Below are 144,179 nucleotides of genomic sequence, written 5' to 3'. Positions count from 1 at the left end.
TGTGGGGGCTACTTTGGATGTAATAGAGGAGGAAAAGATACCATCTCTGTTGCAAAATTTAGTAGCCACCATGCCATGGTTGTCAAACCAAAATGACTTGAACCTAGAATTATGAAAAAGAAATTGAGTAAATGGGAAGGATTGGTAATGTGAATTGGGGAAGAAACATAGTTGTTCAATAAACTCAGGATCTGCCAGTCATTCTGCTATCTTGTTAGAAGGGAAACAATCAAGGTGGTAGTAACAGCCAGAGTGCAGGATTTAACATTATGTGAAGCCACAAGAGTTTTAGTCTCAGAGAAAACTGAAAAGATGCCAATAAGTCTATCAGGTAAATATCTCCTGGTTCATTGGGGTCCCTATATGTTGGATTTCCAAGATAAAACACATTCACTCAAAATTCATCCTGAATTTTAAGTAGGCAAATAATTTTTAGTATAAATATGCATCACAGAATATTTCTAACATATGCTTTAAACATTATATAAATTGTTTATCCACAGACTTTTTCCCCAACATAATATTTTTATTGATTTGGGGGGGGATTTCACATCATATATACCTATCACATTTGCTTCCCAGTCCTTCCCTGTCCCTCTCTCAACCTTATGACCCCCCCAACAAAAATAAGTTCAATTTGTGTTATCTGTATACTCACTAAAGTGTGATCAAACTCTCAATGGCTTGCCCCCAAAATAGGACTGAGTTCGTCCCTTCCTTCATCCCTACTAGAAGCCATTTATGGTAGAGACTGACACTTCAGCATCCTATGATAGTTTCTAAGAGTTCTATTCCATAGCTTCCTGTTTAAGCAGTTATTATTTTTGGTGGGTAGGATGGATGGGGTGAGTGGGGTAGAGGTAGGGGTTGTCACAGCAGTCTTCCATGTCCCTCTTTCTTAACTATGTATCTGCAGTCATTGATACCACTGCCAAAGCTACTTATTTGCTCTAGGATCTGAGGGAGCATGAATCATAGGCTTCCACATGGTTTCTGGGGTCAGCACAAATGATAAATAGGGCTCCTGGTTGCATTATGCCCCCAGGACCCAGACAAGACCTTCTGATGAAGCTGGCATCAGTTACATCAACATGGCTTCAGGCCACAGCACAGATCAAAGACATCCACTGGGCCTTTGGTGGCAACATGGGCCACAGTAAGACCATGGACCTAGCACAGAATGGGACATCACCATGTATTCCAATCAGTTTGGCCCCAGTTGGCAGCAACACAGGCCAGGGAACTCCAAGTGGCCTTCAGTGGTAACACAGGACACAGACATTAACACAGACCCTGTCTGTAGCAGGAGCTTGGACTCAGACAAGGCCTTTGGAGGCAGCCTGGACCCACACACCACCACAGTCTAAGGTAGCAGAGCAACCATTCACATTAGTATGGTCCCAGGCAGCAGCACGGCCCACGGACATCAAGTGGATTCAGGCCATAGTGCAGGCCATGAACATCCTCATGTCATTAGGTGATAACTCAGTCCTCAAATATCAAATCAGGCCCACTGCACCACACATGGTGCTTAGTGCCATCACAGGACACAGTGGTCCTTCCAGGAGGCCCAATCTAGAAAGTGGATTGTTCCTCATCTCGGGCCTCTGTTATTGCACAGAACTAGGGCGATCTTTCCACCAGGCAGCTTGTTTGAGGCCTGAGTCTGCATCTGCTTAAGCTCTGGGCTGCTGCACACCATCCTGTTGACCCCACTGGGCAAGGACACGATCCATGGTCGACTTCAGCTCTCTCTCACATCACCAGTTCGGCCTCCGTCCACCGCATATGCACCATACCACTCCTCCATCACTCCCATCTCTCCATCACCATCACCTGTTCCCTCTTTGCAGTGATGTCTGCAGGGGCTCACCAGGCCATGGGGGGTAGAGGTGGGGTGTTTCTCTGTTCATATGAACTGTATATATGTCCTATTTACCTAAATGCATAACTTACCAATTTGTGTAGTGACACTTTCAATTGTACAGAAAATGGATATACAGCAAGCGAAGTCATACTGAAGACACAGCCTCACAGGTTCCCCAGTGAGCAGAGAGAAGTTGAAAGAGGCCAGACATAGGAAATGAATGACCATGGCCCAATCCTTGCATGAATCCATTGCTACAGAACCTGTGTTCAAACCAAAAACCACTCAGATACTGTGTACTTCCATTTTGGTGTGTGTATAAGTGTGTATATGTATTGCATGTTGCCTGTAGAGGCCAGAAGATATCCCCAGATGTCATTCTTCAAGGGCTACCTATCTTGTTATCTCAGACAAAAGATTTCTCACTGACCTGCACCTCACCAAACAGGCTAAGTTGGCTGGCCAATTTGTCCCAGGGATTCTGCCTGTGTCTATACCTCTCCAGCACTGGGATTTCAAGCATGTGTCACGGTGGCTGTGGATTCTGGGGACTGAATTCAGCACTCCTTCCTGCTTGTACCACGACAAGCACTTTTACCCATGGATCCATCTTCAATCCCTTGTGTATATTCCTTAATTTACTATTTTCAGAGGCTAAAAATGATGCATAGGCCTGGGGGGATGGCTTGGTGAGTAAAGGTACTTATTCTTATGTGTGAGGACCTGATTTTGAAACCCTAGAACCCATATAGAAGCTAGGTGTACATTCCAAGCATCTTCAGCAGCTGCTTTTTCTTTAAGGACTTCTACTAAGCTAATTATTAAAAGCCATCACCCTGGCCCATATAGAAACTGAATATCCTGAGATCCCTCTAAGACAGACTCATTTCTCTGGACAGGAGTTTTGGCTTCACAGCAGTGTTCCACCTAGTTGAAATCATCCTGAGAACTGACTCTGTCATGTTAGGTATTTTTACTGGCTTTGAGTCACCTGTAGATTTGGTAATTCTACTACCTGTGTCTTCATTTACACTCCTATTAAAAAATGTCAAACAGGGCAGGGCCAGTGACAGACTGGAATCTCCACAAAAGACTTGCAGCCAGGTGACACAGTAATTTCATCATTCCAGGATTGGCTCTGGCAAGTATAGGGATATTTGAGAAATACTAAAGGAAGTTATGATTGTTCCTGTGAAGTGAAAAACCTGGAGAATTGTTTGAAGTTGGTTTTAGGATATGTTATAGACCTGAATATGACTAACAGAAACACTCAAATGCTCCAGAAGTTGTGCTCTCTCTCTCTCTCTCTCTCTCTCTCTCTCTCTCTCTGTCTCTCTGTGTCTGTCTGTCTGTCTCTCTCTCTCTCTCTCTCTCTCACACACACACACACACACACACACGCACATGCACACGCACACGCACACATGGGCAGAGGAAGGAAGATGAAAAGGAAGTTCAGACATCAAAAGAGATGGAGAAAGACTGGTGTTGGCATATGTTCTAAAAGTCATGTGACTTTGTTTTAAGATTTATCACTTCCTGTCCCAGAATACAAAATGAGACTAACAGCCAGGCCTTAAAGAGTCTTTCTTGTGACAAAAATAAATGGACTGAGGGGCCACATCAGATAAAAACCAGGCTTCCCTGAGGCTGGACTGAGCTGAAGTAGAACTCGGAAGCTTGGAATCTGCTTGACCTAACTGGCCATGCTTCCTATCCTATAGGGAGAAATATGTATATAACTTCATATTTGAATGAAATTCTCCTAAGAAAATCAGCTGAGAATAATCAAGAAGTGATTTACTTGGTTGTTCTAGTTATAACAACTGCCCTCAGCAAATCACAAAAGTAACTATTAAAAGTCCTTTGGGAGGGTTTTTTTTTTTCTCTTCCTTGAATTTGATACTAGTGTGCTTTTGACTAAACAATATAGATTCAGATTTTTGTCTTCTCAGCTTTTGCAGGATTCTAAGAAGATGTTTAAAATTAAGAGGTAATTTCATTTCACTCAAATTGTTTTAGGTCTCTGTGTCTGTTTTCATACAATGTCTTCCCACTGTGCAGTTCATTAACCAAGCTAGCCAGTGTTCTCTATTGCACACAATGTCCTATGGACTGTTTCCAATGCTTTAATGCTCATTTGCCCTCCCCTGCTTCAATAATTGGAAAGAATGAGTCAAGTACCCCCTCTGGAGAACTGTATTTCCCAAGCACCCAGTCAGAGTTAACAGAGGACCGTGAGGGGTGTACCTGGTTCCTGGTTCCAGAATGCCTAAATGTCTCTGTAGTAGGTAGAGCCAAAGGCTGAAGTTAGTTATTGTCATTTACTCTTTACAAAGCCTGGTGCACTGTAGGTACTTAGGAAGGGTTTGTGTTAGCAGGAGGAAAAAGAAGGAGAGAAGAAAGGAAAGGGGATGGGAACAGGTTATTAGCTAGTCTATCTTTTTAGCTTATAGGTTTCCATCTACATAAGCTCTTTATGACCTATGATTCAAGGAGAAGGTAAATAACTAACAAATGGCACTGGAGATGTTTAAGTATACTGAAGAATGCCATCTTACTAGTTCAAGAAACTTTCCAAATTTCTGATAAATGTTCATGCATATTTTGCAATAGTATTCATAACTGAAGTATATTCTCTCTCTCCCTCCCTCCCTCCCTCTCTCTCTCCCCCTCTTCCTTCCTCCCTCTCTCTCTCTTTGGTTTTTTGAGACAGGGGTTCACTGTCCTAGAGCTCCTTTGTAGACCAGAAGGGCCTCAAACTTACAGAGACCCACCTGCCTCTGCCTCCCTGAGTGCTGGGACTAAAGGTGTGCACTACCACACTCAGCTAACAGACTTTATTATGAAAAAAGGTGTGTGGACTACGGCAGTTTAAAGCAATGTAAGATAACTTAATATTGTGTAATGAAGTTATTGTGCCTTATCAAGTGACTATTGGTCCAAGAAACAAGATTAAACTTTATCAGAGAGATTTAAGAACACAAGAAAAGTCTCAGAAGCCTTTCACCCAGAGGTAGGAGGCTTCAGGCTCTCTCCCTGGGGTAGACAGGGTAAACACAGCATGCATTTTGTGAGACAATGCCTCTAGGTTGGGGGTGAGGAGAAGAATCTCTGGAACAAGTCACTTTAACTGTGGAGAAATGGTAAAGTCATTCCCTAACAAGAGTTTAGAGAGTGCTTTAAAATAACTATGGTTACACTTTATAGTGTAAAAATGTAAACATTCCTGATAAGAAGCCAATTGATGCTGTCAAGCACAAGACCAGAGATTCTAGGTTCAAAGTCATAATATATTTGGTTTCAGTGTTACAGAAATGACTATAAAGTAAATGTGTTTATATGTTTCAAATTTAAATGTTCTTTGGAGAAAAACTCCAAGAAAAAGAACACCTAGTGATAACCCCACCCTAGATAATGCCTTTGATATATCAGAAGACAATTGGATACTCAAGATTGACATGCTCCTAAAACAGCTCTATATCTCAGGACCTCTTTCTTGGCATTTCCACAGGTGTAGCCCTGGAAACTATGCATTAAAAAAGCCAAGTCCTACTCTCTAATTACTAGCTCTAAGAATCATTTCCCCCTTTTCTGGCTTTCTCTTGCAGTGTGCTCCTGAAGAAATGCTCTAACACCATACTTCCTAGGTGTGTGAAAGGCCTTATGAGCAGGAAGTTACCCTCACAGAAACTCCTGAGACATAGGGAAAGCAAGAGAAATCAATGATAAAATAGTTAGTGCTATTGGACTCACAAGGAACGACATAGGCAAGGACAAAACTCAGAGGACAGAGGTTTTTAGATAAGTCTTTGAGCAGAATGGAGGAAAAGATTTGAATGTATTAATATAATTTTGGGTCTCACTTTAGATGCAGGGTAGAGAGACTCAAGATCTTTACTACTCTTTTACATTCCCTGTAGGTTACCAAGTGAAGCCTAATAAGAATTAGGCTAAGGCATTGAAGGATGAAGTTGGAAGAGGATAGAAATGGTTTTTGGTAGCTGCTTTGGGGCATTAGGAGAGAGACTGGCCAGTGATGTACTTTATGAAGCCCCAGATATGTTTCCAAATGGATTAGATAAAAGGCTAAGGAGCTAAAAGAATGGGTAGTGTTTTGCCAATACTGTAATTGACATGAAGAGCTCGGAGTTCAGGTTGGATCAGGGAGAGTGGAAGAAAATGAAAACAAAACCAAACTCAAAGGTTAAAAAAATGTTAAAATAATCATGTTTGAAAGAGAAATGAGAGAGGGACATGGAAGGCTGAAGGTAGAGAATAGGAGACCACAATTTAAACTTATGGAGTTGGAGGTCATAGAGTTAAGAAGGTCTAGAAGTCATGGCACATTGTCATAGCTCCTGGCTAGACAATGAGGCTAGAGGTGAATCAGGGATTGGAGAGACATTAGGGAAGGGCCAGTGAGAGGATAGTTGTCATCAAATAAGGTAGCAGCAGCCTGGAATATGACATAGTGGCCTGCAATTCAACAGCGGGAAAGTACTTTGCAGGCATAGGATCAGTGGTCTACGGAAGGAATTGAAATATTGGAAGAATACATTTGTAGTAGATGGAATATGGAAGGATTAATAGGGAAAGAAATGTCCTCAGGAAAGCCTGTATATCAGTTATGCAGGAAGAACGGGCTGAAGCTGTAAAGGGCACCACTTATCAAGGCCTAAGTAGCGAAGAAGACAAGGGAAAGTAGGAAGCTGGTGTAGGAGTGTGTGGACCACTTCAGGGAATTTTCCCTACTCCATCTGGCCTTTCTTTAACCCTTTATTCACTCTGTTTTTGTTCTAAAAATGAACTTTATAAATGCAAAAACTGAATGCCACCCCTTGGTATTCAGACTGCCTGAGTCATTGCTGTGTTGTGCCCTTCAGATATCTTCCTAAGTTCTGAAAAGGTTACATAATCCCCTGACTTCAGACTTTGTAAAAACCTCTGCTGGTCCAGCAAGTTGGAAACGAACAGAACTGGGTAGTGACTGCATGCTTTGAAGTCCACCAAGCTTCAGTGATTCTAACTCACCCTGATTCTTGCTTTCCTCTCTTCTTTTTCTTTGAGCATGACAGGGTAACCCCAAATCCAGAGAAACCCTTGCCAACAGATGATGTGCTGTCCTTTCTGAGGACTCAAGGCATTCAGGACCAAGACTGGGTACTGGGACGTCTTGAAGGATGTGCTACACAGCACATCTCCATCTATTGTTTCTTATAGCAGTTATCTCAAACTTTCCCCTCCTTTTGTGCTGTAACCTACATTTTCTTCTTTTCTAGAATTCTTTCTTTTAATATCACTCAGTGAAAATAGATAATTTTAAGGAGTAATAAGTCAGCTGGCGTGGTGGCACACACCTTTAATCCCAGCATTCAGGAGGCAGAGGCAGCTGGATCTCTTCGCTGTCAGTTCCAGACCAGCCTAGTCTACAAAAGAGTTTCAGGACAGCTAGAGCTGTTACACAGAGAAACTATGTCTCAAAAAAGAAAGAAAGAAGGAAAAAAGAGTAATAATTCATTGCCACTCATCTCTAGCATAAAATCAACATACTCAATTGTTTCCACTTTCCTTTGTTGTAAAGATAATATGAAACTAATGCCACTTGTACTCTTAAGTTTGGAGTACAGGATTTATGCATGGGGCCAGGGCTAGGGCAGCTCTCTTACATTTTCCTCTAAGACATTCTCTCAGCTAGGTAACTCAAATCCTGGGAGACCTCATTGGCCACTGATTCAACTTGTATATACTGCTTGCATCAGCAGACTGAGGTAAAGGCTGTGGAATAGAGGTTATGGAGGAAGATTGAGTCATGCCCATCAAGCCAACAAGGCAAACGTGGCTGATGATGAGGAACTGACTACCTCTCCGATATTGCTCTGGTACCCATCTGGCAGAAAGAGAGGTCTTATGATGTCGTGAGGTAGATTAGTAGGCAGAATACTATCCTTCAACACTGACCAGTCTATCTTCCATATGCTGTCCATAGTTTTCTTCCACTTATAATGGATGTCAAAGTTCTTAGATATTTGTCAGAGATGAGAAAGTCTTTTTCTATCCTGTATGCAGTTAACTTTATATAGTCATTTAATCTTTACGATAGACTCACCAAGCTGGTGCCATTTTTTTCAAAATAAGAAATGGATACATTATTACAAAACTTGAGTAGCTGAGCCAGCCTGGGTTTGCAGGCTTTGCTCTTATGGTGCATAATGCACCATTATGCAGACACCCTTGTTTTATACAGACAGGCCAATTTATATTTGTTGCAGATTGTATTTCAGTGACAGAAAACTTGCCACAGATGGAACAGTGCACTGGGGACTTGGAGAGACAGTTTGTAAGTGACCACTGAGGTTGAAACTTAAGGTGACTTCCCAATGCCCTTTGAGTGGACACACTGGATACTGATCTCTTCCCTGTACATCGTGTAGGATTGCCATGCTCAGTATACCTGGAGGCCCTACCACTTGAGGAACAATATTTTTTTCATTCTAATGAGACATTTAGATGAAACTCGTAATGAAAATGTCAGATGTTTCAAGCCAGTCAGCTATGTTCATACTTGTGCCATGCCTGAGTTTGTGTCATTAGCCAGTTCATCCATTCTGGTGTACAAAACTGTAGTAGCTTCTACTGCTGTATGACACACTGGTACACTGTGAGCAGGCAAGGGAGGGGGGCAGGAGGAAAGCAAGGGGAATCAACATGATGAGCCAGCTCTGCCACTATGTGCCTTTCAAACAGAATCCCAATTAATCCTTAGCTCTATGACATAAGCGCTACTGTAAGTGCTGTGATCGCCTCTTTATAGATTAGGAAACCGAGAACAGTCTAATTACTAAGAAGGGGGTGGAGCCAGGACTTCAGAACTCCTGGTTTTTTTGTTTTGTTTTTTACTGTGGCATCCTGCACACTCATATATAAGTGGGAGGGATGGCAACTTCCATAAAGGCTTGAAGAACAAGAGGAGAGGCTATTGCAAGGTACAATAATGTTTGGTATGCCAAGGCCAACAATATCGTTGATAATTCAGGAGTAACTAAACAGAGTGGCTCATAGAGTTCCACCCTGGTTGGCTCAGTCATGATCTTCCCAGCTCTAACTTCCTTCTAGATGCAGACTGCATGCTTCCCACTTCCGGAAAGCAAGAGGGCATAATGCTACCCCATAGCCAACCCCAGTCCTCTGTTTATGCAGCTCAAGAGAACCAAGTCCAGAGAGATGTGAGCACTTATTTAGAGCAGGGCATGTCAATATCAAAATCAAACCTAGCACTTGGGCCTTTTTCCCCCCAGGAGGTTTTTCTAATGACAAATGCTGGAAATCAGCATTTCTGTGCCTCACCTCCTTGAGTGTTTAGTGTCTTGCTCCAGCTGAATCTTTCTTGAGGTTCTCTAAACATTTTGCACATGAAGGATGCAGATGAAGAACATGTATTTATATGTGTGAGATATTTGGAGGATAAAAATCAAATGTGAGATGTGACTTTGGGTGGAAAAAATCATAAAATTCTCATTATGAAGTCTGATCCTCATTAGAAATGTTGCAGGGCTGGGTGGTGGTGGCTTGGGCCTTTAGTTTCAGCACTTGGGAGGTAGATGCAAGCAGATCTCAATGAGTTTGAGGCCAGCATGGTCTACAGAGTAAGTTCTAAAACAGCCAGGGCAGTTATAGAGAGACCCTGTCTCAAATACAAACAAACAAAAAGAAATGTTGTGGTATCTTCAATAGTAATAGAAGACATCAGAAACCCTGACATCCAGGTATGATTTGTGTCCAAGGAGAAGACCTAGTATTGACAGCCATGTCTTCCCTCTGTCTTTCTCCAACTCTTCACTGTGTCTTTCTGCTGTGCTTTGCAAATTCCCTGATCTGTTTCCCAATGTACCACTGTCAGAGAACAAGGTTATGCTTCCTGGAATAGAAAGTACCTTTGGGGGAATGAGAAAATAGTTCCTGTCCCCTGGGACCCTAGCCTCATGGCAGTGCATGTTCTAGAATTTTTGCCCTGGGTCATCCCTTTGTGTGGACTTGTAGTTATTTTCTGTCAAAAAGCACAGGTAAACCAGGGGACCTTTTCCATCTGCCATGCTGTAATTCCCCATAGAAACCCATCAACCAAATCAGGTGCAGAAGATGTAGTTACTCAAGCAGATGCTTAGTTTTAATTTGCATTTGTTTCACTTGCTCCTGTGGCAGAGTCTGACAAAAGCTCACCTTACTGCCTGATGTTGGAGCCTTTCCCAAGTTTAAAACTGGCACAGGATTCTTGATCTCGTGTTGGAGCAGTGTCTGGCCTACAGAGCTCTAAAGGGTATCTAACAAGTAAAGGGAGGGTAAATAGAAGAAGAAAGAAGAAGAAGGGAGGGTGGAGCATGGATGGAGAGCCCTTTGTGACAAAGATCGTGTCTATGTAATGAAGTAGGGCAGCATTTACAAAGGTGACACAGAATTAATTAGCTAAATGGTATGTCTCAGTGCCATTGATTCTTACGTGGCAGTCCTCAACTGCAGGAAATGCTTCAGTGGATGTGTTTGGCATCTAAGAGATAAGAGTACATCATTTGATAATAGGTTTTCAACACATGATGCTTTGCTTGGCTGGTAAGCATTTATAGCTTCCAGAGATGTAGCTTCCTCCCAAATACACAGGTCATTCAACCACAGCACCCAAGACCAAGTGGAGGGAACTGGACTGGATCACCAAATCTGAAGACAGGGTCTCCCTGCAGAGACCGAAAGAGGCTGGCAAGTAAAAGTCACATGCAGGAGGGGACCTAGCCTTTGTGGGAGTTGGCAGTGGCATTGCTCACATGCCATTCTGTGGAAATCAGGGTGTGGGCTCTGCAAGACTTCAGTGCTTGTGTTGGTGGGGTGATAGACTGTTGCTCACTTGGTCATCGCTCTCCTCATTATCACCACCACCATCACCGCATGTGTGTTGAATTCCTTCCCTGTGTATTCTTCAATGAGATCTTTAAGTTAGGCTCTGAAAAGCCTACTCAACCTTAAAATCCTTATCTGTAGCAGGGTGGTGGCAACACATGCCTTTAATCTTAGCACTAAGCAGAGGTAGGCGGATCTCTGAGTTCAAGGCCAACCTGGTCTACAGAGTGAGTTACAGGACAGCTACTGCTACACAGAGAAACCCTGTCTCAAAAAAACCAAAAACCAACCAAACAAACAATCCTTATCTGCAACTGAAATCTACTTGTAAAGGAAAAAAAATCATTTTCTCCAATAGAGTCTCACCGGGTGTGCAGATTTATTGCCTTTACTCTGTACTGTCCATGCTGTTTCCTCTCTGTCTGACTGGCGACTCTCTCCTTCTTCTTCCCAGCATCCTTTGTGCCTGAAAATCCTGCCTAGCTGTTGGCCATTCAGATTTTTATTAAACCAATCAGAATGACATATCATTACAGTATACAAAAAGATTATTCTACAACAACTGGATATACTGACCACACTTAAGGGCAGGCCCCAAGCCCAGCAGCAGGTGGACAACACAAAATGAAATCAGTGGTGTTTTTGTAGACTTGTTGTCTTATATTCCTTTTGGGGGAGCATTTTTTTTTTCTCTTATTGGTCTTTTGCTTATATATTATGGTTTCTGATTTTGTATTTTTATGGGCATTTGTGTGTGCTTCTTGTGGGTTTTTTCTTATTCTGGTTTGTTTGTATTCTAAATAGAGAGAGAAAGGGCATGGAATTGGGTTGGTCAGTAGGTGGGGAAGGCCTGGGAGGAACTGAGGGAGGATAAGTGTGATCAGAACATATTGTATGAAATTTTTTAATTAAAAAAAATTCCTTAGAGAAAGAACCTTAAACACTAGTGGTCTATCAATTTCTGATTCAAGGGGTAAGGCAGGTAGTTCTTCATGGACTTTTTGAATGAAAATAAATAAACCTGTGTCTCAAATTTGCACATACCAAAGTACATAGAGATAAATGAATCTCCCTGATGGCTCTGTCTCTCAGCTTCCAACTTCCTCCCAGCTGATGATGTTCACTCTTTCTGGGAAAGCTTATCTGTAGGGAAGAGCAGGGTCCTAGCTGAGCAGTGGAAACACTTCTTAAAATCTTTGTGGTCACCTTACCTGTTCTCTGGCCAGGCTTTTTCAGTTCAAGCCCTACCGAGTGCTTCTTGCTGCTCCCTAGCAAGGAAACCGAAATGCAGGAGAGGAAGGTTCCAAATTCATTCACTGCTGAGTCAGTTGTGAAAATTTGTGACCAATATTCCATTGTCAAAGCTAAAAAAAAAAAAAAAAAAAAAAAAGAAAGAAAACTAAGCCACAGACATACAGCTCCTTTAAGCCATCCCATAGTTCCTGCTGATGCCATTGACAGTTCCTTCAGTCTACCTGTGATCTTCCTAATGGGAAAATGAAAAGCACTCCAGGCCCAAAGTGAAAGAGTCCTCTGTGGAACTGCTGCTTTATTTAAATTTTATGTTAATGGTTTTCATTGAAGTAATCGTAAATATGCTAATTAAATTATTCTGCATGTGATAAATACTACTACCTCCCTACTTCATACTATTCAGTGCTCCAAGGGAGCCTGTTGTAGAGGTCAATATTTCCATTGTGGTCTTTGTCATGCTAATGTACATTTCCATGCCTCCTTTTTTTCCTTTTTATTTATTCTTTTCTCATACAATACATCCCTGCAGTTTCTCCTCCCTCCATTCCTACTAGTTCTCCCCTCAATTCTCCTCTCCCCCATAGCCACTACTCCTCCTTCTCTTCAGAAAAGAGCAGGTCTCCCAGAGATATCAACTGAACATTGCATAACAAGATGCAATAAGGCCAGGAACAAAACCTTATATATCAAGGCTAGATGAGGCAACCCAGTGAGAGGAAAAGGGTCCTAAGAGCAAGTGAAAGAGTCAGAGACACCCTGACTTCCTCTGTTAGTCCCACAAGAGTATCAAACTAGCCAGGCAGTGGTGACTCACGCCTTTAATTCCAGCACTTGGGAGGCAGAGGCAGGAGGATCTCTGTGAGTCTCAGGCCAGCCTGGTCTACAAAGCAAGTTTCAGGACAGCCAGAACTATTACACAGAGAAACCCTGTCTTGAAAATCCAAAAACAAACAAACCACCAAGTTACATAGCCATAACCTACATGCAGAGGACCTAGCTCAGACCCATACAGGCTCCATGATTGCCACTCCAGTCTCTGTGAGCCCCTTTGAGCTCTGCTTAATTCATTATGTAGGCAATGTTCTTATGGTTCCCACAATGCTTCCTCCCGCTCTTCTCTGGGCTTCCCTGAGCCACACCCAGTGTCTGGCTATGGGTCTCTGCATCTGCTCCTGTAAGCTGCTGGACAGGAAGCTGCTCTGATGGTGATTGTCCATGCCTCTTTTTCTTATCAGTTTAGACATACCTATTGACTCCTATTTATATTCATAATAATTCCCTGCAGTTTCTTCTCCCTTCACTGTTAAGTTTCAAACCCAGGATAACAACCTGAGATACATACTTGATATATAGGTTTTCCCAATATCCCTCAGTTCCTACCTGTTACAGGGTGGCTGATGGTATACCTCACCTTCTACCTTGAAATACCCAGCCTAGGGGCTGAATTGCCTTTCTTGAAGAGGTCCTCCCCTATATAATCCAGACATTTTGGTTACCCATCTGTCTTAGTTAGTGTTTCTATTGCCATGAAGAGACCATGGCCATGGCAACTGTTATAATGGAAAAACATTTAATTGGGGTGGGTTATATTTTCAAAGATTTAGTCCATAATCATCATAGTGCAACTTGGTGGTATGCAGACAGACATAGTGCTGGATTAGTATCAGAGCACCTTACATCTTTTTGCAGGCAACAGGAAGTGGTCTGAGACACTAGGTGTGACTTGGGCATAGATAAGACCTCAAAGCCTTCACAGCGACACACTTTCTCCAACAAGGCCACACCCACTTTCACAAAGCCATGCCTCCTAATAGTGCCACTCCCTTTGGGGTGTTTTCTTTCAAACCACAACACCACCCTTTTTGTACCTCTGGTCTCCTGGTTTCCTTTTTTCCTTTCTCTTTTCCCTTCCCCCTCTCTCCACATGACCCAGCTAAGCCTAGTCATGTCCACTCTGGACTGTTCCAGGTGTCTCCGCCTCTGGCTATACTCTCCCTTCTACCTACAGTAAACTTTCTCTTCCACTAGGAACAGTCATGTCTTTCCTTTTTATTTTTTTCATTTATCTACCATCTATTTTAATATTCTTTGTTAATATATGTATTATGCTTGCAACTCAGTGACAATCTTTGAACTGAACTATGTTTTGGTTCTTTCCCTAAGTAAGACACTGCTAAAAGTCACAAGCCAATCAACATTGTTATTAGTATAACCATATAAATTTGTTCAATGCCAGGCCAGGTGGCTTATTAGAATTGTATTTTTCCTTCCAGTGTCCCCAAGCTACATAAAAGAAATGTTTTCTAGACTTACCATAGTCAAGGATATGGCCATCATGTCAGTGACATGTAAGTTCTTAAAGTATCTTCAGTTTAAATGTATTTTAGTTGATTGCTTTTAGTGACTTTTGTTAATATTATTACCCCAGTTGATACTGGGTTAGTATTTAAGGGGCTGTGAGAGCTGAATTTATGTTGTAAGTTTTAATTACTGTGCTTAAGAGAGCTATAAAACAAACAAACAAATAAATAAATAAATAAACAACAGCAACAACAAAAAACCCCACCACTAACCTATAAGCCCCAATTGCCCAAGGACAGACAACTTCCTGGGGTGCTGGGGGCTGTTGTTTGTGTAAGATAACAAGCAAGGTGTTTTTTACTTCTGTAATCAAGCTTGTTTGCCCCAACTGCACAGGAAGTGCTTGATCACATGTAGGTGGGAGATAGGTAGGCAAGAAGTACATAGGATGTACGTTTGCCTCCAACTGGATGAAGGCAAGTACATGGCTTTATGGGTTTTACCTTTAATAAGCACAAACTAATGTAATTTGTGGCCATTCTCTAGGGGTCCCAGGTATGGCTCTGGCCAGTGTGCATTGTCCTGGACAGTATTTAATAAAGCTTGCTTCAAATTTGGCTCAGAAATTGTGGTAGTCGTCTTATTTTCACCTGGTAGGATTAACAGGGCCTGTCTCATTTCATCTACTAACTTCTTACTGTTGTGAAGAGTTTTGCTCTCCTAAAGACTTGCCTCTCAGACACATATGATGTGTTTATTTAATTATTCTTTAGCAATAAAAACTCAAGAGTCAGATATTAGGATAAGAACCTGAATGATCAGAGAAGTGGCAGAGAAGCACCCAGTGACCTCATATCTCTCTCCATCCTCTATCCTAAAGGCTTGAGATCCTCTCTCAGCTCCCCTTACTACTTCCTGTCTCTTATCTATCCTCAATCCAAGACCTCTATGGTTAATTTTAGTAAGCTAGTGGCTAGCTCTGCCCTCTGACTCAAAGCAAACTTTCTTATCAGGATTCGATCAAAGTATCACACAACACACATATAACACTAGATTTAAGAAAAACTTATTTGACATTTTTCTGTCACTTTACAGGTGAGTTGAACTCATTTGTGTATTTTGTGATTGACATATTTCAACAACTCAACCATCTTGACTAGTGTTTTCACTATCTTTCTCGATTTTTCTACTGGATACTTGGTAAATTTTCTGGTGTTTGTCTTCTTCTATCACTTAATGGAAAATATGCTAATTTCTACTAATGAACTTCTATATATATTACAAATTTTATAATAAAGATTATAATTCAATGTTACTGCTATGCTTCTAATTTTTAAATATTTTATTTATGTGTATGCATGTGTGCCTGCTTGTCTATATGTGAACTAGGTGCATGTAGGTGCCCAAGGAGGCTACAAAGGGCATCGGATCACTGGAGCTGGAGTTATAGATGGCTGTGAGTCACCTAGGTAAGCACTGGGAACCAAAAGCAAGTCTTCTGCAGGAGCAGCAGGTTCTAGATGATGAGCTAACTCTCCAGCTCCTGAGACTATATTAACTTGAGCCCATATCTTAAGATGCTTCACTTACTGAATACCAACCTAACACCCTTGTTACAGTCTTAACTCCAATTTAAAGGACTCATGTAAGTTAGTGGGGTTTGCTTTGCAGGAAATAGTCAAATTTAATGATATAGTCTGGTCTTGTTTGCTTTTTAAAATATGTATTTTATTTTTAAATATTATTTTAAATAATATATAATAATTATACATCTACATACCATGCAGTATGATAGTCATGAACTTTTTCTCTCTGTGGATCCCTGGCTGTCTTGGAATTCACTCTGTGGACCAGGTTAGCCTTGAACTCACTGATATACACCTGCCTTGCCTCCTGAGTGCTGAAATGAAAGGCATGTGCCCCCGCTGCCTGGCTTCCTCACATGGATTCTTAATATGCATGTCTTCCTTTATTTCTTAACTTGATAATAGTTTTGAATAGTTCTTTGAGTCTGTTGGTTTTTTAATATGTCTGATTGTATCTTTTCCTCCTTATTGGTGAATCATCATGTATCCAGAGAAACATTCTATGCAGGTTGTTATTTTTCATCAACATTAGCCCCTTTTGGACATGCTTTTGGACATGCACAGTTACTGGTATTGTCATCAATCTGCTGCTAACCTGTCCTATGTGACAGATAATTATTTATTTGCCTATGGGAGATTTATATCTTTATTATATAGTTCTATATCTATATCTATATATTTAGTTTACATACCAACCCCAGTTCCCCCTCCCTCCCCTCCTCCTGTGTCCCTACCTTCTCCCACCCCATTCCTCGTCTGTTCTTCTGAGATGGTAAAGCCTCTCAGGGGAGTCAAGGAAGTCTGTTCCACCACCACTTTGAGACATTACGAACTCGGCCTAGTGGTTTGTTGTGGATCTCTGCATCTACTTCCACCAGTTATTAGATAAAGGTTCTCTGCTGACAATCTGATTACAGAGAAAGGCCAGCCCTGGCACCCTGTCCACAATTGCTTAGAGTTTTATCTGGGGTTATCCTTGTGTGTTCCTGGGAATTTCCCTAATGCCAGGTTTCTCTATAATCCCATAATGGCTCCCTCTATCAAGCTATTTCTTTCCTTGCTCTCCCTCTCTTGTCCTTCCCCCAACTTAACCATTCTGTTTCCTCATGTTTTCCTCCCCACACTCCTTCTGTCCTCTCACTCCTTCCAGCCTCCGCCTCTCCCTCCCACACTCCCAATTTGCTCAGGAGCTCTTGTCTATTTCCCCTTTCTAGGCTGATCCATGCATGTCTTAGGATCATCTTTGTTACTTAGATTCTCTGGGGTTGTGGGCTATAGGCTAGTTATGCTTTGCTTTATGCCTAATAACCACTTATGAGTAAGTACATAGCATATTTGTCTTTCTGGGTCTGGGTTACCTCTCTCAGTATGATTTTTTCCTATTTCCATTCATTTGTGTACACATTTAAGATGCCATTGTCTTTTACCACTGAGTAGTACTTCATTGTGTAAATGTACCCTATTTTCTTTATCCATTCTTCAGTTGAGGGGCATCTAGGTTGTTTTCCAGGTTCTGGTTACTACGAGTAATGATGCTATGAGCATAGTTGAGCAAATGTCCTTGTGGTATGAGTATGCATTCTTTGGGTATATGCCCAAAAATGGTATTGCTGGGTCTTGAGGTAGATTGATTCCCAATTTTCTGAGAAACCACTATACTTTCCAAAATGGCTGTACAAGTTTGCACTCGACCAGCAATGGAGGATTGTTCCCTTTACTCCACATCCTGTCCAGCATAAGCTGTCATCAGTGGGTTTATTTGTTTTTTGTTTTTGTTTTTGTTTCTGTTTTCCCTTTATCTTAGCCATTCTGGCAGGTCTATGATGTCTCAGAGTTGTTTTGATTTGCATTTGTCTGATAGCTAAGGATGTTGAACAATCCCTTAAATGTCTTTCAGCCATTTGAGTTTCTTCTGTTGAGAATTCTTTATTTAGATCTGTACCCCAATTTTTAATTGGATTATTTGGGATTTTTGCGTCTAGTTTCTTGAGTTCTTTGTATATTTTGGATAGCTGCATATTTTATCTATTCTGTTTGGGACTAAAAATGCATACCTAACTGAATGAAACCAGGAGTTTGCTTTTTGTTCACCATTAAGTTACAGTACATGCATCTGATGAATGGTTTTTAAATGACTTAAAGTCTTCAGGCTTCAGAAATCCTTAGCATTTTCATTCCAAATATTGCTTTTCTAATCAGCTTCCTTTCTTTTTTCTGGAATATTTATTTACTTATTTATGATACTGGAGATTGAACTTGAATATTCTAGGAAAGTATTATACTACTAATCTATATCCCTAGTTTCAACTTTTGTTTTGTTTTATTCATTCTTGTTCTGGTTTACTGAGGGAGAGTCTTGCCATATACCTTGGCTAGCCTGGTACTTACTATGTAGTTGAGGATGGCCATGAACCACAGCAATCCTTCTGACTCAGCCTACCAAGTTCTGAGAGTACAGGCATGTATTACCATCCCTAGCTGTTGAAGTATGTGTGTGTGTGTTCCTACATATACGTATATGAACGTGAAGGTACATATGTATATATATATAGGAACCAGAGGTCACCATCTGGTTTCTTCCTCAATCACTGTACACATTTATTAATATCATTATTTGGTTTGTCACGACAGTGTTTCTCTGTGCAGCCCTGGCTGTCCTGGAACTTGCTCTGTAGACAAGGCTATTTTCTAACTCACAGAGATTTGTCTGTTTCTGCCTCTGCTGGGATTAAAGGTGTGTGCTACCACACACAGCTCTCACCTTATTTTTTGGAGACAGGGACAATCATTGAGCCTGGAGCTCAGAGGTAGGCTAGCAGGCTGGTGAACTCCAAGGACCCTCCTTTTTCATCCCTCTCCCACAGCACTCTGGCTACATACACACACCCTGTGCCCAGCTTTTTTACATGGTGCTGGGGATCTGAGCTCAGGTCCTCATGCTTATGTGGCAAGCACTTTATCTACTTGGGAGTTATTCTTTAATAGGTAACAGGTTTGAATATCCTGTCCTGACTCTATTCTGCTTGGCCATTGAACAAATCAGCACTATTTATCAACCAATAAAAGCAACACATATTCGAAGCATACAGAAGGACAATCCCACATCAGATCACAGTTTAACCTGACACCAGAGTCTTCAGATAGAAATCCTGAAAATCCAGGGAAATCACAATTTTTTGTGTGTTGGTATGAATATTCATGTAGAAATACAACTGGATAAAAGAGTATTATCTAAACTAAAGGGTGGAGTTAGGAAACTTTTAGGTTCTTTCTGGCCCCTCTGTGTGGGATTTCTTCCTTGTAGGGCTGGGGTGGGACTCCTGAAATAGTGTTCTCATGAATTATCATTAGATCTTATCATCTGATAAAGTAGGTCAGAGGATTAATTGGAAGCTCCAAGATAGAAAGGAAGTAGGAATTAGAGCAATATGTTTAGAGTTCATTGTTTGTTTGGGGGAAAACAAGTTAGTTTCCATGGCCTGTCTTGGACAAGAGAAATTCTAGTTTCCATGGTTTAACAAGTACATGAGTCAGGAGGTACGAGGAGAACTTGGTTTATGATCTTCACTTTGTGGTATTCTTTTCTGAATCCCAACAATGCTTCAAAGTGAAGTTGCCAAATTGTCTGCTACTTGCCGTTTTTGAGAGACTGCAGCATGGGAACTTTGAGGTTCTCCCACACCATGCAAGCATGTGTCAGACCCTGAGAAACAACCCTGTTGGAGACTGAGACTTCAGAATTGCATCACTGCCCACCACTCTGGGAAGCTTGACAATGGTTTCCCTGCTCTGCTATACCTAGAAGAGCTGAACGGAGGGACCTCTTCCACATCCTTCTTGGGACTTAACTGGGAGAATGCAAAGGACAAACACTACACCTGTGATGCCAAGCTTCTTCATGTCTTTTCCTGCCAAGAAGTAGAAATTTTACTTCCTCTTGGCTACACAAAAGCACTTAACACATTCTATATCCTTCCAGTCTAGTAATTATGGTCTAAGTTCTATTTTCAGATTTTCACTTAGGATTTTCAAAGACAAGTTTCTGAACTTAAAAATTCATTCTCTTTCACACAACTGAATGATTGTGATCTAAAAGTTTCTTCACTGAAACCACTGTCTGTGCAATAAGTTTCAAAATCCTATTTTAGAATTCAAAGCCAAGAACTTGAGTTTTTTGTGCTTGGGTGTATAGGCAGTACAATCGAAGGTGTCTGATGCTGCTTTACTGATCTGGAGAGGATAGTTTGTTTGAAAAGCCACAACAACCGTAAGGTATTTTAAAATATTATACAGCTGTTGACTTGGATATATTACCACTGGTCATGGATAGTAAGTCTCTTACTTAGTATTACTCAACTATAAGATGAACTTCATGTAGTTTCTTAAGATCACAATATAGGGGCTGAAGAGATGGCTCTGGTTAATAGCACTGGCTACTCTTCCACAGTTCCTGGGTTCAATTAACAGCTCCCACATGGGAGCTCACAGCCACTACTTTCAGGGGATCCAATACCCTCTTCTGGCCTCTGTGGGAACTAAGCATGCATGTGGTTCATGGGCTTGTGTGCAGGCAAAACACCCATATGAATAAAACAAAAATAAAACCACAGTATATATGGGAAATCTGAGCTCTGAAAGATGAGAAGGCAATAGAATCTTAATGCAGGTAGGAAAGGGGACCATAAGCAAATGCCTACACTGTGGTCATGTATCACCAGTAAAAACTGGTATTGGGGGATGGCTTTGATGTGGGTTCTTGGGCTGGCTAAATTGAAAGGGTCAATAGTAATATAGCACTCATAGCATGGATGTGAACCACCTCATCTCTTAGTTTTTTAGTGTCCTTACACATAACTGACCCTTTAAATTACTCCAAAGGGATCCATAAGGACCATACACTGTGACACCCTCATCCCTTGATTACCTAAATATAGTTATTTGTAGTCTCAAATTCAAATTAAAATGGAAAAAAATGACAATGATTTCTTTAAGAGCTTTGGTACTTATGAAACTGTCCTAAGCAAGGCAGAGAAAGTGGCAAATTTTATGGATCACAGACTATTGAGAAGGAAGAGGAACCATATGATTGACAAAATCTATAAACAATAGAAATATTCATGAAAAAATGAATGACCTCTTGGTATGAATCTTGAACCTCTGGGAGTAATATAATTGTCTGATTGTTCCAGTCATTCTAGATACCTAAGGCTGAAGTGTAAAAATGGCTAAAGTTCATATTCCTGGATAGAAGCTGGAATCAAACATAAGTCTTATTTCTACAATGGCTTTTTACTTCACTTGGAGTAACACTTCATTAGTGTTTCTTCTTTATTCTACACCTCTTTTTGATCTTGATTTCTTTCAATGAAAAGCATTAATGGTCAATCTTTGAATTATATTGATTCTTATAGGTCTAGTTCCTTAACACTAGAAAAGTCATTCCCAAGAATTCATTAATGTTCTATAGAAGGAGAAATGACTATTGATGGAGATTTTCATATTTAGGTAAGAAGGTCAGAGGGCTGGAGAGATGGTTCAGTGTTCAGAGAGCTGGCTGTTTTTCTAGAGAACCCAGGCTTTTCTAGAGGACCCAGTTTGGTTTCCAGTACCCACATGGTGGTCCACACTCTGTAACTCCAGTTCTAGGGCATCCTGCTTTCTCTCCTGGCCTCTGTGACATTGCATGAACATGATGCACAGACATACAAGATGGCAAACACTCATTCACACAAAGTAACAATAAATATTTAAACAAGGTGAGAGATCAGGCTGTGGACAGTATATTGACACTTTTCATTGGAAAGTGCCCTATAAAGACCCCTACTCCCTGCCATCTATGATGTCATTAAATTTAGAAGGAGAAATGTTAAGTGGTGATTTAAACAAAGCAGCAGAAAGTGCAGACAATGCTAAAAGTGCATTGAACATGTATGTACCTAGGGAAAACCCAAAGCATAAAATTCTCTCCAACCTAGAGGGAGCCAGAATTCAAAGAGACATTGGGTCCCATTAGATGTTGCTGAGTAAATGTTATATTGTGGCTTCCAATTAGTTTCAAACCTATTAGAGCTTTAAAGTTACAGAGGTGAGACAAGGATGGGTAACATTCAAAATTGTGTTGCTTGGTTAATTCATTTTTAGTACAAGTATATCATTTCCAACATAAGGGAGCCTTAACTTAAGGAAAGAACCAGGGAATAGCACTTTCTGAGAAATGGGAAAGTCTGGAGTTAGGAAAAATATGGCTGCTGGGCTTGCTAACACACCTCCAGTACTTGGGAGGCAGAGGCAGGAGGATCTCTGTGAGTTTGAAGATGGCTTGGTTTACATAATGAGTTCTAGGGCAGCCAGTACTATAGAATCCCTGCCTCAAAATAACCAAGCAAGCAAGCAAGCAAGCAAGCAAGCAAGCAAGCAAGCAAGCAAGCAAGAAAGAAAGAAAGAAAGAAAGAAAGAAAGAAAGCAGCCAAGCAACCAACCAACCAATCAACCAAGAAATCTCCCCAAAATATAAGGTTGCTTTTATACTAATCAGGATTCCAGTAACCTTATTAGCAATTATTAAACCTGTCTCCCTTAGAGAGTTTATCACAAAGATTGGGAAGTCCCTATAGTATCTCAAGTAAGTATACTGAAAGTGGACCTTAAAAGACTCAAATGAGCAGGGTTGTTTATTAAAGCTAACCTACTGCAGACACTGATAGACACACTTTTATAGAGTCCTTTTGTAAGTGCCCAATATTTTGTTATTGTTGTAGTTACTATGATTACAAGCACCTTTTAAGAATTTGGTTTACTAGATAATTACTTTTTAGGAAGGTTCACGGGATAAGTAACCTAAATTTGATAGTCTAACTTTTATTCCAGGTTTTGAGCAAGCATTTGGGTTAGTTGTTCAGTCAGAGTAGGTAATTCATGAGGCTGTTTTTCAGACAAGGTCAAGGAAAATGTTTAAACGGTGCTCAAAAGCTGGAATGGAATAGTATTCAATGATGTGCTAGTCAAAGAATTTGGGTTATAGAATAAGGACTTGTTTACAAAATTTGGGGTAATTTTTGAGGTTCATGTTAGAAGTAGGCTCTACCCAAAACACCTCCAACAAATAGATTATTTTCTACTAATCTAAAAAGCTAGGCTGATGGATTTTAGTTAAGAGATTGCTTAGCTGGTGTGATGGTACACATCTGTAATCCTAGCATGGAGGAGTCTGAGGCAGTGAGAAAAGGAGGGGAAGAAGAGGAGGGATTGTTGGGTAAATTTAAGTTTTTTAGTATTTTAACAGCAGCATATAATTTAGTCTTTGTCTAAAGAAAATGGGTAAGTTTTAACATTATCCTCACTAGACTTTGTTTTGAAGTAGCCATTAACATAGACAGGGCACCATAATTAGGTTTTTGAGGGAGCAGAATTTTATTTTATTTTATTTTAAGTCTATGTTCTCTCTTTTTTAAATTTATTTTTTTTATTTTTCTTTTACATATCCATCCCACTTCCCTCTCCCTTCCTCCTTCCCTCCTTCCCTTAATCCCTCCCTCCTTCTTTCCCTTTCTCCCACTCTCTCATCCCTCCCACTCTCCACTCCCACCCCCCCTCCACATGTAGAGTGATGCACTCCAGCAGGGGTCATCTAAATCTGTCAAGTCATTTGGAGTAGAGATAGGCCTTCTCTCCTGGCTCTAGGTTAAGGGAGTATCCCTCCAAGGGGGATGTGCCCACCCCCCTTTTGTGCAGGAGGAATACATCCTGGTTCCACTGTCCGAGGTCCCTTAGGCTGCTCAGGCCTTCTAGCTGAAACTCATGTTCAGGGGGTCTGAGCCAGCCCCATGTTGGATTCCCAGCTATCAGTCTGGGGGCCCATTAGTTCCTCCTTGTTCAGATCAGCTGTCTCTATGTGTTTCTGCAGCCTAGTCTTGTCCTCCCTCTCTGCATCTGGATTCCAGTTTGGCTCAGTGTTTAGCTGTGGGTATTTGCTTCTGTTTCCATCAGTTACTAGATGAGGGCTCCATGATGGTGGATAAGTTAGTAGTCGATCTCATTATCAGAGAAGGGCATTTATGGTAGCCTTTCCACTGTTGCTCATTAGTTGGGGTCAGTCTCTGAACATTTCTTTAGGTTCAGTTTTCTCTTCAAACCTATACTGGCTCTCTCTCTTCCTCTCTTTTCTCTCATCTATTCCTCCCCTGACTCAATCTTCCTGGTTGTACATGCTTTCCTCTCCTCCCCTTCTCTTTCTCCTAGTTCCCTCTACACTCACTGCCCCTACCCCACCTCTCCATATGCTCAGGAGATCTTGTCCCTTTCCCCTTCTGTGAGGGACCTTATATGAATCTCTTAGAATCTTCCTTGTATCCTAGTTTCTCTGGAGGTGTGAATTATAGGCTGGTGATGCCTTGTTCTATGTCTAAAATTCATATATGGGCAAGTAGATACCATGTTCCTCTTTTTGTGACTGGGTTACCTCATTCAGGATGGTTTCTTCAAGTTCCATCCACTTGCCTGCGAATTTCAAGATTTCATTGTTTTGGTTTTTTTTGTTTTGTTTTGTTTTGTTTTCCTGCAGAGGAGTGTAAGGAGTAAGGTTTTTCCTCCTGTCGCCAGTCTTGTCCCACAGCTGCGCCAGCCCCAAATAACGCACAGAGACTCTGTATTTGATATTATGCTGTTGGCCAGTTACTTGTTTCTTATCGGCTAGCTCTGTCTTAATTATTAACCCATTTCTATGTATTTTCACGTGGTCTTCTCTTACCAGGGAATAGGGCAGGCATCTCATCTTCCCAGTCTCTCCATCTTGATTCTCCTTACTAATGGCCTGTTGGACAAAGAACTGCCCCCACCTTGACCACTGATTTGGACATGCAGTCCTATGTGCTTGCAGGAGACAAATATAGAAGGCTGCTGGACCTTGCCAAGTCAGGATAAGACAGCCATTCTACCTCTCTGCTGTTGTTGTGGTCTGTCAAGTTCTCTTGGCCTTAGCCAAAACTAGGTGTACCAACGTTGCTGTGAGACCTAGGGTAACTGTCCTCGCTGCACTTTTTGGAAGTTGCCCATCTGCACTTTCTGTCTACCCTAGTATCATTATTTTCTTTCTCAGGTCTTGACGAGGTTGAAGATTAAACTATCACAACTATTATTCTTTCTTCCTAGTTAGATATATTAGGTACCAGCTTAGGACAACTCTATTGTAAACTCTGTTATGCTTGCACCCTAGGACTAGATATGTAGGTCATTTTGTTCTCGATTTTCCTTTTCTTAGAGCATACTTGTTATTCACTGTTTTGTACATAGTTTTGTATCAAGCCTAAATCTTTTCTTTAGACTAAAAGGGGAATTGTAGTGAGATATTTAGTTTGTCTCCTTCTGTGGCACTGACCGCACCCATGGGCGGAAGTGACCTGTGGAAGGAGGTCTGAGGAAGAGCCAGGAATGCTCTCTTGCTGGCAGGACTCGGACAGGAGAGCATCCAGTGGAACTTGCTAGTGTTCATCTGTCTAGGCTGTAAGTTATTTCTCCCTGAATAAACATCTATTTGGCCTATTTGTTTATCCTGATCCTTATTTAACCGCAATAGAGGAGTATTCCATTGTGTAAATGTGCCACATCTTCTTTATCCATTCTTCAGTTGAGGGGCATCTAGGTTGCTTCCAGGTTTTTGCTATTACAAATAATGCTGCTATGAACATAGTTAAGCACATGTCTTTGTTGCATGGATGTGGATCATTTGGGTATATGCCTAAGAGGGGGATTGCCAGGTCCTTTGGTAAACTAATTCCCATTTTCCTGAGGAACTGCCATACTGATCTCCAAAATGGCTGTACGAGTTTGCACTCGCACCGGCAGTGGAGGAGTGTTCCCCTTTCTCCACATCTTCTCCAGAATAAGTTGTCATTGGTGTTTCTAATTTTAGCCGTTCTGGCAGGAGTAAGAGTGTATCTCAGAGTTGTTTTGAGTTGTATTTCCCTGATAGCTAATGATGTTGAGCACTTTCTTAAGTGTCTTTCACCCTTTTTTATTTCCTCTGTTGAGAGTTCTCTGTACTCCATTTTTAAATAGCGTTATTTGGTGTTTTGGTGACTTGTTTCTTGACTTCTTTGTGTATTTCAGAGATCAGCCCTCTGTCAGATGTAGGATTGGTGAAGATCTTTTCCAAGTCTGTGGGCTGCCCTTTGGTCTTGTCAACTGTGTCCTTTGCCTTACAGAAGCTTCTAAGTTTGAGGAGGTCCCATTTATTAATTGTTGATCTCAGTGTTTGTGCTACTGGGGTTATGTTCAGGAAGGAGTCTCCTATACCAATTTGTTTAAGGGTACCTCCCACTTTCTCTTCTAAGAGATTCAGTGTGGCTGGATTTATGTTGAGGTCTTTGATCCATTTGGACTTGAGTTTTGTGTATGACGATAGACAAGGATCTATCTGCAGTCTTCAACACACCATCATCCAGTTGTGCCAGCACCATTTGTTGAAGATGCTTTCCTCCTTCCATTGTATACTTTTAGCTGTTTTGTCAAAAATCAGGTATTCATAGGTGTGTGGATTAATATTAGGATTTTCAATTCGATTCCATTGGTCTGCCTGTCTATTTTTGTGCCAATACCAAGCTGTTTTAAGGGCTATAGCTATATAGTAGCCTTGAAGTCGGGGATGGTGATACCTCCTGAAGTTCCTTTATTGTACAGGGTTGTTTTGGCTATCCTGGGTCTTTTGTTTTTCCATATAAAGTTGATTATTTTTCTTTTAAGGTCAGGGAAGAATTGTGCTGGGATTTTTAATGGGGATTGCATTGAATCTGTAGATTGCTTTTGGCAAGATTGCCATTTTTACTATGTTTATCCTACCTATCCAAGAGCATGGGAGATCTTTCCATTTTCTGGTATCTTCTTTAATTTCTTTCTTTAAAGACACAAAGTTCTTATTATATACGTCTTTCACTTGTTTGGTAAGCATTACCCCAAGATACTTTATGTTGTTTGTGGCTATTGTAAAGGGTGATGTTTCTCTGATTTCTTTCTCCGCCTCTTTGTCATCTGAATAAAATAGGACTACTGGTTTTTTTTGAGTTTATCTTGTATCCTGCTACTTTGCTGAAGATGTTTATCAGCTACAGGAGTTCTCTGGTAGAGTTTTTTGGGTCGCTTATGTAAACTATTATATCATCTGCAAACTGAAAGTTTGACTTCTTCCTTCCGAATTTGTATCCCCTTGATCTCCTTTTGTTGTCTTATTGCTTTAGGTAGAACTTCCAGTACAATATTGAAGAGATATGGAGAGAGAGAGTGAGCAGCCTTGTCTTGTTTCTGATTTTAGGGGAATTGCCTTAACCTTCTCTCCATTCAGTTTGATGTTGGCTGTTGGTTTACTGTATATTACTTTTATTATGTTTAGGTATGCTCTTGTTATCCCTGATCTTTCCAAGACCTTTATTATGAAAGGGTGTTGAATTTTGTCAAAGGCTTTTTCAGCATCTAGGGAGATGATCATGTGGTTTTTCTTTTTCAGTTTGTTTATATGGTGGATCATGTTGATAGATTTTTGTATGTTAAACCAACCCTGCAACCCAGGCATGAAGCCTACTTGGTCATGGTGGATGATTTCTCTGATGTAATCTTGGATTCAGTTTGCCAGTATCTTATTGAGTATTTTTGTATCAATGTTCATAAGGGATACTGGTCTGTAGTTTTCTTTCTTAGTTGTGTCTTTGTGTGGCTTGGGTACTAAGGTGATTGTGGCCTGGTAAAAAGATTTTGGCAAATAACCTTCTGTTTCTATTGTGTGTAACAATTTGAGGAGTATTAGTATTAGCTCTTCCTTGAATTTCTGGTAGAATTCTGCACTGAAGCCATCTGGCCCTGGGCTTTTTTTGGTTGAAAGTCTTTTGATGACTGCTTCTTTCATTAGGGGTTACAGGTCTATTTAAGTTGTTTATCTGTTTTTGATTTAATTTTGGTAAGTGATAGTTATCCAGAAACTTGTCCATTTCCTTTGAATTTTTAAATTTTGTAGAGTACAGGTTTTCAAAGTACGACCTGAAAATTGTCGGGATTTCCTCAGTGTCTGTTGTTATGTCCCTTTTTCATTTCTGATTTTGTTAATTTGCATGTTCTTTCTCTGCTTTCTTGTTAGTTTGGATAAAGGTTTGTCTATCTTGTTGATTTTCTCATAAAACCATCTCTTTGTTGCATTGATTTTTTTGTATTGTTTTCCTTGTTTCTACTTTATTGATTTCAGCCTCAAATGATTATTTCATGGCATCTACTCCTCCGGGTTGAGTTTGCTTCTTTTTGTTCTAAGGCTTTCAATTGTGCTGTTAATTGTCTAATGTGACTATCCTCTGTTTTCTTCATATGGGCACTTAGTGCAATGAACTTCCCTTGTAGCACTACTTTCAAGGTGTCCTATAAGTTTGGGTATGTTGTGTCCTTATTCTCGTTGAATTTTGGGAAGTCCTTAATTTCTTTATTTCTTTGACTCAGGTATGGTGCAATTGCACAGTGTTCAGTTTCCATGAGTTTGTAGGGTTTCTGTGATTTGTGTTGTTGTTGAATTCCAAAGCACGGTTTGGTCTGATAAGATAAAGCGAACTATTCCAATTTTTTTTTGTATCTGTTGAGGTTTGTTATGTCACCTAGTCTGTGGTTGATTTTAGAGAAGGTTCCGTGTGGAGCAGAGAAGTTATATTCTTTTGTGTTTGGATGGAATGTTCTATAGATGTCTGTTAAACCAAATTGAGACATAATTCTGTTAGTTCTTTTGTTTTTTTGTCAAGTCTCTGGTAGTCCTGTCCAGTGATTAGAGTTGGGAGCTGAAGTCTCCCACTATAAGTATGTGAGGTTTTATGTGAGCTTTGTGTTTTAGTAGTGTTTCTTTTACAAATGTGGGTCCCTTTGTATTTGGGGCATAGATAGTCAGAATTGAGACTTGGTGCTGATGTATTTCTCCTGTGATGAATACAAACTGACCGTCTTAATCTCTTTTGATTGATTTTGGTTTAAAATCTAACTTGTTAGATATTAGGATAGCCACACCTACTTGCTTCTTGTGTCCATTTAATTGGAAGATCTTTTCCCAACCCTTTACCCCGAAGTAATGTCTGTCTTTGAAGCTTAGATGTGTTTCTTGTATGCAGCAGAAGGATGGATTCTGTCTTAGTACCCATTGTGTTAGCCTGTGTCTTTTTATAAGCGAGTTAAGACCATTAATGTTGAGGGAAAGTTAAGGACCATTGATTGTCAATGCTTGTTTGTTTTAGATTTGTTGGTGGCAGTGGTATTGTAAATATATTTGCCCTGCTTTACCTTGGGTTCCGGTGAAGTGGGATTATCTACTGCCTGTCTTTGTGAGCATAGTTAACTTTCTTGGGTTGGGAGTTTTCCTTCCAGAACTTTCTGTAGGGCTTGATTTGTAGATACGTATTGTGAAAATCTGGCTTTGCCATTAAATAACTTGTTTTCTCCATCTATAGTGATTGAGAGTTTTGCTGGGTATAGTAGCCTGGGCTGGCATCCGGGGACTCTTAGTACTTGTAGAACATCTATCCAGGACCTTCTAGCCTTGAGAGTTTCCATGGAGTAATTTTGATAGGTCTGCCTTTATATGTTACCTGTCCTTTTTCCTTCGCTGCTCTTAATATTCTTTCTTTATTCTGTATGTTAAGTGTTTTGATTATTATGCGTCGAGGGGTCATTTTTCTTTGGTCCAGTCTATTTGGTGTTCAGTAGCTTCTTGTATTTTCTTGGGCATGTCCTTCTTCAGATCTGGGAAGTTTTCTTCAATGATTTTGTTGAATATGTTTTCTGCACCTTTGAGCTGGGCTTCTTTGCCTTCCTCTATGTCTATTATTCTTAGGTTTGGCCTTTTCACAGTGTTCCATATTTCCTGGATGTTTTGTGTTAAGGATCTGTTGGATTTAAGATTTTCTTTGGTTGTTGAATCTATTTCCTCTATTTATCTTCAGCGCCTGAGATTCTCTCTTCCATTTCTTGTATTCTGTTGGTTATGCTTGTGTCTGTAGTTCTCGATCATTTGCCGGTAGATCACCATTTAAAAAGGAAATTTCTCTCTCTCTTTTTCTTAGTAGAGGTGTGTGTGTGTGTGTGTGTGTGTGTGTGTGTGTGTGTGTGTGCATACCCACATGAATGTGTGTAATTTAAAAATACAATTTGCTTGTTTTTGTTAATTACATAATACCAAGAAAAAAACAATAAAAGAACCTACTTCTGAACCCTACAATCATAGAAAATAATCTTAAAATTGCTGAATATTGACAAGTTTATTGACCCATATATTGTGCCCTAAGATTTGAGATTGGTTGAAGTTGGTGCTCTGCTCTTTCCTAACTGTGGCTTAAACTGGGTCATGTGCTTTTTCCTTCACTAGCAAAATCAGGCTTACAAGGACCACACTCACTTTCAAATCAGTTTCCTGGTTGTTCACTAATTTGCTTAATAAGACTTTTCATCATAAACCATCTGTACTCTATTTGTGATAGGTTGATCTACACAGACTGCATATTTGAAGTTTTTGGCAAAAGGAACACTTTAATCAGTCCATTTCATAAGAAATAAAGACTTCCAAGACTTCCGATGGTGTAGCACAAGTGTTTAGATTCTTCTCCATGAATTCCCTCCTGAGAAAATGAAACCTTAATTCCCAGGACCCATAAATGAAAGGCAAATTAGCTGTTGCTGAATTTTTCATAGTACTTAAATCTCTGACATCTTTATTATGCTTCCTTTTGATTCTGATGAGTCCTTTTGGGCTCCTTGCTCCCAAACTTCCCAAAGTTTGCAGAAAATGAGTCATAGAATTAGGGATTATTTTCTCCAAGTAAACAGAAGTACACATTTTTTCTCCTCTTTCTCTCCTGCTTCTCCCTCCTCTCCCCTCTTTTCCTTGTTTGTTTTTCAAGACAGGGTTTCTCTGTATGGTCCTGCCTGACCTAGAACTTACTCTGTTGACCAGTCTGACCTCAAACTTAGAAATCCACCTGCTTATGCCTCTCAAGTGTTGGGATTAAAGGCATTCGCCCCTACACTTGGCTACAGTGTTCTTTAAAATGTTTTAGATTTATTTAATTGTATGTGCATATATGTGAATGTGACACAGCATGCTTGTGGAGGTCAGAGGACGATGTGCTGAAATCAGTTCTCTCCTTAAACCACATAGGTTCTGGGGATGAAACAGGCTATCAGTGGCAAGTGCCCCTATTCAGACCCATCTCAATGGTCCAGAGATACACAATCATCATCATCTTCTCTGTCTTCTTCTCCTCTTTCTTGAGATGGACTCTTACTATGTAGAGCAGGATGGCCTCAAACTCACAGAGATGCACCCGTTTCTTCCTCCCCAGTACTGGAATTATAGGGGTGTACCACCACCACCTGCTTCTCACAATCTTCTTCCTCTTCTTCATTTTGAGATAGGGTTTCTCTGTGTAGCCTTGGCTGACCTGGAACTATATCTGTAGACCAGACTGTCCCCAGACTCACAGAGATCCACCTGCCTCTGCTTCCTGCATGCTGGGATTAAAGGTGTTCGCCACATGGTTCTCACAATCTTTTTTTTTTTTTTATTTTACATGTTGATCCCAGTTCCCTCTCCCTCCCTCTTACTCTCTCTCCCCCCTCACATGCACCCTGACCACCCTCCCCTCCCATCCCCCACCCCCATTCCACATGTAGGGTAATGCCATCCAGGTGGGGCCATGTAAATTTGTTAAGTCATTTGAAGTAGGGACTAGGACTTCTTTCCTGTATCTAGGTTAAGGAATTGTCCCTCCATGGGGGATGTGTCCACAAGGTCCTTTTGTGCACCAGGAATACATCCTGGTTCCACTGTTTGAGGTCCCTTAGACTGCTCAGTCCTTCTAGCTGAGGCCCATATTCAGGGGGTCTGAGTCAGTGCCATGATGGATTCCCAGCTATCAGTCTGGGGGACCCATAGCTTCTCCTTGTTCAGGTCAGCTGTCTCTATGTCTCACAATCTTCTTAAAGTGAGTGGACATTCAGGGGAGTGTCTCATATCAATGTCAGAATGACTACATAGTGACCTTCAGACAATCTTTACCAAGTACCTGATGATGTCCAAACAAAGGGAAAAGGACAATTTGTACCCATAGCCTATGTATCTGTGTACACTTGACCCAATTTTTCTCTACAAAAACTTTGTAAGTATTTTACAAATGAAGGGATTTAAGAGATTAAGTTGCTTCTTCCTTGTGACTACAAAGCCATAGTGATGGAACCAGTACTGACTCAGACCTTCAGGAGCTGTCACAGAAGCAGTCTATAAATCCACAGTGACTTTCATAATGTTGGCTGTTCTTTGAGTCATTATTACTCCCTTATATTTTCCCTAACAGTGATTCCTGTGTAGACTAAACAAGTGTGGCAGTACTATGTAAGGATGGCTTGGTTCCCACGTACCACTTCCACAGTAACTGGAAACGGGTGTTTGTCCAAAGTGTAGGCTGTAGGCAAAGACACACTCTATCTCACTAGGAAAAAAAAAAAACACTTTTTGCCAGGCAGTAGTGGCACATGCCCTTAATCTCAGCACTTGGGAGGCAGTTGCAGGGGGCCCTCTGTGAGTTTGAGGCCTGCCTGATCTACAGGGTGAGTTCCAGGACAGGATTCAAAGTTACAGAGAAACCCTGTCCTCGAAAACAAAAAAACAAAAAGCAAAAGCCACTTTTCAGAAGTTATTTGAAATTATATCTTACCCCTCCCTGACCTTTCTGTGTTGATTTTTTTTCTTTTTTCTGTTTTCTTTTTCTTTTCTTTTTTCTTTTTTTTTTTTTTTTTTTTTTTTTTTTTTTTTTTTTTTTTTTTTTTTTAGATCTATGGAGGGCACTGAGCCATCAGTTTTAAGAGTGCCTCTTTCTTTAACCTTCGGAAGACGTGACTATGTCTTGTGACATGCATGGTCCCTGCATCTCAGGCATTCAGAACAGATATACTAATTTGTAAATAAGGCAAACTCATTCTTCTCTTTGCGGGGAGTGGATACGAAAAGCCATGTGACTGCCACATAGAGAGTATCAGAATAAACTTGTTGGTTTACAAGTCTCTCTTCATCAACCTCCATTCAATTCTCAGTTAGCAATACCAGAAAGAGGAAATAACAGACCTTATTTTTAAACATCAGTGCTGACTATCCATCAGCCATACTATGAATCACTCTGGAATCCATGCCCCCCATTATACCCTAGATTGGCTGGCATTTAAGTATGTATAAAATTTACTTTTAGTGTTTTGCTTTCAGCTCACATTCTAATGGCTAAAAATGAAAACTTTTTGGTTTTTTTTGTTGTTGTTGTTGTTTTTTTTTTTTTGGTTTTCAAGACAGGGTTTCTCTGTGTAGAACTGACTGTCCCAGATATCTGCCTGCCTCTACCTCTGCCTCCCGAGTGCTGGGATTAAAGGTGTATGCCACCACCAACAGGTGTAAAATGGTTCTATTTTTGAAATGTAAAATCCATTCTTTAACTTGTGGGCCACATCAAACAAACAAACGAAATAAAAAATTTAAAGGTGGCAAATAGATGTAGCCTATAAATCACAGCTGACTGGCACCTTGACTACTGTTAAAAGGAAGGATTCAATCTGGGATATTTGTGTTAGTCACTAAGAGACCCCTTGCACTAAACAATACTAACCTATTTAGAAAGTATCTAAAGACCTTTTCACTAATGTCAGATACTTGATCAGTGTTGACCTGAAGAGGGTTCATAGCTGAATCACAAGACATATATATATATATAATATAGCTTGCCTTCCCATGGCCTGGTGGCCTCTAGATAGTCAGCCTTCTCTATGGCTCAGCACTGCCACTATGCCTCAGACACTCCGAAGCAACATTTTCTAGGATACTTCTATTGATTAGAGCAATAGCACATTTGCCTACATCCCTAGAGATACAGCTGGTCATTGTGGTGGTGTACACCTATAACCCCAACACTCAGGAGCTGGAGACAACAGGGTTGTGAGTTTGAAGCCTGCCTGGGCTAGATAGTGAAGGCTAAATACTGAAAACCTATCTCAAAAACAATAACTGCAACAGCAAACAGGGGTGAGGCAAAGGTACTACTCCATTTGAGGAATAACAAAAACTTGTAGACAGGTTTTTAACTGTCATGCATTATGCAGTTTTTGTAAAATCAATTCTAGCCTACTTTTTTGTTTTTTAGATGTAGTGACCTTGAAGTGTCCCAAACTTATTAGCATTACTTCATTGCTTTTATGACAGCTTTTCACATCGCTGTGGTAAAATACCCTGCCTAAAGCACTTGGAGGAGTATTTAGTCTTAGAGGTCCATCATGGTGGGGACTGGAGTGGCTTGGTCCATGGTAAAGAGAGCTTGCAGTGTGACTTGTTCACACCTTCGCAGATCTGGAAAAAAAGGGGCTTGGGCCATAATCAGAAGCAGATATGGCCTTTAGGGTGTTCCTCCAGTGACCCACTTCTGCTAGTGAGGCCACAGTCCCAAAGGTCCCATAGCTTCCCTAAACAGCACTACCATCTGGGGACTAAATATTCAAATACACAAGGCTGTGGAACATTTAATATTCAAATCACAACACTAGTTGTTTTTTGGTTTTATTTTAACATCATTTAAACTCTCTGTAGGGTTTTTCGCATTGTCATGTACCTACAGAATACACACTAGCTAGATTATGTTCTCAGACATCTCCAAAGATAAGGGTTGCATACAAAGTAACTAGAAGCAGAGATTGTTAGGTTCTTGGTTCAACATATACTGTCAGCATACCTAAAGATACTATTACTAGAAATAAAACTATTAATTCTATATCCCTGTGTGATTCATCTGCTGGTAACTTAACTCACCACTGAACTGTTAGTTTTTACATTTGGGATATTATGGTTCCACTATTGTTTGTCTCGTGCTATTATTTCCCCTCTGGTCTCTTCTTTGATCCACTTGGCTGTTTAGGATCATATTGCTTGATTTGCACATATTTGTGAATGTTCTAAATTTCATCCTGTTAATGATTTCTAGTTTGGCATGATTGTGTGTGGGGGGGGGGGTGCGGGAAGAGATACTAGATGTGATTTTATCTTAAATTTGATAACTTGTTCTCTGACTTAACATATCTATTATAAGGCATGTTCCTTGATGTTTGAGATGACTCTATTATGCTGGCTAGTGTTTTGTCAATTTGACACACACTACAGTCACATACAAGGAGGGAACTTCAATTGAGAAAAATGACTCTACAAAATTGGCTTGTAAGCAAGGCTGTTGAGCTTTTTTCTGATTAATGGTTGATGTTTGTGATCCCAGCTCATTGTGGATGGTGCCACTCTTTGCATGTGGCCCTGAACAGTATAAGAAAGCAGTCTGACCAATCCATGGGAAGCAAGCTAGTAAGCTGTTCTTCCATGGCCTGTTTCAGTTTCTGTTGCCAGGTTCCTACCCTAACTTCATTTGATTATAGACTGTAATGTGAACTGAAAACTGTAATAAACACTTGGTTTTGGTCATTGTGTTTTATCACAATAAAAACCCCAAATAAGACATATTCTGCTGCTGGTAGAATGTTTTGTATATATTTACTTGTTACATTTGAGATGTTGTAGCATTAAAGACTGCTGTTTCCTTGTTGATTTTTCTGGCTGAATGGACTACCCATTATTAAAAGTAGGGTCCTCAGCCCCCTACTATGATTGTATCTTATTATTGTTGTTGTCTATTTCTCCCTTAAGTTCTGTGAATATTTAAGTAATTTAGGTACCTCAGTGATGGGTATATATACATTTATTATTGTTATATTTTCTGTATGATCTTTTCCTTTTAGCACTCCATGTTGACTTTTATCTGTCAGATTTTGAGTGACAATTTGTTATTTTCTGATAGAATAACCACCGTGTTCTTGTTATCACTTGCAGTTATCATCCTTGATGATCTGTTAAATTTTGTAGTTGTATGCTTTAATTCCTTTCTCTTTTGTGAGCTTCTTGATACTTTTAATTTGTGGTTATCATGGGCTTGTTAACACATAACATTTATGGCTATAATAGGCTATTTTAGGCCAATAACATTAAAACTTCAGCCATACAGTTTTTACATTTGCTTCTCTATTCTTACAAGTTTTTTATATTACTCTTTCTGTATTGTGGATCCATTAAGAAATTCTGTTTTATTGTTTGCTGTAGTTATTTTTAGTATTTTTGCCTTTAAACTTTATTCTAAAATTAAAAGTGATTTATATGCCACCATTATAACAGCAGGATCAGCCAGGCATTGTGGCACAGGCCTTTAATTTCAGCACTCGGACAGAAGCAGACATCTCTGTGAGTTTGATCCCAGTCTGGTCTACATAGTACCAGGACAGTCAGAGCTACATAGTGAGACGCTGTCTTGAAGAAAATAACAACAACAAAAAACCTTACCACATAATTGATGGGAGATGTCATTCTGTATATGTTTCTCATACTGGTTAATGAATAAAGCACTGTTGGCCAATAGGAAATAAGATAGGCGGGACTAGGAGACAAGGAGGAAAGAGGAAGTAGTAAGGAAGAGCCAAGATGGAGAGTCTGGAGAGAGCAGTACGCGGCATCCGGCTCCAGGTTATAAGACCATGTGGAAATACATAGATTAACACAAATGGGTTAATATTTAAGACAGAGCTAGCCGATATTAAAGTAGTAACTGGCCAACAGTATAATATCAAATACAGAGTCTCTGTCTATTATTTGGGGCTGGCACAGTGGCGGGACAAGACTAAGCTGCAGGCGGAAAAACCCGTACTCCTTACACATAATCTTCTAAATTTGACTATTTACTTTTAGTAGTGGAACTACCAGACTTTTCTTTTCTTTGTTTGTTTGTTTTGAGACAAACTCTTACTGTGTAGCTCTGGCTTTCCTGGAACTTATTAAGTAGGCCAAACCAGCCTTGAGTTCACAGTGATCTACTTACTTCTATGTCCTGAGTGCTGGAATTGTGGTATCTTTTTAATCCTTTTATGATCCCCCTCCCTGATGGAGCATCCTTAAGCTTGAACTTCCCATACTCTGTTTCAAAATGAGTTTCTTTAATGAGAGCTAAATGGTTCCTTGTTCTCCTCTTGGGCAAAATGTCTAAGCCACTAGACTAGACAGCCTGTATGGACCAGGGTACTGGGACACAGCAGCAGCCCTGGCCTTCTCTACTTCCATCTTTGCAGATGGAACTTTTGCCCTATGAAGAAAGTGGGCCAAGAATGATCAGGGTCCCCATGTTCTTGGCTTATTATGCTTGGGCAGTCTTTAGGAATCAGGGTTGGTGGAAAATGGGAGAGGCCAATATCATGGCAACATCTGCCATATTTAGTCATCTGTAATTCAAAGCTGAGGTGAGCTGATAAATACTGGTTGCCATCTTCTCATGATGAGACTCTGCATCTCCTGATGCAGAGGTGAGTGGAGAAGCAGCCCCATTTGTTTGGGGGAAGAGAGAAGGGAGGAAACAGGTCATGGTTCATGTACCACAGATTCTTGCTCCCCTTTCCTGGTTTTTCTATAAAATATATATGGTACATTTTCACAAATAGATGATTTTTTACTTTCTAGAGTTCTTACTACAATTTCCATGTATTTAAAAATAGCTTATTTAAAAATAATATTCAGCAGTTATGGATATCCCTGGAGAATAGGTTCATGAGCTCACTCAGACTGCCAGTCTGGAAGTGAGACAGTACTTTTAAAAAGTAGTTTAGATAGACGATTGACAAACTTTTTTACATGTCAGTAGTAAACATTTTTCTTTATGAGAAAAATAATCTTTTGCACCTAGTAAAATATGCCATTGTACCACAAAAGTAGCCAAAGGCAATACATAAATAAAGGATCGTGGCTGTGTCCCAGTAAAATTCACCTTATAAAAACAGATTTGGTCCATGGGCCATAAGTTACCAGCCCTGCTATAGATCAGAGCATAACATATGTGATTTGGCCATAACAACATAACGACCAATTTTTCTTATAGAAAACAAGATGAGTAAGCATTACATAATTTCCTCTATATATGAATCTTTATGCTAGTGTTCACAACATCATCACTGGTCCGTCATCAAAATGGACATGTCCACGAATTAAATTTAGTCATCTTCTTATTGTTTGTCAACTAAATAAAATCCACAATTCCATTTGTTTTTCTTTGTCCTGACAAAGTTATATTTATAAAGATAGAAAGCCAGAACACATATTTAATAGTCTGTTAGCTTTATTTGGTTTCTGCGCCTCCACGGATGTCTTGAGCCATGCAAATGTTACGATAGGACTGCATTTAGTAACAATCACAAATAGAAGATCATGTGTTGCCTTTTTATCACCTCACATTATGATAAGTAAAGTGATCCTGTATTTCTAGACTGAACCCATGTGGCCTACAAGAAAGATGAGCAGCTTTGAAGAAAAGCAGTAACAGCTGTCAAACAGAGACTGTGCCCATGAAAAGCATACTCAGAAAGAAGGCAAAAAAAGGCTCTCAGACAAGGCAAAAATGAAAAGAATTTGCTATGAGCAGATTTACTCTCTACAAGAAATATTAACAGAACCTATAAAGGATGAAGAGAAACAACCAACAAGGGGAGAACTACACCTTCAGGAATGAGGGAGGAGCAAGAGAAACAGTAGAGGTGTTGGGAGGCAAAGGCAGGAGTATCAGGAGTTCAAAGCTAGCTTGGGCTACCTAGTGAGTTTCAGACTAGCCTGAGCTACATAAGACCCTGTCTCAAAAAAACAACAAAAGAAAGTCCCAAAACAATAACAAAAGAAATGGTAGAGATGGGTAAATCTATACACAATCCCCCCCATCCATTTCTTAAAATTTCTAGATACTGTTTCAAGTAAAATTATAACACTGCCTGATGAAATTCCCAAGCAAAGCAAAGTCCTGGGAGGAATATTCTTGGCCCTTCACACACATGAAAAAGATGGTGAGATATAACACCAGGTATATTCCCTGCTGTACTTGTATTTGCTTAAGCTAATGGTAAACATAACCTTATGTTTTGCTTGCTTTAACAATAAAAGGTGCTTTGTTTGCACTATCCTTGAACTCGAAAGCCTAGGGTCCCCTGGTTTTCCTGTATGCAGATCTTTGGACTATTCTTTAACCTTTGGAGACTTAGCCTTGCTGGTCATGGGGTGGATCAACACAAGAGTGTTTGTTTTGCAAGTATGAGGACCTGAGTTTGAATCTCTAGCACCAACACAAAAGGCCTACCACTGAGGGGCAGAGGTGCATTCCAGGAGGGGCTGGCCAACTAGCCTCCCTGAAAAGATGAGCTTCAGTGATTAACTCTGTCTCAAGGCAGTAAGGCCAAGAATGCTAAAGGAAGATAGTGGCCTTCTTTCTCTGGCACGTGTACATATGCATATAGGCATGTGCATCTTCACACTCATACACACAGCAAGACCCTACTACATGCTCCATATAAGAGATGCACTTTAAGTCTAACACAGATGAGTTGAAAGTAAATGAATTAGAAATCAAACAGTATCAGAAGACTGAATGTATTATTAGAGTATTTATAGACTAAAAGATTCAAAAGTACTAAGTGAAAATTCTACTAAGTTGATTTGTAGATTCAATAAAACCTCAATTAAGATTCTACTGAACTCAAAAATGGCACAATAATTGTGATTTTTTTTTACTGACTAAAACATGTCATTTCAATACATGTATTCCATGTATAATTAGGGTAACTAGACTATTTCAACCACTTATCATTTTTTGTATGTCATAAATAGTCAAAATGCTTTCTTCCAGTTATTTTAATATCTACAATAAATGAATAATAGCCACTCTACTGTGCTATCTATTATAACGTATTCCTTCTATCTCACTTCTGTATCCAACATCCTTCCTCCCCATTTTCATTCAAACCTCTGGTAGTTACTATTCTACTGTTTACTCTTGTGAGATCAATTTTAAAACTTCCATATATGGGTGAAACATGGTCTTTCTCTACCTGTTTCATTTCACTCACCATAAGTTCTCTAGTTCTATTGATGTGGACCTTTTGTTTAGTATAAGTTTGACATGTTGATTTTAATATTTATATGGAAGGCAAAGGGTTTTACATAACTGATTTTAAGAAATTAAAACCAAACAGGTAATCATTGCTCTGATAATGTGTGTGTGTGTACTAATGATCCTAGTGTTTCAGCCCCTGGAAGGCTGGGAATACTGGAATGTGAGGAATACAGAGGCATATGCCATCATGCCAACATCAAAATACTTAACATTTGTTTTTAAGGCTAACTATTAGTGAGTAGCCAGAATATTCTTTAAACAGGAGAGTAATATATCAGATTATCATACCAGAAATTATTGGTTTTCAGAATTAAACTATTAGCAGAACAAGTAAAAAAAAATCACACAAACACATACATGAATTTAACATATGTAAGTATATGATGATGCCATAATTTTAAAATTAAAAGGGTAAGTTAATGGTTGAATAACATATTAAATTAGCCAACTAAAAGAAGGGTAAATTAATAGTTAGATAACTTAATGTGTAAAACCATTAAATTATGCTGGATGCATACCTTTAATCCCAGTGCTTGGGAGGCAGAAGCCAGTGAATCTCTGTGAGTTTGAGGCCAGCTTGATCTACAGAGTGAGTTCCAGGATAGCTAGAGCTACACAAAGATACCCTGTCTTGAAAAAAAAAATTAAAATTATAAATATTTTTCACATCTAACATACATGTGACTTACAACCCTAGAACTTCTAAATGTAAAAGACAACATAGTAAACCAGAAGAAAATACATTGAATGCTTAAACAATCTTTTGGATTAAAGTGGCTTTTCTAAACATGGCTCTTAAAGGAGAAACAGTAAGGAACAGCAAGGAAGAGAATGATAATTTTTACTACATGAAACTGATAAGAAGTGAAAAATTAATCCCCAATTTTCTAACTACCCACTGATTTTAAGTAATAACAAATCATTGTTTTAAAGGTGTATTCTCAAGTGTATAATGAAGACTTCAACACATTGCTGCCTAAGATATTTTATCAGAATGGGAGGGTTTGTTTTCCTTCTGCTTAAATGAATGATAAACGCTACACATGAAAATGAGTCACAACTTAAGTGTACTCTTCTTTTTTATGACCAATGAATCTCACATGATTCTCTATCTAAAATAATATGTTCTTAACACACATTTACTCATTAGCTCAACACTTACTCAGTAGCTACTAAGAGAAAGGTGCATGCTAGGACATATGGTGTAGAAGGAACCAAACACAAGTCACAGGTTATATCAAGCTTGAGTCATTTTGGAGCACCCTGTACAATTGGGCAGGTCACTTAACATTTATGAACATCAGTTCCCTTATTTGTTAGTAAAGGATGTTAATATCTTGGAGAATTGTTGTGAATATTAGTAGTAACAAAACATTTATTGAGCTTCTATTCTTTTTTAAGTTATTTTTTTAAAATAATTTTATGTAGGTGGATGTATATCTGCATACTACATACATGTGTGGCTGGTGCTTTCAGAGGCCAGAAGATGGCATCAAGCACACTGGAACTCGTTACAAATGATTGTGAACTGCCATATGGGTACTGGAATTGAACTTGGGTCTTCTGGAAGTGTTCCTTACTGATGAGTCCTCTCTCCAGCACCCACCCCATATATGAAAGAGTATTTGTTAGCATTGGGTGACAATTATGCTGCTCTCAAACAGGTAAGAGTAAAGAAAGAGTGACAAAGCATACCTATGCTTGAAAACGAGAAAAACCTGTATGAGGGTGGGGATCAGAGGAGACAAAATAAAGGTGAGAGTTGAGTCATTAGAAGATCAGTAGGTATTTGAACCTATAGAGATGTGTGAGATGGCTCAGTTGGCAGAGGTTATTATGAGGCACTAACAGAAGAAAAGAAAGCAAAGATGATATATAGTGACAAATGGTTAATTTGGCAAGAGTGTGATCTGGATAAAGATCAGCAGTAGCTGGAAAATAGAGCCAGAACACAAAGAGTTCTGAGGGTCAAACTAAGGAGGCTGGCTCCTTAAGGGTAAAGAGCTTTAGAAAATGTATGGATTTTGGCACATAACAGACTTGAATCTTAACTCTGGCTCCTTATTCCCTAGATGCACAGTTTGAATCCATCACTTAGCCCTTTAACATCATTTTCTCTTCTGTACTAACATATCATATACCAAGCTTAGTATCTTGTAAACTGATGGTATTTAACTATCAATAGTTATTATGTATGGCACTGGCTAACTCCTGAAAACTTTTTATAGCAGTAGTAGACATCATCCAAATTCTCTAGCACTATACAGACAAAAGGCTGGAAGAACGTATATAAACTAGCCTAGGAAACAGGTGGTGAAGTCATAGGAGACACTGGAAATTTTTAAAAGAACCACAATATGACTAAGTTTTACAGAGTAGTTTAGTATAGAATACAATGAAGCACTTTTAGACACACACAAAAAATCATTACTATATGTGGGACAGAATGAAAATATATGATACAGGAAAAACCTGTGAAACAATTCTGGAGAGGGGATGATAACACAAACAAGGGGAATGATCTCTTTACCTTATTTTTACTCTTTATACTATGATATAGCATGCATTTTTGTTTGTGGTATACAATAATTAAGGAGCCAGTGAAATGCAAATATTAAAGGATAATTAACTTAGAAGAGGGAAAGACATATTTAGCCACAGAAAGGTAATGTCAAATGAGTCTAAACAATTTGAGAAAAGTGAAGAAATACATTTAACACATTTTCCCCTTAAGTAGAATGTGAATTCACTGCAGGGGATGAGGTAGGTTTCTCATATATATATATATATATATATATGAACATATATATGTGTATATGTGTATATATATATGTGTGTGTGTGTTTGTGTGTGTGTATTCATATGTGTGTGTATACATCCATCCATCCATCCATCCATACATACATACATACATACATACATTAGAGTAGAAGAGTTGGGGAAGAAATTCAGATCCAGATTCATGAGTGTTGGCACTACTGATACTATGAGACAGATAATGCTTTGTGGGAACAGTGACAGTGAGCCCTGAGTTGCTTATTATAGGATTTTTAACAGCATTTCTGTCATTTACATATTAGTGCCAGTCATATGTTGTGGAGGTTTTTCTTGTCAGGTCCTGCCATACCACCCTTCTCAGCCCCAAATAAACACATGGATGCTATATTAATTATAAAACTGTTGGCCAATGGCTTGGACTTCTTATTGGCTACCTCTGCCTTAATTATTAACCCATTTCTATAAATCTATGTATTTCCATGAGGTCTTGGCTTACCAGAGAATGCCTAGGCCTGTTACTTCTTTGATGCTTACATGGCATCCTCCTTTTTGGTGGGCTCCCTCTGCCTACCTTTCCCAGAATTCTCCTTGTCTCCTCACCCGCCTATATTCCCGCCTCTATTTGCCAGTGTTTTATTCATCAACCAAGAAGAGAAACATATACAGAAGGACATCCCCCATCAGTCATAGTCCCAAATTTGACAAGAAAACAGTTTCCAAGTGTTTTCTAAGAGGACAAAATCACTTCCAATTGAGAACCACTGATGTCAATTATTTGCTGTGTAAGGGGAACATTTAGAAGTATAGATGGGCAATGTCTTCTTTGAGAGAATTTCTGACCCACAACAATGCTGGCATATATTAACACTATTTTTCCTCAAGTCCTGCAGTGACTTGACATGGAAGGCCTTGCAAAAGCAGTACTATATTGATAGTGAAGTAAATTAGCCTGATTTTACTACTTTTCCCCACTTCCTATTAGGACTAGTTGCCTAACTTCCTATTAAGTTTCTACTTGAGGAATATATAATAAGTGTTCAATAATTATGTTATTATTCTTAAATACAAGGTTTGTCCTAAATTAATAATATGACAGAATAAAAGCCATGCTTGGTGACTTAACATTTGTAATGCCAGTATTCACATTGCTGAGGCAGGAAGTTTGTCATGAATATGGAGCCAAATCGGGCTACATTATGATTTCTAGGCCAGCCTAGGCTCCAACATGAGACATTGTCACAAAAACAGTGTATAAAGGGATGAGAAATTGCTTTATATGATCTTTTCATTTTAGAGAAAATACTACACTCAGCTTTTCATAAAATTATTTCTCTTGCATATGGGAGTATTACTAGTAATGTCATCTCTCCAAATGTGGCACAATGTCTCATTACCTCCATTTTAAAACATAACAAAGCAGTCAAGGATACCACAAACAACACTAAGGCTTGGGGGAAGAGCGAAAAAGAAATAAAACAGGTTTTCCATATTTTACAGACATGATATAGGCTACTCTGGATATCTGGGTTACAGCATTTAAGCTTCCAAGTTTAGGAGATGGAAAGATGGCTCAGCACTTGCTACTCTTGAAGAGGGTTAGGATTCAGTTCCCAGCACACACATGGCAGCTCACAACTGTCTGTAACTCCAGCTCCAGGGAAATGGACACCTTCTAGCCTCCTCTGCATGCATGTGGTGCAGACATACCTATAGGCAAAATACCCACACACATAAAATAAATACAAATAATGTTTTAAAATTCCAAGTTTAACCAGAGATGACTCTTGCTACTTTAGAAATATTTTTAGATGTGTTATTTTTTATGTGTATGGCAGTTTTGCTTGCATGTAAGTAAGTACGTGTGCCACATGTGTGCTTGTTGCTTGTGCAAGTCAGAAGACCTCCATGCTTGCTGCTTATTGCATTCCCTGGAAGTGGAGTTACAGAGGATTGTAGCTGCTGAGAAAGATCTCCAGTCCTCTGTAAGAACAAGGGGGGGAGGAGTGGAGGGGGCATGGGAGGATGGAAGGGAGAGGGAACTAAGATCGATATGTAAAATAAAGAAAAAAAAAAGAACAACCATGTTCAGCCATCTCTTCAGGCCCTTGTTTCTTTGAGACAGGGTCTTTTCTGCATGGTTCAAGCTGACCTTGTACTTGAAACCTTCCTGCCTCAGCTTCCTAAATGCTGGGATTACAGGTATGTCTCATCACACTCAGCTAAATTTACAATGGTGATGGTGCATGACTTTAATCTCAGCACTAGAGGGGCAGAAGCAGGCTATATAGTCCATTTCTATATACAGAGTTCCAGAACAGCTAGAGCTACAGAGAGACTCTGCCAATAAATAGACAGACAGATAGATAGATAGATAGATAGACAGACAGACAGTAGATAGTCTAGCAATTTTTTTAAGCTGACTCACTTAGGCACACAGTGGTACTTTTATAATTTTTGTGTAAATGGCTAGAATTCCCATAGGCATGGTTAATCTTATGCAATATTAGTTATTTAATCATTTATTCTTTTGTGTCTCTACAACTTATCTGTTGAGACAATAAGTCATTATTTCCTTGTTATACTTCCATACTCTCATGACACTAATTTCCTCAGGGAATAATAGGTTTTTATGTAAAGCTATTAGTTCCCTAGACACTTGACAACTCTTACCAATTAGCATAGCTCCTTGCTTAAAATACTGTATAAGAGCTGGGAAGATGGTTCAGTGAGTAAAAGCACTTGATGCCAAGCCCGAGGACCTTAGTTAAATACCTGGGACCCTGAGAGTATATGGAAAGAACTGACTCCCCTTAAGTTATCTGCTTACCTCCACACAAGTGCTCTCCCACACCCATACACCAAGTGAATAAGTGTAATAAAAACAACTGATGAATGAGTCTGGGAGAAAGATGATAACCTTACTGGGTAGAAAGTGTATACACTGTATCTATGTAAGTTTGGGGAAATCCTTAATTTTGTTAGACACCAAAGTGTGAGGCATTTTAGGGTAATGTTAATCATGGAAATATTAAATCATAGTTAGCCTTTCCATTTGTTCCAAGGAAATAGCAACCCAATAATTTCTATTTATTCCATCCAATATTTTCCAGAGTTAAACTCTCAAGTGCAATATATGGGTAAAGTTTCTATCCTGGTCAGAATCTAAGCTTACAGGGAGTTTTCAATGTATATAAAAGATCCAACTGTTAGTATTCAGGCATCTGTCCTGACCTGTCCTTGGGGTCCTGACAGGATACCACCTCAGCTGCAGCCACTAAGAGCACATTCACCATGTTTCAAAAGGTCCATGGGCCACCTCCCATCTCTCTCTCTCTCTCTCTCTCTCTCTCTCTCTCTCTCTCTCTCTCTCTCTCTCTCTCTCCTGCCTGTCTCTCTCTCTCTCTCTGCCTGTCTCTCTCTGTCCCTCTTCTGCTGCTCCTGTTGCTACAGGCCAGTCTCCCTTCTCTCCTCCCCCCTTTTCCCATTCACTTTCCCCTATTTAAAAAAAAAAAAAACAAAAACCCTCCACCCAAGCTCTGTCACATGCTTTCTCTCACACACTGCTTTAAAAAAAATTACAACACCAATATCTTGTGAGATTGTTCATAATCAGAAAAAATAAGGGGTTAAACATGAGAGAGAAGGTATTCATGTTTTACCAAGGTGAATGCTGCCAAAATGGGCTAAGAAATGCATGATTTCTTTCTTGCATTTGATGACAATGTAAGTACACTAATATGAAGTATTAGGTTTCTCTTCTGTACCTGCAGAGTTTTCTCTTTTTTTTTTTTCATTTTTAAATTTCATTTTCGATTCCACTGCAGTTTTCTTTATGCTAATATTGCTATAGCCACGGCTGTCTTTCAGCGGTAATTTAATTATCTACTGCTATATTGTGCTAAAACATTTCTCCTCAGTCTACTGATACAAAACAGTTCCTTCGGGATGATCAAAAGATAGTACAAGAGGCCACACCTATCAATTAGTTCTCACAAGACAATAAATCACTTATGTAATACATTTATGCAATACTCTCTTCATTCCATATAGCTAGACTTTCTGCATATTCTGGTTTGAGCTGATGTGCAATTCTGTCTCAAGATGACTTTTTGCTACATTCATATCATGCGCACTTAGCAAGCATGTACTCATGCTTGTGGAGCATTCTATACACATAAATATCCCTGCATGAATACTGAATCTCTACACTTAACAGAAATGCAAAAATGGGTTATTTGTTATTTCAAAAAGATTCTCGGAAGAAATAAACTTTCCTTTCAGGATTGCCTTGGGTGGCATAAAGATAATTAAGGCATGGCCCATGAACCATGATCTAAGGAAGATGTGGTCTGTGGGCAAGGCAGACATGAGCAAAACAATTATTACTGTGGGGAAAAAAGAGCACTATCCAATAGATCTAAGAGGAGAAAAATATGAGAAATGTTCAGAGAATGCCCAGTTATTCAGAGGTCCATAGTAAATAGGGCTCTTCTAGGCTCAGGATTTCAGACTAAATGCTGCAGGTGATAGCGGTCTGAGAATTTGAGCATAGTGGTGAAATCCTGCATTAGTTATATTAAAATAGCATCCTGGCAGCAATACTTAGACTTATCAGGAGGGATGTTTTAAGAAAAGGGAGGGGGCAACTTCAGTCAACAATCTGTATCTTCTTTCTTGGAATCGTCAGTGCAAAATACATTTTTAATAAACATTAAACATTTGCATCATGGCCACAGGAATACAACATGTGAGCAGAACAGTGAACCATATATCAGCACAATGGATTTTCTCCCTTTCCTCTTTCATGATGACTCTTCAGCTTAGTTTATATTCAAGTATTATCTCAATTTGTTTTATTTACATTTAGTTTAAAATAACAATGGTTCAAAAATGATGAACTAGAATTTGCAGAGAAGCATAATTGTTCAGATTTGAAAGATAATGCAGTGGTTAATAATATGAACTGTTCTTCCAGAAGACCTGATTTAATTTCGAGCACCTAAATCATGTAGCCTACAACTGCTTGTAACTCTAAATAGAAGGTGGTCCAAGACCTCTAACCTCTAGAGGCACTTACAGTCATATACGTACATACAAACACACAAAGTAAAAGAAAGAAAAATAATTGCTAACATTGCAAAAATTTAAAAAGAATGAGTTATATCATTTATAGTAGAGGAAAAGGTGATTTAGGTAAGGTACATTTTCCTGGACTTAGACAAAGAAAATCATCCACAGTAATAATGAAGTGTAGAGAGAAAGTGTCTGTAAGACACATAGACTGGAAAACAAACATATTCTAAATGTATGGCCTGATTAAGATGGATGCTACCTGGGTTTAAAACTTGGTATCATACTTTCTAGCTAGTCTTGAGTAAGATACTTAAATATTCAATGCCCCAGTTTTCTTATTTACAAACTGAGGCTCATCATATCTTATCTAATACTGAATCGTGGCCAAGTGTTTAGAATAGAATTTAGAATATAATAAGTCCTAAATAAAGCTCAGCATTTAAAAGCTCTTTATCATTAGTGTGGCAGAGACTGCCATATATTTCCCAACACCTGGTCTCTCTTTCTTATATTAATAGAATCTCCAAGGTGAAACTATGCATGTAACTGTCTGGCATAAATACTATATATTCTAGTTTTTATTACATCTGCATGTGAGCACATGTCTAAGTCCTAACCAGTGAGATGTAAGCATTAGTACTCTGTGGCAGCTGATGAGAAACTTCCTCCTAAGACAACTTGGATGTCCACCAACTTCTCAAAGTTTTGTAGGTATGAAATTATTAATAGTACAGCTATAAAGTAACAAGAACGGTCACTTTTGAAAACATTATGACATTTATGAACAAATTCAGAAAATTGTCCTAAATTTATAGTCTAGAGAAATGTACAAGCATACTAGGGTACATGTACAATGATATCAATTGGAATATATTCTACAATAGCCCTGGCTTACAATAAATGTGAAGACTGAGGCAGGAGAGTCATGAATTGAGATAAGCCTGGGCTACATAGTAAAACTTTATCCTAAAGTTAAGGGTACTGGTATAAAGAAAGAGGGGGAAAAGGCAGGGAGCAGGATTAAGGGGCAGGGAAAGGAGAAGGGAAGGGTAGGTTGGTCTGTCAATTTTGGCTTTTGTCTTGAATATTTCTGTTCATAGTCGGTTGGCACAGTGGTTCTTAGGCCTGTAGTGAGGCACCATATCACAGCAGAGATTGTGTGATTAAAGTTTTCATGTCACTGCTGGAAGAGGAAGGGATTAAACTAGGGTCCCAACATCCCTACTACAGTTATGATGAATTTTCATTGGCCTCCATTTCTAAATGAATCTATCATCTCCCAGCAGTGCCAAGGACTGGGGGGGGGGCAAGCCTTTATATTAACACATGGGCTTTTGAAGGACATTTTGGATTCCAACTACAGTATCCATTATTGGTGGAATGGATAAATAAAATAAGGTATATGTACAGAACATTATTCAGCAGTGAAAGATAATCAATGTAAGTACATTCAATAATACCCACTATATAGAAGAATTAAGAACCAAAGTAAAACAAAACATGAAGATTTAAAAATAGATGCACTGTCATTTAGACTTGGGCAGAACATCTTGAAAAAAAGCAAAGCAATGATTAGTATAAACTCAGAATTATAGTAATTTCTAGGTAAAGAGAGATATCCTCTAGGAAAGAGCTATGATTAAAAAAGGAAACACAGGGCTTCTGAACTTCTTACCATGTTCTGTGCCATAACTGGAGTAGAGGTTTCATGAATGTTTCTTAACATATTTTTAAAATTATATGTTGTCTTATGTACTTTAGTATATATTTCATAATTTAAACTGCAGACACAAAAAGAAACATGGGCCCTTTAGCCTGTACTTCATTCTTTCCTCTATCATACGAACTCCTAACTACTGCTTCTCTAAGACCATGAGGGTAAAGACTGCAACAGATCTATCAGAGTAATGACACAGAAGAAACATGTCACCAGAAGGATGACGAGGGGGTTAGGGGTGGGGAAGTAGGGGTGAGGGTTTGGAGTGGGAGTTGAGAACTGTTCTATCAATCCTGAACTCCTCATCTCTGGACTATTTATCTTATTTTAAGTAATGTCGGGAGCTGTCTTTGTGGGGCTGCAATCAGAGCCAGTGTCCCCAAGTCCGTACCTGAGTAGGGGAGTGTGGATGAGGGAAAAGCTAGCTATAAACAATTTTTAAAAGACAGAGACACAGAATAAAAGTCAGGATGGCAGACCAGTCAATAATGAGCTTATTTTTCACCACTCTTATATACCTTATCCAAAAAGGGGAACACAGTATCATGTATACAAAACAGACTTTTCTTCCTCACTTATTCTAAGGGTTCAGTAACCACATCTTAGCTCCAACTTTTTGTTTCCTAGCCTTGAGGTCAGGAGTAGTCACACCTCAGGGACAAACTTTCTCTCATCCACACTCCCCCACTCAGGTATGGACCCAGGGCAGTTTGGCTGGCTCCAACTGCAGCCCAACAAAGACCACTCCCGGCAAACTAATATACTTATCTAGGCATAACTTTAGTGGGGATGTTGGGATACCAGTCCAGTCCCTTCCTCTTCCAGCAGTGATATGAAGAACTATGCCCTAACCACACACTCCCTGCTGTGATACTCTGACTCAATACAGGCCCAAGATTTTTAAAAAAAGCAACCTACCCAACAGAAAAATTGCCTGATCTCGTACACTCACACAATAGGCAATTTGTGTAACACCAAAGGACTGATAAACACCTAAAAACTGTTCAATTATCAAATTAAGGAACTTGATATGTAATATCGACAAATTTTCCTGAAGAGCAATATATTCAATACTGTTGTGTATTCAGGAAAATGATCCCTCTTGGCACTATCAATATAAATTGCTGTAACTATTTTGGAATATAAACAAGAAGTATCTATCATAGAAGAGACCTCAACAAACAAAAAAACAAACAAACAAAAAAAAACATTCCATGGAAATTACTCAAAAGCAAATATCTAAGAACTTTCTAAGAACTTTATTGTGACAAATCCTGGAAACAATCATTACTTGTGGCATATCTGAATAAATTATGGTACATAGTTACTGTGAGGTCCCCCATTATTCCACTGTTTTTGTTTTAAAGATGAGCTAGATGGACCTGGGAGGCTGCTCATGAATTATTTAGTGATGGAAGTGAGCTATCCGTTTTATATTTCTGGCCAACTAACTTCATATATGCCTATCTGTATAGATTTGTAATGCCATGCAAAGTATCAAAAGACAGAACCTAGATTTTTTTTTTAAAGTTATTTTGTGCCTATGGGGAGGGGCATGCTTGCCTTAGTGTGCAGAGGTCAGAGGACAACTTTTGGGAGTCAGGTCTCTCCTTCCACATTGTGGGTTCCAGGGATTAAACTCAGGTCATCAGTCTAGGTGGCAAGCACCTTAACTTGCTAAGCTATCTCTGGACCTATAACCCAGATTTTAATAGTCATTACTTATCTGGGAGTCAGGACAAAATGACTGCACGTATCTTTGGATGATTTTAATGGTTCTAGTTTTTCTAATTAGCAAAAATACATAATTTTGGTTTTAATAAAATGTGTAGAAGAATGAAAAAGTAATGTAGCCCCCTGATGGGTGAACACCTACATAATCGTTGGTAAATGATAATCCTTATTACTGAAACATACTGCACAAGCACGTACAAAACAGGATGAGGGAAGTGACCTAAGGAAATGAAGTGACTTATCCCACTGATGTTTCATAATAAGCATTTCAATATTAACTAGAAAGAAAGAGAGGAATTAGTAAAATAAATAAATATATATTACTTCACACAATCTCCTGGGAAGAAGCTCAGTGCCAAGCTGTACCATGAAAAAGAAAGCAGACGTTAAGAAACACAAAGGAATGGGCTGCTCTTTATCAGGGGAGGTCTAGTTATTCTAAGTGAGAATGTGTGAGGGAGTGGCCATCAATCAAGATATAAAATCCACACATTCCCATTCAAAGCACATTTTCCGCCCCACCTCAGATGTTCTTCCTCCAGCACTGCACAGCCACCTGGCCGCACACCCATGTTTGCCTCCTCCCGGTTGCCTTCTGTCTTTGCCCGAAGCCATTTGATTGCTAAATCCTCTTAAAGTTACCTGTGAAAAACTAGTGGCCATGAGTTGCTTCTGAAGACTTTAGCTAATAACATGGTAGCCCGGCTAAGAATAAGCCTAGACTCAGCTCTCTGACTTCCGGCTGCCATCGCCTGTCACACCGCACCCAGACTACAAACATGGGAACAGGCTTTCGCCCAGGGACTGGCAAGCAGAAAGGCCCCAGACCTTCACATCCGGGCAGCTGGTGGACCAACCCAGAGGGCGGAGCCTGGCCTGACCAATGGGAGCGTTGAGTCCTGTAGCTATCTGAGGTCACGTGTCCAAATGGGCGGGGAACTTGTCTGCTGTGAACTCCAAAAAACCGGAGATTTTACCTCACGTGAGAGAAGGAAGGTCGGCTGTAGCTGAGGGTAAGAAAGGTTCCGCGAGACTTAGGTATGGCCGCCCAGAATTCCCGGGAAAACAGACTTCTGAGGCGTGGTTTGCGTGGCCCAGCAGGGATGAGATCGCGAATTCAGCTGCTGTCCCACCTCGTTAGGGGCAGCAGGGAATATGAGGGGCCTGGCCGGCCAGTGGGTTTCCACTCAGCGAGTTGCATATGTTATAAGAAAGTAAACAAAATGCGCCCCCTTAACAAATTTTACACACACCAAGGGACGAAAAGGTTCTTATGTGGCTCCTGTGAGAGACTTTGGAAGCGAAGAAAATTCTACAATGCCTTCATGTAACTCAAAGATGCACACTCATCTTAGGTGTTAATATTGCTAAAATTACTCCAGCTTTGTGTCCAAGAGTCTGACCTAATTATTCTGTATATTTCCATTTTGAACCATTATTCTGTAAGAAGAAGCAAAGATGAAGTAAAAATCATTAGAAGTACATTTAAAAATAAACCTGGGAAATTGCTACAATTTACAAGTTAATCTTTTTAAAAAAATTATTTCTGGCCAGTGTGGTGGCACGCACCTTTAACCCCAGTTCCCGAGAGGCAGGTTCTTTGTGAATTTGAGGCTTACCATAGTGTGACCTTGTCTCAGAAATCAACAAAACAAACAAGAAAACATTAGTCCTGGCCGTGATTATGCGTGTCAGTGCATTTGATTGGCCTTTAAATATAAAACCAATTTCTCTTTTCTTCCCATCCACCCCACTAGACTGAGGTGGGTTCAGATACCTGTTATTCAGTGCAACAGACTTGGTAGATGAAATTCTAATAGTGAATGTAATACAGTATTCTAAGTTCTTCAGAGTATGAGTGTCAATGACTCTTGTCATTGCAAAAAAAAAAAAAAAAAAAAAAAAAAACCATTCTCCAAACTAGTTAGTGAGAATGATGACTCTAAAGCTAATAGAAATACTAGTAAGGATGGAAAGTTGAAAATAAATGCTAACCGCTGTTATGATAAAGCGTGGGGGGGGGGGAACCTTATGTGGATTCCATGGCAGTCGAGGGTGACCAGAGGCAGAGGAATAAACATGCAGGGTAGACAGGGCATAAGTGAGGAGTTTTATTAGAAAGGGGAGGGAAGGGGGAAGGAAAGAGAAAAGATGTAAAGAGGCATAGGCAAAGGACAAAAAAAAAAAAAAAAAAAAAAAGAACAGGGAATTATCAGGGAAGTGGGAAGAGGTCTTTCCTTTAAAGAGGTTCTTTACACCTGGGCTGGCCTCATTCTGCCAGGTGACAAGGGTAGGCCAGCATAATGCCTGAATCCTCATAACCACAAGTTTTGTGCTTCTTTTTTTTTTTTTTTTTTTTTTTCTTTAAACTCACTTATATAATGATACAGCCATAGTTTTCTGAGAAAATGTAACTTTAAGACATGAAAATTTGGGTCTAGAGCCATGCTTCAGTGGTTAAGAACAGACTCTTTCAGAGGATCTGAGTTTGATTCCTGGCACTCTAATGGCAGCTCTAAACCTAAGTGACCCCTGTCCCAGCAGATCCAACGGCACTATGGACACACGAGGACAAAACACTGATATACAAATGTAAATTTTAAAAAAGAAATGAAAATTCTAGAAACAATGTAGATGTGTGATGATGATATTCTCAGAGATAATCATCAGTTTAAAAATGCCATGTTGGCATGAAGAGCGGGTGTAGTACCTAACTGGTACCATATATACTGGCATTTGAGACTCTGTCAATATTAAAACTAATCTGGATTGTGTGATTGTTCAGTTTAGTTGAAAGACTGTAAAAGCTAAAAAATTTCCCACTATTAATCAAAATAATTGTATTGTGGATTATTTTAGAAGTTTATTTGTTTCTAAAAGTGTTAGAATGTTGGATAGTTGAGGATGTTTTCTTGGGCTGGTGAGGTGGGTAAAGGCACCTGCCAGCAGGCCTGAGGATCTGAGCTTGATGCCTAGGGCTCTCATGGTAGAAGGAGAAAACAGAATCCCACAAGTTGACCCTTTCCCTTGACTTCTACACACACAGTGGCACAATTGTGAGCATGCATGCACGCACACGAGCACACACACATACACACTAAATAAAACTGCAACAAAAAATTTATGAAAAGTATATTTACTTGATGAAAACTAAAAATGGGTAGATTATAGCCCTCTTCTGTAGATGAGATCTTCAGGTCTTTTTCTCTCTTCTTGCCCCCAATCTCTCCCCACCCCCACCCCCTGCTTTTTTTGAGACAGAGTTTTTCTCTGTAGCCCAGGCTGCCCTGGAACTCACTCTGTAGACCAGTCTGGCCTCGAACTTGGAATCCATCTGCCTCTGCTTCTCAAGTGCTAGTATTAAAGGTGTGTACCACCACCCAGGCTATATCTTCAGTCGCCAGACTTCAGACAGGTAAACCACAATAAATAAATGAATAAATAAATAAATAAATAAATAAATAAATGATAATTACACTAGGCCAAGACGATTTGTATTAAAATATTTAATTAAATAAAACATTATTAATAAACAAATATCTGAATTCCTTGAGACTATTTTTTGTTTTTGCATGGTTAGGGATTGAGCCCAGAGCCTTGAGTTGTGTTGGTAAAGTCCTTTACCACTGAGATATCTCAGCATCCCACATACTCTATTTATTCAGAGAGTGCCTTACTATGCAGCCCAAGCTGGCTTTGAACTCTAAATCCACCCTCTTCATCCTTAGTGCTTAGATTAGAGGCATGTATCACAACATCCCACTTCTTCCAGATGTTTTAAATGGCAAAAATATTGAGAACTGTTTGATAAGGTATAATCCCTTGCGTTTTCATGATGTTGGGACCACTCCAGCATAATGCATTGTTCCAATTGCTTTTTGTTTTATTCAGTAGATTTGTTGAATTTCAATAGTCTATTGGCCTGGTAGCTTTATCATATCACAATTGCTTTATTTCAAATGAACTAACTGTTTTAACTTCAGACCTTTTATTTTCTAAGTAACATAATGAATATAATTTCCCAAATCTTACTCTATTTCTTTTTTTAAAGGTTTTAAGAACTTTTAATATCAACCCACTACAATATTTTTTAAAAATTTATTTATTTTTATTTTATGCATATAGTGTTTTGTCCAAGTGCCTGTCTGTGCACTGGTGCCTTTGGAGGTCAAAGGAGAGTTTCAGGTCCCTTGGAACTGGAGTCACAGACAGTTGTGACAGGGGGTGCTGGTACTCAAACCTGGGTCCTTGGCAAGAGCAGCTAGTGCTCTTAACTGCTGAGCCATCTTTCCAGCCCTCTATTTCTTCATTACAGAGTTTTGGTCTCAGTTATTTAATTTCAAATGCACTTGAAAAACACAATTATCCTAGATAAAATACTGTGTCAATCTTGCCACTCCAGCCTCTTTTCAACAAAATTATATTAAACACACTTGAACTCACCAACTTATATGAATTAAATGACAAGAGAAAATATAGGAAAATACATAACAATACATATTATTTTCATATTAGATTTTCAAACACAAGAGTAAGTGTTACTTTATACTTTTTACTTTTATCATTTAGGGCCTTTTGAAAAATAAGTGAACCAAAGACTTGTGGTTAAGAGAGATTTTCTCGTCTTGGCTTTGCTATTTTACCAACATTTAACTTTTGTATTTCTAGATATTGAACTGTGTGACTTTGAAGGGAAGAGCTATGTTTTCAGCATTCAAGTACTATGCAATAGACTATTTACATGAGGTATGATGTTACTGGCTTGATATCCATTTACTAAGAATTCTTGAAAATGTGTTATATGTATCTAGTATATGATAATTTTCAGTAATCCACAGGTTACTCTTTAGTTGCTTGCAGAGTCATTAATTACCTTACGTTTTTAAAGCAATTAAATACTCATCGTGCACGCGCGCATGTGTGTGTGTGTGTGTGTGTGTGTGTGTGTGTGTGTGTGTGTGTGTGTGTATGCACTTAGCATTAGCATTCTGAGCCATTTCACCAGCTCTGGTTTCAACTTTCTTATTTTGTTTTCTTTTTTTTTTTTTTTTTTTTTTCAGACAGGGTTTCTGTGTAGCCCTGGCTGTCCTGGAACTCACTTTGTAAACCAGGCTGACCTCGAACTCACAGAGATCTGCCTGCCTCTGCCTCCTGAGTGCTGGGATTAAAGAAATGCACCATCATGCCTGGCCTTTGTTTCAACTTTTAATATTTTTTAAAAATCAACTTTTGTAAAGGACTTTTAAATGAACTTTTAAATTAAATAATTGAATCACAAAATAAGTCTGAAACTACCTGAAGAAAAGAATGAGACTTTTGGCAAATTTGGAGGGTGTTTATTAACATTCCGAAGTGGTCTTCCTTTAAGAGATGTGGGAAACTGTGGCACATGCCTGTAATCCCAGTGCTTGGAAAGCTGAAACAGCAAGATAATTTCAAGTCACCTGGGGCTGTATAGTGATACCCCATCTCAAAGAAAGAAACGAGCATACAGATAAAAAGAATGGGCACAAAAGTAATCCTACTTATTGTTATTATATCAATAACAGCATGTCTTGATAAATCAGACACTTTGTCTAGCTAATGGATTATGTTATTTGATTAATGTAAGCATCCATAAGTCAAATACTGTTCTCTACAAGTTTTACAGCCTCACAGCAAAATAATGTTAAGAAAAGCTAAGTGTTTTGGGAAAATGTCAGAGGTGAATTTCAAGTTCAGATATGTTGTTAGTAACTAACCGTATTGCAGGAGATAGAGGTCATGTAATAGTTAATTGTTCTTATGATGTTAAATAACAATATAAATTTCATTTCATCATTACATGCCCCATCTTCCAGTGCAAAAAATATTATGGTAAACTAAAACTCTGTTACATTTTATAGGATTAAGAAATATATAGTCATCTTCAGATTTTATTTATTCTGTCATAACTGAAAGACACAAATATGTAGTTATAACATATGCTTGAATTATTGCAAAAATGCAGATACTCAAAAGTTCTCAAAGATTTGTTCTATTTGTGATTCCTTAGTAATGCTGGCGTATTGCCCTCTATGATGTGATGCTAAGGACTGTCAAATCTTGCAAAAGATGTGAGACTTTACAAAGTTGATGAAGGTGTATTAAGAGCCACTCAGATAACTATATAAAGATCTGGAAAGTAAAATTGCTTAACAGACAATAGATAGAAAATGATCTGAATGTCCAAGGAGTCAGGCATGTCTTGCTAATTCATATTTTCACAAACTATCTCCTTTATAATCAAAGAAGAAAACTAATGCCATCTGTGTTGTCAAAAAATAGTTTATGAGAAAGTTACCTCAAAAACAATTGTAAACAAAATTTATCAGATGTAAATTACTTCTCATAATTTTCTTTTTTAGATGAAGTACTAGCCAAGGTTTTTATTCCTATTTTCATGTATCTTTGACCCTCATTTTGTTTAGATTAGATGAAATGATCTTTTATACCACTTATTCTTAGATAATGAAAACATCTTATTTAACATGACATCTTCAACAACATAAAACATAGACAAAAAACTATCATTTTTCTAGGTACATGGAATTCCATGGGAAGTCTGAGTCATTACAGATGATTGCAGTGTTATGACCACTGAGTGTTAAGGGGTGGGAGGTGGGATGGCTTGAGGAGGGCCTAGTTTATTTGCCACAAAGTCATGGAAGTTAACATTGGGAAGCCAAGGAAGAGTTAAAGTAGAACTTGAGCCAAAGTACAGGTTTACTCACCTGATAACATCCATTCTGCATTGCTTGTTTGAGATAGGATCTTTCTGTGTAGTACCAACTTGATACTCAGTATATAGCTCACAATATCCTCAAACTAATGATCCCCCTGCCTCAGCCTCCCAAGGCTGAGCTCACAAGCTGCACCACTATGACTACTTTTAATGTCCATTTAAAGGAAGAGTTTTCTTCCTTATGTTTACTTTTGAGATTAGAAGCTGATTCTTATGTTTTAGCATACAAGACAAAAATTAAGACAGTGGCATTATACTGGTCAATGGAAGAAAAACTACATTGCTAAGTGATGTTATACTTCTTTTTTTGTCAAGTATAAATATATTTAAGCCTATTATAGAAAAAAATGTAAGACAACTTGCTGATATTATTCTCCATTACATAGTTCTTTGACATTTTTTATGACAAATGTATCAGTTTTAAAGAAAAGTTCTATCAACTTACAACAATAATATGTTAAAATTATTTTACATTTTAATACAGAACACAGTTAAAGAAAAGCTTTACAAAGATGCTTTATTGCTTCAGATCCCTTCATGTTTAAATCAAGATAAAAATTTTATTGATGATAAATATAGGAGTCCATGGACAAGAGGTATGTTTTTATATCTTTCAAGTTATTTCTGAGTTCAGTGTAGTAAATTAAGAAAATTAGGCCATATGACTGAGTAAGGAAAAGGAGGAGATCTGAGAAGTGAGCAAATTTTATGTTGTCTTAGGCATTGTAGAACATAATATGGACTTTTCTTGCCTACTTATTTTTATAAAAACAATAGAATGAATGTTTATATGCCCTCAAAACCACATGTTAGACTTAAGTCCCATTGTGATTGTATTTGGAAGAAGGGCCATGAAACTGGAGATTAATACTCTTGTGTAAGATATCCCAAAGAACCCCTTTTCCTTTTTGTCTTGAGGACATAGCGAGATGAAGTAGAAAAATATCTCCATCAGATACTGAATCTTCTGGTGTCTTGTTACTGGACTTCCTAACCTACAATGCTGTGACAAGTAAATGTTCTTAGTTTGAGTCACCTAATCTCTAGTATTTGTGATATAGCAGCTCAAACTGGCTAATAAAATTGCAAATATGAGATGCTATTGGACAATTTTAAGAAAAGTAATGAGAGGACCCAAAGCATATTTCAGAAAAGGCCTTTATGAGGCAAAGCATGAACTGCTGAGCAGGGTTGTCTGGGAGCATAGTGGTATCTAAGCAAAAAGAAGCTGGGAAAGGAGGGTGTTATTGGTATATTCAGACGATAGTTTCTTGATTGTGATTGAGTTTGGGGGAAGCAGATTATGATGATGAAAATCAGGTATCACTTTGGAAAAGTAATTGTGTATGTGAACAAGTAAAGGTAACTCCATATTGAAAACAATGGATGTTTGGCTTTCTTATGTTAAGAGTAAAAGCTTATGTTAACATTAAAAGCTAATGTTGACTGTTCATTTTAGCCTCAGCTATTTCAGCTCCAGAGATGACAGATAATTCACTCTTGGAACAGTGGACAACAAGGTTCTGTGTGGAGGATATTCCTGAGAAGTATGTATCCTTAATCCCCTTTATTTATAAAAGACAGTAAGTTCTTCAGACACCTAAAAAGCCCTTTACTTTCTCACACATTTTCTAGTATAGTCTGAAAAAAAGCCCTCATTGCAAGCACAAAGAAGAGGCTAGTTGGACATAATTTATAGTCTCTTTTTATCCTCCCTCATTTACCATACTTTGATTATTATTCTCTTTAGTGACACTACAAAAGATATGCAGAAATTAACCAGTGATATTATACTTTTAGTCAATATGCCTACCTTCGGAGCAAAGCTCTTTATATTAATATTAAACTTCCTTTAGTAAAAATGCAGTTAAGACCATTTTCTAGTATATTTATCAATATTATTTATTATTAGTTCAGTTATCCTTCTGATATTTGCAAATTTGTGTATGAATACAGGACACAAAACAACAAAAAAAAAGAAATAGGTATAGTTATACCTTCAAGAAACAAAGCGGGGCAAATCATCACAATCACTGTGGAACAATGATAGGGAAGACTGTGCTGTTGTACAGTGTCAGTACAGAAACTACGCTTGTCAGTACTAATCTGAAGAAGCAATTGCTTATTTCATATGGAATGTGCATCAGATTTGTTATTATTCATATTTTCAATTTTTTATAATTTAAATGTTTCTTAATTCCAATGAAAAGAAACAACAACAACAAAAAAAAAAACCTGCCACATTTACTTGTGTCTATACTTTTGATTAAATGAACCCAAATATTCTGTTTATATCACCTAGGAATTTACTAGTCAAGTTAAGAATATGATATATATACTTAGAAAAATTAGCTTGTGAAAATTAAGTGAAAATATAAGATGAGTAATGTGAGTTCTATTAAAGGACATAAGACCAATAAGACAGGTTTACCACATAAGCAGCCTCTGAGCAGTGAGGAAACTGAAAGCTGCAGTGTATTCAATTCAGTGCACTGTGAATTAAAAGATGAAAAACTCAAGTGCTAACAGATTACCCCTCACTCTCTACTCTCTTTCATCATTGGTATGCTGACAATGGACCAGTGTTTCCTGTATATGTGAATCTCTTGAGAATCTTAGTAAAATACAACTTCTGATCAGTCAGTGTGTGTTGGGGCCTGAGCTTCTACATTTTAAAAACTGTCCCTAGGAGGAGTGGTGGAGGTGGGGGGGGGGGAGTGGAGAGTTTAGAAGGAAAGGAGAAATGAGGAATTTGGATTAGAATGTAAAAAATTAATAAAAAAAATGAACAACAACAAAAAAGAACAGAGGGGAATAAATTCATACATGCTTACCTGGTTTAAAAAAACAAAACAAACAAAAAACAAAAAACCTGTCCCTAGATGTTCATGCTTGCTGGTCTAAGGATCGCTAAGATCTTTGTTCAGTTAACTTGGTAGGCCTGTGCATTTAAAGTAGGTGAGATTAGCTTCACAAAAAGGCAGAAATTGAGCTTGGGCTTGGCATTGTGGAATGCTTTCTTGACATAAAATATTTGGGTCAGAGAAGAAAACATGCCTGAAGGCATGTAGAGGTGGGAGGTGGGGGTGGATCAGTCACCAGCCTAGCAAGAGCTGCAGCTATAGGAAATGGACTGTCTAATAAACATAGCTGTAGTTTTGATTTATGTTTTTCCAGTGGCTAATTATCTTAAGCATTGTGTCATGCAGTTGGTCATTAGTCCGCCTTTATAGAATGTCTAGTTGAATTTTTAGCTTAATTTTTTAAACTGGGACTTGATTGCAGAAGAGAATATGACAGTTTGGAAAAAGATATTGAGAAGCAGACATTGAATATAAAATGCAAGGGCAGTTTGGCAGTATGTGGCTTGTATCCAGATTTCATTTATTTTTATCCTAAATAATAGTCTACTGTATGGGTATATCACATTTTACTTACCCATTCATTAGTAAAGGCATTAAGGTTGTTTGTGCTTCTTGCAATTATGAGTAATTCTGCTGTTAGCATTCACATACACACTTTTGTGTAAACAGTTATCTAGGATTGGAATTACTGGTCATACAGTAACTCATGGTTAACTGAGGAACTGCCAGGTGTGATCCAATCAACTGCTGTTTATGCTCCTACAAAGTGTGATAAAACTTATAGTTTATTCATGTCCTTGCTAATACTTTATCATATAGTTAACAGGACAACACAAAAAAATAACTATAGGGTTGGGATCAACAGGAAGTCATTGCCTCCCTGCCTTAAAGAAACATGACTGTTGGTAGATGTGTGCTGTCACTTCCAAACTGGTCCAGCAGAGAAGGGTTTGGGAAGAGTAATGTTCCAACCTGTTACTCTTGAACCTCTGATCTCCCACCAAGGCTTCCTGGTGGTTGATCCCAGCTAGAAACTAGAGAGACAAAAGCCTACTTTTAAGTGTTTTGTATATATTCCAGATACAAATCTTCCATCAGATGTATGACTTGAAAATACTTTTGCCCTACTCTCAAGCCCCCTGTTGGCTGTCCAATGCAGAGTAGTTAGTCTTGAAACCTATACACAGAAATAACAAAAATAGACTCAGCATGGTGTGTGTGTGTGTGTGTGTGTGTGTGTGTGTGTGTGTGTATAACAAATACATTCAAAGAAAAAGAGGCTATTAACCTGGGAGTTGGGTACATGAGAGGAGCTGATAGGAAGAAAGGGAGGGGAAGTGATACACTTCTACTTCAATTAAAAACATTTTTGAAAAGACATAAAGAACACAATCTTACAAAGTCAATAATGATTTTGCCTCTGCCTAACTCCTCTATTCCAGTTATTCTGACCTTACTCTTTCTTAGAATCTGCCAAGTTTGTTTCCTGCCTTAGGCCTTTATGGCTCACTTCCCATCCTTATTCAGGTAACTACCAAAATAGCTCCTCCGTGTGTCTTTCACTGGCTGCGTTCTCTAAGCATACCAACATATGGCTGTTACTTGGTGTCTGCATATCTTGTTATATTAAATATATTTCATCTTTCACCAACGACATTGTTTATTTAGTTGATCATCTTCCCTTGAGCAGATAAATTTTGTGAGAACAAGACTTTGTTTCCTAATACAGTGCTAGTACCAAGAATAGAGTCATCATCACATTGTAGATATTCAACAAACATTTTAAAGGAATTTAGGCGAAGGAGGAAGTTCCAATGGAAAGAGGCAGATACTGCTGGTAAATGAGAAACAAGGAGGACCAGGAAAAGTTAATCTTCATGACATTTGTGTCAAGAGAGTTGACTAAGTGTTTTACCAAGTACTGACTCTGTCAGTGACACTTTTTTTTTTTTAAGACACTAAATACAGAAGTCTATGAAGGTCCATATATAAACCAATATTCTCAATAAGTAATACAAACATGGCAGTGTTAAACTATTCTTGTATCTTATATTTTCTTCAAGAGTAAGGAAGTAATTTTAGAGTTTTTTCTTTAATTTTTCCTTTTTATTGAAAATAGATTTTTTTTTTACATAATAGATTCTGATGATGGCTTTCCTTCCCTCTGTTCTTCCCAAGTCTTCTCACCCTCCCCTCCCATCCAGACCTACCTGCTGTTTTCTCTCGTTAGAAGACAAGCAGGCTTCTAAGGGATAATATTAAAATAAGACAAAATATAAATTAACACATTGGAATTGGATAAAATAAACAGAATACAAATCCAAGAGAAGGCACAAGAAACAGAAACCCACTTGTTCACACATTGAGGAATTCCACAAAAACACTAAATGGAAAGTCATAATGTGTGTGGGGGGTGTAAATATATAATAAATGTATGCATATATATTACATATAATAAAATAAATAAAAATAAGATAATTTTTTAAAGAAAAAAACCTTGACATGATATTGCAAGATAATGAATCTCCAAAGATGCCATTGAGTTTATTTCCTGTTGGCCATCTACTTCTAGCCTACCCTTAAGAGTAGTTTGTTCTCCTAGTGGTTATCAATTGGAGATTACTTTCAGCTCTAGGGCCCCATCTGTTGCAGACCCATGGAAGCCCTGTGCAGGCTGCCTCAGTCTCTGCATCTGTGTGCACACTGATCATGTTGATTTAGAGGATCTTGTTTTCTTGGCTTATACACTTTTTCTGCCTTCTCTTCCACAGGGTTCCCTGAGCCCTGAGAAGAGGGAGTTGATTCAGACACCCTGTTTAGTTCCAAAGTCTCTCACTCTCTTCGTAATCTCTATCTGTGGGTCTCTGTATTTGTTCCCATCTTCTGCAGGAGAAAGATTCTCTAGTGATGGCTAAACAAATCACCAATCTATGAGTATAGAAGGATGCCAGTAGGAGGCACTTTATTACTATATTTTTGTTTTTAGAACAGTAGTATTTGGTTTTATCCTAGGTTCCCGGGCTATCTAGGTTCAGGTTTTTGATCACCCAAGCAGTGTAGGGTATGGGTTCCATCTTGTGGAGTGGGACCTAAGTCACATCAGATATTGGTTACTCCATCAAGCTTTGCACCACCATTGTACTAGCATATGTTTCAGGCAGGGTCTGCAGCAAAGAGTTTGTGGCTAGTTGGGTGTTTACATTTCTCCTTTGGTAATGTGCAGAATGCATTTCTCTACCAAAGACTTTACAGTTGTACATAGGCACCAGCCCAACTTCTCCATGTTCAATGGGTTGTGTTGGTGGTGTCTTCAAAAATGGGACCTTGCTGTCAGTTTGTGGAGAGCAGTCTATCATCTTGGAAACAGCCTGGATTGTTTGGGGATCACATGGGACCCCTTTAGCTAACAACTCAATGATGTGTAATCTCATCCTGGAACTGGAAGCTTCATTTGGTGACAAGAGACAGCATGTTGGGGCTCTGTTTCCTCCATTATTTGGTGATTTCAGTTAGATCACCTTAATATAAGTATATATTTTAGGAAGCTTCTACTATATTGTTGCCAAACTACCCCTCAAATGGCCCTTAATTTTAGCTGTCTCTCTTTTTCCTCTTTCCTTTCCCACTCAACCCTCCGCCACCCCATCCATACACAATTGTCCTTTCTATTTCCCTCTCCTAGGGAGATCTATTTATCCCCCCAGTCCCCTACTCTAAACCTAACTTTTGTGGTTCTGCAGATTGTAGCTTAGTTGTTATTGACTTAACAGCTAATATTCACATAGAAGGAAATACCTACACTGTATTTGTCTTACTAGTTCTGGGTTACCTCATTCAGGATTTTTTTTTTTTCAAGTTACATCCATTTACCTGTGAATTTCATTTTTTAAAAAAATAAACTGCTGAGTAATAAATAATACTCCATTGTATAAATGTACCATGTTTTATTTATCCATGCTTCTGTTGAGGAACATAAATGTGGTTTCCAGTTTCTGGCTGTATGAGTAGAGCAGCAATGAACATGGTTGAGCAAGTATTTCTATGGTAAGATGACACTTAATATGTCCTTCGGATATATACTCAAGAGTGATATAGCTGGATCTTCAGGTAGATCAATTCCCATCTTCCTGAGGAAATTGCCACACTGACTTCCAAAGTCGCTGTACAAGTTTGCACTCCCATCAGTAATGGATGAGTGTTCCCTTGCTCCACATCCTCACCAATATGAGCTGTCACTTGTTTTATTGACCTTAGCCATTCTGATGGGTTAAGATGAAATCTCCAAGTAGTTTTGATTTACATTGCAAATATGTCTGTATGATTCTTTGGATCTCTAAGGTGTCTGTGGTTAAGTCCCCCATTTCATTTATAATTGTGTTAATTTGAATATTCTGTCTCTTCGAATTAATTTGGATAAAGGTTTGTCAGTACTAACAAATTTCTGAAAGAACCAACTGTTTGTTTCATTGATTCTTTGTATTTCTTTTTCTTGTTTGTTTCTACTTTGTTGATTTAAGCCCAGAATTTGATTATTTCTTACTGTTTACTCCTTTGGGGGTGTGATTTCTTTTTTTTTCTAGAGCTCCCAGGTGTGCTGCTAAGTTACACACACACACACACACAAACACACTCACACACACACACATATATATGCTAAGTTACAGATATATATATATATGCATGTAATTCTTGTCTGTAATATATATACGTGTGTGTGTGTGTATGTGTGTGTGTATGTGTGTGTGTGTGTGTGCACTTAGTTCTTGTCTGTTAAAACTGCCTTCATTGTATCCTTTAAGTTTTGGTATGTTGTGTATTCATTTTCATTCAAATCTAGAAAGTCTTCAGTTTAATAATTTTTGCCTTGACCCATTTTTCATTCAGTAGTAAGTTGTTCAGTTCCCATGAATTTGTAAGCATTCTGTTTCTATTGTTGATATTCAGTATGCGCCGTTCAATTTTAGAGAAAGCTCCATGAGGTGCTGAGAAGAAGGTGTACTCTTTTGTGTTCAGGGGAAATGTTCTGTAAATATATGTTAGGTCCATTTGGTTTATAACACTGTTAGCTCCAGCATTTCTCTGTTTAGTTTTTGTCTGGATGACCTGTCTATTAACAAGAGTAGGGTACTGAATTTTTTCACTATCAGTGTGTGAGGGTCAATATGTGATTTAAGCCACAGTTGTGTTTCTTTTATGAACTTGGATATCCTTGTGCTTGTGGCATATATGTTAAGAATTACAATCACCTCTTGGTGGATTTTTTTTCCTTTGATGAATATGTAGTGTCCTTCCCTATCTCTTGATTAGTTTTGGCTTAAAGTCTGTTTTTTCAAATACCAACATGGCTACACCAGCTTGCTTTTTAGGTCCATTTGCTTGGAATATCCTTTTCCATTCTTTTACCTTAAGGTGGTGTCTATCCTTGATGTTAAGGTTTGTTTCTTGATGCAGCAGAAGGATAGATCCTGTTTTTGCATCCACACTGTTAGTCTATCTTTTTAGGGATGGAGATCTGTTGTTGAGAGATATCGATAAGCAGTGTTTGTTGATTCCTGTGACTTTGCTGCTGTGGAGTGTCGACTTTTCAGCCAGTCTGTACAGATCTTGTCTGCTGGACCTGGGATCTGAGGACCTGAAAGAATAGGATGGACTGCAGTCTATCTAATGCTGTAGACAACCTTACTTCAGTTTCTGTGTACTTTTATACACGAATGAAGCAAAGAGAGCAATGATCTAAGGAAGGTTGTTTGAGTTCAGAAAAACATGTAAATAAACATTACTAATCACATACTAAATATTAACAGAGCACCTCTTTCCCAGAACTTTCTTAGGACAGACTAACTTAAACACAATTGTCTGGCATGTACGATAGATTATATCTTGGAAAGCATTAAAGCAAGGCCATATCGAGATTCAGGGTACACTGACCAAATTGGGGTCTATAGCTGTGTTCTGACATCTCACAAAAATAAACATATCTTATAAATCAATGTAAATGCATGTCACAGGAGGCATGAACTCACATCCAAGAACAATCCAGGGAACAAAATGCACCTGAGATAAAAGGCTCTCTGCCTTTTTTTCCTTAAGCTTCTGTTTCCCCAAGGCATTGTTCACCATACACCATTCATTTGATCATGTTCAGACAGTGGTGTGTGTGTGTGTGTGTGTGTGTGTGTGTGTGTGTGTGTGTGTGTGTGTGTGTGTGTGTGTGTGTGTTTTCCATCTTCTGGTTTTCTGATCTGGGATTATTTATTCCTTGTGTTTTCTTAGGTGTGGTTAACCTCTTTAGTTCTCTTTGTAGTGTCTTCTGCTTGGCTGGATTTATAGATGGTTGCTTAAATTTGATTTTATTGTGGAATGTCTTAGTTTCTCTATCTATGGTGATTGAAAGTTTTACTGAGTGTGATTGTCTGGTCTGACATCTGTGGGCTCTTAGAGTAGAACATCTGCCCAGGCTCTTCTGGCTTTTAGAGTGTCCATTGAGAAGTCAGGTGCTAAGTTAAATAGGTCTGACTTTATGTTACTTGTTCTTTTTCCCTTGTAGCTCCTAATATTCTCTGTTCTGTTTATGCTTTGATTATTATGTGCCAAGGGGACTTTTCTGGTCCAGTCTATTTGATGTTCTTTGTGCTTCTTGTACTGTATTAATAGGCATTTCCATTAGGAATTTTTTTCTCCTATGATTTTGCTGAAAATATTTTCTGTCTTTTTGACCTGGGTTTCTTCTTCTTCCTCTATTCCTATTATTCTTAGATTTGGTCTTTTCATGGTGTCCCAGATTTTCTGGATGTTTTAAAGATTTAACGTTTTGTTTTACCAAGGTATCCATTTCTTTTATTGTGTCTTCCGCGCCTGAGATTTTCTCTTCCATCTCTTTTATTCTGTTGGTGAGACTTGCCTCTTGAGGTTCCTGTTTAAGTTCCCAAATTTTTAATTTACAAATTTCCCTCGGTCTGGGTTTTCTTTATTGGTTCTATTTCCAGTTTCAGGTCTCATTTTGTTCATTTTCTCCTACTGTTTGTGTTTTTATAGATTTCTTTAAGGGATTCACTCATTTCCTCTTTCAGGAGCACTGTCATAGTGATGAAGGCTATTTTATAATCATTGTCTTATGCTTTGGCTATGTTGGAATACTCAATGGCCTGCTGTGGTAAGATTGCTGGGCTCTAGTGGAGATATATTATCTGGACACTGTGTTTTTATTCTTGTGTCTAGGTTTGGGAAGATTGTAATTCTTGGTGATAATAATCTGGTCGGGCAGGTATTTTGTTCCTGGGTTTCTGATGCCCTCTCTGGTTCTTAGGAGAGTGTGTTGGCTATGTGTTGCCTGGTACAGAATTCTGGAATCAAGACAAGTGTGGCCACTGGGGGTTCTAGGTAAAAATGTGTTTCTAGGTATTGGTTGCTGACACTTAGGAATAGGGATTGGGCTGGGGGGGGGGGTGTAGAATTGAAGTAGTCTACAGGAGGGAGGAAAGCAGGGTGTTCCATCAGGATCTGCTTTGTCCCCTGGGAATAAGGGCAAAGAATGAGGAGAGGCTGCAGCGGGTAGTCACCAGATGAACTAGAGATGAAACTAGCATAGGGATGAGACTATGGGGTTGGACTTATAGAAGTATGTGTGTGTGTAGGGGGGGTGAAGATGTGTAGTTAGCCTACTTGCTTCTTTGGCCTGAGTGGCCTGAAGGTTCCAGGAGTGTCTGCTGGAGTTGGAGACTGGGTGCTGGAGCTGGAAACTGGTTCCAAGAGTTAGAGACTACAGGTGGTCTTCTACAGAGCTGGGGATAAGATGGGGTGAGGGGGTTGGATTTGGAGGAACTGAGGGAGAGGTAAAGATCTGCAGTCAGTCAGCCTACATGTTTCCCTGGCTATAGTGGTCTGTGGGTTCTCAGGGAGTACCTGCTTGGGGTTTGGGGCTGGGATAAAGCAATGGGTTTGGGGGTTTAGGAGGGAAAGATCTGTGTAATAGTAAAAACAGGCATTGAATATAAAATATAATGGCAATCTAACAGTGAGTAGCAAAAGTTGAAAACAAATGAACGAAAATGAATCTGTGTGACCTCTCTAAAACTTCTGTTTTTAGGAAGTGTATTTTGGGAAAATAATGAAATAAGCATACAAAAAAAAATGGTCCTTGCATTATTGCTCATAATAACAGTCACTAGAACCTTCAACTTCCAGTAAGGGAGAGCTGGTTAAATAAATGATGGTTGTTACTAAGTATGGTAACTTTCAATCACTTTAACAGAGTACTTGAAATAATTAACTTAGAAAAGATTTATGTTGGTTTGTAATTTTGAATTTTCTGAGCATGACCGATTGATTTGGGCCTGTGGTGAGCCAGCACATGATGGAAGGAGCACATGGCAGACCAAGGGTGCTCAGCTCATGAACCAGAAGTAGAGAGTAAAAAGAAAGGGCCAGAGTCCCACTATCCCATTTAAGGACATACTTGTAGTGTTTCAAACACTTCCCAACCAATCCTTTTATAAGCTCTGCTTCCTCCCAATAGTGCCACTCAGTGAACCAAGCCATTCACACATTGGTTTTTAGGTAGTTATGTAAGATCCAAAATACAGCAGTGATAAATGGAATTCTATTCTTTCACTCAAATAGGAAGTCAGTGGTTAACATGTGAATAGGCCCATTATTCATAGCTCAGTAGAAAATGGAATACTATATGTGTGAATACGGTGTAATTAGGAATTTATGTAATTTTACATTCATTTCAAGTGGGGCTACAGATAACTTTTCTTAGCATCCTTTGGAATTTGGCAAATTGTCCATGCTGAACACATACTGTTTATTAATAAAGTGTTTTCAAATGGACAGATAAAATCAATTTTGTGTCACAGAAAGACAGTTACAGGAATGATGATTAATGGTACATTTGAGGAAATTGTTCCAAGTTCCAATCCAAACTCTCCAACTGGAATAGAGAATGTCAGCTCGTACCCCAGTAAGGACCACAGAGAAGACTTCACACCTATCAAGTGCTCCCCATACTACCCCGGAGTGAAAGCAGAGCACCAAGGTAGGAAGTGATTAAATGTTTCCTACTAACATATATAGCTTCATTTCTATTGCTCAGTTGTATTTGGGGTGGGGGTGGACAGGGTTTCTCTGTAGGCTTGGAGCCTGTCCTGGAACTAGCTCTTGTAGACCAGGCTGGTCTCCAAATCACAGAGATCCACCTGCCTCTGCCTCAAATGTATCATCACTGGATACATTATTGCTGTTATGGTGGTAATGCAAATAAGCCAATGTGATGGGGAAAATGTATATTTTACTTGCGTCTTAAAAGTTATCGTGTGTATTGGCTATTTGTATCTGTTTCTTTTGTGAAATGATTCTCCTTTTCTACTTTGTGTATTTTTATATGTAAAGACACCAATAATTCCAAATGCATTTAACTTTAATCTGATAAGTTCTGCTGTTTTCTTTTTATAGATTCTTGTGTTCCGTTTGTGCTTAGAAAATTTTTCCTTTGCTTATATTTATTATATAACTTTCCTTTGTTTAAGGTATTTGTTTTGAGACAGGGTCTAGAACTCACTTTGTAGACCAGGCTGGCTTTAAAAAACTCACAAAAATCTACCTGCCTCTGTCTCCTGAGTACTGGGATTTTCATGTGTGTGCCACAGCACCCACTAATTTTGTAATGTTTTATATAATTTTACTTCAGATATTTTATCCTTAAAAATAGGGACATTTTAAAAATATTTTGGCATTTGTCCCAATGTCATTTAGCTAAGAGTCTTTCTGCTAGAAATGCTGCTGACATTAATGTTAAATTTAAATCAGGGTTTTCTGTTGTTCTGTCTGTTGTGTTAGTATCACACAATTTGAGCTCTTAGAGACTTAGAGTCTGTTAACAGACTTCTTGTTTTTCCCCCTCCTCAACTTCATATGTTTGTCTAGATTTACTTTCCCTAAATGTTCCACATTACATCTCTTGAAAGATTAGTGTTACATTGTTTAGGATGTTTGGATGGTTTTTCTAGCTGGGGATAGGATGGAAGTGGGGAATGGTTTGTCTTGTCTTTTTTTTTTTTTTCAAATTATTTTTCTTTCAAGAGTCTCGGTTACCCACTAGTAAATCATTATTTTAATAGTTTATACACAATGTTAACGAACTCATACTGTTTAAATGTAGTTAACTTGTGTTTTCAAAGTGGACAGAAGTAACTTTCTTGTCACTAAGCCTCTTTTCCTGCTTCTTTCCTAACTAATTAGATTTTCTTTTCTTGCATATCATTTTTCTACAACAGAATAAAACAGTGTGGAGCCCACATAGTTGCTTTGAAATAAGAACTCTGGGGAATATAGTACAGTCCTAGTTGTTTAAGGAAGCCACCATGTCTTGGTGGAAACAGCCTTTGTCTAACAGGATTGGTTGTAGTGGGATGCTGACATCTAGTGGCTGTGTCAAAAATGGTAGTTGAATCTTGGAGACCGAAAGGGTAGGAGGACTAGAAAATATTATTTCATCGGTGACATGATATGTCCCCGTGCAGTAGAAGTATCAGAATGAGGAGCTTGTGATTAGAAGAGTAACGAGGACATGGGGGATGTAAACAATGCTGTTTTCGCAGTATGGGTGGATTATATGAACAAACAGCCCATAATTTTCTCAGATAGGCCCTGCTTCAATGTGGACTTGGTTGAGGAGCTTTCAGCAGTGTCTCATGGACATCTTCTAGTATTGAGATTGTCAGGATCCTAAATGGTTTGGATGGTCTCCTAGGAGTCTAGTTTATATCACATGTTCTCCTTTGATGCATACGTTCAGCATAGGCAAGGGGTGCTCCCTGAGCGCTTGTCTTATGTCACATGTTGACTGGGTACAAACATATCACTTATATAGTTGTTCATGGGAGACACCACTACCTGAAAACTACATTCTATTCCTCCCTTGAGAGATCACAGCCACCACTTAACTGAAAGACTACTGCCCAGAACAAAATAATTATTCATTCTCCACACTCAAGGCATCTTTTATGTTGGAGATTTTGGCTTTCTGGGTGCTTCCTTCTCTAAGCATACATTTTCCTTTCCCTTTCCACTAAGAAATTTATTGAAGAAAGTGCAAGTTTAATGTTCATTTCCATAGCTCAGAAATTTTTGTATAACTAACCAAGATTCCAAAGTAAAGCAAACATAGAAGGTTGGGATAGAAAGAGAATTTTAGTTCATCGGTTGACTTTTATCAGTGGTGTTTTAAGTATGTAAAGTATGTCACACTTCCCAAGTAAATGTTTCAGTATATAGTTTTCATTATAACTAATTGTGTAGCAGCCTTGTATGGATAACTTTGTAATGATGAAGTCAGTAACTGTATATGTAGGCTCTCTAGACCATATTCATTCATTACATGTCCTTACAGATTAAATGATCCAGAAAACAGAAACCCAGACTCAGCCAGAGTCCAGTACTTTTATTCCTTTACATTTTTGGGACTATTTTGAAATAGAAAATATTTCCATCCATTTATTAAACCAGTTTTTATTGATAAATTATGTCATTATGATGCTACTCTTTCAGAACATTTGTCTCCATCTCTGTGTGCTAAATAATACTACATTTTATGGAGCTTTTCCTTTTGTCTGGGTCCTAGATTCTGTGTTTTATACATATAGTATAGTGGAGAACTAAAAGATTTCTATGTGTTTGAAAAATCTGTTAGTATTTAAGGTCTAGATCTCTTGTATAACTGTTAGGTATGTAATTCCTTATTTCTTTTCAGGATTACTTATTGATGAGGAAATGATTTTTATAAATAAAGCTGTAGACAATCATCTACCAACTGTGGATACTCTGTTGAGTAGACTAAAGCTCTATCTGGTTAAGGATCCACTTTTAGATTTCAAAGAACAGCTCTCCGGAAAGGATAATTTCACGTATGTAATTGTCTGATACTGTAACTGCTTTTATATGAGAAATCATTCATAGTACACCCACGGGTTTAGATGCTGTTGGTAAGGGTTCCATTGCCTCATCTCAACTTGTCTTTATGTGTTTGATTGACAATATTTGTTAAATGATTTTAGTAAGCATTAATTAATCTTTTATTTTTTATTTAAGGGAGTGTTTCTCTGTTCAAGAACGTTTGGAACCTTTTGTAAGAGATTTCCATATGGTGGAGGAGACCTTTTGTAAGAAGAAGCTAGTATGTTTCAATAGAATTGTAACACTTGTTTTCAGTAATGTATTTGTAGAAGTAAGGGAGCACACCTGTATAAATTTTAGTAATTTATTTTGAGTCTTTACAACTGCCATATTAATTTTTTTGATACTAGGTTGAATATGTATCAATTGTGGAGCCAAATTTACTTCCAAGTAGTGATTCTCAGCCTTAGCTGAGATTGAAGTTGAATCCTACCTAGTTATATCCCAATCTAATTGGTCTTGTGGGTCCAAGTACAGAGAATTTTCAAATCTCTTTTAGTAATTTTAATTACAATACTTGATATAGAAATTTACGTAGTTACATTTAAGACTTATAAACTGAATTCTATGGGCATTCTAATTTAAACACACATGTTTTGTGGACAACTAAATATTTTATACATTGGGCTTTTCTTTTCTTAATACATTCAGAAGATGTACACACAATTCACCTCAAGGGTTTCCTTACAGATAAAATGTGAACAAGTTGGTGAATACGTTGATTTGTTTATTGCCTTACTGACTCCAACCCCTCTCACTTGTTAATTCTAATGGTACTTAGTCTCACCTGTTGAGGAATATTGTCTGTGGTGGTGAGAAACAATATATTCTATGGGTGCAGTAGAGATGAACCCCATTCCATCATCTACTCAGCTTGTGCCACTTTTCTATCTCTCATTTTCTGTGGTAATTCTTTTTAACTTAGAATTTTAAAATATTTTATTAGTCAAAAGGTAATAAACACAGACTACTGTGTATCACTAAAGTAATGGGGCTTATAAATGAGATCAATCAATAAACCATTGCTTGTAAGAGGAACTTATTTTTGACTGCTAAACCTCTATTTTTGAAAGTATGTATAGAATTTAAAGCAGAATATAATTTAAGTTTAAAATTTGTGTGCCATTAAAACAAATGTATCCATTTAGTGTTTACTTGTAAATATCCCTTAAGTTTTCTTAATCTCATATTATTTCAGCCATCTGTTTTTCCGTCTGAGTATGAATTCTTAATATCTACAAACCCCAAACAAGAAATTCCTATTCTACCATCATCAAAACTGAAGGAATCAATGTCTGAGATAATGGATTATGTAGATGAAAATGAAAAACTTTTTAAAAGAGGTGAGAAGTCATTTAGAAATGTGTTTCATGTAAAAAAAAAAACAAAAACAAAAAACTACTTGTTATCTGAGTTCTTATTTATTGAAATACTTTATAGAGATGGTCTGTAAGTTACATGTTGAATTCTCAGGATGTTACTATTAAGCTTTTTATCTGTTTATCCTTCTATTGCTTTTTTCTGGTGTTGGAATTTGAGTAGAGCCTCTGTGTTCTAGGCAAGTATTCTACCATTGAGTTACAGTCCCAGCCCTGAGAATCCAGTTTAGATTTGCTTATTCTGGACATTCAATGACAATACAACCATGCGATATATGGTCTTTCTATGGCTGGCCTCTTTCATTTACCATGATTTTTCAAACTTACAGACTGTATCATTGCTTCGTTGGTTTTTATAGCCAAATTATATCCCATTATAGAGATGTTGGTCCAGAGTCTATGAGCTCCCACGAGCTTAGGTCAGCTGTCTCTGTGGGTTCCCGGGTCATGACCCCTCTCTATAACAGTCCTTAAATGTATTTAAAAGTTTAAAGTTCAAAGCCTCTCATGAGATTTGCAATCTCTTAACTCTAATCCCCTGTAAAATTAAAAAAACAAAAACAGATCACATACTTCCAACATATAATGGTAAAAGTTAAACATTACCATTCCAGGGAGGGATAGAGGGAGGGAGAGGGAACTAGGATCGATATGTAAAAAAAAAAAAAAAAAAAAAAAAAAATTACCATTCCAAAATATAGGGAAGGGAGAAAAGTGAGGAAATATTGGACCAACGCAAGACTGAAAACCAGCTAGCCAAACTCCAAACTCTACATCTCCATGTCTGATATCAAAATACTTTTCAGATCTCCAACTCCTTTCAGCTTTGTAGACTGCAACACACTTCTCTGTCTTGGGCTGGTTCCACTCCCTGTCAGCAGCTCTCCTTGGCAGGTATCCTACAATTATGGCATCTCCAACATCTTGGGGCCTCCAACACAATCCAGGCTTCATGTTCACATCTTCAGGAAGTAGCCTGTCTAGGCCTCCATTCAGGGACACCCCTGACACATGACAGCCTCAGCAACTTTCCTTAGATGCAGAGGCAAATCCCATATCCCCTTTTTTTCTATCCTTAACTCCAGAATCATGTGGCTGAAGCTGCCAAGTTGTGCTGCTTACTGGGACTGGAACATGGCTCCCTCATTCAATTACATCTTCACCAATTTTCAATTTAATTGGTTTCTTTCACTTGGCTGTCCTGAAACTCGATCTGTAGACCAAGCTGGCCTCAAACTCAGAGATCCACCAGCCTCTTCCTTCTGAGTGCTGGTATTAAAGGTGTGCACCACTACACAAAGCTCTAAGCTTTTCTTTAACTCCTTTTCACAAGTTGGAAATTTAGCTGGGTAGAATCTTGCCCTGAGGTTACCACTCTGTTTATCCCATTTCTTAATCTGTTTATCTCCTTGAATACCGGATTTAGCTCCATTCCACTTTCTGGTGCTCTTTTTCTCTCCTCGAATATTTTTGCTTGCTCAGCTTGCTGTTTTTCATTATATATCTTCATTGGAGTTAACACTTAGGCTTTTTTGAGTTTTCCTTTGCCAAGGGAATTAATTCAAAACTCTTCACTTTAGCCTCAGGTAAACTTTTCAGACATGGCAAAAAGCCACTACATTCTTCACCAAAATATCATAAGAACAATTTCTAGGCAACACACTAAAATTATTCTCCTCTGAAACCTCTTGAGCCAGTCCTCCACAGTTCAAATCACTCCTACCACCACTGATTTTCATGCTCCTGCTGGTATGGCTATTAAGCAGTGCTTAAAAGCATTCTATTGATTTTCTAACTCCAAACTCCTAAAATCCAAACTCCTCCAAACAAAATGGTCAGGCTTTTCCCAGCAATACCCTAGTCCCTGGTACCAACTTCTGTATTAATCAGGGTTTCTATTGCTATGAAGAGACACCATGACCATGGCAACTCTTATAAAGGAAAATATTTAATTGAGATGACTTACATTTTTAGAGGGTTAGTCCATTATCATCATGGTGCAGCATGGTGGTATTCAGGCAGACATGGTGCTGGAGAAACAGCTAAGAGTCCTACATCTTGACTCACAGGTAACAGGAAGTAGTCTGTCTCACTGGGTATAGCTTGAACATAGACCCCAAAGCCCACCCCCACAGTGACATACTTCCTCCAAAGGCCACAGCTCCCATTAGTGCCTCCACTCTCTGGGGGGCCATTTTCTTTCAAACCACCACATATATTTTCTTTCTTTCTATCGTTTTTAATTTAATTAGTTAATAGGGTTCATCCTATGATTTTCATCTTCCCATAAGTTTTGTTGGTCTTCCCTCCTTACCTCTGACTCCCTGCCTGACTCCTACTAGTCCCCTTCCTTCCCTTTCTGCTTTCATGTCACATGGAGTCTTTTACCCTTTCCCCTTCCCCCAACCCTACCTTAATACTTCTTTTCTCCTTTCTAGCTGCATGACCTATATCTCCCCCAACACACATGTATCCACACATATCAAAATTAAAGTCCAGGATCTGCATTAGAGAGAAAATGTGGTATTTGTTTTTCTGTAATATTTTCTATAATAATTTCTGATTCCTCCCATATTTCTGAAAATGTAGGGATTTCTTACTTTCATTATGACTAACTAAAATTCCATATGTATGTATTCTATATAATCTATTGATCTGTTGATGTACTTCTATGCTGTTGCCATTCCATAGCTATTGTGAATAGTGCTGCAGTAACCTAGGTCCCAGTATCTCTGTAGTAGGACTTAAGAGTCCTTTTAGTATGTACCCAGGAGTTGTCTAGCTGTGTTCTGTTATAGCTCTATTTTTAGCTTATTGAGAAGCCTTCATACTTAGTTCCTTTTTGAATGCCCAAGTTTGCATTCCCACCAGCAGTGGGTAAAAGTTCTCTCTCCACATCCTCAGCAGCATGGGTTGTTAGTTTCCATGATAATAACCACTCTAAATGGGATAAAAATAGAATCTCAAAGGAGCTTTAATTTGCATTTCCATATATATATATATATATATCTCCAAGGGCATATAATACTTTTCCAAATATTTATTGGCCATTTCTTTATTGGTATTTCTTCTTTTGAAAACTATCTAATTAATTGGCCCATTTATTGACTGGAAGGTTTGTGAGGGTTTTTGTTATTGTTGTTGTTGTTCACTTTTTGCTATTCCTTATCTAGTTTAGATATTAGCTTCTATTTGAGGTATGGCTGATAAAGACTTTTTCTTTTCTATAGCTTGCCTCTTGACTGACTCTATTGATAGTTTCCATTTGTTATGTAGAAGCTTCTTAATTTCACATAATTCAGTTTGTCAGTTCATAAGGTTGTTTCCTAAGCTATTGGAGCCCTTTCAGAAAGCTCTTTCCTATGCCTAGATCTTGAAATGTTTTTCCTTTGTTTCTTTCTATATTGAAGGAAAATATTTTAATTATATTTATGTTAAAAAAAACTCAGCAGTATATATTTAGCCCAGCTGAGTGGCAAGTTCTTTGACCTTTGCCTTTTCCAGCTTGGCAATACAAGATTTTGGCCATGGATCTCATTGTATCTGTTGTTTCAATTGGTCCTGATAACATCCACAAGGTTAGCCAGAATGTCTTTGTATTCCACATCAATCTGTGTGAAGGTAACAGTGGTGCATGTCTTCCTGGAATTAGCCACCACAGCCTAGCCTTCCCCTTGCTGATGCAGTAGGGGACCCCATATCTACATCAAATCAGTGAGTTCCTGGTTCAGTGAGAGTCTGTGTCTGCAAAATAATATAAAAGTAACTATGGACCCAGCATCGGCCTCTAGCCTCCACATGAACACATGTACAGGTGCACACATACATATGTGTGCACATAATAACAATAATAAAGTAATAGCTACAATATGCCAGGCAGCTGGAAAAAAAGTCACTAACATAGACCAGTGTCAGTAGGTGTGGTTCGGTGGCAGAGTGCCCAGCATGCCCAAGGCTTGGTTTTAATCTCCAGAACCACAAGTAGAATTCCAGCTAAATAGAGTTTAGAAAGTCACCATTTATAGGTGAAGGTTAGGTTTTTCAAAGTGTTTGCTTTCATTGATTTTCATGGCCCTCCTCCATGTGTCTAGGCTGAGAGAGTATCCCTCTATGTGGGATGGGCTCCCAAATTTCATTTGTATACTAGGAATAAATACTGATCCATTACTAGAAGCCCCATAGACTGCCCAGTCCTCTTAACTAACACCCATGTTTAGGGAGTCTGGGTCGGTCCTATACTGGTTTAATTTCTGTCTTGACCCCTTTGCTCATTACTCCTCCCTCTCTGCACCTGGATTCCAGGAGTTCTGCTCAGTGTTGTCTGCTTCTGCTTCTATCAGCTACTAGATAAAGGCTCTAGGATGGCATATAAGGTAGTCATCAATCTCATTATAGGGGAAGAGCATTTAAGGTAGCCTCTCCACTACTGCTTTATTGTTAGTTGGGTTCATCCTTGTAGATCTCTGGACATTTCCCTAGAGCCAGATTTCTCCTTAAATCTATAATGGCTCCTTCTATTATGGTATCTCTTTTCTTGTTCTCCTCTATTCTTTCCCTGTCTCAATCTTTCTGTTCCCTCATGCCCACATTTCCCCTCCTCTTCTCCCTTCTCTTTCTCCTAACTCCCTCTCCTCTCCCTCCATGCTCCCAATTTGCTCAGGAGATCAAAAAGGATACTTTAAAAGGAAGAATCCACAGAATAGTGTTACAAGACATGATTTGAATGGCACTTTTATTGATAGAGTTTCTTCTACTTCCTTTCAGATCTTTCTACCAAGCATGAATTTGATACTGATGATATGAAATGCAACTCCACAGAGATCTTACCTATTGCAAGCCCACGTGAACCAGAGTGCAACAAACCAGGTAGATATTCTGTTTATGTTATTGACTTACCAAGAGTTTGCTATATGACGTAGAAGCACACTAAATTTGCATTTATAGTCTACTGTGAATCAGTTTTCATGTTTAAAAACTTGATCACTTTGATCCGACTTGTTATCTTTTCCCTTTTTATTCCCCTTTATATTTGTCCTGTCAAGTTCTTGTTATCAACAAAAGTGGGTCATATACACAGCAGAGTTACAAATATTGGTGAAGATGAATGGAGAAAATACTACTAAAATTAAAGTACAAATCCTGGGTCTTGGGAGATGGCTTAGTCAGTATAGTGTTTGCTACACACACAGCTGACTATCTGCTAGCAGCCAGGCTAAGCTGAATTGTTGGACTATAAATTCAGTGACAGACCCTGTACCAAAACATATGGCCGAGAGTGATTGAGTAAGACACCCAGCATTGACTTCTGACCTCCACATTGGTGTGCGTGCATGCATATACATAATCTTAAATTATAGCTGACTAAATATAATTTTTTCTTTTAGAATTTTATTTTATGTATGTGTGCCTGAGTGTATGTATGTGCACCATGTGCATGCAGGCTCCATCAGAAGTCAAAAGAGGGCGACTATAGTTGCAGGTGGTTAAATGTGGATGCTGAGACTCAAATCTGGGTTCTACAAAAGGATAGCAAGTGCTCTTAACTACTGAGCCATCATCACTTTAACCCCAATTATATTTCATTTCAATATTAGAAATCTTGTTGATCTTTGTTATATTTAAAAACAAACCCTTTAAATTACATATTATTTAGTGGTGTGTGTCAAGATAAAAGGCAGTCTGTGGGAATCAGTTCTCTCCTTCTACCATGTGGGTACCTGGGCTTGAACTTGGATCATCAGGCTTGGTGGCAAGTACCTTTACATGCTAAGCCTTCTTGCCCACTTCAAAGGTGAACTTTTCAATCCCTTAGAGCAGTCGCATCATTCTCTGCTCTATCACTGTTTATTGTTATCAAGTCAAAACTAGAAACTGCATCATGTTTTGTTTCAGAATAAAGCCAAATTGTGTTCTTTTTAAATTATGTTAATGAGACTATTACTTAGTTACATTTATACTTGGGGCACATGAATATCTATTTAGATGTTTACTGCCTTATACTGCTTTTCAATAGAGGCATATCTATTTTTCAGGCCCATTCTATTAATTTATAACTCTGACAAGGACACCTAGAGTCCTGACTCATTAAGGTGAAGAATTACACCTCTATTTCCCTAACATCAGCAAAATTCATTGTGGAAATAAAATAGAACTATTTCCTAAGTGCTGACAATGTAAGTTGTCAGAATTAAAACTTATACGCAAAGCTCTTAGGATTTATCTTACACAGAAAACTCAGTTAAGTTCAGCTGTTGTAGCTTTTTAAAGTAATCACTGTCATAATTGAGATACCAAGCAATAAATCTGTAGTTCTTTATATAGATATAAATTTAGGACTCGTTTTGTATATCTAGGAATCTAAATTTCTTGTGTTTTGTGTGTGTGCACACATACATGTGAGTGGAAGCCAGAGGTCAACCTCAGGCATCATTCCTCAGGAGCCATCTACTTTGTTTTATGAGATAGGCCTCTCATGGGGACGTTGGGCTCACTGCTAAAGGATGGGTTGGGACTTCCAGAGCATGCCATCATGCCCAGCTTTTGATATGCATGGGTGATGGGATTGAACTAAGGTTCTGAAGCTTTACCAGCTGAGCATCTCCCTAGCCCTACTCCCAAATTTCTTCTCACTGACAGATTTTGTTGCTACATCAAAAACCATATGAAAAGCACAAATTGAATTTGATGGTTAAAAAAAATAGGAGATAAAGAGGCTGAGAGTGTGTGTGGATGTGGGGGACCTAAGGAAGAAAAGTGAATATGGTAAAACTCACTAAATTCTCAAAGAATTAATACAGGTATTTTGTTGCAATAAATTGATCAGCCAAATACTTATTTACAAGACTTCTAAATTTTATTTTATGAAGTATTATATAACTAATTTTTATATATTTCAGGAGAATTAGAAATATCACCAACCAATCTAAGCTTACCAAGGCAATATTCTTCAGTGAGTTCATTATGTGCAGGATTTCATACATTTCCATTTTCTGCTGTGTGTAAAATGTAAGTAAAGATTTTATCAAGAACCCAAGCTACAGATCAAGCAAGCAGTTGCTTGTTTTGTTTTGTTTTGTAGTTTCTCAAGACAGAGACAGGGTTTTTCTGTGTAGCCCTGTCTGTCTTGGAACTCAGTCTGTAGACCAGGCTGGCCTCAGCTCAAGATAAGCAGTATTTAATGAAATCTCTCTATTTAAAAGCAACTTCCAAGATGCTCTTATGAAAAAAAAATATGACACATATAATGTGTTTTATAAGCAGCTTGGGGAAGGATATGAATATATATGCACCTGTTTATTTCCCCACAGAATATTGATGGTGACATAAGAAATACATAAGACTGACTTTGCCTTGAAGGGAGCTAGGTAATATGGCAATATGATAGGGACTTTTTTCACAGTATAACCTTTTACAATGATTTTTACAATTTTGAATGTTAATATAGTACTATTAAAAGTAAATGACTTGAAGATCTTAAGATCCTGACATGGAAATAAAACGATTAGGAAATTGCCTCTAAACACTTGCCAGTGATACTCACTGTCATGAAAGGCACATTGTGTGTATTAGTTCCATAACAAATACCAGAGACTGGATGGCATGAGCAGTAATGTTTTATTTCCTCATAGTCCTGGAGGCTATTGAATAATATGTTTGCTGGATCGGTTTTGGTCATGTAGGATTACGAAATGTTCTCATAACTTCATTTACCTAATTACTCTTTATTAAAAGACTTGGTCTCCAAACACAGCCATAGTCTGATATTCTGAGGGTTTAAGTTTCATCACATGGGTTTGGAGAATCACAAGGAACCCTAGAAAAAGTGGTCTAAAGCTTCATTATGGTTAAATTGCCTGGCTCCATCACTTGCTCTTAATTCCTCTTTGTCTCAGTCTCTTCCTCCATAGTGCTGGTTGTCTACTTCAAAGACTTGTTATTAGGTCTTTTAAAAGATGATACATCTGTGGCCAGGAGTAGGTAATTGTTATAGAATAGTATGTTTATCAACTTGTTTCCCACGGGAGTACCAGGGAATCCTATCCCATTTCTTTCAGCATATGTCCTTTGACCTTGCTTACCTCTGCTATGATGGCATCAGTACTGAGAATACCAGACATGTAGAACCAGGGGTTGGTCCATAAACCTGTTCAGTACCTCATTGTTATTGCATAGAATAGTCTGTGATCTTAGAATTCATACTTCAAAACTAAATCCTTTTATTCTAGTTGGACCCAAAATTGTCTATCTTAGTAGCCCAGCATACCTGACTACTGACAGAGTCTGAGATAGCTTTGGATGCTGTCTTTTATTATGTGGAGTATATACATTTAGTGTTCTCCAAGGTAAGTTAGTCTAGTATCTTGGACTAAACCCACTCAACTTTGCTTCTTATTCAAGTCACAAAACTAGGAATATAATCAGGACAATCATCTTTATTCCTATCATAACTGGAACTTAATGTGTGCTAAATCACACATCTCCAGGAAAATTACGGGAATGCCTCCAAGTTTCTTGTGAATGATTCCTTGCAGAGTAACCTGCTCTAGGATAACTGGAAACAGTTGCAGGCAAGGACCCAGAACTCATCACAAATTCTGTACACATCCTCAATGGTCTGTATGATGTCTGAGACATGGAGGAGCCAGCATTGAGTGCCCTAAGTATATCTTCACATTCTATTTAAGAATTATTTTCATTTGTTGTGCATCTTTGTGCTGTATAGAACTCTACCATGAGCTCAGTTTGTCTGTAACATGAATGAGCTCTGGAACAGCATGGCATAATCATGAATTCACATTCTTTAATGCTTTAGTTCCTCTGCTAAAGTGAAAAGAGTTTGTTTCCAAGACACAGTTAATCTTTATTAGGCTCTTTCACTGCCTTATTTACTCTGTATATTCTCATCTGTCTAAGGAGGCAGGTCAGAAGCAGGAATCAGTATATATTAGTGTAATATTAAATATCATATAGTAACTATAATAACTTTTTAATCACACAGGCTATTATATATATATACATATATATATATATATATAGTTAGAACTCAAATATCTAATGAAATTTATGAAATAAGTCTTGCCTGATGAATTATGATTTGGCAAAGTTAGGATAAAAATGGGTTTTAAAACAGTTGATGATTCTAGAGTTGTTTGAAACAATTAAAAGTTACTCATCACAGCAAGAGATAAGTCACTTTTGTCTGACTTATGGCTAAAAACTTTAAAATTCCTATTTAAAAATGGCTTTAAATCTAGTTATGGGGGTTATTCCACTATTCCCAGTATTTGGAGCCCTGAGCAGTAAGGTCATCACATTCAGACCAGCCTGGGCTATATGTTGATTACCTGTATTTTAAAAAATGTACCTCAATTATAAAGCTAAAAAAATTAAAATATTTTAAAGAAGTGAGATGCTAAGTAATGCTGCTGTACCTTTGACTTATTTGTATTACCTACTACATGTTAAGACCCATTTTAAGTTTTAGAGAGAGAAAAAAAGAAAAGTCAGGATGAAATAAGGTTGTATTTCCTTACTAATGGGAAACATGTCTTCAAAATGCTTCATTAAAAGCAAAAATATTTTCTTTTTTGGGCATGGCTGCATAAAGCATTTCTTCTTGTTTCTACTTCAAGATAATTATCTACAATCTGAAGTGTATTATCAAAAACAAACAAAACCTTGATAAATTTCAAGAATTGTCCCAATTTTCGTTTTCTACCAAATAAACTAGATTTTGGGGTTGTGTGAACGAACTGTGTGGTTTAGATCTAAATATCCAGCTTTCATTTACCTCACATTGTCAATTTAGTATCTAGAAGTACTTACCATTGCCATCCTCAATTATGTTCCATGTGAACTGAGAAACAGAATATAATCATTTCAGTGGAGATGAGAGGTTTGGAATATGAGACCTTGTGAACTAATAGTCTCCCCCCCCCCACTAGGGTTCATAGTTCCATAGCTACTAATGAGCTGTGATTGACATTAACTTTCATAGACATTTATTCCTTTCCCCTCTGCACTCCAAAAACTAGCACACAAATTTTACACATTACCTTCATTACTTACCACGATTTAGCAGCTTGATCTAAATTTAGGACCTTGTCACTTCTGGAGCCAATAGGATTTTTTGCATACTGCTGAGTCTTAGCAATAGAGAGACTAGAATTTCTATATATATATTGGATTCATGGATAGAAATTTACATAAAAATATTATTAGCCAGTCGGTGATGGTGCACACCTTTAATCTCAGTACTCAGGAGGTAGAGACAGGAGGATCTCCATAAATTCTGGTCCAGCCTGGTCTACAGAGTGAGTTCCAGGACAGCCAGGGCTATACAGAGAAACCCTGTCTCCAAAAAACCATAGATAGGTAGATAGTGTTGTGCCTACCGGGTTTCCTCAACCCCAAGGAAGTGACTCCCAACTGCAAAAGCAAAAGGTTTTTATTGCTAAGAACTGAACCGACTGGGACCTCACTCTATCAGAAGAGTAAGGTGCCCGTTTACAATTGCAAAGCATTTTTAAAGGGAAAGGGAGGTTTGAGACTGCTAGTCTCACCCCATAAGGTGTCCAAGGTTACAGAGATTTCATAAAGTACAAAGTTTTTACAAGGCAGGATTGTTTGGCGCACCTGCAAGGTTAGGGAATTTTCTTTCTTTAGGACTGGCAGGCTCAGTGGCCTTGTCCTTAAGATAATGGGGAGCAGGGAGAATGGACTCTCCAGTCAGGGAGCTATCTATATCTAGTGGCAGAAGCACTTGTTCTATTTGGTTTTCCCTTCTTGCCATGAGTCCTGTATCTTTTAGTTTTCCCTCACAGTAGGTAAATAGGTGGATGGTTGGATAGATGGATGGATAGATAGATGATAGATAGATAGATAGATAGATAGATAGATAGATAGATATAGTTGAAGTTGCAGTGTAAATAGTAAGCACAGTAATTTCACAGTAGTTACTGAAGGAGATAAAAGACGTGATTATGATGGTTAATATTTACTGCTAGCTAGATTTAGAATAATCTAAGAGACTGATGGAGCACACCCACGGTTGTGACTGAGGATGTGCCCAGAGGGCATTAACAGAGTGAGAGGGAGGCCCACCTGGGATGTAGATGGCACCACCAATGGGCTTGGGGTCCTGATGCAACAAGATGGAGAAAAAAGAGAGCAAAGAAGCACCAGTATTTGCTGCCTCTGTTTTCTGGTCAGCCATGAAGTAAGCAGCTGTCTTTTGCTTAATGCTCCTACCACCATGATGTTTACCCAAGCTCATAAGACTAAACTCATGGACTGAGCCCTTTGAAACCATGAGCCAAATTATGTTCTTTCACCTTCTCGCACACCTCTAATCCCAGCACTTTGGGAGGCAGAGGCAGGCAGATCTCAGTGAGTTCTAAGTCAGCCTGGTCTACAGAATGAGTTCCAGGAAGGCTCCAAAGCAATACAGAGAAACCCTGTATTGAAAATAAAATAAAATAAAAAAATTCTATTTGTCATTTGGTTGCAGTGATGAGAAAATTAACTAATATAGAAAATATTCTACCCACTGCCAACTTCACACCCAGACATACCACTTTAAACCACAATGTCTCCCCCCTTATCCCCCAAAGCCTCTTGTCCAAACGTATTCAGTCTGTCTCTTTGAGTCCCAGAGTCTTAAAAGTCTGATATTGTTTGAAAAACCAAATTACCACAATCTCTTACTTGAGCTTCTGTAAAATCAAAAAGAAAACTACATTATGCCAACATGTACAACAATGGGAAGTGGAGGGAGGAGAGAATAGAAAGGAAGGATGAAACCAAAGTGGATCCAAAATCCAGAAGGACAAACATTAAGTCCTGTAGTTTCACGCCTAGCCTATGAAGCATGTAGTTTTCTGATGCACACTCCAAGGGGCTTGAACAACCCAGCCTGTGTAACCTTGCCCTTTGTAGCTCACAAGACACCTGTCTTTGTTAGTTAGGATTTCTATTGCTGTGATGAAACTCCATAGCCCAAAGCAATCTTGGAGGAAAGGGTTTATTTTGCTTACATTACACTCCATCATAGAAAGCAGTCAGGACAGGAACTCAAGCAGGACAGGAACCTGAACCTGGAGGCAGGAGCTGATGCAGAGCAATGGAAGGGTGCTTCTTACTGACTTGCTTCTCATGACTTGTTCAACCTACTTTATTATAGCACTCAGGGCCACCAGCCCAGGGATGGAGCCAGGGATGGGTTCTCCCCCATTAATCACTAAGAAAATGCCCTGTAGGCATACTTGCCTACAGACTGATCTTATGAGGTGTTTTCTCCACTCAGGTTACCTCCTCTCTAATGACTTGTGTCAAGTTGACAAAAGACTAGCCAGGACACTCTCTTGGATCTGCTCAACTTGTTGCCTACAGTTCTCCTCAGTAGATGTTCTATACGCCTGGCAACTCCAGCATCCTGAGGCCTTCACCACAGCTTCAGTGTCACTAACCAGCTTCGTAGATCATTGCTCTGAGGCTCACTGCAGGAAACCCAACCCATTTGTTACGACATTCCCTGGCCTTCCAGGTCTTCTTTTTTTTTTTTTGTGGCTGAGCTTATGCAATCTCATAGCTTTTCTATTCTGTATGCCTGAAAATCCAGCATCATGTAGATGATGCCAAGGTGTGCTGCCAGTTAAAGCAGTAGTCCAGCCCCCTCAGACCATGATATGCTAGTGTCTGAGTAACTGGAAGCCTGATCTAAGGAAACCCTTTTGGTTGATGGCTCTGTGAGAACCAGGTGTCCCATCACTCTCAAAGGAAAGTCTTTCCAATGCGTTTTACACCTTAGAGACTGAGGTACTTGGAATCTATCCAATACCTGAGATGCAGAGAGGATCTTTCTTATGGCCCCCTATGAAGTGCTTAGCTTCTCTTTAGTGGTGCTGATCTCTCTAACAGCCTCAACCTCTTTATCTAGAAATTTAAACCAACCCTTTTCTAGCCAAAGTGCATGTTTTTCACATATTCCCACTCTGCCTTTTATCCCAACTAGTAGCCACTAGTAATCAATTTCCATGTTACTTATGTTTATCATTGCCACAACCAAATATCTGTCAGCAACAGTTTAAGTGAGGAAGGATTTGTCTTGATTAGTGGTTTCAGAGGATTCAGTCTATAGTTGCTTGGTCCCGTGTGCTTGGACAACAACACATCATTGTAGAGGTGGGAGCATAAGGCAGGGAAGAGCTGTTCACCTTGTGGCTGACAAAGAAGCAGAGACAGGGAATCTAATGCTCATTTGCTTTCGCATTCTCTCCTTTTATGCTGTCATGGACCTCAGTTCACAGAAATGCCCTCATGGATACACCCTTGTCATGCTTCACTAGTCTCCTAGGTGGTTCTGAATCCGATCACATTGCTGAGGAAGACTGAGCATCACAGTAACTTTTAGGCAAGCAGGGCTAATTGAGGAATTTATTAATACAAGATCTTTCAGGGAAGGAAAAAGTAATTAGAAATTTGATTTATACAGCTCTACTTCAGTTTTAGATGTTTACAAAATAGATATTTTACTTTACATATAAAGAACTTAGAAAAGTGTGCTTCTTAAAATTGTTATACACAAAACAGTAGAACTATCCATAACTATGAATGGCACATCTTGTTTAGTTTTGCATGTGATTTCTTTTTAGTGCATCAGTGATGTTTTAGTGACATTGGCACCCAATACTTTGCCTTTGTTGTTTAGGGGAACGCCTTCATGGTTTCTGTACTGGTTTTACTATTGAGTTTGTCTATGTGGCTTGTTTTTGTGTATGCTGTTGCCAACCATTGTTACTCCTCCAAGTAAGCGTAGAGTTTGTGAAATATTAGTTTCTCAGTTTAAGATCCTGTTAGAACCTAGAAGTAGTAGCTGATGGTTACCTGTGAATTTGTTTTTACCTGAGGTAGTGTGATGCAGGAATCCTTACCTGTATTCATCTGAACCTTGCTCACTGTCATGGGCACTATACCTTGTGACTCAGGAACTTTACTGCATGAATATCTGCCAGTTCCTGCTTCCTGAAGACTGCTGCTCTCTCCCAAACACTGGTTCCTACAGTGCCGTTTTAAAGCATCAAAGAAGAAAAAGAGCCCCAGAGGCCAAAGATCTTTATTCTCACCATTGTTCAAATGCTTATGTGAAATGAAACCAAGATTTGCTGTAATACTGTTTCCTCTCCAGAATGTGATGGTACTAGAATGATGTTAAATGAAGGGTGGAGTTGCAGCGGAGCTTTTTAAATCTAGAAGATAAAAGCTATGTTTATAATGTTGATGAGTTTAAGTTTTATTTTTATAGAGAAGATTTTTTTCCCCCCTTGAAATTTCATCTGGAATGGCAAAATTGTTTCTATTATTAAAAATTGAGCTGAGCAGTGGTGACACATGCTTTTAATTCCAGCACTGGGGAGGCAGAAGCAGGTAGATCTCTGTGAGTTCGAGGCCAGCCTGGTCTACAGAGCAAGTTCCAAGACTGGCTCCATAGCTACTAAGAAATCCTGTCTTGAAGAACCAAAAAGAAAAAAAATGTGTTGCTATAAAAAAAATTGTTATACAAAACAGCATATGATACTATTGATGAACTAAACTTTGATTCTTCTTTTACAGTAATTTGCTTAGTGCTGGAGAATCGACTAATAGATATTGCATGCTGTGGCAGTTGGGAAGCTGCAGAAACTCTTGGGTCTCATTCTTGCTTACAGGTACAGAATGCATAGGTAAAGGCATGTAAGGAGTACAAATGTGAGATATTTTTCTTTGACCGTTTCATAACATGAAATATGTAACATCACACAAAGTCCAGTTATCTTTTAGAGGCTCATTAGATAAACAAGGTCTCAATCTGGCTGACTTTCTCATAATTCTTACCTATGAAATGGAGAAACATCAATCTAACACATACACTTATATATGTGTATTTGTAAAATGTTTTATTTCTTTGTCTATAAATTGGTTGCAGAAGGTATTCCACATAGCTAATATTAAAAGTACCGTAAAAGTTTTCCATTTTTCAAGCATCCCAAGAAGGATGGTTTAAAACCTTTAACAAAAAACATTTGCAAATTAAAAAATCATTTTGAGTTGAATAGCCCCTCCAAGGTTATCTCCTTACACAGTGAGAATAATAATGATGGTGTCTATTTTCTAAAAACATGGGTTTACATAAATACAAACACAGATTTCACTGAAGCTTTATTTGTAAGAGTGAAAACCTGGAAACAGGGCTGGGGCTATAGCTCAGTGATCCGTGCACAGGGTAGCAATGCACAAGGCTCTGGGTTTAATCCTCAGAACTGAAAACTCCCCACCAAGAAGCATTTCGCATGTCCATTGAATAAAGGAATGCATCATCAAATGAAATATCACCAACTAATCAAAAGATATGAACTACTCCACTTAATTTCTGAAATAGCAGAGATTACTTCTGGAAAACTGACTGTGCATACCAGGGACTACTGATGACAGGAGGTTAATGCAAGAGAGAGGAGCATGTGGGTACATGAAGACAGGTAGGAGTACTGAACTGTTCAGTATATTGAGTATGATGAAGGATGCACAAATCTGGGTAGGTGACAAAATTGCATAGAATTTGTCACATGTTCACACACACACACACACACACAGAGAGAGAGAGAGAGAGAGAGAGAGAGAGAGAGAGGCAAAACTAAGACAATATGAACAAGATTGATAACTTACTACAGTGCCATTCTCCTAGTTGTGTGATTATACTGTGTAATTGGAGGAAATAGGAGAGAATACATCTCCGCATTATTTCTTATAATTACATTGGATCTATAATTATTTTTATCTTTTAAAAAAAGGATGAACTATTCACACAACATACATTTAAGTATGCTGAATTAAAGAAACCAAACCATGGAATGTAAAGAATAAAATAAAAATAAGTTAATTTTTTTTTTAAAATGTGAAAAAAGAAAGAAAGCAGAAAAAAAGAATTCATTCATACTGTGTCAGTTCATTTACATAAACTTCTGGGAATAATGCAGTGGGTGGAAGCAGGGCAGTGGATGGGGTCAAGAGAGGTAGGTTTTAAAAGGTAACCTAATGAACAAACATGAGAGAATGGAGGACTGAACTCGGGCCTTCACACATGCAAGACAAACTTTACTCACTGAGGTACATCCCCAGACCTAAGAAAAAATTTATTCAATCTTTGGGAATAGCAAGAAGTTAAAATAGCCAGGCATGGGGGCATACACCTTTAATCCCAGCACTCGGAAGGCAGAGGCAGGCAGATATCTGAGTTCAAGGCAAGCCTAGTCTACATAGTAGGTTTAAGGACAGCTGGGGCTATGTAGAGAGACCCTGTCTCAGATCCAGAAAAGGGAGGGGGAAGAGGAGAAAGAGGAAGAGGAAGAAGGAGAAGGAGAGTAGTAGTAGTAGCTGTGTGGTTTTTATTGTTAAACTAACTTGAACTTATACAAATATTAACATTTTGAAAACAAAATGCCAGATATAGCCTCAAATTTTACCTTTTCCCAAATGTGAAAATGTATTTCACTGAGAAAGTCCAATGTGAATCTGTTTATGGTTTTTCATTTATTTTCCCCCTGTTTGTTTGTTCTCAAGTTCCAAGACTCCAAGAGCCCAGCGGTCAATATTCTCTTGCAGATATGAGGAGTATCTTTTCTATTAAAGGAGACAGCCTTGTGATTAACCCTGCAAAAGCAAAGAGGTGGAGACAAGCAAGACTAAATCCAATAATGGCTGAAACTTTGGAGCATTTGAAGGCATATTTGTGTCACAATGGTCTGTCTTCTAAGGAAACTAAGCTGGAGATCTTTCTGCCTACAAAAGTGCTTCAGCTGGAATGTAAGTATACAATAGTACATACAACTTGTGACCATTACATAATGAGAAGATGTCTGACACTTGGTTTCTCCTCAATGGCTATGAAACTATACAACACATTCCAGATAAGCTTATAAATTTTGGTTCTGCCAGTTTATGACTTTTGGCCAACCTGGGCTCTGATTTCCTCTCAGAAAAATATGACAGTTTAACTAGCTAATCCAGAAATCCTTTTTTTTTTTTTTTTTTTTTTTTTTGGTTTTTCAAACCTGTGTAGCTCTCTGGCTGTCCTAGAATTTGCTCTGTAGACCAAGCTGGCCTTGAACTCAGAGATCTGTCTGCCTCTGCCTCCTGAGTGCTAGAATAAAAAGCTCAGAATAACATTGTGACATTCATCCTTGCTAATGTGTATCACTAATTCATTTATTTTATTGTTAAATAACTTTCTTATTATATGTACTTAACCAGAATGTGATCATCTCCCCAGGAGTTATTCTCCAAATTTTTAGTGTTGGGAGTAAAAATCCTATGAGTGTTTTTGTGCAATTCTTTTTATGGTCATGGTATTACTTTGCTTGAGAAAATATACAGAAGTAAAATTGATTATTGTTATTGTAGGTGTTATAGGTGTCTGTTTAATTTTACAAGAAACTATTAATATTTTTCCAAAATTATTTCACCATTGTATGTGCCCACCAGTAATGTGTGAATTTCAGTTACATGGAAGCAGCTTTTCTACTGGGCATGTGTAAGGCCCACTATGGCTTTATTCTGTATTTTCCTACTACCTAATAGTGATGAGTGTTTTTACATACTTGGTGACCAGAATTTACCATACAATTTAAAGAACAGTGGATCTTCATAAAGTCAGACATGCACAGTCATCACCACAGACTGTTTCTAGAACACTTTTAACCCTCCCTCAAATCCTGTATCCATTAGCAGTCACTCTCAATTTTTCCCAGATATGGAGTGACTAATCTATTCTCTGTATAGAGTTGCCTCTCTGAGATAGTCTATATAAATGAAAAACTGCCAGACTGGAATATTTTATTTAACATCACAATTCATCTATGTTATGGGGTGTGTGTAATGTTCAAATCATATGCCAACTTTTTAATTAGGTTTCTTTTAAAATGTTCATTTGTAAGAATTTAAAAATATATTTTGGATCCAGCCCTTTGTCCAAGACTGTGACTCATTATAACCTATTAGCAACAGAGCTTTACTGGAGTTCCTTCTTTGCCTAGCAAATGAACTCCTATTATTAAGAGACGGTTGCCAAGCCTGGCATTGGTGGTACATTCCTTTAATCCCAGCACTAGGGAGGCAGGGGCAGGAGAATCTGGTATACAAAGGGAGTTCCAGGAGAGGATCCAAAATAAAATAAAGAAATCCTGTCTTTAAAAAAAACTAGAGAGAGAAAGAGAGAGAGAGGGAGAGAGAGAGGGTTGCCAGCAGTGATGGTGCATGCCTTTAATCCCAGGACTCAGGGGACAGAGACAGTGGATCTCTGTGAGTTCAAGGCCAGCCTGGATTATATAGTAAGTTCCAGGATAGTCAGAGCTACACAGAAGAACCCTGTCTTAAAAAAAAAATAAGAAGAAGAAGAAAAAGAAAGGAAAGAGATGATAAACATTTATTTTTTAAGCTTATTGCAAAAAATGTATTTTCCAAAAAATAAACAAACAATCCCTAAAGATCAAATTATGCTAACAGGAAACTATAGCTAAAATTTATTCATTTAGAGATAGAAGTCATTTTGGTGTCTTTCATCTTCTTGTCTCCAGCCTGGCTAGAACATCAGAGTCGACCCTTGCCCATCATGCCTAAGAGTGATAAATCTACCAATGTTCAGAGATTACGTCCACAGAAGAGACCATCTTCAGAAAAACAAGTGCCACATCTGCTTTTGTCTGATGAATGTGTCTCTGTTAAAAAACCAAAAACTGAAGAAAATCCAAAGAATAACCAAGAAGTAGCTTCTAAAATAATGCAGAACACAGACAGTAGTCGTGTTGGACTTGATAACTCTGTGCCGTTTGTTGAACCAACTTCCTCTTCATGGATCAAGGCATCTTATGATAAAAAACAAAATGATTTGGACCTTTTGAGTGAATTTATTACTCTGAGAAGTAAAGACAAGCCTTCTACTTCAGATGATGAAGTCACAGGCCATGACCAAAACAATGGTGGGTAACAGTAAAATTTTGGCATAGATATATAGCCTCTAGGACTGGGCTCTGTCGGTTATACAAATGCAAGGCAATAAAAGCTCTTTTAGAAAAAATTGCATAGTTTTCATAGTCAAGGAAAATGCCATTGATACTTCTTATAAATATAGATAGATATATACATTGATATATATTTAGATATGGATATTAATATGCTTTCAAAGATTAAAACACATGTTTTAATTTGTAACAAAGCCATTACTTATAAAAGTTGCAGTGTATAATTTGGATATATAAGCTTAGTATTCCTGATCATTCTCTCATGCTTTTTTCTATTAACTGACAATCCTATGTCAGTATTTAAAAAAAAAAAAAAAAAAAAACAGTTTTATTAGTTCTTCAAGAATCTCCTTTTTAACATTTCCATTCCCCCTCCCCATCTCCAAACAGATCGACCATCTATTTCATACCCACCCAATTTTATGTCCTCATTTTTGAAAAGGTTTATTTATTCCATGTGCATAGGTGTTTTGCTTGCATGTATGCATATGCACCACTGCATGTGTGCCTAGTGTCCATGAAAACTAGAAGACGGTGTTGAATCCTCCGGAACTAGGTTACAGACAGTTTTGAGCTGCCATTTTTGTGCTAGCAACTAAACCTGGGTTGTCTGAAAGAGCAATAAGTGCTCTTAATCTCTGAGCCATATCTCCAAACCCACCTATTTAAAAAAAAATTAACCCATTGAATCCCATTAGTGCTACCTCTGTACTCTAACAGTGGCCACCCACTGGAGCATGTTAGAACCACCAAGGGCTGTGCTCTCCCAGCAGCCATCAGTTACCTAGAGCTCTTTAGCTGGGGATATATCTTAGTATTTTAACATATTTTAATACATGCTTACACATTTTCTTATTCAATTGCTTATCAGTCTTCCCAGTATTATCAAGGAATTTCTATTTGAGTTGTAATTGTTGTATGTTTCTTGCTTCTAACCACATGAAAAGTAGTGTGTTGTATCATTTCATTTCCAATAAAACTCTAGAATATTTTTTTTATTTCAGACAGAGTCTCACTATGTAGCTCTGGCTATCCTGGAATTCACTATGTAGGCCAGGCTGGCCTCAAACTCACAGAGATTCTTCAACCTCTGCCTCCCAAGTGCTTTGATTATACCTGGTTTATTCTACAATAATTTTGATAGACTTTACCTTGGTGAAATTGGTACAAAAAGAGTGTTACTTAGAACATAATTTGGTCTTGCAGTCCTGTGTTTTATCTATGGAGACTAGATTTGGTTCTCAGTGTCATGCAGTTATGTATGATTTTCAAAAAGGTGTGACAGCCATTTATAGATGTGCTAAAGCTCATTGCTGAAGGTACTATAAGGGAATGAACTTCCAAAGAAGGAAGTAGTCTCAGCTTCTCTTACATCATGACTCTTTCCTGATGAGTTTCTCCTGCCCAGCTTAGGTGAGGACTGAGTGGGTAGTTGACTTGTTCAGGTATTTAGCTATCAAGCCCACTTGTCTCTCAAATAAAGCCCTATTCTCCAACTTAACTTTCATTAGCAATAAAGGTAAGGTTTTATTTCTTGCTTTATTTTACAGTTGATTTGGTGATAAGAAATATCATGTCCCAGCTTTCTCATAAATTTCAATAATTATTAGCACTTGACTGTATCTATTCAGATTACTTAAAATTAACTGGCAGTGCTGGGGAGATAGCTCAGTGGTTAGGGGCACTGGCTGCTCTTCCAGATGACCCAGGTTCAATCCCCAGCACCCACATGGGAGCTCACAACTGCCTAACTCCAGTTCCAGGGGATCTGGACACCTTCATACAAACATACATGCAGGCAAAACACCAATGCACATGAAATAAAAATAGATAAAAATTTGGCTGGCCGGTGGTGGTGGCCTACGCCTTTAATTCCAGCACTCAGGAGGCAGAAGCAGGCAGGTCTCTGTGAGTTTGAGGCCAGCCTGGTCTATAGAGCAAGTACCAGGACAGGCTCCAAAGCTATACAGAAAAACCCTGTCTTGAAACCCTCCCCAAAAATTTAACTGGCAATATTGCTTGAAGATGACATAATCTAGTTTGGATATTCTCCAAATTATACTTGGGGTTCTCTTTTTAAACTTTATTTATGTTTTCTGTGCATTTGTTTTTTTGCCATGGGTGTGTTAGGTACCCTGAAACTGGAGTTACAGACAATTGTGAGCTGCTGGGAATTGAACCCAGGTTCTCTGGAAGAGCAGTCAGTGCTCTTAACCACTGAGCCATTTCTTCAGCCCTGTATACTTGGGGTTCTTTATTTTTATTTAAGGAGGATCTTTCTGTGTAACCATGCTTGACCTCAAATTTGTAATACTCCTGCCTTAGCCTTTCAAGTGCAGGGATCATAGGCATAGATACATGTCCCACTCCGTGATCATACTTTTAACCTCACACATTAAAATATCTCAGGTTGGTACCGCAGTTTTAAAAGTATCTTATAATCATATTATTGGTGGGTGACATTAGCATTTAGTTAAAAATAGCTGTATGCATACATCTATGAGTCCTCTGTAATACCTAGAAAAGAAAGAACTTAGCCTATAATACCTAAGAAAGAAAAAAACCTAGCATTTATTAAACAATGTATCAGGTGATGAATTGCATATTAAAGGAGGGTGTCTTTTTGGCCTGGAAGTAAGGTACACAGTTATGTAAGAGTTCCTGTAGAAGCCGACTGAGGTAAAGGGTAAGCAGTAAAAAACTGGTGTATGTAGCTGAGAAAGGATGGAGACATTAGAAGGCTTGGAACAAAGGAGGTTTTAAATAGAAAGATGACTCTGAAAAGGCACAGAGATGAGCTAGAGTGCTGCTGTCTGGAATGTGTCAGGAACTGGGTGGTGTTTGGCTCCTGCAGCTAAGGAAGGCCTCCTAGCCCATATTTACATATGAGGACACCAGTCTGCTGTCAGGACTGGACACTGAAGTTTTCCCACTTCAGTCATCCACCTTGCTACTCAGCATGGTGTTAGGTCCACTAATCCAGATAACTCACTTAACTTAGTCTCATTGTACTTCTATGAAGAAATTCAGCAACTGTGATATTGAATACTGTGTTAAAGTAAAGCAACATCATTTCTCCTGAACAGTTGAATGTTTTTATTAGAATTTCAGGATAAAGAAAAGTGTTCTTCGACTCTTCAAGAAGAAAGTCCTATTGTTTCTAACAACAAAACTCCAGAGGAAAGATTTCAAGAAAGGACAGATGATGTCATTGAGATTCAAGCATCAGGTATGCGGTATGCTTTCAATATACATTCTGTTTCACTTGATTTGGAAGCCTTCTCCCAGATTTGCAGGCCATACCTCTCCCAGATTTGTAAAACAGCTATTTTCCATGTAATTGCTTTTATTTGTTTCAGAAACTTAATTCTATTTCCACTTTTAAGTTGCTTCCAGACATGGGATGCCTGTGCATTATCTCTCTCTTTGTCCTCTTGTCCTACTTTAGCCCATAGCTGCTGTTTCTTCCTTCACTAAAACTGGAACCATTTCCCTACATCATGTGGAAAGACCGAACTGCAGGAGTCCTCAGTCTCTTCTTCCCTGCTGGGGAAATGTGTTAGTAATAATGTATTCTCTCACCTGCTGTTGCAGTGATGTAGGTGGTTCTTGCTGTTATTTTTCAGACACCCAGTGCCAAGCATACTATCTCCTAGAAGCAGCAGCGACTCCTGTCTTAAAGAAGCTTGCTTGCCTCTGTACTTACCCTGCTGCTGATTGGAAATTTGCCACTGTCATTTTTGACCAAACAAGATTCTTCTTAAAGGAACAAGAAAAAATAATAAATGATGCTGTTCACCAAGGTGAGTACAAATCAGATTCAGACTACATGAGGATGCACATTTATAGACAGCTATAGCAATGCAGATCTCAGACCTGGACAAAGCCTTAACTGTAATTTAGCATATAGTATCCATGTCTAGGCCAAGACCAGAAGATTCTCAGTGAATCTCCTAATTGATATGTATTATTTAATAGGGCTCCATTGCAAAAATGAAGTTAACCACATAACTATTCACATGGAACTAATACTTGGCCCTGCTCTGGTCATGCCCAGATGAAATTGCAAAAAACAGTATTGAAAGGATAAAATTATTTGCAGTGATCTTAACTGCATCCCATAATGAAATACAAACATACTCAGCACCAAACAATATAAAACTGACAAGACCTAGTGAAAAGTCATAACGCCAGACAATAAAGAAACAGAAAATAACAGCTCATAATGAGACTAATTCATTGAAACAAACCTAAATCAAATATACTAGAGTTCTCTGAAGTTACTGAAGCTCATGATAACTGTTTCTGCATATTCAGAAGGGGCTTTAGGCCCCTGACAGCCATATTCAGAAATTACTGTTGTCATTGTGGTTCTGGAGAAGGAGAGAACAGAAAAAAAAAAGATTTTAAAACCTCTCAGTCAGTGGATTGAGAACTTCTCTTAGAGTTATTTCTGTCCCTGCTTGTGGCATGCATGTTGGGGTTTGTAGTTGCCTATAGAACAGGCCAGGACATACTATTAGAAAAAAAATAGGAAAGTTACTGTCTGTTGAGTGACATTTTGAAATTTAGCCTCCTTCTCCAGTCCTCCCGTTACCATTCATTTTTAAGTATTGGGTGGTATACCACATACCTCTGTCTTGTGCTTATAGTTGAGTCAGTGGAAGATACAGTGCACTCTGCCTACTACATGCTATCTGGACCAAGTTGTTTGCTAGTAAAGTCAGTTTTCTAAATTCATTAAATTATACATATGTTAGCAAATTAGCACTTTTTAAAAAATAATATAGCTGGGCTGGAGAGATGGTTCAGTTGTTTTAAGAGTATGTGCTTTTCTGCCATGCGGTGGTGGCACACGCCCTTAATCCTGACACTCAGGAGGCAGAGGTAGGCGGATCTCTGTGAGTTTGAGACCAGCCTGGTCTACAAAGAGGTAGTTTCAAGACAACCTCCAAAACCACAGAGAAACCCTGTCTTGAAAAACAAAGAGAGAGAGAGACAGAGACAGAGAGGCAGAGAGAGAGAGACAGAGGAGCAGAAAGAGACAAATGCAGAGAGAGAGAGAAAGAGAGAGAGAGAGAGAGAGAGAGAGAGAGAGAGAGAGAGAGAGAGAATGTGCTTCTTTTACAGAGAGGTCCTAGGTTCAGTAACCACTGATGGTTCCTACCACCTGTAACTGGGTTCTAGGTCATCTGTAACCTTCTTGTGGCCTTTGCCTGCTCCTGTATGCACATGATGCACATAAACTCATAAAGATACTCTTACATAAAAAAAAAAAATAAATCTTTGCTGCTGCATATGATGGTTTATGACTTTAATCATACAACTTAGGAAGCAGGTGAATCTCTGAATTTGTGGCCATCCAGGCTACATAGTGAGACACTGCAACAACAAAAATAAAATAGGGCCAGCAAGATGCCTTAGCAGATAAAAGCACTTGCTGCCAAGCTTGGGGACCTGAGTTTGGTTCCCAGAACCCACATGGTAGAAGAAGAGACACACTCTTGCAAATTGTCTTCTCACCTCTGCACACATGTGTGGAATATACATGCCCTTCTCTCCCCATCTCACAGTTCTACATTCAGAAGAATCCAACCATTCATCTTCAGAAAGTTCTGGAAGTGCATAGAACACTTTAAGTAGACAATTGGCTTGTCCCTCTGAATACTTCTCTTATGTGAGTCATCTGTCTGAGCAAACACTTTTAAGATATCTCCATTTCAAAGTCTTACTTCTTTTTCAAATGTCTACTTCTGTCTTAAGCAGTTAGCAAGTTACTACTTTAATTTTCTTCTTGATTAGAACTGTTGGGTTTTTATTTTCCAACAAAAATAGACATAATTAAATATTCCTTGCCAGTAGGAAATGAGCTGGGCTGTTAGCTGCCTGGGCTTGGTGCTATCTTGAGCATCATGTATCCTCACTAAAGCTGTGCCCTCATCTGTAATGAGATCACAGTAATCCTGATAGGATTATTAGAGTTGGTGGACTAACCTGCTTATCCACAGCCTAACAGTAATACACACCTGCTAATAGACACTAGCTGTTATTACTAAGCAGATCTTATATATATTCTAATTCTCCAATGTGTTAACTATGCTTTTGCTTATACAGGTAAAACTGATGACAGAGAAATAACGTTCAGGCATGCTGCTTTCTTACATCTCCTGGTAACAATCAGAGATGCCCTTTTAACATGCAGTTTGGACACAGCATTAGGTGGGTAGAGAATTTTTTTAATTTTTGCTTTCTTCTTGTTGATAGTCCACCTGAAATGCCTCACTTTTCTAAAAGAGAAAGACTTCTTGAAAAATTATGTAGCCTCCTCACCTATTACACTGATCAACATATATTTTGTCATAATTATCAACGGGGTATATATATGTGTGTGTGTGTTTATGTATGTGTTTATGTTTATATGTGTGTGTGTGTGTGTAGTAAATATTATATACATTTCAGTGCTAAGGATCAAACTTAGACTGTCAGCCCAGACTGGAATGAATATATGTATGTATGTATGTATATGCTGTTTATGCTGTTAGTCTGGGTGTGAATTATAGAGTTCTAATGGCCTTATACAGTTCTGAATGTATAATCAAAATTATGCGCTGGTTTTTAATGTGAAATTTGACGTTTTGGCATATACATTTTAGGTCCTTAGTTTGTGTTTGGAACTTTGCCTTAAAAAGTAGAACTAGCTATTGCTTACAAAATAATTTAGCTCTTACTGTACAGTGGATGGGGAACCATTGAAAAGGAGATGCTACTGGATTAGATTTGTTTTTTAAGTTAATTGTGGGTCTGGAGAAATGCTCAGTGGTTAAGAGTACATGTGCTCTTGCAGTGGACCCCAGTTCAGCTTCCGGCACAACAGGTTGAGCATCTCCAGGAGGATTGTTGCCTCTGACCTCCACAGCATCTGTACTCATGTGCATTTACCTCCAAACATACACATACAGATAACCAAAAACAAATTCTGAGGAGGCAGGGTTTCTCTGTGTAGCCCTGACTGTCCTGTGTGCCACCATGCTTGGCCTACAATAAATCTTTTTTAAAAAGTTAAGACTAACAACAGTATTAAGAATCAGTAATGAGCCAGGCCATTGGTGGAGCATGTCACCTTTAATCCCAGCACCTGGGAAGCAAAGACAGGCCATCTTTGTAAATTCAAGGCCAGCCTGGTTTAAAGATAGAGTTCCAGGACAGCCAAGGCTACACAGAGAAACCCTGTCTCAAAAAAACAAAATAAAGAATAATGAATCAGTAATGAGAATCAGACTTTTAAAAATTGAAAAAAGGAAGTAAAACATAAGTCAATATCTTATGGCTGAAGAGATGGCTCAGAGGTTAATAGCACTAGCTGCTCTTCCAGAGGACCATGGCTCAATTCCCAGCACCCACATGACAACTCCCAACTCTATAACTCCAGTTCCAGGAGACCCAACACTCTCACATAGACATACATGCAGGCAAACACCAAAGCACATAAAAATAGTAAATCATAAAGAATCATTAAAGACAAAACCAAAAAGTAATAAGTCAAATCTAAATGTTATCTGTCAGCCTAGCAGTACTAATATAAGAATTAACAGGCATATGCATGTAAAACATATGGAATAAGAATTATGTATTTAAGTTATCATTTCATTAATTACCCAAATATCTTTTCAGCATCTGATATATAGAAATTGCCAGGTGCTGCAAAAATTCACAAAACTCAGTGGGTCCCAAAATCTCATGGAGAGCTTCTCATAAAAGAAATTCTTGGGATAAAAATCTAGATTTACTAAATATGAACCTTTAAGGACAAGATTTAGGCTCTTTCATGTTTAAGTTGCCCTTTGTAGATAGGTACTGTTGTATATGCTTGTAATGCCAGCTTTTGGGGAGACTAAAAGAATCCCTTGAGCTCTGGTATTTGAGACCATCCTGCAGAACATAGGAAGACCCTGTCCTGTGTGCACTATTTAAACACCAATGTTTTAGCAGATGCATAAATTAATTATGAATAAATGCTATTTACTTTACCCTGAGATTTTATATTCTAATGAGATTGTCATGTGCACTAAAAAATTCAGCTACAAAATTGCATAAATTAAATACTAAGAAAATTCTAATAAATTTCCATGTAAGTGTAGATTCTGAGGTTTATAAGAAGAGTGAATTGATAATAAGCAGGAAGCAGGAAAGATAAGATATATTCAAAGTATGGGAATATGTACAAGTAAATTACTGTTATGTAGTATAAAAATAAAGATGTGGTATTAATTTTCTAGCTTTGCCCAATTTTAAGAACATCATATATTTGAGGAGGAAGATGTGTTTATCTGATTTCAGCATTGTCCTGCTTAATCCCAGGACTTGGGAGGCAAAGGCAGGTGAATCTCTGTCATTTGAGGCAACCTGGTCTACATAACAAATTCTAGGCCAGCTGAGGATATACTGACTCAATAGAATAATAGAATATTTCCCAGATGTGCCTGTATCAAAATATCACACAGTACTTTCATAAGCATGTACATTTTTTAAAATAGTGTTTATGTACTGGATATAAATTTCAACACCAACATATTTTATTAAAATCAGAATAGGACTAAGTGAAATGTTATCTGTCATTGTTTTGTTTCATTTTTGCTTATTTTATTTTTATTGTCTGTGTTTGGGTAATCTGCATTGCCTGTGGAGACCAGAAGAAGCATCATATCCTCTGGAACTAAAAGTTACAAACAATTGTTAACAATTGTTATATATGAGAGGGGTTGCTGAGAACTGAACCTCTGTCCTCTGGGAAAACAGCCAGTGCTCTTACCCACAGAGACACCTCTCCAGAGCTATTAACCATCACTGACGTTTGCTTCCCTAGCCAGGCACGATATTGCACACCTTTAATCCTGGTACTCAGCAGGCAAAGGCAAAGGCAAGAGAATTTCTGTGAGTTCCAGACCAGCCTGGTCCACATAGTGTGTTCCAGGACAGCCAGGGCCTACATAGAGAAATCCTGTCTCAAAAAAACAAAAACCAAGACCAAAAAGATTTATTTTTAGTGATTTTTGCCATAGAGTTATACTAAAAAACATTAAAGGGCTTAACATTGTTCCTTAATTGTTCTTTAACAGGATATTTGTCAAATGCAAAAGATATCTACAAAAGCATGTTAGACTCCTGCTTGGATAACATTTGGAGACAGCTGAAAATTTTACAGTTTATTAACGAAAAAGGCCTAAACCCAATTATAAGATTGAAGAATTACAATGTCAGATACTAAGCAGGTTGCAAAGTCAACAACAAATTAAGGTTGAGTATTAAGCTAAAGCAGATAAAGTAATTAGTATAAATAAGGGGGTATAACATGATTCTATGCATTTAACTTTGAAGTTATAAATAGGCTATGTTTGGTCTTTGACAGTTTTCTCCTTAAGGAAGTTAACAATAGTCTCAGATGCAGAAAGGGGAATTCATGTCATTATTCATTGCCTTCCGATTTAAAATGCTTTAATGTCTGTTATAAATTGTTGTTGGGATTGATTCTCCATCGACTTGGTTCTCCCCACCTGGCATTTGTATAAGATCATAGAAATTTACATCACAATATAACTACAATAATTTATTTTTGGGTAGTGATCTAGAATCTCATCTGACATGATATTGTAAAAAAATACTCTGTATATTTTTATTTTCTTACCCACCCTACATCAATTATATGACAGCTGAATTAATGAAGTTTTAAGGCAAAAATGCCTCTTTAAACCTAATCTAGCAGAAAAGCATGACAAGTGGTCACACTAAGTCTAAATACAATTTTATATGTTTTTTTTTCCTTTTCCATTTCATCACTGCTTTATCCTCAAGTTTATAGTTTGAAAGTCTTGAATGACTTTCATAAGTCATTAAATTAAATCAATATATGAGAAAGTTTTCGCTGATTCACTGCTCCCCTCCAAAAAAGAAACTGCATGTAATGTAGAAGAATGCAGCAGCTACTCCTTTTTCTCCAGGAATTTCAGACTTGTGGGGCTGAAATTAACAGTGAGAAACAGTCTGAGACAACTTGTGCATAGATATTATAGAGGAGAAGACTGAGGCCCTGCCTCAGAACACTTCCCTCTGTGATATCTACTGTTACTGGAATTTAGAACAAAGTTACTTACTTTGTAACTTGTATGTTCCCTTTTTGTTTATAAGACAGGGTTGTCTCAGCAGAGGCTGACCTTGACCTCCTGAGTGCTGGGTTCACGGGGCAACTCTGTTCTCATCCTCATTACTTTTATCTGACCAGTTAAATTTGCTAGTTTTATCTCTGTAGCAAAACTGTGAAAAAGAATAATCCAGCTGGGGATACATTTCAGGGTGGAGCACTTGCTAGCATGTGTAAGGTCCCAGGTGTGACCTCCAGTGCCAAAAAAAGAAATACATATGAGGAAAATAATCATTCAGCAATACATGCAGAATTCTTATTTTTGTCCAGGTACTGATTATAATAAGAATGGACTCAGATGGAGAAAAGCATTTACTTATTAAAACTCTTAAGAAAATAGAAGGTAGGAGCATTTAACTTACACTTCATTTAGTAAATGCTTTAAGTTATACAAATGTATTCATCTAACTGTTATTGACAGTAAAATATCATAAATTTGGCTTCTCAAAATCTAGGACTCAGTGGGGTTTTACCAATGGTTTGGTTCTCCTGTTGCTCAAACTTTCAGAAGTATTTAACTAACAATTTTAAATCAATGTAGACTCTAAGTCTGCAATATTATCTATAATGCACTACATGTATTTTATTAAGAATTGACATGTTTTATAGATTACTTCCTAGTTGCTACATTGATGCTAACTGTTTACAACTGTTTTTGAAACAAAGAAAAATTCATAAAGATTATGTAGCAAACTACATTTTATAGGTAGTAATTGAGGAGATAGTATCCAGCCAGTTTTCTCATTTCAGTGTATACTTTAGCCTTGCTCACTGATACTCCCTCCGCCAGCCCTTTCTTCTTTGAGCTTTGGAGCCCATTGCTTGCATGCAGTTTCTATTATCCTATAACTGAAACGTGACTTTCTCTCACAAGCCGTTGCTTCTTCTGTAACTCTCTCATATGGAAGCTGAATATTATCCTTTTAAATTTTTATTTATTTGTGTATATAAATGTGAATTCCTACCTACATGATGGAAGGAGAGAACCAACACCTGCAAGTTACTTTCTGTCCTAAACACACAAACATACACACTAAATAAATAAGTCAGGAAAGTGCTGCACGATATTAGCACGTGGTGTGGAGGTGAGGAAATGATTGACGGCCGCAGCTCTTTTCTGGGCTTCAGGCTGAGTACCCAGTTGCTTTTGACACTTACTGTCTTCATTGTCTGCTGACATAAAAGTCTTGAATATACAACTGGCAAAGCTTGAAGTCTTTCAGACTGACGACTTTCCTCAGCCAGGAGCTAGCTGGGCTTTTTTTTTTTTTTTTTTTTTTAATCTAATAATATGGGGGGGAAAAAAATCTAGTTTCATTTTCCATGTTTAAAGATCTAGTAAGGCACTCACCATGCCATTAATTGGTTTTTAGGTTCATTTAGACTTTAGATGATATGAGTCACCTTATGATTTATGTAAAGAAATAATACTTGTTTATTGACACCAATCTATGTGTTACCAAATAATATTACACAAAATGCCATTATTACATATTAACTTTATGAACATTACAATTTATGGAAGTACACTAATAGATTATAGAATTAATTTAGACTTAGTTTAACTGTTCTTTAATTAGTTATGTTAACCAAAAATAAGCTAGATGAATATAAATTGTAAGGTAATAAGTTCTGTTTCTTATACAGACAGTAAACAAGTGCAAACACACATTTGCTCATATCACATTGAAATACCCTCCCTTGCTGATTTTGTTATGTACTTACTTTTTGGCTAGAGAAAGAATAAGAATCTACTATAATTTGGGGCAAAATAATGTTAAATGCACAACTTATGAGTATTTAATATGGCTGATTTAAAATGAAATATTTGACTGTTTTTGTTGGCATAAAAACTTTGGGTCCACATGATTTTTGTATATACACACCAGAAAAATTGCTTATAAGTTTCTAATAAACTAGACTTAGAAATGTAATCTGGAAAACCTTATTTCAAGTAATTTCTTTGCTTACAGAATTTCAGTTTATTTTTATCAGAGTGAAATTTGTGACACTGGAAAAAAATTATTATTAAAAAAATTAAAAATCTTGTTGAAAGAAAACTGTTTTTTTCCCCCAACAGGTTTAACATTGACTGTTTTACGTTCAAATGAGAGAAAAGATTTCCTGGAAACTACCAGTGTTTTAAAAGGGTAAGATTGTACTCTTTTAATCTATGGCATATTTCCACAGGAAAGGGAGAGCCCCCCCCCCAAAGTTTGGGCTGTGCTCAGTGTGGGGTGCTCACAGGACATGAATGGGCCTTGGGCTTGAACCCTATACTTGGGAAGGTGATCCTTTCAGAGTTCTGTTTAAGAAAATCTGAAGTTCATGACTTTATTCTCCCCATGAGAAATGCCTTAAAACACTTTAACTCTCAACATAGTCATGTCTGTTTAATAAAATTAGTATCCATGAATTTAGTTCAGTCATATTTTAATGTCCCCAAATTATCATCATTGTTTTTTAGAATAGAAATACTGCCAGGCGGTAATGGTACACCTTTTTAACCCCAGCACTGGGGAGGCAGAAATAGGCAAATGTCTGAATTCAATGCCAGCCTGGTCTACAGAGTGAGGTCTAGGACAACCAGGGCTACACAGAGAAACCCTGTCTCGGGGAGGCCGGAATGGAGGGAGGGGAAATGCCTTTTAAAACATAATCTTGTTTTCTTCAGTTTCTTGGCTTGTCATGTCTCCTTCCTTTCTTCCTGGGGAGGGCCTGCTAATAAATAATAGACCTAGCACTGAGTTGATTTTTGTTTGTTTGGTTGGTTGGTTGGTTGGTTGGTTGGTTGGCTTTTTGAGACTGGGTTTCTCTGTTTAACGGGCCTAGCTGTTCTGGAACTCACTTTGTAGACCAGGCCTCGAATTCACAGAGATCTGCCTGTTCTGCCTCCCAAGTGCTGGGGTTAAAGGCATGTGCCACCTTTACTTTGTCTTATTTCACACAGAAATTATTTCTAATATTGGGATCCAAATAATGAAAGAAATATAAATAAAATAGAAGCCCATAAAAACTAGGCATAAACACTTTAAACTTCTGGTTTGATCCAGATAGAAAGGAGTAGTGAAGGGTTTGAATTACATTAGATGCTGTATTACAGGAAGATGATGAGACAGCAACACTTATACTACTGTGCCCATCATTTCTTGTTTTCGTTCAATGCTTATTAAGCCCATTGATAAGAAACAATTCCATCTGACAGTTGTCAGAAAATACCCTTCTATGTAGAGTCTCAAAATTAAGATTTTACATTGGTGAGGTGAGGCAGTTTTTCATGTTGATATCTATTATTGATGATACTCGGTAATAAATTCAGAATTACATTTGAGGTATGAGCAGATGGAATTTTGTATGTTCTGATCTTTTTTGAAAGTATGATATCTGAGAGAAAGATAAAATGAAGCTGGGTGGTGGTGATATACACCTTTAATCCCAGCACTGGGAAGGCAGAGGCATTTGAGGCCAGCCTGGTCTACATAGCGAGTTCCAGACAGCAGGACTACATAGATTGTCTAAAAGAGCACAAACAAAACAAAACAAGAAAAGAAAGATAAAATGGGGTTAACACAGTGAGAGCATTGAGCAAAAAGTGTTCCAGTGCTTTTCCTGTTGAATTGGCGAGGTCAGGAGAGCACAGGCAGCCATCTTCACTGCTCCAGCTAAAGAAGGACGAGTGTACTTAGATTGTCTTGGCCTGCTTTTGTCTTCAGTACAAGTTCCTGTGTGGTTGTGCACAATCACAATATTGGAGCAGATTTCCCCTGGAGCAGCTTCTCACTCGTGGTGGAGTACAATCACGTGGGACACTCTTGCTGGGCCAGGCACTGCCAGCAGCTGAGCGTACCTTTCCTGGCCCTGAAAGCCGTTCTTCCAGACACAGCTTCTCTGAAAAGTAAGGAGATAAGCCGGTGTCCCGCTCTCCAGTAGGGTAGAACTGTTCTATTTGAAGAAATATTCTTCTTTGTTTGAATTTCTATTTATAAAATAAACAATACATCTGTATAGTTTCTTTAACGTACACCTCCATTACTACTGTTTTATAAAAAAAGAGAAAGATGTTGTGGAAGAAAATGTAAACATTTATAATTCTCTTACTTAGGAAACACCTTGCTGGATAGATTTGGTGGGTTTCCCTTGGAAATTCAGATCCCATACATATTTTTTGCTTCTGAAGGATTACTTAATGCCCCAGAAATACTCCGGCTGCTGGAATCTGAGTAAGCCACCCTTTTTAGATGTTGATCTCAGCAACTTCAGTGTGTGTATGTGTATGTTCTGATTAGTTAATTACACTGTACATGTTATGCCTTATCTTCCTGATCCAAGACTAGACTAGTACAAGAACTTCTTTCCAAAAAGTATATCAATTTATATTTCTAGTCCCTAAACTATAATTATTGAATAATACCTTTTATAATGCTTACTAATTTTATTAGCAAAATGAAATTGAATTTTTCTTCAATTTGCATTTTATTTAAATTTCTCTTGTTACCAGCACAAAAGAAATATCTTGTGTGTTCTTTTTCTGGGAATTACATGTTCAAACATTTGAGCCATTTGCAATATTCACAATGAGGAGGAAACAGCATGGAAAACAGGATTATTAAGTTCTAGATGAATGGTTGGGTTTTCAGGTTATTAGTTTTAAGGTTATGCCAACATTGAGTGTTTTAAATTTAAAAATACTGTATCATAGTACACAGGAATATTGAAGTGAACATCAGTGAAGGAAAACAGAGATACTACTTTCAGATAAAATACAAATCAACATTATATTATTTTGTTTTCATATTGAAAGGCTAGGGACACATAAAAAACTATTAGCTGATAAAAAGTAGTTAAAGTGTAGACAGAGACTTGTGTAGCTCAGTTGTTGAATGTACTTAATATGTGTGGTATGAGGCCACTGAGTATTTGTGAGGCCCTGAATTTAACCTCCAGCAACAGCTTGACCTCCAGAAGTAAGTCAGTTTAAAAAAGAGAGGAGAAAAATCTGATAAACAGGAAATCTTACAGTTTTATCAGTTACTGTTAAAGAACAAGAATAAATCAGTCAAAACATTTGTAATGGCAATATACATAAATATATATATGTATATATACATATATACATATGAATATTCAGTACAGTTACTAAGACAGCATATAATTTTTAAGAGGATTGTCATTGTAAAAGAAAAAGATGAAAAAGAAGTTAACAGGGCCTGGAGAGAGGGCTCAGCTATTAATAGTGCCTGCCGAGGACCAGAGTTTGGTTCCCAGCACCCAGATTGGGCAACTTATAAACACCTGTAACTCTAGTGGTGACTCAGGGAATCTGAAGCCCTGTTCTGGCCTCCATAAGCAGCAGAATGCACATGCTCTCTCTCTCTCTCTCTCTCTCTCTCTCTCACACACACACACACACACACACACACACACACACACACAAATTAAAACTAAATCTTTAAACAAATAAAAATTTAAAAAGAGATGAACACAATTTAAGGAGAAACCAATAGAAAATGCACCAGAGGTCTTCCAAGCTGAGCAGGTACAGATTAGAAAAGTCTCTGGTTTATTTTATACACTGAATGAATCACAACTTCCTTCCCAAAATTGAAAGAGTAAGTTGATTTATGGAAAAACAGTTCAGAAGAACAGCACAATACTCTACAGAGTGTTTTTTTAACCACAGCTTTATTTTCACTGGAGAATATTGTCTTTTGCAGCTATGATATCACACTAGTGGAGAGATGCTGCTGTGAGTCACTGAAACTCTTTGGAAGCACAGAGCATTATGGAGTGGTCACAGTTGATGAGCAGACTGCTGTAGTTGTACAGGTAAAACCATGTAATAAGAAATTAAAACTCAGGTGGAAAGTGAATGGGGGGAAGATTAACATGAGGAGTAGGGAACAAATATGACCAAAGATATACAAATTATCACGTAATAAATATATTAAAAATAAATTAAGCATATTAAAATAATACAACTATGTAATTTTGTATTACTTAACTACAATCTGTGATCTCTAAATTTTACAAATGGGCACAGTACTAATTATCACCATGGAAAATGACTACCAATCTTCCTAGATGCCATATAAATTTTAAAATACTTAGGGAAGATAAAGATAAGTCAGGCAAAGTAGTGTATATCTGCAACCCTGTCACAGGATTGCAAGTTTGAGACCAACCTGAGTTATATAGCAAGACCCTAACTCAAAACAAAAAAAAAATGATAAAATAAATAATCTCTAGCATTGTATTTTGGCCTATTTTAAAATTACTTCTAAAAAATTAGTGCAGGAAGTTTTAAGAAGTAAATACCAAGGACTAGGGGTAGTAGACTGCTTGGCTAGTGTGCACAAAGCTCCAAGTGTGATCACCAGCTGTACAAGCAAAGCAAGATAAAGAAAACCAAGAACCAGCCACTCTTTCATATAAAAAATATGGTATAATTTTATGTGGCTAGGTAGTCCATTCATTACTTCTTTTCTGTCTCATGTGTATATGTGTGTGACTGTGTGGGTTTATGTGCAACACATGCATACAGGTGCATAAGGATTCCTGGAACTAGAATTATGGGTGATTATAAACTGCCCAATCTTAGTGCTGGGAACAGAACAGATCTGGGCTCTCTGTAAGAGGAGTAGTGGGGGCTGAGCCATCCTTCCAGCCTCCAAAAAGTATAATATTAATTGATGATTAGAAATGTGGAGTTTCCCCTAAGGCAAATATGGATTACTTCAAATTTGTTTTTTAAAGAGAGAATCTCCAAAAATACATAGAATTTGGATCAATCTCCTCACCTGCAGTACTGCACCCAGCTGGGTACTCAAACCACAGCTAATGACACATTAACTTACAACAGTGAGGCTCATAAATTTGTTAAAATACATAATTTGGAAGGTAAGATGAATAAATTCTTAGAAGAATCTTCTTATATGTTTACTTGATTGATGAACCAGTTGTAAAGAAATGGAGATTGGAGATCAGGTTTGATGATACAGAGTATAAATTATTGGTAAATGTGATAAGGTCTGATTTGGTGAGCAAAAACTACAATATAAGAATGACATAATGGAAATGTTCAAGTACTGGATTTTTAAAGAGACAGCATTTCTTTAAAATTTAAAGTTCTCAATTATTTGTTGACTTGGAAAACTGCCTTAATCCACAGATATAGCACTTCTGTTAAAAGAAGGACATGTCTTAAATGTCCTTTATCAAATGTCCAATTAAACTTTAATAATTGAAGGAAAAGAGGATCTAGACCATTGAGGGACCCAGGAAGTCTACCAAGCCATCCCTTTTAACCTGCAGTGCAGGCTGCAGGGTTTGAGTCAGATCGTAATGGAAAGTGCTCTTACAGTTGCACCATCAGCAGGTTATCCCACAGGTTTCTAAGTGTATCCAGATCCCAGTCCGCAAAGCACTTCACCAGCACAGGAACACTGACTTGGCCATTTTATTCATGTTGGGCTGTGGAAGACTCATGAGGCTTCCTGGTTGGTGTTGTCACACTAGTTTCTTGTTTTATGTCTACTGCAGCTTTCCCCTGGTTTTTGTATGAATTTCATTTTTACATTAAACCATACCCATGCCTCTTAAGTTACCATTTATGTACCAGACTATTGAAATTTTTAAGCAGTAGTCAATCTGATGTATCTTCCCATTTTCTTTATTTTTTTTTATAGGACCTAGAAGAATTATATTATGAGAAGGCATCAGACAATATCATTATGAGATTAATGGCATTGTCATTCCAGTATAACTGTTGTTGGATAATACTATATCCCAAGGAAACATTAAGTTCAGAGTAAGTAAACATTTCTTCCTCCAAAGTCATGTTCCTAGTTTTCTTCAATCCTCTTTGTGCACAAATGTTCATCTAGTGTGCTTTAAATGAGGGGGTTCTGGGGATGGAGGCAGGATACGAAAACAAAGAACTCTGGAGATGACACATGTTGTCCTGGACATTCTGTTCAAATCATCCCCTCCTACCCCCTCTCATTAAGAGTTATTATTTTATGTGTTTTATTTCTTTGGAATCCTGGACTTGTTTGCTAAAAGATAAATCCTTTTTAAACCATTTCTAAAATGATGTTAATACACTGAATGCATAACTGTTTTGTTATGTACTTACGTCATTGATGGGCTTAACCAAAACATTAGTAAATGCCATGGCCAGACAATGGCTTGAGTCATCACTATTTTTCCTTTCCTTTACTGATAAGCATAATAAATATCCTCCGTCAGCTGGCCTTTCTATCTCAGGATTGTCAACAGTGCTTTTATCTTTCACTGCTATGAAGCGTCTAAGATGGTTTCAGTAGTCTGTTGCTCCAAACTCCCCCAGTTCATGACACTTCAATGCCTTTGATTGTCCACCGTCCTAAGATTTTCCCCTACCTGCAGATCTTCTTTATGTCCGTCTCTGAATATATTTGTATTGAGTTCTCTCTCCTGTTCTATTCATTAGCCATCTTATTTACTACAGCTTTTGTCAGTATCTGTTGGTATATAATTATTATGTTTCTTTCTGCAGCTGCAGTCTTTCTCGGGAATTCCTGGCATAAATCTCTAAATCTTTACCAAATATCTCCCCCCTCATATTCCACAAACTCTCAAAGTTAACATGCTCAGATATGAACTTACTGTATAGTCTCTGTCCCCCCAAATCTGTATTTCTTCTTATCTGCCCTGTAGCAATTTTTTACTGTCTGTCTATCTTTCCTGCATTTATACTACCAATACCTTAGCTCAGATTCTCACTATTTCATGTGGATTGTTACACTACCTGTTATTTTTCTATCTCCAGATGTCTCTCCGTGTTCCCTAAGTAGTGTGTCATTGCCCAGTTGATGCCCCTAAAACCAGCTCCTATTATTCCATTCTTAAGAAAAGCCTTTCCTGAGAGGCTGGGGAAATAACTCAGTCACTAAAGTGTTTGGCATAAGGAACTGAGTTTGAATCCAAGGACCTGAGTTCAAATCCCAGAACCAATGTTGAAGAAAACAACAACGAATCAGTCAGGCATGATGGTATACATTTTAATCCCAGTGCTGGGGAGGCAAAAATAAGTGGGTCCCTGTCGCTCACTGACCAGCCAGCCTAGCCTGCTTGGCCAGTGCCAGACCAATTTTAGACCCTGTCTAAAAAAGCACCTGAGAAATGACACTTGAGATGTTTGCTTCTGGCTCGAGTAGAGCCCAGTAGTGAACACCTTTAATCCCAGCCAGAAGCAGACAGATCTCTGTGAGTTTGAGGATGGCCTGGCTACATAGCAAGCTCCAGACCAACCAGGGCTCCATAGTAAGACCCTGTCTCCAAAAACTGAAGACAGAAGAGGAGAAGGAAAGATCATCAACTTCTGGTTCTATATGTATATGTATAAGTGCAAACACACACACACACACACACACACACACACACACACACACACACACATGTCTTTACTGAGTTCCTAGTTACCTACTGAATACAATACAAACTATGACCCATGACCATATATGTGAGGTGTCAGGGATGTGACCCACCTGTATTTTCAGGGTTCTTCTTCACTGCCTTCCAGTTTAGCCAGATGCTTTCTACTGTCACCCATTTCTTTTCTATGTCTTCAACTGTTTCCTCTAGTGAAACTATACTCAATTTTTTTTCAGTCCCAGGTACTGTGTTTTCTACTCCCTACTCACACCTTTCCATCCTGTGAACTGCTTAGCTCTATGTTTCTTCTATGTTTTGATTCTTTGGTACATGTTCTACAGCATAAGGGCACACTGTTTTCATGTGATAGATGCCCAGTAATTGTTCATTGATTGAGTCAGCCTTTCCTACAAAATTGCTAACCAGTTTGACTCACTTTATTCCTATAATATTACACCCCACCTAACTCAGAGAAGGCTTTATATATTCTTTAAATTGGTTGTTAAATAAGGTATCTATATATTTGACATTGCCTGTGATTTTTTTCCACTTTCTTGACACCATTGTTTAGTAGTTTACTGAACTCTTCCTGTATAATTATTATCTTGTGAGGATAGATTCAAACTGGAGTCTAAGAGTCTAAACACCTTGGCTCTTAAATCCTTTTCTATTAACAGATAGCCCCAGCAAGTCCTTTCTACCTGGCTACAGAGTAAAAACTGTGGTTTCTGCTTTACCACCCTCACTTTGAAGATTAATAAGACCTATAAAACACATCAAGCTTGGTGTCTACTTACAGGCAGTTTGTTATGGGAAATTTTCCCACAAGCCTGGTCCCACAGCTGTGTCAGCCCCAAATAACACACAGAGACACTGTATTAGATATAAAGCTGTTGGCCTGTTACTAGAGTTTCTTATTGGCTAGCTCTGTCTTAAATATTAACCCATTTCTATCTATCTAAGTATTTCCATGTGGTCTTATCTTACCGGAGAGAGGGTGCAGAGTTCTTCTCAAGTCCCTACATCTTGAATCTCCACTACATCTCCCAGAATCCTCTTTGTCTCCTAGTCCTGCCTATCTTGCTCTCCTATTTGCTAACAATGCTTTATTCATTAACCAATAAGAGAAACATATTTACAGAATGACATCTCCCATCAGCCTACTTATAAATAATTTTAAGTTTTATCTAAAGCTTGAAAATTTTTTATATAAATTACTTATTTGCAAGTTTTCTAAGGTTGTTTTCAGATTGCTATTTACCTATAGTTTTGTGGTTCAACTGAAATACAGAGGAGAATAGCAAAAGATCCCAATGTATTTTTGTCTATCACATAATGTTCTGGGATACCTTTATTTTTATCAGAATATACAGTATGAACATTTTTGTGATATCACAAATATAATTATTTTCAGAATTATTATTTTCATAGTTCTGTGTTATTAGATAATTATAACTTTTTGTTTTGCTTTGTTTTTTGAGACAGGGTTTCTCTGTGTAGCCCTCAAACTCTTTGTAGACCAGGCAGACCTTGAACTCACAAAGATCTGCCTGTATCTGCCTCCAGAGTATTGTGTTTAAAGTCATGCACTACTACCACCTGGCTGATAATTGTAATCTCTAAGTAGTATATCAATAAGCTGATCAATGAAAGAAATAGAAAATGCAGAAGGAATGGTTTGCATTATCTTAGTTATTCAGGAATCTCAAGAAAGAGCATCAACATCCTTTGAGCAGCCTTGGTTTGGTGTTTGCCAGAGTCAGTGTATAGCTGCACTCATGACTATGATGTACTGCAGTCCAATGTTAACATTCTATAATGCAAAATATGCAAGAGAGGAAGCTCACTGGACAAAGCCCCGAGAAAACTTCCAAGAATCTTTTCCTAGTTCACACACAAAGGTGCTTGGTTTTCTTAGCAACAAGCTGTGACAAAACTAAAAACCATTAGCCATTCAGGAAGCTTATTAGAGACACAATGACCAGGGTTAAGGGCTTAGTGCAAGTCAAAGCTTCCAGGGCTCAGAAGGTAAGAAAATATTCAGCAGAATTCATGTTGTTGGTACAAACAGCTTGGGAACAGTAAGTTACTCTGACAAAACTTTTTACTTTGTGGAGAAAGTGTGTCTTGTGTTATGTGACATCATTCATGGGGAGATGCAAACAGACATCTACTCACCCTGAACAGGGAACCATTAACAAAGCAAGGATACCACTACAGTCCAACTGGGTGAACCAATGGATTTACTGGGTTATTTCAGGGGTGTGAGGGAAGGGTTAACCAGGAGCAGAAATGACTCAATTCGAAAAAAATGTGACCAAAAGCTCACTGAAGCTATAAACCTGTACCTCACTGCACAACTACCAGCAGTTTGACAGGCTATAGAATGTCCTTCCTAGGCAGCTCAACAGGAAGAGGCTCAGACCACCCACACTGCCTTGAGGAGATAAATTAGCCAAGCTGTCTGGAAAAAGCAGACCAGGGGAACTACCTGGAGATGCTCAGGCCTACTAAACTGTCTGGGGGGAAAGTGCCCCAACCATATGAGCTGTCTACAAATTATGCAGTGAGCTCCAGATTCCCAGCTTTTGTGAACTGTCCTGGTAATAGGGATCCTACTCCCTTATGGTAAGTAGCCTTGTAAAAAGTATCCTGTTCCTTTATGGTAGGTGGCCTGGTAATAGGTGTCCTATTCTATGTGTCTAAGTCAACCCTGGAGGTAAGAATGGAGTGAGTCAGATTTTCTCCTCACCCATGATCTCCTACACACATACCCTAGTATCCCTAGATTTAATAGTGTGGTTAGAGATAGGAGGTGGAAATGTCCTTTCCAGAGAGGATAAAGTAAGTACAAGGAGAAATGGGACATGCCTGCAACAAAATGTCTACTGAGTAAACATGTAATAATGTCATTCTTAGGTTCCATCTCACAGAAATGTTTAGTGAATAAACATGTAATAATGTCACTCATATGAAATCTCTACTAAGTAAACATGTAATAATGTCACTCTTAGGTACCATCTCACAGAAAAGACACTTCATCATCTCGCACAGATTTATGCAGCTTTGGTTTCCTCGGGTCTTAAATCTGAAGAACTGGATGTAAAGGTATTATTTTCCTATATATCCACAAGCATTGTTCATAAACTAAAATTAGACTTGAATTCAAGTGCCCAATGTGAAGAAACATTAAGCAGACACAATTCCTTAAGAGCCAATAAAGAGCAGGGTCAAATTATAAAATACATACACTTCTACACTTCGGTTTTAAAAACTTTTAGTGTGTTACATGAACACACACATATAAATACATACAAAATAAATATGTGACAAGAACTTAACGCATGGTATGATATACATGCCTGTTGACTTGGCACTCAAGAGGTTGAGATGGAAAGTTCATGAGTTCAAAACCAGTTAAGGAGTTATATAGCGAGACTGTCTTAAAAACCAAAAAAACAACTTAATTTAAAATCAAGTCAAAGTTAGAACTTTAAAAAACCATATCAGGAGATGAAAATAAATGTTCCTTGATCAAATCATGTTCTTCATGAAAGATGTACTGAGTTTTTATCTACTGCAGAGTGGAACTCTCAAGATGTTTTGGTAGGGTAATATGTACTGATGATCTCCAGTCTCCTTGGCCCTAAAGCATTTGTCTGAGTTAGGGTTCATTTCATGTTCTTTCATTTAAGAAAAAAGACATTGCCATAGCCTTTCGTAGCTTCTGAGTATGGTTCTTTTTTTTTTTTTTTATGTTGATCCCAGTTCTCTCTCCATCCCTCCCTCTTGTACCCTGACCACCCTCCCCTCCCATTCCCCCCACCCCAATTCCTCATGTAGGGCAATGCCATCCAGGTGGGGTCATGTAGATCTGACAGGTCATTTGAAGTAGGAACTAGGATCCGTTTGCAAGGTCCTTTTGTGCACCACGGATACATCCTGGTTCCACTGTCTGAGATCCCTTAGACTGCTCAGTCCTTCTGGTTGAGACCCATATTCAGGGGGGCCTGAGTCAGTCCCATGCTGGATTCCCAGATATCAGTCTGAGGGCCCATTAGCTCCTCCTTGTTCAGGTCAGCTGTCTTTATGTGTTTCTGCAACCTAGTCTTGTCCTCTCCACCTGCATCTGGGTTCTAGTTCGACTCAGTGTTTAGGTATGGGTGTTTGCTTCTGTTTCCAACAGGTATTAGGTGAGGGCTCCATGGATAAGTTAGCTGTTGATCTCACTGTCCGATAAGGGCATTTATGATAGCCTTTCCACGGATGCTCAAATTGTTACTTGGCAGCAGTCTTGTAGGTCTCTAGACCTTTCTTTGGGTTCAGTTTCCTCTTCAAACCAATATTGGCTCCCTCTTTTATGTTTTCTCTCTCTCTCTCCCCCCCTTTCTCTGTCTCTCTCTGTCTCTGTTTCTGTCTCTCTCTCTCTCTCTCTCTCTCCTGTCTTCTGTTCCAACCTGGACTCAATCTTCCTAGTCACATGTGTTTTCCTTTCTTCCCCCTCGTTTTCTCCTACTTCTCTCTCCATTCACTGCCCCCCCAACTTCTCCTGTGCTCTGGGGGGACTTGTCCCCTTTCTGCTTCTGTGAGAGACTTTATATGAATCTCTTAGAATACACCTTGTTTCCTAGTTCCTCTGGAGGTGTGAATTATAGGCTGGTGATCCTTTGCTCTAGGTCTACAATCCATATATGAGCAACTACATACTATGTTCCTCTTTTTGTGACTGGGTAACCTCATTCAGGATGGTTTCTTCAAGTGCCATCCACTTGCCTGCGAATTTCAAGATACCATTATTTTTTTTTCTGCAGAGTAGTATTCCATTGTGTAGATGTGCGACATCTTCTTTATCCATTCTTCAATTGAGGGGCATCTAGGTTGCTTCCAGGTTCTTGCTATTACAAATAATGCTGCTATGAACATAGTTGATCAGATGTCTTTGTTGCATGGATGTGGATCATTTGGGTATATGCCTAAGAGGGGGATTGCTGGGTCCTGTGGTAAACTAATTCCCATTTTCCTGAGGAACTGCCATACTGATCTCTAAAATGGTTGTACGAGTTTGCACTCCCACCAGCAGTGGAGGAGTGTTCCCCATTCTCCACATCCTCTCCAGCATGAGTCGTCATTGGTGTTTCTAATTTTAGCCATTCTGGCAGGAATAAGATGGTATCTCAAAGTTGTTTTGATTTGCATTTCCCTGATAGCTAAGGATGTGGAGCATTTTCTTAAGTGTCTTTCAGCCTTTTTGATTTCTTCTATAGAGAATTCTTTCTTCAGTTCTGTACCCTATTTTTTAATAGGGTTATTTGGAGTTTTGTTGACTAGTTTCTTGAGTTCTTTGTATATTTTGGAGATCAGTCCTTTGTCAGATGTAGGATTGGTGAAAATCCTACCCTTACTCAGGATAGCCAAAACAACCCTGTACAATAAAAGAACTTCAGGAGGCATCACCATTCCTGACTTTAAGCTCCACTACAGAGCTATAGTTCTGAAAACAGCCTGGTATTGGCACAAAAATAGACAGGTAGACCAATGGAATCGAATCGAAAATCCTGATATAAACCCACACACCTATGAACACCTGATGTTCGACAAAACAGCTAAAAGAATACAATGAGGCAAGGAAAACATCTTCAACAAATGGTGCTGGCACAATTGGATGATGGTGTGTAGAAGACTGCAGATAGACCCATGTCTGTCGCCATGCACAAAACTCAAGTCCAAATGGAAAAGACCTCAACATCAATCCAGCCACACTGAACCTCTTAGAAGAGAAAGTAGGGAGGTACCCTTGAACAAATTGGTATAGGAGACCGTTTCCTGAACATAACTCTAGGAGCACAGACACTAAGAGCAACAATTAATAAATGGGACCTCTTCAAACTTAGAAGCTTCTGTAAGGCAAAGGACATAGTGGACAAGACCAAACGGCAGCCCACAGACTGGGAAAAGATTTTCACCAATCCTATATCCAAAGGGCTGATCTCCAAAATATTCAAAGAACTCAAGAAACTAGACAACAAAACACCAAATAACCTTATTTAAAAAGTGGGGTACAGAACTGAAGAAAGAATTCTCAATAGAGGAAATTAAAAAGGCTGAGTATAGTTCTTAAAATCCTTCTGACAGGTGAGGTCTGCACCTATATTCTAGCAACCAGTTGGAGATCTCCACATGACTATCCTGCAAATAGCTCAGATGGAACTCCCCATCCTCTCCCAAGCTTGATTTGTGACATCACTGTTTGGTGGCATGGCAGTATTTCTGGGATAATTCCCCCCATCACTTCGCATGCAGATTTTTCAAATGCTTTCCTAACTAATCATCTACTCCATCCTATGCTGACAGCAATTCCATTGTAAGAAGCAGCTGTGAAAATCCATTCCCTACACACTGGAGGTGATCGAGCTTGTCTTTTCATTTCTATATCCTGGGCACCCAGCAAAATGCCAAATAGAATGCTATTGGCAACACTGTTATGTTTTCTTGCTTAGAGACCTTCCATGTCTTCCTGCTTTATTCAGAATAGAGTCAAATTCAGGCGGATACAGAATTCAGTCCCTAGGTAATCATTTCTCCATGAATCCCCACAAGGTCAGACTCAGCCGATGAAGAGATGTCATCCAGCCTTTCTTCCCCCAGGGTGCTGTTGTCTATCTCTTGGAGCCAGGTTTCAAACACAGCTTTCTTAAGGAGCTATGCCCCGGCATACCCACTCATTATAAATATGGCCTTCCCCATTACACACTGTACTTCTATTATAGTGTGAGGTGTTTGGTGGTGGTGGTTTTATTTTGTTTTTGAGACAGAGTGTCACTGTGTGTCATAGCCCTGGCTGGCCTTGAACTCACAGAGATTGCCCGCATCTCAAATGCTGGGATTAAAGGTGTGTGGCACACCTGACACAGGCATTTATTCATATGCTCTTCATTCTGAAAGGCAAGAACTAAGTCCTTTGTAAACCTGTGCCTTCTAGTACAGTGCTTCATACAGAGCAAATATTTTTAACAAATACCTGCTTAATAGTTAAATCAAATCACAACCTGTTAAGAATATCAGGAAATGATCTTGAAAAATTCAATCTCATGATGTGTGATATTTTGCTTATTATCTAACAAAGCTTGACTGGAGATCAGAGTGCAAAGCTAGCCACACTAGTCAGCCATAAAACCCAGGCAGTGGTGGCAGACAGAGGCAGACAGATCTCTGTTAGTTCAAGGCTGCCCTGGTCTACAGGAGAGTGACCCAGTTTAAAAGAGAAACAGATTCAGGCAGTGGTGGCTCACACCTTTAATCCCAGCACTAGGGAGGTGGAGGTAGGAAGGCATATAGCTGGGCAGAGAGAGGAATATAAAGTAGGAGGAGACATGAGCTCAGTGCAGTCTAGGCAGTCAGTTTGAGGCAGTCAGTCTAAGGACAGGATCCCCCATTTGATTTGAGATAGAGGTAAGAGCTAGTGGCTGGTTGCTTTGATTCTGGGATCTTTCAGCCCCCTCCCTCCATCTGAATCTGGGTTTTTATTATTAAGAACAATTAGAATTCCTGCAACATCATGAAAATATTACACACAACAGTAAAATTCTTAGAAAAGTTACCTTTAAATGTAAATGTGTCTTGTTTATTCAAATGAGGATTCATTGCTTGGGCAGCCTTTTCTGAGCATGTAGCAAACAATTATATGTAAAATATATCAGTAAAGTGGTACAATGTTCATATACAGGTACATGGTCCAGAGAAGGTATTCCCTAAGGAAGGCATTTGAGGATAAAATAGAGTAGGATGCAGGCAATCCATTCCAAACAAAAGTCTGCTTCCACCCAGATAAAAACTACTCCAGATGCTTTTCAAGTCCATCCTAAAAAGTAGACCAGTTTTGTTTTTCTTATTGTTAGTATGTCAGTAGTATGCATAAGTATGTCATTGTTCTGACTTGATGTCATTATTAAAATAGGCTTGAGGAAGATAGGGATATAGCTTGGTGATGTCATTATTAAAGTAGGCTTGAGGAAAATAGGGATGTAACTTGGTTGGTAGAGTGCTTACACAGCATCCACAGAGCTGTGGGTTCAGTCTCCAGTACCATATAAAACGGATGTGGCCGTGCATGCCTGTAAGCCACTGCACTTGAGATGTTAAGGCAGGAGGATCAGAAGTTCAAGGTTCCCTTTGGCTATGTACAGAGTTCAAGGATAGCTTGGACTACATGATACCCTGACTCAAAACCAGAAATAACTAGGGCTCCTAACCCTGTATATATTATGTATGTATTAGAATGTATTGCTCCTTTATTTAGTTATCATGTCTTTGTCTCTTAGAGAACATAAGTATATTTATTATTAGCACTTTTTTGTTTTCAGCCATCTTAGCTATAAAAGAAGTACAAGGAAGTCTAAGGACATTCCCTTAAATTAAAAGAAGATATTGGTAGTGTTGTTTAAATGTTATTATCTTTTCTATTTGTTAATCTTGGTTTTTTTCTTATGGTACTGGTGATCCAATTCAAAGCCTTGTGTAGATAAGCAAGCATATAGCACTTAGCTATATTCTTAACCTTCTAACTTTAAAAGATTTGTATGAATTTCTTATGAATTATCTTTGTAGATGATATGAAATATACACATACACAAATTCAGAAATAAGGCCTCTTGAATCCTCCTAGTCTAGGCATGAACCCAGAATTCTTGTCCTCATCAATTACTGCAATACTCATTACCATCATCATAAAGCTTTGTCTTTTAAACTAAAGTTCCATTTAAATGAAGGTGCCATGTCTTCCTGAAAGCATCTAAAACTAACAATGAAGCAAAGGTGTGATTAAACAGATTATCTTTTTACACCATGCATATTTGTATAAACTTTGAAAAATTATCTTTTACAATATATGAACTCAAAAAATGATGTATTGACAGTTTTATATTTAATATTTTTTAAATATTTATTTATTTTTATGGGCACTTGTGTTTTTCCTGCATGTATGTCTATGTGAGGCTATCAGATCTTCTGGAACTGGAGTTAAAGACAGTTGTAAGCTGCCATATGTGTGCTGGGAATTGAACCCAGATCCTCCAGAAGAGCAACCAGTACTCTTAACCCCTGAGCTGTCTCTCTAGCCCTATACTTAATATTCTGAAAAAAAAAACTAGCTCATTTACTTTGTGAAATTTGTACCGTTTTATTGTGTATAAGACTCAAACCTAAAGTGTTATATACACCAGTACAGGCTCTTCAACTAAGCTATATCTCCAGCCTTTGTGCCATCTTGAATCCCCATTAAACATAAGATTCTTATTTTATTTCCATGTGTAGGCTCTGGCTGTGAAAAGTCTTTTTCTGTTCCTCCAGCCAGCTCCCAAATAATGACATGGAGACTTCTTATTAACTATGAAAGTTTGGCCTTTAGCTCAGGCTTATACCTAACTAGCTCTTATAACTTAAACAAACCAAATTATATTAATCTATGTTCTATCACGTGGCATTACCTCTCTTCCATCTTGTATTACCTGTTTCCTCTTCATGTCCCTGGTGTCTCTATCCTTTTTCCCAGAGTCCTCTCTGTCCCCAGAAATCCTGCCTATCCTTTTCCTAGCTATTAGCCATTTGGATTATTTTACCAATCACAGCAATACATTTTCACACAGTGTACAAATATCCCACAACACTCTAGCTTTGTTGCCAGGATTACAGATGCAGGAACTGAAATTACAGTTGGTTATAAGCTGCCATGTGAGTGCTGGAAGTATACCTGTCCTCAACAAGAACAAGTATTCTAAACCACTGAGCAATCCGTACACACACACACACACACACACACACACACACTTTTGGCAAGAGTATCTTAAAATCAAATAAGCTAAGATTAAATGAATAATTACCAACTAGAATGACTACTCAAAATCAAAACATTTTAAAATTGATTTAGTCATTAATTTTTGAGAATTCTATATATGAATAGAATATATTTTTATCCTATTCATCTCCTATTCTTTCTCCTATTTTCTTAGATTCACCTCCTCACCCCTCCAAACTTCATGTTTTTTTTTTTCTTTTTTTTAAATAGCCCACCAATTTGGGCTTTGGGTTTCACACATATTCGTGTGTGGCCATCCAGTGGGTGCATGGTTGACCTAGTGGGGACTACATTCTTAAAGAAAACCAATTCTCCCTCCCTGAGAAGCATGGGTTATCAGTAGCAATTCAGCTAGGGGCGGGACTCTCGAGCCCCTCTCTGCCCAGGTTTAAAATGTGTTGCTCAAGCAACAACAGCTGCTGCATTTATGAGTGCAGCAATCCTGTTGTGTCCAGTAGACGCTGTGCTGCCCAGTCTCCCCTGTCCTTTGGCCTTAACAGTCTTTTTGCACCTTCTTATGAGTCCTGAGCTTTTGGGTAGGGGTGTTATATAGATGTCCCATCTGTGACTGAGCATTCTCCAGACACTGATTCTCTACACTTTGACCAGTTTTGAGTTTCTGCATTAACCGTTGTCCACTGCACAAAGAAATTTCTTTAATGAAGTCTGAGAGCTGTACTGATCTATGGGTAGGGAGACATGATTATAGAGGGCAATTTGATATTACATCCAATTAGCAAAATAATAATAGATTCACCCCTGGAGCCTATGATTTCCCCGGCCATGGACCCTTGTTGATTTACAGTACGAGGTATCCTCCTGTAAGTAGGGCTTATGCCTTATTTTACCACAGTATCAAATTAATTTATAAGTATCTTTCATGTTCGTTTTTGAAAACTATTACACTGTATTTTTATTCTTATTTTCATTTGATAACTACTAGAAAAAGCAAACTATTAAATATTACCAGTGATTTTCAAATTGCTGTTCTGTAAGTGAAATGTAACACTAAATAACTTTTAAAAGACTTTATAAATAAATGCCAAATTAAAATGAAGAAAAATAGATCCCAATAATTAGAAAATATGGTACAATACTGAAAGAAAGAAGGAAGAAAGAAAGAAAGAAAGGAAGAAAGAAAGAAAGAAAGGAGGAAGGAAGGAAGAAAAAAAGGGTGGTGGCATACTCCTTTAATCCAGAGGCAGGGAGATCTCTGTAGGTTTGAAGCCAACATGATCTACATAGCAAGTTTCAGGATAGCCAGTGCTTTATAAGAGACTTGTCTCAGAAATAAGAAGGAAGGAAGGAAGGACAGAAGGAAGGAAGGGAGGAAGGAAGGAAGGAAGGAAGGAAGGAAGGAAGGAAGGAAGGGAATAAGGAAATTGACTTGGTTATCCAAATACACACACTTGGTTTCAAATACACACACTAATATGTTATATACAAGTGAATTATTAAAAATTCACTACTTAGACTTTTTCCTTTATCTCAAACTATTTCTGGATGCTATATCTTACGTCTTAATTTTTCCTACAATCTAACATATGAATTTTTTAGCTTATAATTTCCCCAGGTGTAGAAGAGACTGCTTTAATAATTCGACAAATTGCAGACCACAATTTAATGACGTCGAAGAGAGATCCTCATGAGTGGTTGGATAAATCCTGGGTTGAAGTTTCACCATCTCAGGTTACTTTTTCTAAATGTACAAATTAGATATCTGTGAGGCAAACAAATAGGAATACCTGAATTCCCTTCCTGAGAGCATATTTTTCCATGCTTCCCAAATTGTTATAAATTTAATGACAAAATTTTAATCTGTAGACTAAAATAGGTCCCTCTCAAAAGACCATTGTCTGAGGAGACACCACACTGTTTTCTAGGAAGAAATGAACCTACTTGATTTCCCATGTATTAACCCACTGGTGGCCCAGCTCATGTTACACAGAGCTCCTTCCCTGCACTGGCTGCTGACAGCATCGCCCGCTGAGCTTCAGAAACTCCTACCCCAGGTTCCAGCCAAAGTACTGAAGGTGAGAGACAAAGAGCACGGGCATTGCAGTTACCCGTGTGAACCACAGGCTCTCTAATGACGGTGTCCAGCTTTGTTTTGGACATCTCATAGGAAAGAAATCGTTTACTTGAACTAACTTTCATATGGAATTGCCATTAGCTATCAACCACATTATATATTTTAAAGCTATTACAGATGATTCAGTACAGTTTAACCCATCTTAAGGCATTTTGAAGAGGGAAGAGAGCTTTAGTTTTATTGCTATCTTTAATTTCTTATCAAGGAATAGTATTCATGTGTAATTTGTATAACTAAAACAAAATCCATTGTGTTTGTTGAGAAGCTAAACCATCTCTAAAAACAGTCTGTTAAAATCCCATTGCAAGTTGCTAGGAAATAGATGCAAATTACAACATTCTATTTTAGTGGTACTTAATTATTTTTTATGTTAGTTTGTGGATCAATGTAAAATCTATGAATTTAGCTAGGAATCATCTTATTTTCTAGGCTGTAGTCTATAAACTATTATTTTTAATTTTTCAGCATTTTTGTAGCATCACCTCCTTGTTCAAGATTAGTTGTTCCTCTGTGTCAAAGTCTCCTCAAATCTCATCACTTCAGGAAGATATGACTCAAAGTAGTCCCTTTATTTCTCAGAGTTTGGCTCCTGTCATTCAAGAACATGATGAATATTATTCCTATGAAGACTCTGAAGAAGCAGCTCAGGAAGGCACGAGCTCTTCTCTTCTAGAGCTAAGAGAAACACCATACATGTTGCCATCTGCAGCATCTTACAGTCAGGCCAGCTCCTGGACAGACTCTGTTTGTGGCCCTAACACAGTGCAGAATAGCCCTTTTCTAATTAATAAGGAGTCAAAGAAAGTGACTCGGCACTCCTTTCCAAGCCAGGATGATTCAGAATCAGGTGTCTTCTCTCTGGGTCTAACACAAATAAATTGTGGACCTGACATGTTGCCAAGTGATACTCAGAGGAGAGTTATTCATAATTTTGTAAATTATCCGAAAGCAAAAGGAAGCAGAAACATGCAGGTGTCCACCCCTGTCTTTTTACCAGAGGCTTCTCACCCCCACCATTGTTGGGACTTGAAGAAAAACAGTGGTAGGAAACAGATTCATTCATTCAGTTCAAGCTGTGGAACAGAACAAACTGCATACAACAAATGGTACCCACAAAAAGATGAGTTACCCAGTGATCAGCCTGAGTATCTGTCAGCTGAATTGGAAGCCCTCACATACAGACATTCAACTGCTGGGAGAGAGCGGCCGTCTGTTCCCAGCTGGGATTCATTCTATGCTCCTGATTTTAATGTAAACCCAAGAGGATTGAATAGCCTTAATTTCTACCAAACAGCTGGGAACTACTTAGGACAGAGAAGGCTCCATGTATCTTCATCCAGTTGGGGAGACTACGAAACACCAACAGGTAACACACACACACACACACACAATGCTAGAACCTAGAGCTCACTGAAAGTACAGCCAGCTTGCTCCAGAACCTTCCAGCCTTCTGAGTGCTGGGATTGCCATGCCCACCCAGCATTTACATGGATACTGGAACTTAGGTACAGGCACAGCACGGCAAACACTCAACATGCTGAGCCATCTCCCCAAGCCCCTAGTTAATATATTTTAAATCATTCACATACACTTTTATCTGTTTGTAGGTTTTTACTAGTTTCTAATTACTTTAATAAAGTAATTTCATGGAGCCGGATGGTGGTGGCGTACATCTTTAGTCCCAGCACTCAGGAGACAGAGGCCAGCAGATCTCTGTAAGTTCAAGATCAGCCTAGTCAACAAAAACTAGTTCCAGGACAGGCTCCAAAGCTACACAGGGAAAATCTGTCTTGAAAAACCAAAATAATAATAATAATAATTAATAATAAAAAAATAATTTCATTCTGAAATTTAGCATGAGTCTTTGATGGTGGTACCTTCACTATCACTGGAGCAAATATTGGCTTATTTAACGTGCTTTTCCATGACACAAATATAATTGTTGTTTTATCTTTGACACAGCAGCTGTGCCTTAATCTATTGCTATTTCAGCCAGCAATTGTGACTCCGCAGTTACCAGTTACCGCCAGTGGCCCAGCCACTCCAGGCTGCAGCCTGGGGGGAATTCTGTTCCTGCAGGCACCAGCTCTGTCGCTGCAACTAAAGGTAGCTTTAACTGAATCTCTATTGTTCTATTTATAAGTAAGAGGTGAGACTCAAAGGCTGGGGTGAAAATATGCTAGCTCAGGGGGACCAGAGAATACTGCACCGCTGCTACTTCCTGTATCTCTCTCTCTCCCGGGCACCCTCTTATCACTTTGTCATCAGGTTCCTAACTCAGCCTCCTGACCCAAGGCTAATTTTATTTAATCAATGCAAACGCTAACTTGGGTTTCATGTTCTGATTGAATATTCTCCAACATATAATGTTTAAGATACATCAGTTTTCAAGTCAACATTGACAGTCTTAAGTTTATCCAAAGGCTCTAAGATAATTTTCCACTTGTCCTGTATGTGTGTACTTGTGATCTCTTTGACATAATTAACCTACTATATTACTTTTAAACTCGTTTATAATGCCACCTAACTCATGAAGTTCTGATGTAATACTCCAGGAATAATTACTAAACTTAATTTTTTTACCTTCTTTTAAAAAACTGATCTAGTCAATCAACCTCCATAAGGGTTCAAATCTAGAGCATTTAAAGCTAATATGTCATATATAATAAGTTCTTATAAAGCGAGTCATTCCTGGTCACCTCCTGTCATATATTAGGACTGAGGATAAATATAGGAGCAGGAATAGACTGATAACTGACAAGCAGTAATCTTCTAACCATGGCTTGATATGAATAGTTTCAGTAACACACAGAAAGTCAATCAGACTAAGCCTCAAACTCATTTTAACCTGTGTTAGAAACCTTCAGGAATAAGGAAGCCTGCCTGAGCAGCTTCCTGTGCTATCTCCAACGGTTTTGTCTAAAAATATTAGAACCAGGAGAGACTTTGAGATTAAACTTCACAGGAGAGGATAGCAGAATCTGGGCCTAATGAAAAGTTCGCATAGTCTATGTGTGTGCTGATTTTATTTTATTTTGGTTTTTCGAGACAGTGTTTCTCTGTATTGTTTTAGAGCCTGTCCTGGAACTAGCTCTGTAGACCAGGCTGGTCTCAAACTCACAGAAATTCACTGCTTCTCCCTCCCGAGTGCTGGGATTAATGGCATGCACCACCAACGCCCAGCTTGTGTGTGCTGATTTTAAACACAGCCATTGGGTACAGGTTCTTTTAAAAAATAATAATAATAATAACCATTTTTCATAGTTACTTATCCCAATAAAATGGTTTTCCTTTTTCTTCTTTTGACAGGTTTAATGTACTCACAAGTACCACAACCCAAAAGACAACGTCTAACGTATGAAAAAGTCCCTGGAAGAATGGATGGACAAACCCGGCTGAGGTTCTTATGAAGGACAGAAGGACAGTGTCATGTGCCAGATTCTACTTTATGATAATCCAGTAACAAAATGATTTAGGATTGATTATGCATAAAAGACAACAGCATTATTTATACATGTCCTCAGTGTTTCTACCATATATTCAATTTCCATAATATATATTCTGTCTTGTAACTTGCATCCAATCTGATTGATTTATCAATTAGCTTAATAAGCCTAAGATACTAAAGTATTCATATTTATGTGTAGCTCATACACAATTTTGTCTCTTTAGAGATTTGGTCTTTTCACTTATGTGTATGCATAGGGAGGGTATGTGGAGGCCACAGCTATCCTAAGTTCCCACCAGTCTTTTTTTTTTTTTTTTTTTAAGATTTAATTTTTCTCATTAAATTGTGTATGTCTGCACATTGGTATGTGCATACTGAATGCAGTGCCTACAGAATCCAAAAGAGGGCATCGGAGCCCCTGGAGCCTTAGTTACTGGTGTTTGTGAGCCACCTGATGCGGTGCTAGGACCCATACTCCAGTCCTCTGTAGGAGCAGCAAGCACACTTAACCACTGAGCCGTCTCTTGGCTCCCACCCCATCACAGTCTTATAGTCACACCAGACAGGGGCAAAACTGAAACCAGAGAGGTTCCATGACAGTTTCCCTAAACAAATTAGAAACAGAAGAGCAAACAGAAATATTTGCAAAGCTAAATTGTGGGATTCCCATTCTTAATGTACAGAGTGTCCCTTCAAAGCTGGAGAAAAAATAAACCTAATAGGATAAATAAAATATCCAGAAGATGATTCCCAGAACAAGACTAACTTGTAAACATGTAGGATAAGCAGTTTCATTGTTTGGTTATATAACAGATATATTGTCTATTATATAAATTGCTGTTTCTTACCTATCATAGTGACAAAAATGTTCAGAATTCAGATGCCTAGGGTCAGCATGTCAGAGAAGACTACATTGTCTGTGCAACCTTTTAGAGCTCAGTTCAGGCACCTGCTTATAATATGTAAAATGACTATATAGCTGGGCTCAGAAATTATATCACTAAGAATTTATCTTAGTGGCTTAGAGGTTAAAAGCACTGGCTGCTCTTCCAAAGGTCCTGAGTTCAATTCCCAGCACACACATGGTGGCTCACCACCATCTGTAATGAGATCTGGTCCCTCTTTTGGCAGGCAGGCAAAACACTGTATACATAATAAGTAAATCTTTTTTTTTTTTTTTTTGTAAAGAACTTAAATACCAACTATATAAATACATGGAATCTATTTTAAGTACAACTTGTAATAGTTAAAAATTATAGACAATTTGCTACCAGGAGAGAGGGCAAAGTAAACAATTTAGAGTATAGAATACCTTGAAATATTTCAAAGAAAATAGTGTGCTCTGACAGAGAGTGGTCCATAACATAGTGAAAATGGGCAATTCCAGTTTGCTCAAAAATGATTCTATACATATGGGGAAAACTCGAGCCAGCATGAACTCCACATTTCCTGATGCATGACTTTGTTCACAAGAAACTATGGCGAGGTTCTAGGAAGTGGCTCTGTGGGTACATTGACTGCCTGCCATTCAAAGCTCTGGGTTTGGTTCCCAGGAACTCTTAAACTGAGCACACCAAAGTCAAAGAAGTCATGATCCTTGACTACAGAGCTAATTTGATACCAACCCTGGAATACACGAAAGCTTGTCTTAAAGAGGAAAAAAGACTAAGGAAATTGTCACGTTGCACCCACTAAAATGTGCTTGGTAGGAAGGCACAAAGAAAGCCTGGCATGAGGCTTGACCCATGCTCCCAGCAGCTCAGTAACCTGTTCTCTGGTGAGCACTCCTGCATTCTCTCCTTCACTTTCTGTTCCTGTCTGTAACCTCTACTTCTATATTTACTTGTGCTTCTCTGTCTCTTTTTTGTTCTTTTCCTCACACAGAAAGTGTTGGAATCAGCAATTACATGGGCTGCCCAAAGGGCTGCAGATCCAGAAGCAGATGTCAGTCTTTTTCAAGATGAAGCCCTATGTAATAATGTATTCTCCTTAACCAGCTTAGGTACATAAAACTGTTTTCACTTTGTTTAGATTTAGACTCCAATATTTTTGTTACTAATTAAAATTTTTAGTGTTAAACTCCCAACTCCACTTTTCTATGGCTTTTCTTTTTTCTGGGGGAGGGGTTCTACATAGTCCTGGCTATCCTAGAACTTGCTCTGTAGACCAGGCTGGCCTCAATTCACATAGATCCACCTGCCTCTGCCTCTGCCTCCTGAATACTGGGATTAAAGACATGCGCCACCACTGCCTGGTTCTATAGCTTACTTTTAAAAAGTAGGTAATTTAATGCTGCTAAAACTTTTCTATAGCATTAGAAAAACATTTCCACATTATATTTTGTAATGAATATAACAAGTACCAAAATCTAATACTGCAAAAAAGAATATTACAGAACCTCACTTTTATTATTGCAAACATTCTCATGGAAGATTACCATAGCAAATGGAAACTAGCGACAATTAAAATAAATCAAAATCCATCTGAGTTCAATTCCTAGAGTGCAATGATAGTGCAAAGGCATATTAATATATTTCCTCATTAACATAACTGATACATTTAGGGACAAATTAATATAATGAGCATATATAATTCCCCCCAAGTTCAGCATTTGTTTTTTAATTTGCATACAAATAGGTTTCAGTATGCCATTTTCAAAATTTACTTTGTTTTTAAAAATCATGTTGTTTAATTCAGCATCTCCCAAAGCAGTCTCACTAACCATAAGGGAGTTTTCATTCTCCATGCTTGAGAGAGGAAGCAAGAACCAGGACTGGATTTCCCCAGGGAACTTTCTGGCCCAGGATCCCTTCTTTACAGTGAATTACCCTGGCAGATTCCCTTATGTTAAACCAGCTTCTGTGGGTCACCTCTCAATACTCTACTGTATCTGATTTGCTTATATTCAGGACAGTTACATCTGTATAATGTCTGTAGTTTCAGTGATCTTGTGTAGCGTTACTGAAGGAGAAAGTGGATTCAGAGAGAATTTTGATTTTAATGAAAATTTGGAATGATTAAAATTCTTGTTAATTCAGACAAAGAATAGGACATATATAATGCTGATAATAGGAAAGAGGTGGTTCAAGAAGAAAAATTGATAGTGTAAAATTTCAGACAAAATTAAACAGATAATAGAAGCATCTAAAGGACACCCAAATTATGATTAATGTGGAATCCAATCATTGATATCTGAATGATGCTTTAAATTAAAGAAGGGCTCAACTAATGGCTTCCATTTTCTCCACTGTAATCCAACCCATGTCCTTGTATTCCCACTTACTTATTCATGGGTGAATGCCCTTCAGAGCTATTCCGGAGAACAGCTGTGGCTGGTAATTGGGGGTTGTTTTTCATGTTATGTTTACACCTACTTTTTTGGAGACATTCTATAGGGATTTCAAACCCAAATCCCACTCAGTGTGTGCAACACTCCAACTCAGAAACAAACAAAATCTATGGAATCCCCAAAGACAAAACCAAACACAAAATACTGTTGTCGTGGAAAATGATGAATTAGGCAAAAATTTTATTTCCAAGTTCTTCAAAGATTATTATAAACACAAACTTTCCTTCTAAAAGTATCCCCCAAATTAAATCAAAGGCACATTACCCCATAACATACTTGTGACATTAATTCTTTTAGGTTGTAATATTTTCATTTTGTTTTTAACCAATTTCATGCAATGTTCTCAGTGTAGGTCACGTTTTAAACTTTTTTTTTTTTTTTAAAGGCATACACACATTTCTAAGAGTTACAAACACAATTGTAAACTCAAGGGACTAAAGAAAGATCTAATCAATCTCAGGATGGGCACCCTAATGCTACAGTTGGCTAAGGAGCATCTCCCAAGTCTACTGTCAAAGAAAGACCATATCTTATTAAGGAAAGAAATGGTCTCCTTAAAAAAAAAAAAAAAAAAAAAAAATCAGGATATCAATTATTCCCCTAATTTTATACTTTGTCTTCATTTAGTAATTGTAAAATTCTTAAGAACAAATTTTTTTATTACATTATAAAAATGTTAGGAAACACTCAGTTTTTGAAAATAAACATTTCCCTCCTAAAATGCAAATACCCAGTAAGTAAAACACATCTATATCCCAGGCAGAACATCGCAGGTTCTGTGAGGGAAGGGATGCAGCTTAGTAAATTTGGTGGTGAGGTTAAAACAAACTAATTCCTGTAGAACTCGGCTCTAGGACCAGGCAAGGGAGAAAGGGATTTAGCTGTTGAACACTGATTTCTTGGGACGTGGCGCAGTCATCCATCGCCATGTGCTTCCCCAGCGAACTTCTTCCTTCCCTGTGGAGACAGTTTGGTTGGTTTTCACTTTCGTGAGATTGACTTGTAAAGTAACTTCATCATTTCATAGGACACAAAGTAGAAAATAGTATACGCATACGATAAAATATGTAAGCCTCACCCTTGGACAAACTGCACCATGACAGTACTTTGTAAATGGAGAACCACAGTATCAGTGTAAGACAGTTACCTTAGCAACCCAATGCACCACTTACTTCGGTACGTAAAATGTGCCTGATAGCAGAATCAGCTCCTAACTCAATATGAACAATTTTCTTTCACAAATATGTAAAGATGATCATTTACTGTGTACATACAAAATGTGAAGTATGTTGGCCCCAAGACTAATTAATTATTAATCTGTGTCCAGGTTGGGCTTGAACTCGCCCAGTTTTTACTTCTTTTTAAAGTTTTTAGGTTGGCGGGTAGGCAAAAGTCAGAGATTGTCCCATTCATAACATTTTCTACATATCTATCATATCTACATTTCTACTATATCCTACACGAAGCCACACCAGGAAATATGGAGGTGTGAGTAAGAAGAATGTCCTCTTGACACAGAGGCAGCCAAGGTGGACAAGCAGGGAGGACACTCACTACCTGACCATGTGCACACTGGCAGCCTGCCCTGTCTGCCCCGCATGTTTTAAAGAGGATTCTTTTATGAAGTGTTTGTAGCACTACGGCTTGCAGGAGGTGATGAAGGAAATACCAGTTTATTGTCCGCAGTGGAACAGGGCAGCTTGACACAGTGGAACTGTCCTTCCTCAGAGCTCCAGGGGGACTGTGAGGGCAGTCATTTAGATCCACTCACTAAGAAGCCTGAGGTTCTGCTCATTCTTTGAAAATATACCTTGCATAAGCTCTCCCTTGACATACTACCTTTTCATGTCAACAGGTATGTTAACAAAGTATTTCCCTAACGCTGGCCTCCTGGGTGAACAGCTCTGAAAATCTACATTGCAGTTCTTACCTGGGTTTGACCTACATGCATTCTGAATCTGCTGGGGGGGGGGGAAGGGGAGTTGTCAGGGGGTAGCATCTGGGTTAAAATCTGGAGATTTGGGTTGTGGGTTTTTTGGTTTTTATTCTGAGCTGTTTCCTGTTGCATCCTGGGTCTCATTCTTGGTCAGGTTTGCTTGTTCCTTGCTGTGAACTGCGGTTTCTATAGATGCCTTTGAGAGCTCTTATTCCTGATCCAGTCTCTTGACTCAGCCCTTCTCTCATTTTTTCCTGTTCCCTGGTTCTGGGTGCTCAGATGCTGGTTCCTCATGCAGTTGGTTTTGGTAAGCTTTTAACATTTGAGATTGTACTTCCTTCCATAGAAATGCTTATAATTTTCATTTTCCCCTAATGGATTTAAACTTCATTCTTATCATAAATCAATACAATTTTTAAAAACTTGTGGACATATAAGACCTTAATGCAAAACATTCAAACTCATGCCATGCCATTCTAATGAATAAAACTGTTAAAACTCCTTCAGTCAGACAGACAGACAGACAGACAGACAGACAGGCAGACACACACACACACACACACACACACACACACACACACACACACACACACACACACGAGTAGCTACAAAAACAAGGGAGAAATCACAGCCCAAGGCAGACAAAGTTAGTCCCTCTGTTAAATTCTTAGTCCCAAAAGATGCAAGTCAGTTAGAAACACCAGATAGCAGACAGGGAATTAAGGTAAATACTGCACAGCAGGTGGTGGTGGCTCATGCCTTTAATCTCAGCACACCGGAGGCAGAGGCAGGCGGATCTCTATGAGTTCAAGGCCAACCTGGTCTACAGATCGAGTTCCAGGACAGCTAGGGCTGTTACACAGAGATACCCTGTCTTGAAAAAGAAAGAAAGAAAAAGAAATACTGCAGTCAGCTCAGTTAAAGAGCTTTTGTGCATAAGGCATGTCACAGATAGTCCCAAAGAGAACAGAGCTTCTCTTAGCTAGACCTCTTTCATGAGCAGGGAAACTACAGTCCAGAATCACCCATCGGGCAAAGTCTAGCATTTTGACTTTTTTTTTTTTTTTAATCCTCTGTTGCCCACGATAACACTATGGCCCCAAGATGGCACAGTGCATCCTGACTCACCTGTCTTCACAGTAAAGCACAGGATCTGGGCTCCCGGAAGGGATTGCTTCCAGCTGGAACGCCAAGCAGCAGGGCGTCCTTGCAGGCATTCTGCATGCAATACTGCTGAAGCTCTGCGGCTGCCTGAGAGACCTGAGACAAAGCACAGTAGAACACCCTGCTCACAGCCAGGCCCAGTGGCAGGCACTAGACAGCGTGAGGCGGGGTACTGTTGTCATTATCCAAGGCTGATGCCAGTCACTCATTCCCAGCAAAGACTGCAGTCTACAGTGGAGTTTCAGGTGTGTCTGGTTTGCTTTAGCAAAGGAAAAACTACAACTCTGATCCATTTAGAACTCTAGTTTTGAGACTGAACTGGTAAGGAAATGGCTCATTTTCAAGCGCCCAGTACAAATGTCTACTACGTAAAACATGCACTGATAATCTAAATTTGCCACATGAACAAGGCCTGACCTTAGTCCAGTCTGTGCCAAACAAGTGATGGAATTGTTCTACTATGATTTTCCGAAAGTACCGCTTGCTGGTTAAGATTATGTGGTCTCTGGAGGTGAGGTGGAGCTCAGTGGTGGAATGCTTGCCTAACAAAAGTGAGGTCCTGGAGTGAGTCCTGAGCACAATATACAAGAATAACAGTACTACTCCTCCTCATCATCATCAATAAAACAGGGCTATTATGTTTTAGCCATGGTTTGAGTGTATACTCCAAGGCTTAGATGTTGAAATTTAATTTTCACTATGAAGGGTGGGAACCTTTTTATGTATTTGATGTGCATGGGTGTTTTGTCTGTATGTACATCTGCACACCAGAAGAGGGCATCAGATTCTAGACTACACTTATAGATAGATGGCTATGAGCCACTATTTGGGTGAAAGTTAAACCATTACATATGGTGTTTGCTTGAAGGCTCATCTTTGGGAGGAGGTTGGGATTAGATAAGGTCATCAGGGTGGAGTTCCCCATGACTAAATCCTGGAGACTCCACCTGAAGGAGGCCTGAGGGACAAACATGCTCCCTGACACATGCTCCCTGACTCCCATCACAAAAAACAAACAAACAAACAAAAAACCCTGTGCTGCCTTGGGAAATGATCCCCTAAAAGGCCACCAGGAGATCTAACCCCCTAGACCTTGGACCCTCTTTATGTTAGTCTGTATGTGGTGCTTGACTATTGGCAAACAGAAAACAGACTAATACTGTTCTGTTACAGCTGTTTACCATATGCTTACAGATGCTACCAAGTTCTCAAGTGCCTTAGGGATTTGCCTTCAGTACTAAAAATTTTAGTTGTTAGTATATAAAATACAATATAACCAGACTAATGTTTAAGCTAATTTTTCCATCAATAGAAACTCTGATGTTTTCACATTAATTATAATTATAATTTATAAATATAAATATAATTATAATTCATATGTTATTAACTCAAAGAAATGCAGAACCAATCATGCCCACGCTTGCTGTGTATCAGAGACAGGTGAACTGCACATGTGGTGGGTGGGGTCTCTCCCAGGACGCTTAGAGAAAGGGGTTATGGTGACAAAGGGAATGGGGATGCCCAGAGAAAACAAGCCCTGTAAGAGAGGTGAGCCGCTCTCAGCAGGGTCAAGGGAAACTTGGTGACAGAAGACAAACCCCAAACCTATAAGCAGTTCCACCTGGGTTATCTGACTCAGGAACTTCTCAGAGGCCTCTCCAGAGGAGTCCTTGAGACAGCAGGCTTTCCAGTCCCTGGGGAGGGATGCTGGGAGACCAGTGCCTGGGGAGGGATGCTAGATGACCAATGCCTGGGGAGGGATGCTGGGAGACCAGTGCCTGGGGAGGGATGCTGGGAGACCACAGTCTGGCTTATGGTATGTCTAAGTGTGCCAAGAACTTCCTAGTTCTTGGCCCTGAAATGAAGCTGACTATGTAATGTGACTTAAAGTGCTGCCAAGTTCTCCTGACTGCCCAGTGTGTGTCATCCACGGTCCTTTCTCAAGTGTAGCTTAGTCTCTTCCCTAGAGAATGTCCACAAGCTGAGAGACATTGATTCCATCTTCCTTCCAGGTCTGATACTAAACACTGAACAACTCTAGTTTTAGTTCCCTGTGTTCTCTCCTCAAACAAGCCAGGGACCACAACTTCAATCATCCAGGGTGAAGCTGTGATTCTCTTGCCCTGACCACACAGTAACCACCAGGTGCCGCTGTTCCTGATGTCTTCGTCGTCACTAAAAGGCTGGACTGCTTGCCCTCCAAGTAGACTGGGTTCAGCCTTTTCCTGCCAGACCCTCAAGCTCCTTGGCCTCTGACCCCACCCCTACATTCTGGCACACCCACCATCTGGATCAACCTCCATGTGCTTTCTGCCCTCAGAATCCTTGGTGGTCAAAAGCCGGCAAGGAAAAAGGAACTGCAAGTAGCACAGTCCTCCTATTTCAGTAAGATGTGATTGCTTAGGCCAGTGTGCCACTGTGGACAGCGCTTCCTCCACCCTTTGCTAGTTCCCGTTCCGCCGTCCGAGAAGTAAACTCAGCTTCCTGTTTCACAAGACTGCCACTTCCACATCCAGTAACCCATGATCAGAGGCACTCTACATAGAACTGAAGATGCCACCCCAAACCGTGTCTCCTCTACATTCACCTCAACTCCCTTGGTTTCATCCCTTGACAAAAAGTAAATAAATCTATTCTCCTATCAACCCCCGAACCCTTCTTATTTCTGAAGGAAAAAAAGTTATTTCCTCTTTGAAACTTGATTTTTTTTTTTAAACCTGCCTGGCCTCTTAACGAAGTCGAGTTGGCTACTACACTTTATTGGCCTTCTCTGTACTCCATGGCTGCCTCTTTACAAACTTCTAGACCTGGCTATCTGAAAAAAAATTGTGTTTATTGGTTAATTTGTTTGTTTACCGCCAGCCAGGTCCAGTGTTAATAAGACTACTAAGGAAATTGACTACCATGATGGTGCATGCCATGATCCATTCCTATCCACACACTACAAACCACATTAGCTGCTAATCACACACCAAGCAAACTGAGTAAACACTGGCTATGTTCATGAGCCTCCATGCGCGTGCGTATGCGCGCTGGGAATTGAAGCTGGGTCCTTTTATTTTATTTTTTTATTTATTTAAATAATCCTTCCCTCGCCTTCTCCGGGCAATCTCTTTTGAATTGTCCCTGGTGGCAATCTACAAGTTCTGCTCTTTGTCTATTTCACGCATATATTTTAATGACTTCTTTTGGCCTTGTGCTGTGGGCTTCTGTCCACACGGCTAAAAGGCTCCTGGATATCTAAAATCCACAGATCCAAAATGGAACTCATTTCCCTAAACTCTCCCTCCCCATCCTCCAGCTTGAGCATCCTTCCTCCCTCTCACTCTCATTCGCCCATCCCTGAACAGCATCCTCCGGCTGCCGCGGGTCAGGCAGGGTCCAGGCCGCCAGCGTGTCACCGGCCTGCGGTGGACACGCCCACGCAGCCCTCGGACCGTGGCCACGTCTTGGGACTGGCTGCGTCGCGGGGCGCATCCGTGGGGTCTCCAGAGCTGGCCCGGGGATCGCGCCCAGAGCTACCCCGCGACCACGCACAGCTCGCGAGCACCCGAGGCCCCGGCGCGCGCCTATTCGGGCAGCGGCCACTTCCACAGGGCCGCGGCCTCCTGCGAGCCGCTCCGTGGGCGGCGGGGCTGGCACCGGGGTCCGGTTGGGCGGACGCTCACCTTGATCCTCTCCACGCCGGCCTCCAGCTTGAGCTGCTCCACCAGGCGCTGCAGGGCGCTCACGCTCGCCCCGGAAGACATGGCGGCAAAGACTGCGCGCAGCGGGCCGGGCTGGGCGGAACCGTGGCCGAGCCGGGTGTCTCCGCGGGGCGGGGAAACCGCCGCGCCCGCCCCGCCCGCCCCGCCCCGATGTCCGGGCGCTGGGGTCGCGAGCTGAGCTGCTTCATTGCAGCTGCCTCACTACAAACCTAGATGGCGCCTACTCTAGGAAGGGCAGGGCGCGGTAGTATTTCCATGAAAAGACAAGTTCAAGAAAATCCTGCTATGCGCGCTGGGAATTGAAGCTGGGTCCTTTTATTTTATTTTTTTATTTATTTAAATAATCCTTCCCCCACCTGCTAGTTGGGAAAAAGAAAAAAAAAAAAAAAAAAAAAAAAAGAACCCCAGCCTGGTATTGTTGGAACATAACGAATAAAATTACACCAGCCCCTTCACCCTGTAACTATGACCATTGTTCCCAGTCTTGTCCTGAGTTTCTTCTTTTAGTGTGCACATTTGTTTTACAAAACTGGGATCATTAACCTGAGGTTTTGGGGGTTTTGTTTATTTACACCTACTATATGATTATGCCGCCATTCTTGTACTCCATCCTGTCAGCACAAACTAAACAAAAAAAAAAAAAAAAAAAAAAAAAAAAAAGGCAGTTATAGGGTGGGCTTGCTAAATGTAAAGCCCAGAGACTTTAAAGCAGTGCTCTGGGTTGAGTGGTGGGCTCAAGAGCTTCCATGTGGATAGACTCAGCGGTGCTGCCAAGAAAATCCATATTTTCTTTTAATCCTGCCTAGACAACCCAGAACCAAAATACCTCTTTTCTTATGGTGGTGGGGAAGGAATTCCCCAAACAGATCCCCCTGGTTTGTACTGAATCACCCTTCCCTTAAACTGGTGGTGGTTCTCCACCTTCCTAATGCTGCGACCCTTTCATACAGCTCTTTATGTAGTGACTCTCAATCATAAAGTCATTTTTGTTGCTACCTCATAATTGTAATTTGGGAGTCGAGACACACAGTCTATTGGAACCGGCCCTTCTAATTAGTCCTTGTCACGGAATCCAGCAATTGGGGATTGGGCTGAGGAAGTAGCTGACCTGCAATGTAGCAGCCACAAAGCCCTTAACCACATCCTTAACCCAATCGTGGCTCACAAAGTATTCGTTGCTGACTTACCCAATTTCCCTGTTGCCAAGTCCTCCCTATCTGGACGAAGTCACACACACACACACACACACACACACACACAAACACACCCAGTAGCCAAACTCCATTCAGGGAGATTTTTTCCCCCATTCTCAAGCCCCTCAAACTGAGGCAGTCCTATGGACCACCCCAACTCTGGAGCTCCATCTGGGGTGCCATAACAAGGTACTGGATTTCATAACAAGGACTAACTAGAAGGGCCTGTTCCCATGAACTTTCAGCATGCAAACCTCCCTCTCAGGGTGTTTCCCCGAAGAACCCAAACTTAAGACACCCAGTCAAACATCACAGTGGAAAATTATTTTTCCAAAGAATAACTGAGGTATTGTAAAAAGTAAGAAGAGGTAGTATAAACAATTTTTTAATTTAAAGGCCTTAAGGCAATGGTTCTTACCATTGCACAACCAGATCTTGATTTATTGACTACCTTATTACTTAATACCACAATTAATATACAAATTGTGTTTCTGCCCTACTTCCTAGGCAGCATGCTAAAAGTAGAATCAATATTTATGCCAAACCTGGGGGCACATGCCTGTGATCCCATGACTTCACTGGCTGAGTAATAAATAACTGAGCCTTAAGTTTCAAACCAGGGACAGATGGCTGAGGTATCTAACATACCAAAGCAGACCTGGTTGCCAGGTTCTCCCTGGCATATCCCTCCCCTTTCACATGGGTCTGTGGAAGACACAGAGGCACTATAAGGATGAATTTTAGCCTTTTCCAGCTTCAGGGGGCTCAGTCATTAGCCGTCCTTAACAAAGGGCTTTTTTATTATTATCCTATTCATACCTTTAACAAGTTAATTTCTGTATACAAAAACCTTTTATCCCCAAAGGGACAATGCCAAATGCAAATTTTCAATTAAGGGGCACCTGGTTTGCCAAATTCTCCCCCAACCAAGTTTGCACAGGCTTTGCACATTTAGGAAACTCTCAGGCAAGATTTACATATTTATTTCAACGGATAGTTGAGACAAAAGACTGATTAAAACTAGGTGCTACCACTACAAAATCAAACCAGCTACAAAAATCTGTAGGAGATCCCCCTCTACCCTGAACTCTTCAGCCCAGGGGCTGGGCTGCCCCTTCCCCCAGAGTCCCTTCCCTGTATAATCCAGACAGGGTCATGTCCACCCTAACTCTCCTTGCCTCTGACTATGCTCTCCCACATATCTACAGTTAACTGCCTCCTCCACCTAGGAGCAGTCATGCCCTTCCTGCCCTTTTATTTCTCTTTTTCATGATGAAAATGTTATGATAAAGCGAGACAGGAACCTTGGCAGATTCCATGGCAGGTGGGGGATGGGGGGATGGAGGGTAGGGGTGGGGGGTGGAGGGTGGGGGTGGATGGAATCGAGGGGGACATGCCAGGAAGACAGATTTAAGTGAAAAGTTTTATTAGAAAGGAAAAGGGGGAGGGAAAGAGAAAAGAGGTAAAGAGGCACAGAGACAGAGAGAGGACAGAAGAGACAAGAGAAGTCCTGTCTGCCCCAGGAGAACAGAGCAGAAAAAAAGAGAGGTAAAGAGAGAGAAGAAAGAAGGTGTACGTGGACGGGGTCTTTCTTTTAAAGGGTCCTTTGCACCTGCATGGGGACTATGCAACCATGGAACCCTTGTGACAGGGGAAGACCAGCATAATGCCTGAATCCTTACAGATAAAAACTAAGTTTAAAAATAATGTGGGTTAGAAAACTGTCCTCCTTCCTTCCTCCCTTCCTTCCTCCCTCCCTCCCTTCCTTTTTCTTTCTTCTTCTTTTCCCCAAGACAGTTTCTCTGTGTAGCCCTGGTTGTCCTGCAACTTGTAGATCAGACTGGCCTTAAACTCAGAGATCCACCTGCCTCTGCCTCCTCAGTGCTGGGATTTCAAAACATGCACCACTACCACCCAGCAATCATCTTTTATTTAAAAAAAAAAATGTGAAAAATTTAAACTTTCCCTATGACATGTACTGTGTCTTATGATATGCACTAACAATTTCTCACTGAGAGACCTGTATTTATGCCACAATTATTATACAACTTGCATTTGTTTTTTATTTTAAAAATAAAATATGGTGTCTTCCATCTTTTAAATGCCTTGAGATTGAAATCTCCTATATTCTTTATATAGTTTTTAAATGTGTGTGTACATATTCCTGTGTTTCTGCTAGAGACGGGCATGGCATCCCCTGGAGCTAGAATTACAGGCTGCTCTGAACCACGTGATGTGGGACTAGGGAACCCAACCAGGTTATTCTTCTAGAGCAGCCAGTGTTCTTAACTGGGGCCCATCTCTCCAGCCCATCCTGTATAACTTTTGTGAGCTATGTTGTAAAACCTGCCTAGTGATAGGAGCTAGGCTGAGAGCCCTCTCTAGCTGAAAGCTTCTTTGGTACTAAGGGCATAGCAAGGAGGTGGGAATATACTCCTAGACTGCCAAGGACCGAATAGAACAGCCGTGTGTTAAAAAGAAAAGCCAGAGAACTCAGTGCACAGCTCAGTCTGAGGGGTGAAAGGCTTCTCCGCAGTGAGACCTGGACCTTGAGCACATGCTATGCAGATGGCTAAGAGGAAAAGGAAACATTCCAGTGTGGAGGGAAGTGACGCACACTGGAGTGGATAAATGCAAAACACACACACACACACACAAACACACACACACACACACACACACACACACACACACACACACACACACACAAGGGCATTGGTAGATAACAGAAGACCCAAAGCTGCTCATCCAAAATCAGAATCACTGAAAACTAAAAGCAAAAAAAGTAGACTTGTTTTTGTCATTTTGGTGGGAAAAGTAGCTGGAATGCAGTTATGGATAGGGCTGTAAGGGTATGAATCAGGCTGGAGGGTGCCGGAAGACTAAATAGTATTTCACAGTGGTTACGAAATGTGAAGGAAAGGGTCAAAGGGTTCTGCAGCAGAAGCCAGGACAGATGCTGGCACTCAGAATCAGGAGACAGGCAAGGACCTGAGATGAGTAGGAAAGAATAATGTGGAGTTTGGTTCAGGATAAAGAGTGATATTGATATCTGCAGACCCTAAGGCGCTGGAAATGTTTAACACCGAGGTGTCCATGTGAGAGAGTCATCTGCACAGCACTTACCACCAAAGCAACGATATTGGACATGAAGACTTCGGGGTTGCCAGGGTTAACATGATGCCACACTGTGTCAGCCAGGAGGCAGGAATGTCTAGTCTGGGCCCCTCTGTCATGCCTGCACCCACTCTCTGCTCCTGACCCCCTCTGTTGTTTCCTATTGTTCTTCAATAGGGATGCTCTGATTTGAGAAAAGCAGCTGTTTGGTCATGAACGCCTTAAGAGGAAGGTACGCCACCTCCACCTGTCTATCTGTGTGGTGACTGTACTTCACCACGGTGACTTCTCACCTAAGATTTTGGAATCAGGCACATGGTGGTGTGAACCTGGGAAGTTAAGGCAAGAAGAATCGCTCCAAGTTCGAGCCTGCTGGGGCTACACAGGGAGTCTGTTTCACAAAGCCAAAGCAAACTTTATCTTCCTTTTCAGAAAGTCACCCTTCACCTAATGGAGTAGAAGCTTTCCCAAATGGGCCAGACTTCCAGGGCTCTGGAGAAATCACCCTCATATTTATTGTAAAAACTTTAAATCCGTAGTTGGGAGAACATCAGCTTGTGTTTGATATGCCAGTTTCCAAATCGTTTCCTTTGTGCCTCACCCCACCCCATATCTATGTGCACCAGGCTGGCCTCAAACTCACAAGAGATCTGCCTGTCTCTGCCTCCCGAGTGCTGGCATTAATGGCACTTGAAATGGCAGCTAGGGCTTCCATTCAATCAGCATCTCCAAGGTTTAGGTGTTAGATATTTGCTGTTCTTCTCACACCTCCCCCCAAATAAACCCAAAGGAAACACAATGGGGTTTCTAAACATAAAGGCAGTAGAACTAAACTACTTCTCTAGGCTTGTTCTTTTTCATGGAATGTTTAAAGAATCCTGTGTACCAGCCTCAGTGTTTAGATTCCAGGCAGGAGGTCTGACGGGTGTTGCAAGGCTGCAGCTTATTTATTCTTCTCATACATTACATCCCAACTGCAGCCTCCCCTCCCTGCACCTCCCAGCCCCCTGCCACACCACTCTGCTCTCCCAGACCCACTGCTCCTATTTTCCTCCCAGGGATACCAGCCGAGCAAGGCTTAACAAGAAGCAATAAGACTAGGCGCAACCCCTCATACCACAATCCCTCACGCCAAGGCTGGGCGAGGTGACCCAGAATGAGGAAGAGGGACCCAAGAGCATGCAAGAGTGACACCCCCCCCCAACTCCCACTGTTAGGAGTTCCACAAGAACACCAAACTAACAACCATAACATATATGCAGGGGAACTAGCACAGACCCATGCAGGCACCGTTTGTCACCAGTCCATAAGCTGTGAGCCCTGCTTAGCTGATTCTGTTTACTTGGTGTCCTTGACCCCTCTGGCTCCTACAATCCTTTCCCCTTCTTTCATGGGGTTCCCCGGAGCTCTGCCTAAGTTTGGCTGTGGGTCTCTGCATCTGCTGTGGGAGGAAGCCTGTCTAATGAC

The 144,179-nt window shown here is 39.0% G+C and overlaps 1 protein-coding gene across 1 annotated transcript; it reads left to right on the top strand.

The window, feature by feature from the left end:
• The first annotated feature begins 52,280 nt into the window (after positions 1-52,280).
• On the top strand, positions 52,281-128,268 carry Shoc1 (shortage in chiasmata 1). Its single transcript, XM_051187864.1, is given in 29 exon segments — positions 52,281-52,415; positions 55,909-55,986; positions 58,488-58,599; positions 59,469-59,550; positions 69,726-69,904; positions 72,617-72,770; positions 72,955-73,039; positions 74,018-74,162; positions 78,963-79,064; positions 81,095-81,203; positions 88,809-88,903; positions 90,792-91,034; positions 92,804-93,205; positions 96,351-96,476; positions 96,874-97,050; positions 99,362-99,466; positions 102,364-102,453; positions 102,456-102,541; positions 103,713-103,785; positions 105,523-105,592; positions 107,156-107,337; positions 107,545-107,662; positions 109,157-109,268; positions 111,128-111,249; positions 115,871-115,964; positions 124,264-124,395; positions 124,590-124,739; positions 125,264-126,164; positions 128,108-128,268. Coding segments are annotated over 29 exon segments (4,560 nt in total). The 3' UTR covers positions 128,209-128,268.
• Positions 128,269-144,179: the final 15,911 nt, after the last annotated feature.

This window comes from Phodopus roborovskii, unplaced genomic scaffold (genome assembly GCF_943737965.1).
Source record: "Phodopus roborovskii unplaced genomic scaffold, PHOROB, whole genome shotgun sequence".
Classification (NCBI taxonomy): Eukaryota; Metazoa; Chordata; class Mammalia; order Rodentia; family Cricetidae; genus Phodopus; species Phodopus roborovskii.
This window is presented reverse-complemented; position numbering and strand designations above follow the sequence as displayed.